The sequence below is a fragment of the Phytophthora ramorum genome (assembly GCF_020800215.1).
Source record: "Phytophthora ramorum isolate Pr-102 chromosome Unknown Phyram_PR-102_s0001, whole genome shotgun sequence".
In the NCBI taxonomy this organism is placed as follows: Eukaryota; Oomycota; class Peronosporomycetes; order Peronosporales; family Peronosporaceae; genus Phytophthora; species Phytophthora ramorum.
This window is the reverse complement of record NW_027150647.1, coordinates 900,827-1,031,990: the sequence shown is the minus strand read 5'-3', so window position 1 is coordinate 1,031,990 and position 131,164 is coordinate 900,827. Positions and strand designations below refer to the sequence as shown.

Here is a 131,164-nt window from a genome sequence, read left to right as displayed (position 1 = left end):
ATCTGAGGTCTTTCGCCTACCAGAAGAAGCTTCAGGCAATCAAAGAGGCCTCGGTTCACATAGTGAATCGTGTCTAGATCCAGATCGAACAGCTCGTTCGCTTCGAACGCTCCTGCCACCAAGCCTGAGTCGTCCAGTAACCGAAACTGCTCCTTCACAGCGTCCAGCTTGTTGGAGCGGACTCGTGGTACTGACACCGGTCCTTTCATAACTCCGATCTGCTTCGGGATCAGGATCTTCATCATCGGATCCCGGCGTAAGAACTCACCTAGGTTCTTGCGATGGTACGCATATTCCAGTGAGTCTTCGTTCCATAGTAGCGCAGATGCACCACGATCTTCGGCACCCGCTCTGGAGCTTTCAGTTTCTTCCGCGTAGCCTTGCTCTTTTTCTTCTTCGTGGTGGATCTTGGCGCTGGCGGGTTTGTGAACGAATATGGTTCAGGCTTTGCCTTCACCTCATCGTTCGGCAGATCTCGATTCGCATCGAGATCTGCGGGGTCCCTGAAGGGACCTGGGGAGGAAATCGAGGTTTTTCTTCTAGATCCGGGTCCGGATCTCCTTCTTCTTGTCTGTCGGCAGAGCTCCTCCCAGGGCTATGTCGATCTGCGGATCTTGCTTCATTCAGCAGCGTTCGTCGATCCGATCTCCGATGACGCTTGGTCCCCTGGTTTTCTTCCCTTGAACATCTTCTTCTGCGAACTCACGGTGAAATCCTGAGTCGCCAAGAGATCCGGGCACGCGCACCATTGTGGTGTAGCGGGATCCGTAAAATCTGGTTAAGACTGGATCCGGCTTCCCAACAGCGCCCAGACACCAACTAACGGAGGGGTCCCCCGATGATCCGTGATCGCTGAACTTCTCACCTTGTGTACCCGTTGGTGGGCTGGATCTGCTCTCTCGGCGCTCCGAAGAGATGTGGCTTTGTGTTTCTTAACCGTCCTGGCGGGACGCGGGGATGGGGTGGAGCAGCGCGGAAGTCTTCGCTCTGCTGCCGGTTATGGATCCAGATCCGGAGCGATTCAATCAAGCTCTGATCTGGCGTCCGGACTTGATCCGGGGCCGGGTTGCCTTGGGTGTGGATANGGTTGCCTTTGGGGTGTGGATATCTCCTTCCTTTGCGTTACTTGCCGCTTCCTATAGCGGGGGCTCTGGGGGTTTGAGAAATCGAGAGATCTTCGGGCCAAGTAATAACTCCGTCGGATCTGGGATCTGCACTTGATAATAGATCCCTAGAGTAGGTAAGGTCTGGCCAATATATTATCCAGACTTACACAACCACTAGATCAGCTACTCCTTGTCCTGCCAACACCTTGTAGGGCCAATGTAGTTCCCGTTTCTTGGCGGAGGCGAAGCACTCTTGTAGTTCAGGGCAAATTCGATTTTGATTTATGGTTAAGTCCTATCACATCCTTGATCCTATCCTGCATCCACTCATCCACGGTGTACGACCGATTGTGTCTTTTCTACCATCTCCCCATCCTTTCCGTCGTCCTCTGTACGCGGTACCTTGATGTAATCACCTGATTGCGATACCTCACCATCCCATGCTCCACTATTGGGCGGGATCCGAGATCAAGATCCGGGATCCACCTCGGCCTTAGTACCGGGCCAGATCGTGATCTAGATGGAACCTGAGATCAAGATCCGGGATCCGCCCCTGCCTTAGTGTCGAGCCAGATCGTGATCCGGGCGAACTTTACTGTGGGGCCAGATCCCGATCTGGCCGGCTTCGGTCCCCAAGGCTTCCCCATCTCGGCGATGCTTGATCTGGGTGCGCCGTCACTTCCTCAATCTGCACATCGCCCTCTTTGACTTGGCATCGCTTTCCTTAACGATTCTTCCACGACTCGCGGTGTACCTCGAGTATACTTAAATCTTGATCCCGACCTTGGTACAGCTGCGCGCCTGGGTCATCCGCCGGATCTGGCACCTATGGTGGGACCTATCACTCGCCTCGTCCTTTCTGGTCCCTTTCTCAGTGGCATCGCCATCTTAGTCCGGATCCGTCCAACTGTCATTGTCTCGGGACTGTGACCTCTGCATTTCATTTCCGATCGCACTTTCTGGAAGGCACTTCACCACAGGGCCATTCACCGTGTTCGCGAAGCATGGCAATGCGTACACACTGGACATACCGACCAGCATGCGCCTACACCCAACGTTTTACGTTGGGCGACTGAAGCCGTACGTGCAGCACGAGTCACCAGACGTAGGTGACTCGCCAAAGCTCTCTCGAGCGCGGCGACGCGCTTCAAGGCGGAAAAAACCTCGTCCCGACCTCGACCTTTACGTTCGAGGTCGTCTGCGCGATCTCCGCGAGCTGAGCCTTCAACAAGCACAGCTCCTGACGCAGAGCCGCGAACTGCGACGCCTGGGGGCGTTCCACAGCCTCCAAGCGAAACTCAAGGTCGGGTTGACCAAACCCGGGGTGTCTTCCCGCCGCCTCAGCCCCCGTTGTGAGACGCACGCGGGGCAACTCGCTGGATCGTCCAGCGAATTGTTGGTCATCGGAACCAGACCCGAGGTCCGGTTCGTTTTCGTATTCGTTGGAGAGGATTTCCTCCCCAACACAATACGTGGGAATCACGGAATGCCCTGATGGATGACATTCCGGAAATGGTGACGGCGTACGAAAGCCGCCACCTCCGCCAAAGGGCGTAAAACTTGGGCGAGCGCTGTAGTCGCCTACAGCACTCGAATAAGTGCTGGGAATATCCACAGCACTAGAAGACGCCTGCGCCTGAAAACTAGCGCGCAGGGTCTTGAGGTCGTCAGGCACACATGGACATGTACCCGTTGACGTCCAGCTCGGTGATGCGTACTACCCCGGGGTGGCAGTACTCACAAGCAGTGTCGTAAGGCACTGTGCAAGGAAGTCCAATACCGACTGCACCATGGTGCAGTCGTTCAAGTTTACCACGCTTCGAGAATTTCTCGTAGCGCTCCCGCACCTGGCTAATCCGGTCGCGATAGCCAGCGGGGTTCTTGTTGAAGTTTTCAACAAAGGCACTCCAACTCTGACAAAGTGCCTGCCACTCGGGCACTTTGCTTCTGCGAGAAGTCTTCTTGCTCGCAAACCATCGGAGCTCATGGAAGAGCCCGATGTAGTAGTCGCACCTCTGATCCGTCATCGGATCAAAGTGTAATCGCTTCGCGACGTCATCGTCAACGATGGCGTTGCACGAGTACAGCGCGTACAGATTCGGTGGCACAGCAGCACCGAGTCGGCTGCTGATCTCAAACAGAGACGGTATCCACGGCTCGCGCACTGGCTCAGTGCGCGAGGCCGCAACAACAGCGGATGGAGTGGAGTCATCTCCATCCCGCGGAGTCGTCAAGGCTCCAGCGGCAGCAAACGGTGTTCCACTGCCGCTGCGCGAACGCTTCGAGCCCGAAGCGTTCGAGTCGTCCTCGTGTGGACGACGCAGACCCACATTGGGATCAATGTGGCCCGGAGACAAGGTATCCTTGTCTCCTTCGAGTTCCCCCTCCTCGACTTCACTTCCATAGTCGAGGGGAACTCCCTCTCCACCCGGAGAGTAGATACCCACTCCGGTTTCGACAGCAATGATCTTGCCTGTCTTGTTTCGGATGGCATGTTTATCATGCCATCTCGAGTGGTACCCAACAACAGAGAGGCGACTCTCTGTTGCCGCGCTTGTCGACATCGCCGTCGAGGCGATGCCAGTAGCGGTCGTGGCTGAGGCAGCGGCCGTCGTCGCCTTGGAGGCGACGACAGCACTTGCTGTTGCCGAAGCGGCCGGCGTCTTATACGAAGACGTCGTTGGCGTGCTCATTGGGAATGAGCACGTGTTCTCCCGAAGAAAATATGGATTGGTGTGTCGAGACCGGCACGTCAAATCCTAACGGGGGCATGGTGCAGCGGGGCTACACATTCGGTTCACCTCCTACCTTAGTGCAACACGCACTAATGGATACATTCAGGTTGACCACTCCACAGGGTGGTCCACATTCATAGCAAAAGGCATATGACTGGTAGAAAGCAACATATTTCTACCAATAAGAGTCATTCATTAGATAGGGATTTTGCCAGCCATCCGATGGCAGAACCCCTCATTAGAAATATCAGTTTTAGGAGGAAACTCAGTTAACATTCAATACAGTTCTCATTTGGCACCAAAGCTATCGTTCAGTCCCTTTGTTTAAGTTTTAGTATACTTGTGGGTACAAGCATACTGAACCTAAGTTAAATACTCCTACGCTTCCTCCTACACGTGCGCACATGTGTAAGCTAAAGTATTGGATATAAGCTGACCTATTACACCAAGGCTCAGATTTAAATCCAGGGAGCTTTCGGTTCAGGTAGCCGAGCTGTTTTCCTCGCTTTTGAAGCGCCAGGCGCATATCATGGGTTGTGTATGCTCTATAGCGCTCATGTCCGTGGTCTTCATCTGGCTCGCCTTTCTTGATCCGGTGAAGGACGACTGTTGTAGCTGAAGCTACAGCGTGTAGCCATTGCAGGGGTTTTGCCCAGCAACAGCTGCACTGATCAGGAGTTTTGCAACCGATGCGAACACGAGCCCAAGCGGTTGGGCAACGGACGACTTTAAAGAGAGAGCACTAGTAGAACTACAACGAGTAGCGAAACCAGACGATCAATACACTCACTTTTACATTTACCGAGCGACAAACAACAAAGAATTCTTTAGCTGGGGAGTCGCTCCCAGCATGGAAGAAGCCGACGAAGCGATGGCCCCCCACTCTGTTAGCGGGATGCCCGTAGCTATGTACCCGCCGCTCCCGCGGTATGCAGATCAAGATGTACAGCTGCAGGAGACAACGACTAGAACGGCAGTGATACAGGGCAGCGACACCAGACGCCAAGTCGAAGTACTTGCCCACCAAGCTGCAACGGTGCAACGAAGGACTGCAGAGCAGCTGGGACAAGTGCAGCAGCAGCAAGACCGCCTTGCTGCCCAAACGTCCGAGTATCTACAGGCCCAACACGACCGGCAATCCTGTTTGCTGGAGCAACAAGTCGAGATGAGGCGTCAGATGGAAGAACATCGCCAGTATCTCGAGGAGCAGTATCGATTGTTGAAGGCCGCCGAAGAGGCAGTAGGTTTGCAAGGCCAGCGTCTGGAGAGCCTGGCTGAAGCAGTGAAGCCTCACTTGCAAGCTCGATGGGGAGCATTTGCCGAAGGTGCCGCTCCATCAATGGACAATCGACCGCTGGAGTCGCCTGCGGTCACTGTGGCCGCAGGAACCAACCTACCTGTTCCTCCGATCTACAGGGGTAGTTCCAAGAAGGAAAAGCGCGAGTTTATGGACAGCTACGCGATTTACACCAGGCGCATTCAGGCGCTAAATCAAGGGACTCAGGCAAAGTTCTTTGTCATGCCGTTGAGCGCATGTATTGAACAAGGGACCATGGTTAGAATTTGTGGTTTTGAGATGTTCAAGGATGAGAAGGACGTGTCGGAAGCAGAATGGAGAGATTATTTTCTTTCGGCTCGACTTCCAGACAACACCGCTTTCAAAACATTAGAGATTGAGGTGACGTCTCTTTGTATGGATACAAACTTGCAGGATGCTGAGTCCCGTTTGTCTCGACTAATGGCAGACTTTTATGAAATTGTCGATCGCCTGAATATGGAGGACTTTGTTCAAGAGGAACCCAAGAAAGTTGTCAAGTATTTAACGGAGGCGTTACGGCCGTTGGCTTTCAAGAATGCTGTGAAGGATCAGCTCGAGCGTCAAGCCCACAAGACTACCAAGTCAAACATAAAGACTTACTTGAAGTGGTTGCGCGATGAGTTGGAAGGGTTCATGAGATACGAGGTTCTTATCTCTGCCCAGCAGCAGTCAGGCCATAAGGGAAAAGGGAGTTACACGCTGACATCAGCTTCTCAGACAAATCCAGCTCTCGGTGGGCAGAAACACTTTGCCAGAACTGCAAAAGAGAGTCAAAAACCGGTTAAGGCAATGAACAATCGTAATGGTGGTTATGCTTCGACTTCAAAACCAGGCAAGCAAGATAAAAAGTGCTTCAAGTGTGGTGATCAAACACATGGAGTATTCCAGTGTCCGGACATCGCAAGTCCAATGGAGGCAAAGGAACTCTATGAAAAAACTACTGGTCGGAAAGTAGTGAAACCAGTGTTGGTAGTATCTACTGAGCCAACGACGGCTGCTGGTGTATCGTCGGCCATCCCGTGCACGGTCATGGGAGTGCTAGAGACCTCGATAACACCAGACAGTACTGCTGAAGTGTCGCTCGTCACGACTAAATTATTAAGAATGCTGTCGGACAAGGGCGCATGGCTGACACACCTTGGCATTCCAGGACACGCTGCTGTAACTGGAATTGGCGATACACCGGTCACCGTGGAGAGCAAAGTAAGACTGGATCTGCGATTTATGACACCTGGGAGACCGCTGGTACTGCGAAATGTGATATGTTGGGTTACTGAACAGAGACTGCCGGAGGGGGTTGGAGATTTATTGCTTTCGCGCTGGATTATGGAGAAATTAGGCTATAGTCCAGAGAAGCTTTTGGCCAGTGCACAACAAGTTAGCGCTGAATGGGATATGGGTGACGTGGAGGATTATCCTGGTAGTACTGTGGCAAATGTGCTAGCATACGCCACTGCGAGAGAGCAGCCAGAGCTGACCCACGACGAGCGCGTTTTGGAAGAGGAAGAAGATCGAGCATGTTTCCCGGAATGGACGAGTGATACTTCCTCAGAGCGTGAACAAATCAAGGCAATATTGCTGGGAAAAGTGGACGAAGCCCAGCGCTTCGGTGCATCAGCAGAGTTTGTGACAGAATTAAAACAACTACTGATGCGGCGGATTAATGTCTTTCGTCTCGTCATTGGTCGTGATCCGCCAGTAGATATGCCACCCATGGAAGTGACATTAATGCCGGGGGCGGTACCAGTGAAGTGCCGAGCTCGAAGATATTCGCCTACGCACCGTGCGTTTCTGAAAAAGCACATTGACGCGCTGATCGCAGCAGGGCTGTGTTTCCGGAATCCACGAAGCAGGTGGTGTTCTCCTCTGCATGTAGTAAATAAACCCGAAGCTGGAACTCACCGTATGACTGTAGACGTACGTGGTCCAAACGAGTGCGTTGAGTCGATTGTATGGCCAATGCCGATTTTGGAGGTAGCCTTTGAGCAGCTACACGGATCCTCACGGTACTTCTCGCTGGATTTCTTCAAGGGGTTTTGGCAATTTGCCATGGCGGCACTCTGTCAGGAGATATACTCAATTCTGACCGAAGAGGGAGTTATCACACCGACCAGAGTCCTAATGGGAGGGACGAACAGTGTGGCTTACGTCCAATCAACAGTACAGCAAATGTTTGCTGAACTTTTCAACAACGGGCTAATGATTTGGATAGATGACCTATTGGGATATGATGCTACGGACAAAGGGCTGCTGACACTTCTCAGGAAGGTGCTAACTATTTGTGCCGAGAAGGGTCTCAAACTGAACCCGAATAAATGCAGTTTTTACCTTCGCGAAGCACTGTGGTGTGGTCGCGTGGTCTCGGGGGATGGTGTTCGACATGATCCCGCTAGGATTACGGCTCTCTCGAACCTACCGGAACCGGCAACAGGGCAAGAGTTGCAACAGTTTGTATGTGCACTAAACTGGATGCGGGCGTCGTTACCCGCATTCAACAAACTTGTGGATCCTTTAGTGAAAGTTATGGAGAGGGTGTACGAGCGTTCAGGTGGCCGCAAGAAAACACAAGTGCGCGTCGTAAAGCTGCGTGATGTTGGATGGGGTGATAATGAATCGGCCTGTATCGAAAAGTGTAAGGCTGCCTTACAAAATACACTGCTGCTGGCGCATCCAGACCCCGACAAGCTTCTGTCAGTCTATTGTGACGCGAGTGATGAATATTGGGGAGCAGCAATCACACAGATTCCTCGAGATCAGGTCGCACGCCCACTTAGTGAGCAGGATCACCAGCCGTTGATGATGCTGAGTGGTTCATTTTCGGGGGCCGCCAAACGATGGGCTATAGTGGAAAAAGAGGCGTACGCGATTGTTGAAACGTGTCGTCGGGCTGATTATCTGTTGCATCGTCCAGATGGATTCGCACTATTCACCGACCATCGCAATCTCCGATATATCTTTGATCCACACAGCGTCACCAAGTCAGTGCCAAAGTATACGGCAGACAAGCTCCACCGTTGGTCACTACTGCTGATGGGCTACAATTATGAGATCCACGGTATCGCGGGGGATGATAACGTTTGGGCGGACCTTCTGTCGCGATGGGGCTCAACCATTAAGACAATTTGCGCTATTCGACAAGTGGCGCTTCCTTTTTCGCCCCAACTGGATGACACATTTGTCTGGCCGACACGGCTAGAAATTGTGACTGCACAACGAGAAGCAACACCACCTTCCGGCGTCAATAAGGGCAATGATGAACTCTGGAAAGATGCACAGGGGAGGATTTGGATTCCTGATGAGGCAGCCGAATTGCAGGTACGGGTTTGCGTCGTTGGTCATTTTGGCATCGCTGGCCACCGAGGTACGGCGGTGACGCTACAGCAAATTGAGAAACATTTCGTTTGGACTGGGATGAACGAGGACGTTGAATTTTTTGTACAGCGCTGTTTACATTGTGCGAGTACCCTTGGGGGACCTCCCCAGCCGAGACTACTTGGCGAGGCCTTGCATGCGGAGCGCCCAAACGAGTTGCTTCATTGGGACTTTTTGTTCATGGGCAATAGTGACACAAACCAAGAATATGTACTGGTAATAAAGGACGACGCGTCCAAGTTTGTGTGGCTACTGCCATGTGAAGCAGCAGATGCAGACACTACATTTGCTGGGCTGGTGGATTGGTTCGCTTCATTTGGAGTATGCCGTGCCTGGGTGAGTGACCAAGGCACGCACTTCAAGAACAAGGTCATTGAGGCACTTCAGCATGCGCTCGGGGCGCAGCACCACTTCACTACCGCGCGCTGCCCGTGGGCAAACGGCACAGTGGAAGTAGTCATGCGAGAAACGCTGCGATGTTGCCGTGCCCTTCTTTCGGAATGGCGATTGCAACCTCGAGAGTGGCCGCGTGTGATCAAAATCGTTCAGTTGATATTGAACCATAGCAATTGGAGGGGTGGCCCCAGTCACGGCAATGGCTGGGTTAAAGGCGATGGGCCCAAGTGATCATATCGCGATACCAGGACCTGTCCAAACAACTACTCTAGACCAAATCCAAGTCGATCAGCGTGACCATGTAATGCGACTGCAGCAGGCACTGGAAGACATGCACAAACGAAGTGCACGGGTGAATACGGCGACCAGAGCTGCAGGACGCAAGCATCGAGCGAAGAAGAAGGGAACGTCTATGGCGCAATTCGATATAGGTGACTTCGTCTTGTATGCTGATGTTTGGCAACACGTACGGGGTAAACTACGGCTGAAGTGGTGCGGTCCGGCACAGGTCGTGGCGACCACATCCAACTGGATCTTTGAGATTCAGAACTTGGTGACAGGTCAGCGTAAAGAGGCTCATGCAAGTCGACTGAAATTTTATGCAGATGCGTCCCTCAACGTCACCGAGGATTTACTGTTACACGTGGCCCACAATGGCGAAGGACACGTTCTTCACTCGTTGCTGGAGGCGCGATACAATCGCCAGGAGAAGCGACACGAGATTAAAGTACATTGGCGCGGACTGGATGCTGTTGAGGACTCCTGGGAACCCGCGGACTTGTTACTACAAGATGTTCCAGCGGTGGTTAAGGCATTTGTTCGGGGTCAGGGAAACCTGACACCCGTGAAGGCACTTAAAAAGGCACTCCACATCAACTAGGGACGCCTGGGAGTTCCTGACAGCGACTCAATGGAAGGCCGCACTTAACTTTCTAGGGACAACTGTTCTAGAGGGGGAAGTGTTGTAGCTGAAGCTACAGCGTGTAGCCATTGCAGGGGTTTTGCCCAGCAACAGCTGCACTGATCAGGAGTTTTGCAACCGATGCGAACACGAGCCCAAGCGGTTGGGCAACGGACGACTTTAAAGAGAGAGCTCTAGTAGAACTACAACGAGTAGCGAAACCAGACGATCAATACACTCACTTCTACATTTACCGAGCGACAAACAACAACGACCTTCATCCGTTGAGCTGTCAGGAAGTCTAGTTGCTGGAGTGCAGTATTGACTGAGTATAGTCCGCACATCGAAAACGAATTCGGCAAGCGTTCCTGGGTTTGAAAAACGATGCGTGCTCGAGTTGATGCTGGTATCTATAGTACGGCAACATGAAAGTTAACATCAATAAATTATGTACTAGAAGCATTGGGTGTCTGTATTCAGGGTAGCAATCTAACGTGGTCATGCGTCGATCCTTTTGTGACCGAAGTTTTATTAAGATTGAGTGCATACAAACATGAAAACATCCTGGAAACAGGGTTCCAATAAATGAGACGGCGTACCTTGTTGTGGTTGGTGGTGGTGGTGGTGGCAGTGTGGTTGAATTGAAAATGAGAGCTATCCTACCATCGAAAACTGCGGCAGCACCTCCCGCAATGTCACTCTGACAGCTGCGGTTAGTTCTCGGTGAGTGCTCTGTAACTGACCGAGAACTAACAGGCAAAAACGCAACCGCACCATTTCACCGTCAACACCAACGCGTACACACGCGTCTGTACGCGTTGGTACATGCTTGTGTGCGCATTTGTGTTGTCAGATAATGGTACACTGGGTGGGTAACGACCTGCTGAATGTTCGATTTAGGCTGTGCTTGGGTGACGTAAGTAGATAGTCTAGGGTTGTATTCTGCTGACAGGATAGACCGCGGAATCTTAGGCGCGTCCACTACTTCTAGCATCCTAGTCTGTGGTATGAAAGCTGATACTGATACACCATCGTCCCGTAGCGCTCAGACCCACAACACGACCTCGTCTTCCGCATGTGCTGAAAGAACGGCTGCTGTTCCAAGAGGCCGAATCCTGCGAGCGGCTGCACTCGCTGCATCGGGGAAGTATTATACGGTAACAGGGATGCAGTAACAGAAGAAAAAAACTACCCCCTTGCTACATTTCGGACTAAGTCGATTGCTATGTCGGAGATTATCTCTATTTTAGACCCCCTATCTCGGGTTAGGAGACCTCAAGTTTGCCAGAATGGATGAAAACCACAATACAAATTGACTGCACACATTATGATCTAGTTTTGACCAATAAAAATCCTTTAACAATATGTGTGCGTCATATAATAGTAAATGCACGTTATTTTCGGACCGGAGGTAGTATTCAATTTGTCTGTGTAGAATCAACTTATCCGGTGGAGCTCAAGATTAGCACAGAGTTCATCAAGAGCCAAATACACTGAATTATTCCGAACTACACGACTAATAGCAGAGCAGATGGCTCGCTCGCTGCTTGCCGGTCATCTTGCACAACATCTCTTTCTGCTTCGTGGATTGGTTGCGGTACCTGAGTTGCGAACGCATGGTGGCTTTTGAAGAATGGAAGATGGAGCCGTGTACTCAGTTTTCCACTGCAATAAATAATGTTGATTCTGAGCCGTTCATTTGCAAATTTGCAATCTACAAACCTAAATGTAACTTCGATTAGTACAGCATCGCGGCAGCTAGAGCAAATCTTCTGCAAATCCGTACTATCTGTGCGAGGTAAATTGCTGCACGCAGTTCTTCCTTTGCCGGGGAACTCTGTAGGTTTTAAGGTAGTGGTGGTAAGATTCATGGATAGGTAGCGAAGCTGATTCCAAAGATCTACTTGAGGTCTGTTCAAGTGCATCTGCTTTCAGTGCGCGTTCTCTTGTAGAGCCAAGATACAATCATGCTTGTTCCCGACAGCTCTCCCTCTTTTATCATCCCGACAGCTCTCTTTTATACATAAGTAATATGACATATACAGTATCGCAAGGGGTAGGTGTTAGCAATGCAATGAGCCGTATTTTAATAGCTAGAATAATAGGAGCAAACCCGAGTCCAGCGCCGAGTTTCCCAGCAAACCGAGCAATGCCACGCCCCAAGTTTGCAACTGTTTCGTTCGTAGGGGCGTTGCGAATGCCTTTGAGGAACGCAGCGAAGCAATGTCAAATCCTGATGTGTATCCTCGGATGTGCTTGCCAAGCACTGCTGGGCTCAGCGACTAAGGTTTTGTATGAGACTTGTATGCAGTAGTAATACATGTACCTGGTTTTGAATTTGAATTTGTTGCGGTTTATAAGGCCAACTACTCCCGAAGCAGCACAGTAGTAATACCTGGTACCCCATCCTGTTTGGGATCCCTGAGGCAACCGTATGCCTTGCGTGGGCGATGGTGTGCAATTCGTTAAGTTGAGGCCAGCGCGCACCGTCGTCCACGGAGGAGATAATCAACCTCTCTCACTTCGCAATTCACTCTCAAGAGGCAAGATCAAGTACAAGTTGAGCCATGAGGCTGCACTACGTCCTGCTGTTAGCTAGTGCGGCGCTATTGTCGACTATCGATGCTTCCTTGGCGATCACGTCGTCGAAAACGTCTACGCTCAGCTCCCCGGCTGCAGCTCGCTCACTCTTTGTTGAACAACACAACATCGTTTCCAAGAGACTCTTGAGAGCTGAGACCACGGCGGACGAGGACGAGGAAGAAGAAGAAGAAGGAGAAAATGAAGAAGAAGACGAAGAGAGGGGGATTACACTGCCCTCCAGCGCTACCGAGAAGATCGCAAAGCTGGCTATGTCGAGTGACGAAATTGCCCGAATTCAGGCCAAACTGGACCGCGTCTTCAAAGGAATTCAGCTTGATAAGAAGAACTCGTATCTCTTCGGTGATGCTAATCTGAGAAAATGGGCTCAGAATGCACTCAACATGCACGGGAATTCCGAGACGGCTTCGGCGGCTATGTTATCTACGTTAACCAAATTCTACAAGCCAGCCGATCTGGCGAGGTGGATCGAATCAGCTAAGGTCGCTCCGAGTGTGGGAAACCTCGCTACGAAGCTGCAGGAGGCGCAGTTTACAAAGTGGCTCGCCGGAGGAAAAGATGCACTTGGCATTCGGGCAATGCTGAAGAAAGCTTCTACTGGACAGGCACGGAATCCCTTGCTTGCGCGGCGAGATGAGCAAATTGTCAAAGCGTTCCATACGTTCGTTAAGCAGCAAAAAGGTATAATAGTTTGAGCAGATAGAGGCAAGCTCTCGCTTCACGGCCCTTGATAATCGTACTCAATTGGTTTGCATCATCGTGCGCTTGTTCCACATGCTGGTCCTTACTGTACAACGTTCACCACCAGTGTTGTTTGCTGGTAAAATAAGACCGAAATAATACTCTCTCTCTCTTTACCCGGTGGGTCATGATGACCTCCAATCTTTGTCCTGGTTGTCCCCCTTACCGAGTACATGTACTAGTAAGTTACAATACTGTACCTCATTTCCGAGTGGCGGGTGGTTCTGTGGTGAATCGTGTCTGCGCCGCATCCTGCCGTGGGTTTCCTGGCTGCAGCAAGCCCGAAAATGGGCCAGCGATTTCTGATCTACTAAGTGCGAACTTACCTTCACTCTTGTGTTGTTTTTGCATTCAACCGTCGACGTAACGACACTACACTGACTGGACCGCTCGCATTGTCACTTTGGCATTCCGGTACAGCTTCACGCCTCGATCGATTGGACTCTACTATGGCGATCGAGCCTCGGAGCCCTACCTATGCGAAATATGGTGGAGAGGGGACGCCTCTTTTGGACCGCAAGCAAAAGCCCGATACGGTCGTGGGTATCGCTGGTAGTCTCGGACTACCTGACGAAGTAGAACCCCACGTCGTCGAAGAGCTCAAGACGCTACTCAAACTCGTGTACCCCGTGGTACGTTTACTTGGTATGTACATGATAAGGGTACAATATAGCCTAACGGAGACTTTCATGGTACTTGCAGGTTGTGACGTCGGCGCTCGAGTTTTTGCCAGGTTTCACGTGTATTATCCTGGCGGGACACATCAAGTCTCCGCACACGCAGCAATATGTGGACGCTGCCACACTCTCCACAATGGTTTGCTGCAGATGTTACGGAGGTTATCTTGTTTGAAAAAGGTGACTCATGTAGTTGCTGTGTTTTGCTGCAGTTCATGAACATTACAGCGTACTCCATCGGTTTTGGACTCACGTCGGCGCTGGACACGCTATGTTCCCAGGCGTACGGTGCCAAGCGGTTTGGCAAGATCGGTCTCTACTTCCAGGCGGGTTTGCAGATTGTCGGCGCTTGTCTTGGACCGGTTTTCCTCTTGAACTGGTACTCGGAGAGCTTCTTGCTGTACATGGGGCAAGACCCGGAGGTGTCCAGGCTGGCACAGATCTTCTCTCGTTGGACGCTGCCTGGAGTGCCGTTTGTGTTCCTGTACGAGCTGGTGCGCAAGGTCTTGCAAGCTCAAAATATTATGAAGCCGCTCGTGGCGATTGCGGCTCTCGGCAACGTCGTGAACATTGTGTCGGGCTACTTTTTGACGTACCACACGTCCATGGGCTTTGAAGGCGTCGCACTCTCGAGATCTCTGGGCAATATGGTGTTGCCGTTGCTACTGGTCCCGTACTTCTACTACCACCCACACCACCTCAGCCAGTGGTGGCGCGGATGGAACATGAAGGAGGCGTTCGAGCACGTCGGGTTGTTTCTGGTTCTAGGCGTGCCGGGGTGTATGATGATGACTATGGAATGGTGGGCTTTCGAGCTGCTTACGTTGATGGCGGGGGTGCTCCCGAACGCGGTCGTGGCGGTCAGCGCTCATGCGGTGCTCGTCAACATCAACAACATCATTTACATGGTCTTTGCGGGTCTCGCAGTGGCCGCCAACATCCGCGTTGGCAACTGTCTCGGCGCCAACGCACCCAAGCAGGCCAAGCTGGCGTGCACCGTCGCGCTGCTGCTGACGCTGGTCATCTCGTCGACATTTTCCGTCATGCTGTACACGCTGCGTGGGGTGATTCCCAGCCTCTTCCTCAATGACGCCCAAGGTATCGCGCGCGCAGCTAGCGTACTGGCAATTTGGGCTCCCTTGGAAGTGCTGGATGGCCTGAATGCGGTGGTGCAGGGCATCTTCCGTGGCGCAGGCAAGCAGAAAGTGGCTGCGACGGTGAATGCCGTGGCGTACTACGTTTTTGGCATTCCTGTTGCGGGAGTACTGGGCTTCTACGTCGTCTTGGGCGTTGAGGGTCTGTGGCTGGGCTTCGGCTTCGGCATCTTCGTGGCTGCGTCACTGCAGTTCTACATGCTCTTCGAGCGCTGGACGTGGGCGGAGCTTGCCGACGACGCACAGAAGAGAACGGCCGAATGAACGTACTCATTCCAGTGATCACGCTGTAGATAGACTTTATGACCGGCGCGATCGCACAAATACAAGCTCACTCGAACTACAGTAGCGTTGCAACTACAAAGTACTACTGGTAACGTTACAGCACAACTCCATGGGCCCTCCACAGATACGTAGCTAACCACCAATGGGCCTTAGAATCGATGCTCCAACATTTATTTGCCACCGACAAATTCATTGAGCGCGTGGCTTGGATGCACTAAAGTACTAACTCAATTCAAATATTTCACAGTTGGGGAAGGCGGCGCTTGAATTCCCACCAGGGCTCACGTGCATTATCCTAGCGAGTCACATGGATCCACCAAGCACGCAACAATTGACAATGGTAGGTAGTTACCTATCTACGAACGTTGCATGGTGGTGTATTGACTTGTGTTGTAGATTATGAACGTGACCAACTATTCTGCATGATTTGGGCTCTCGTCGGTGCTGGACACGTTGTGTTCTCAAGCGTATGGCGCTGGCCATTATGATAAAATCGGCGGCTACGTCCAAGCCGGTGTGTTGGTTGTGTTTGGGCCCATTTCCCTGCTCAACTGGTACCTGGAGGTGGCTCATGGTGCTCGTGGGGCAGGACGCAGTGGTATCGAGGTTAGCGCAGAGTTTTTCGCGGTGGATGTTGCTGGCGATGCCGTTTGTAGTGGTCTGTGAGCTCTGTTTTACGCTGTCAAATACCTGATAGAGACCTGTCTCCATTGAGAATAACCACTTTGGTTTGTCGTGGTTTCTTGGCGCGCGTTGATGGTTTGCGCTCCGAGCCATGAAAACAGAATAAAAAAATGGACTTTAGCGGCGAAGATTCCGAGTGGAGGATCTTGAATAAAAGGACTGCTTTCGCTGAGGCAATAGTGCTGTACACATTTGCCACTTTATGGGGTCGCGAGCATCCGTTGATTGTGTTCTGAGGGGCAAACAGTTTGGTACAGCAACACAACCTCAGAATTGATTCGTACTTCGAAGTATATCCTAATTTCATGCGCTGAAGACGAATAATATGCTTCTTATCGAAGCACAGCAGAAGTCGAGTTTATTCACCATGTTCGCGGGCTCAGCAGTTGCCGCCAACATCCTTGTCGGCAACTTCTTTGATGCCAATGACCCCAAGCAAGCGCATCTTGTCCATAAAATGGTACTTGCGTTGACTCTGGTCGTATCGCTGATGTGTACAATGACGATGACAGACAAAGAGTTCCAAATTGCGTCGGGCATCGAAGGGTTGTGGGTGGGCTTCGTATTCGAACATGTTTGTGTCGGCATCGCTGCTGCAGAGAAACTTGTGTCGCCAGTGACGCTCAAATGCGTACAGCTAGGCGAAAAAGCACAGTGAAAGTGGCAAAGATGGCTACAAGTTGTTGAATAAAATGGCGTTTTGAGACGCGGAGAACTAAAAGAACTTTACGATCACCAACCTGTGTTAGTTTGCCTTACGTATGATATAATTGTCCATGCACATGGAGAATCTTGCAAACAAACCTGGGTCAGCCCCATGTACAGATGTCCCCGGCAAATGTGCAACTGCAAGCAGCAATTCACCTCGCACAGTTAGTACAGATGTGCATGGGATTTGAGACTGGTCGGGATGGGATGTACTCAGGCAGATGCAACGTGGAGGGAAAATATCGCGATGCGGGAAGCTTGCTGCACGTGCAAGCAATAAATTCAGAGTAACTTAGTACTTTTGCATTTATATGGCACCTGTGCGAATCTTGCAACCTCGCAGTCTTTATTGATCCAACCTTTGCAGATTTGGCGGGGACATACGTACCTCGAAGCCGCACGTTGCGTTATCCCCCACGCAGAAGCCTTTGCCGCCTTGTCATCATTGATAACACCTTTTAGTGGTTGTTGAAGGGCACGCACGACCACAATGTGAACACTATCGTCCAAACGAAGATAAACTTTGGGATCAGATCGGCTGAAAACGACGAGTCTTGATCGATTCCATGGATAATCTCTACATGTACAGTGCACTGTAGCGGGTAATTTGAAGCGTACTCCTCGCATCCAACCTTCTTCTGCAGGTATCCCTCCTCCTGTACATAATGCATGGTTGCTCTGCTCGAAAAGTTCACCAAACTGCTGCGGTCGCGACAGATAACGACACAGTCATCCGGACGTTCGAGCCGTCGTTCGTGTTGACGAAGCCTGTTCAGCAGCTCTCAATGATAATTAAGCTGCGTTTATCCTAACCGATGTGTCACCTTGGTACGCTCCAACTTCGGTGAGCCCTCAGCTACACTCACTTTGCAATCTGCTCTCAAGCGACCCACGTTCCAAGACCGTGTAAGAAACCAGCAATGCGTCTGTACTACTTTTTGCTGCTAGTTACTGTGGCCTTCCTGTCAAGTGTCGATGCTGCCTCAGCGACTACCTCATCGAAATTCCTCCCTGGCGACCAAGTTGACTCTGTTGGCGAGAGGCTGTTGAGAACGGAGACTGCGGTAGACAAGGACGACAGTAGCGAAGAGAGAGGATTCGTGCTTCCCGGCTTTGCCCAGAACGTCGCAAAGCTAGCCAAGTCGCGTGTTCAGAACGTTCAGGCCAGGGTGAAGCAGTTTCGTGTGGAAAGCAAGTTCCGCTCGCTAGAGCTTCACACGAAGAGCCCTTTGTCCAGCCCGGAGTTGAAGAAATGGGCCGACTCCGTGGCCAAGCTGTACAAGAATGACCCCGAGAAGACTGCGAACTCAATGCTGACAACTTTGACGAAGTACTACGACGAAAATACGGTGACGAGGTGGGTCCAGGCGGCGAAGGGTTCGCTACAAGTGGGAACGTATGCTCACAACCTGCAGGCGTTGCAGTTTACCAAATGGATGGACGAGGGACTAGACGTGGCTGGTCTCCAGAAAAAGTTGATAACGACTGCTACTAAGAGTGACAACCACCGAGATAAGTTGATTGTGCAGGCGTTCGCTGGCTTCATTAAACGCAATGCGGCAGTAGTGACACCTTAGTAAGTTACATTCGCATCAATGTTAAGCACGCTACAGTTTTATTCAAATCTCGACCAGGCTCAAATGTTCCGATCGTCGCTAGAAGCACGGGTGGAAGCGTAATATTACCCAAAACAACAAAGCAATCAAAACCCCGCGCGCTACGTCAATACGTTTCGTTTCTCAGTGGGGTACATTGATGTCATTTAGCTCTATCACTAACGACCTCCTATGTCAGTTCTGCCGGCTGTCGATCAGCCGTCAGCTTCTGGGCACCGCTCTGCTGTTGGCAGATCGATTCCCCTGACCGTCCCTTAAGGAACAGCACTGACACCCCTTGTCTGGTGTGCTGCACCATAATCCAAATGCCAACGGCCGACGTCTCCGTCCGCCAGTTCATTGACTCGTGTCCATTGGGCTGGATGTGCTCGACCCGCTTCTATTGTGGTTTGTCAACTCCGCTTCGTGTCCATGGCCTGGTTGGCCAACCAGTCGGCCATCTTATTGTGTTCTCTGCGGTGGTGGGTCCATGTTAGGACCATTACCGTCGCCAGGTTCCGTCTGCTTTGCCAATACAGAGTCTTTAAGTGAGCTGCTTTTGGTGGGTGTCTGGCCCGATGTTGCCTGATTATCATGGCACTATCTCCAACCACAGGTACGTCAATATGTACATTCTAATACGCAACTATATTATAGTTGCTGTATTGTGTAGTATTTTGTGGATGTAGAAATTTGTCCAGAGATATCTACTAATCCACGCAATAGTATTTGAAAGAAATGCACTGAATTCATTCGAGAAGATGAGGATCGATCACGAATTCACTTTACCGTGCGCTTTTGCGCCTCTTTTGCGAGTTGGTCGCATGACTGGAGCCCCAGAGCAGCAATGCGACTGAAATAAAGACTCATAATCAACGTCCCATGCGAAATAGAAGATAAACGACGCAGCGGTCGGTATCCCGCACGCGAAGACACCTTGTGTTCGCAGGCGTACGGCGCTCGTCGGTTCGACAAGATCGGCGTCTACTTCCAAGCCGGATTTCTCGTCGTGGCAACGTGCTTCGTGCCGATTTTCCTGCTCAATTGGTATTCGGGCGAGTTTCTGCTTCTTGCAGGGCAGGACCCGGAGGTGTCGAGGCTGGCGCAAACCTTTTCGCGCTGGGCGATCTTGGGAGTTCCTTTTGTGTTTTTGTACAAACTTTTTCGGAAAGTGTTGCAAGCGCAAAATATCTTGAAGCCACTCGTAGCTTTTGCAGCAGTGGGGGCTATCGTAAACGCGGTCTCTGGTTACCTGTTGACGTTCCATACAAATATGGGGTTCGAGGGGATTGCGCTGTCGAGATCCTTAGGAAATATGGTACTCCCGTTCATGTTGGTCCCGTACTTTTACTACCAGCCGCAAAAGTTAGTGCATTTTGATACAGCAACACAATGATTCAAATGTACTACGTAGTAGTGAATTGATTCGTATCGCCTTATTTTGTCGGCAACGTAGCGTTGCCAAGCCTAAAAGTTACCAGCGTATCAAAGTCCCTTATCTAAGCGCGGCAGACGTCGGTTTATGCTTTTTAATGAAAGCACCGAACGCCTCCTCAATCAGGCCGTCTCGCTTGACTCCAGTGCTTGTAGCAGTCGTTATCAACTTTTTCTGGAGACCAGCCACGTCTAGTCCCTCGTCCATCCATTTGGTAAACTGCAACGCCTGCAGGTTGCGAGCATACGTTCCCACTTGTAGCGAACCCTTCGCCGCCTGGACCCACCTCGTCACCGTATTTTCGTCGTAGTACTTCGTCAAAGTTGTCAGCATTGAGTTCGCAGTCTTCTCGGGGTCATTCTTGTACAGCTTGGCCACGGAGTCGGCCCATTTCTTCAACTCCGGGCTGGACAAAGGGCTCTTCGTGTGAAGCTCTAGCGAGCGGAACTTGCTTTCCACACGAAACTGCTTCACCCTGGCCTGAACGTTCTGAACACGCGACTTGGCTAGCTTTGCGACGTTCTGGGCAAAGCCGGGAAGCACGAATCCTCTCTCTTCGCTACTGTCGTCCTTGTCTACCGCAGTCTCCGTTCTCAACAGCCTCTCGCCAACAGAGTCAACTTGGTCGCCAAGGAGGAATTTCGATGAGGTAGTCGCTGAGGCAGCATCGACACTTGACAGGAAGGCCACAGTAACTAGCAGCAAAAAGTAGTGCAGACGCATTGCTGATTTCTTGTACGGTCTTGGAACGTGGGTCGCTTGAGAGCAGAATTGAAGTGGTGCGAGAAGAGTTGCCATTTAATAGACCTTTGCAGATGGATGGATGTCAGGGAAGGGAAAGCTTCGGCAAAAGCACTGTGGCGGGCCGTTCGAGCGTACTTCTCGCATTAGGACATTGTCCACGGACTCGATCGAGGCTCGTCGTTTACAGCCGAGCTGATCCCAAACTTTATCTTCGGTTGGAGACAGTGTCGTCTGTAAACTTCATCTTGTGGTTGCGACGCTCGACAATCAGAACGAGAAAGCGCCTTACCGGTGATCACGATGCGGGAAAGGATCCTGCATGGGGATAATCAGCTTGTTGATCGCAACGTACGTGCTCAGACCTGGCTGGCCCAGCTTTTGTTTTGGGAAATCGTCTGTGATCCGAACCGAAACAAGGTACAGCGACGCAGTTTCGACAATTGTAAGGTTCAAAGAGAGCTGGCCGCCAAACGCGCGTTGACTTTTAGTGGTCCCCCACCGAGCCGCGTTCACGATTTTAGTGCAGCCAGTCCCGACGCTCGGGTTCACTGTATTTTCTCGCTTAGCCGCGTGTCTTCTGCCAGCTTTTAAACGACCTGAGCTGCTCGATGTCGACACAGATTCGGCCCCCGCCGTACACGGCAGGCACGCTCTTGTTGCCTGGGCCACGGATAATATCCTGCAGTACGATGTTTTGCCATCAAATATCTGGAATGGGGCTCAAGCTGCCGAAACGGCACCGTGTCGGCAAGAAGGTCGCGTACACCATGAAGACAGCCACCAACGAGACGACCGGAGTGAGCGCAAGCGCCAGTAGACTGCGCTTGGTTGAAACCGTTGTATATGCCAAGTTATTCACGTTTTGAGCACTGACTGACGCGACAGGAGTCCCACCAACGTACCAGTTGAGCATATCGTGACGGCCACTTGTAAGCTTGAACCTAAAATGTGTTCACCACCACCGAAGACTTGCTCTGAGGCTAATAATCCAGTAGCACACTCTTGTATTTGAAAGAAACGCAGTAAATTAAATCGACAAGTGTAGGGTCTAGCAGAAATTCACCTGGCCGTGCGCGTTTGCGCCTCCTTCGCGAGTTCGTCCCATGACCAGTTCCCCAGCAGCATCCACACGAGCAAAGCGACCGAAACGGAGACTCCGAAGCCAAAACCCAGCCATAATCCCTCAACGCCCAGTGCAAAATGGAAGCCGAACAGCGCAGCCATCGGAATTCCACACGCGTAGTAGGCCATGCCACTCACACTAGCGGCCACTTTCTGCTTGCCTAAACCTCGGAAAACGCCTTGCAGCACGGTATTTTGCCCGTCAATGATCTCAAACGGCGCCCAGACCGCCAACAGACTGGCGGATCGCTCAATGCTCTCTTTATCAACGAGAAATAGACCCGGAATGCTTTGGCGCAACAAAAACATCATCGCCGCGAAAGTCAGCGAAATTAGCAGTGTGAGCATTTGCGCAACTTTGCACGCAAGTTTCGCCTGTTTCGGAGAATTTGCACCAAGATAGTTGCCAATGCGAATGTTCGCAGCGACTGCCAACCCCCAGAAAACCATGTACATCATGTTGTTTACGTTCACTTGCACTGCATGCGCACTGACAGCCACGACGGCGTTCGGTAGCACCCCAGCCATCAACGTCAGCATTTCGAAAGCCCACCATTCTAACGTCATCAAAATTGCACCAGGGATACCAAGGCGCAAAAACAGCTTCACGTGTGCAATTGCTTCGCGCAAATTCCACCCTTGCCACCATTGCGCTAACTTTTGCGGCTGGTAGTAAAAGTACGGGACCAACATGAACGGCAGCACCATATTTCCTAAGGATCTCGACAGCGCAATCCCCTCGAACCCCATATTTGTATGGAACGTCAACAGGTAACCAGAGACCGCGTTTACAATAGCCCCCACTGCTGCAAAAGCTACGAGTGGCTTCAAGATATTTTGCGCTTGCAACACTTTCCGAAAAAGTTTGTACAAAAACACAAAAGGAACTCCCAAGATCGCCCAGCGCGAAAAGGTTTGCGCCAGCCTCGACACCTCCGGGTCCTGCCCTGCAAGAAGCAGAAACTCGCCCGAATACCAATTGAGCAGGAAAATCGGCACGAAGCACGTTGCCACGACGAGAAATCCGGCTTGGAAGTAGACGCCGATCTTGTCGAACCGACGAGCGCCGTACGCCTGCGAACACAAGGTGTCTAGGGCCGAGGAGAGGCCCGAGCCTACGGAGAAAGCTGTAATGTTCATGAACTGCGACAGAAATGAGGTGGCGCAAATTAGTTGCAATGCAAACTGTATCTGTTGCGCAAACTGTGAAATACCATGGTGGATAAAGTGGCGGCGTCCACGTATTGTTGCGTGTGGGGCGAGTCGATATGTCCCGCCAAGATGATGCAGGTGAAACCAGGAACAAACTCCAATCCTGTGGTCAACACCTTTGCAACAAGAACAAAAATCAGTATTTGCGCAAAAGATTTTTGTCTTAAGGTTGGACTCACAACGGGGTAGACGAGGGACAGCAACGTTTGCAGCTCCTCGGTGAGTTTCGGCTCTTTTCCAGGTGCAAATTCTTTGCAGCTGTCGGCAATTGACACGTAGGTTTCGGGCTGCTTGCCATTGAGCAGAGGCGAGCGCTCTCCACTGTCGCGAACTGCAGCGATTTTCCGCGTCATTTGCATCTGCCAGAAGATCGCAAAAGACTTTTGCGGATCTCGTCTTAAGTACGATGATGACCGAATTGACGGCGACCTTAGGTTAAAAGCATTCGCTTGCACAAATGTGGGGGCCTCACTCATCAGTGATGTTTCGGCCTGTCCGGAAGATCTGCCCATGCAAGGTTTAGTCAAAATCGCGATAAAGTTGACGTCGGAATGAACTTGAGGTTGTCCTCCACGCATCAGTGATTGCCCCACTTCAACTTGCCTGCTACTGAAATGAGGCATCAAATGTTCACTCGAGCACGAAATAATACAGTTTTCTTCATTTGCTCAACGCACAAACCCGTAACAACGAGCCCATTTACTCCAGCGAGAGGGACACGAGGTTCACCGCCGGCGCGATCGTCAGCAGCTCCCACCGGAGCATTCCTTGCAACGTGTCGGCGGCATTTCGGTGCGCGTGCTCCTCTCCGCGGTAGTCGGTGCGGCCCGTCCAGCGCAACTGCTGGTACTCTTCGCCTGTGACGGGGTTCACCACGTTCAGAAACTCAATAGATAGCGACAAATGTGCCCACGCCAAATTGCAGTCCGACTCGTCCTGCAGGTGAGAGCCATCGATATCCACACTCTGCGTGCCTAGAACGTAGCCCGTGGCTTCGAGCATGGGCTCGTCGCACTCCGAGTCGGAACTCGGCGACAGCGGCGGCGTGGAAGGCGAACTCGCGTCCACGTACGTGGGCGTGGCCATGGACTCGGACGACGTGGGGATTTTCCTGCTCGTCTCGATGAGGAAGCGCACGAACACGGAGCGGAACGTCGAGATGTCGTCTGTGGGTGAGATCACGTCACGACCAAGCACGTACGCGTTCGGATTAATCTGTTGCAGCACCTCGAGGCGGCTCGTCTCACATTTGACTTTCTTGAAACGGTCGAGCCGCATATCGTTGGCCCACGTCTTCTGCATGAGCTCCGCAACGTTCAGTCCTGTAAACTTCTTGGTGAAGACGCACTCCATGACGCTGCCTTCCACGCGCTGCACAATGTCCCAGCCGAAGGTCTGCATCCTCCTCGTGCGTGTGCGTCCTGCCCCATCCAGGCTGGACGGGAGCAGCAGCCGGTTCTGCACGCGGCCCATGGCTCGGTTATTGTCGAGAATGACCCGCGTGAGGTCCAGTTCCGTGAGTGGGTGAAAGCCAAAGACCTGCGCCGCCTCATAGTCGTCCAGGCGGTCCAGCTGCATGCGAAGAGCTTCCGCCCCACCCAGAGCAGGCTGCTGAAACTGCTGCGCCCACCTGGGCCCGTCCATCTCAGGGCGACTCTCCAGTATCCTGTACAAATGCAGTTTCCACGTCGATTGCTGCTGGATCTCGGCCTTGAGGTACAAATTCTCGGCTCCGAGTCGCTTAACCAGCTCCACGGCCTGTGTGTAATTTGTAGACAAGATGGTCGATTGTGTCATCGCCGCGTTATCTGTCGTTGTGGACGCTTGTAGACACATATCCGCGTATTGCTTTTCCAGGCGCGACACGGTGATTTTCATGTCCTTGAGCTCCTCTCTCTGTCGCTGTCGTGCACGGCGCATACAGTCGCGGTTCTTTTGTCTGCGTAGCTGCATGGCCCCCGCATTGGGCAGTTGTGCACAGTCCAGCATGTGTTCGGGGGCCACACTGGCCCACGTCAAGGCTCTAGGTGCAGTTGATGTCGCCTTGGCTTTTCTCGACGGCTGGGTGGCGATGCCAGCGGCCCAGACTGCCTCCAGCTGAGACCCAAGCCTTATCTCCGCGAGAGGTCCCTCCTCTCCACTAATGGGACTCGCGTCCAGACTGCGCACGTAGCCGTCGGGGCTTTTCACGGGGCTGGCGCCGCTGATGGCGTCCTGCTGGTCCCGCGGGGCGTCCTGCAGGTCGCGTAGCTCCTCCCACACGGCGTCCTCGTAGCTGTCCAGGATGGCGGTCGCGCCGGAGCGCCAGTCGGCCTGCTCGTGCATCATTTCGGGCCTGGGAATCGCGTGCGTTATCGTCCTATTTGGTTGCGCGCAGGTTGCCAAGTGAGACTGCTGCTCACTTGGCAAAAAGGCCACCGGCTACTAAAAGAAGTTGAGACTTGGGTTGAGTATACAGGCGAAATACCCGGTTTTGGCCGTTTCAGGCCAGGTAATCACATACGTTGGGCGGTATTAGTGTGCCGGAAAGACGAGGCCGTTTCGCTACCGCGGCCTGCACAGGATAAACATCAGGATGGACAGGTTGCACCCACACCAAAACCAGCCGTGTTGAAGCTTTGCATATCGTCGTCGATAGTCGCGCAGTACAAAGTGCTTCCCTGGAGAGTGGCGGGTTGCGGCTCGAGTATTGAAACCGGTGCCCAGGCCGCTGGTTCACTTCAACCAAGTGCAAGCACCGGACATATACACCAAGCAAGCGGCGACAGGTTGGCCCATCCGGCTCTCGGTCTAATAACAATGTGTACTTCTCCGACAGTGTGTTACCTGGAGAGGATCAGGTCATCGCGCGCAAGTTGACGGCGGGGCCAAATATCTTTGTCACGAAACGGCGGAAACTGAAGTTGGAGCGCTGAAGGACCCACAGAGCTGACCGCTCTGCAACGTCAGTTGACCTGGTCGGAAACCACCGCAGAAAGCCGCAACTTACAACGTGCACACGCAACTTAACTGTTAAAAATACCCCCGCTCACTCTACCGCCACGAGGTTCACCGCTGGCGAAATGACCAGCAGTTCCCATCGCAGCAACCCTTGCATCATGTCGCTAGCGTTGCGTTGCGCGTGCTGCGGGCCGCAATAGTCTGTCCGTCCGCTCCAGCGCAGCTCCTGGTACTGCTCACCCGTGGCGGGGTTCACCACGTTCAGAAACTCGATCGAGAGCGCGATGTGAGCCCACGCCACCTTGTTTCGGATGTCTTCGGGCCGAGGATTTCTTGAGTAATCGGTGTCAATACTCTGCGTCCCCAGGACGTAGCCTGTAGCTTCAAGCATCAGCTCTTCACAGTCCGAGTCCGAATCGGCGTATTGCGGCGGCGTTGAGGGAGCGCTCGCATCGATACCGGTAGGCGCCGATGCAGCTCTCGAAGCCGGGATCCTCTTGCTCGTCTCGATGAGGAAACGCACATACACGGACCGGAACGTCGAGATGTCCTCGGTAGGAGACATGACGTCTCGAGCCACGACGAACGCGTTCGGATTCACTTGCTGCAGCACTTGGAGGCGACTGGTTTCGCCTTTGACTTTCTTGTATTCGCCCAGTCGCATGTCGTTCGCCCACGTCTTCTGCATCAACTCGGCCACGTTCAGACCGTAAAACCTTTTCGTGAAGACGCACTCCATGATGTCGCCATGCACGCGCTGCACCATCTCCCAGCCGAACGTCTGCATCCGGCGGGTACGCGCTCCGAAATCGGAATCGGAGGACGACGGGATCAACAATTGGCTCTGCACTCGAGCGATAGTGCGTCTGTTGGTTAGTATCACGTGGGTCAGGTCGAGGTCACTGAGTGCGTGGAAGCCAAACTCCTCCGCAGCCTCAAACGCGTCCATTTTGTCCAGTTGCATCCGCAGAACTTCTTCTCCGCCGAGCGCTGGCTGCTGGAACTGCTGCGCCCATCGAGGACCGTTCACTTCTAGACGAGACTGCATGATGCGGGTCAGATTCAGCCTCCACGCCGCTTGCTGCTGGAGCTCGGCCTTGAGGTACAAATTCTCCGCTCCAAGCCGCTTGCACAACTCCACTGCTTGGGTGTAGTCGGACGTCATTGTCTGGGGAGCTGCAATGACACAAGTGACTCGTTCGGAGCTGGACGACTGCAGACTGAGCTCCGTGTACTGCTGCTCCAGTCTCGCGGCGGTTATCCGCATGTTGTCGAGTTCTTTTCGCTGCTTTTGTCGCGCTCTCCGCATCCCTTCGCGGTTCTTCTGTCGACGTACATCGGCGGCATTAGACGGCGACGTATCCGACGCAGAAGTGCCGCACAAGCTCTGCGTTGGCGAAACTGGCCAAGTGGACGCCGACACTTTTTGCTCGAAATTCGCGATAGCAGCTCCAGGTTGAGTAGCAGCCCACACGGCGTTCATCTGAGCGGTATTGAGGCTGAAACCAAAGCTGCCGCCCCCTCCAGCGAGAGGCGTAGAGGACTCGTGGTCTTCACCGCGTACAGGGGTGACAGTACCCGAATGCAGGAGATTAACTTGAAGGCTTGGACTCTGGATAGCTCCACGAACAGCGTCATTGGGCGTCACGCGCGACTCGAACGGAGCTTCAAACTGGGACGGCGAGAGGGCACGCAACTCGTCCCACATAACGTCGTCAAAGCTGTCAAGAACATCGGCAGCTCCAGAACGCCAGTCGTCCGAGGCTGAGGCGCCGTCTAACCCTGCCGGAGGCTTTGGCTCGCGCCTCATACGGAATCTTGTGGCGCTTATCCGCAGCTTTACCTTGGGCTCTTTCAAGATGCGGCTAGCGGATACGGGATCGAGGATCGAGTGACGCTTGTCTGGCGCACTCGCTATTGATAGTGAGCCAGTCCTTGGAAAGTTTTCTAACTTTTTTGGACATTTGCATAGTTACACGTAACTGGTAAGGAGGACTGGATATTGTGTTGATATTTTGCATTTGCAGGAAGGTTGCTCAGGCTGGGGGCCAGTATGGAATGCCAATGTGAGTACTATGGAAATCAATCATTGTATGTCTTCAGTTTACGTAAAATAAATACTTCTGCGCTCGAGTTGACTTGCTGTACTGGACTCAAGTTCATCTTCTCGCTGTGGTGTGCCTTCAGAAAACTAAAATGAGCTCGTGGTGAAGGTGCTGAGCCTATCCTGGGAAACTGCTTCTGAGTGTTAAGCGGCTATCTATTTGATGCTTATGCTATTTCCTGTAGATGCCTTCAGGCAGTCTTAAAGATCTGCCCTGTCTTGCTCGAAGATGTTCACTTCGGTCTTTTCCTTCAGGCTTGCATGTGGTGGGTGTACCATACCCGCTACAGGGGATCCTCTCTGAGGTCATGTTCGGTCGATGTGGGTCGTCACGCCAAGTTGAGTATTCCCGGCTCTTGCATTCTGAGGTGTCGGTATCCGCTAGGAAGAGTTAACCCTCTCGGGCACAGCTGTGGTCCCTTCGTCGGTATCGGGTCTTCACGTGAAGAGTTACCAGCTCTTAAACGCCGTGGGGTGCCGTTTCCGCTATTATTTGGGCTTTGCTGAGGTCCTTCTGCTGTCAATAAGCGGGCCTTCAGGTTCGTATATGGACTGCTGTGTTGCACTCTGGGGAGGGGAAATCGTGAGTATAGAGGGGTCCCATCTCCTCTGTGCTTGGTGCTTGAACTGAAACGCGAGGGGCTCACCAGGCCTGAGGCGTCTTGGTGTGTGAGGTCTTGAACACGTGGGGGTCACCAGGTCCTCCGTGCTTTAGTGTTTGAGTTGCGGAGGCGCGGTGGTTCACCATGTCAACGCGCCGTGGTAGCTGCTTGTCTTGAGAGCTCCGAGGGTTGCCAGGTCCTTGGTGCTCCGTGGCTATGAAATCTTCTTGGGCGCTAAGGGGTCGCCAGGTCCGTTGCGTCTTGGTGTGGGTCTTGGACACACATGGAGGTCACCAGGCCCCACATGCTGCGGCGATGTTGATATCGGTCTTGGTGGCAGACACCAGGCACGGCGCCGCGTCCGTGCCCGGCGCACAGGAACACCCCATCTCCCATTCCCGGCCCCACGCTGAGGGGACTTCGTCCGAGAAGCGAGGCCTTCCGAAGAGGCGCTGGAGGTATTCTTGAAACCACTTGTGCGCGAAAAGCGTAGTGAGGAAACTGCTTCTCTGGATAGCTTCAGTTGTTTCTTGTGTCCTAGAGATGAGGATCGTTTCGCAACTGCAAGCTTACCAGCTCCCGAGAATGGCATTCACTCACTTGCTTTCAAATTGTCTGGTAGCCAGGAAGACTGCGGCATGTATCGTCCTGTAGCCACTACTGACGAACTCGCGCCAGACTGCCAGCTTCCCAGCGATGTCATTCTCATTGCGGTCGACGGAGGCAACGAGAATCCTGACGGCGCTAAAACGCAACTACAGGATGGAAAGTACCATCGCAAGAAGGAACCTGTCAAGCTGAAATTTCTGAATGGTTTGCGGGGCTTGGCCTGTTTGTTGGTCGTTCACCATCACGCTGGGTACCTGCCAGAGTCAACACTCGCGCCGAGTAGCGTCGATGCCTTCTTCGTGCTGTCGGCGTTTCTTCTGACGATGCTCAACGAGCCCAAGGTCTACCAAGCGATCAGCCGCAACGAGAGTCCTCGTCGATGGCTAGTTACGCTTGTCGACTACTTCGTAAAGCGAATGTTGAGAGTGTACCCGCTGTTTGCATGTGTGGCGCTCGCGCTGACGCTCATGCCAGAAGCCACTCGCAACCGCTACTACAATCTCGAAAAATACGACATCAAGCAGTGGAGTCTTTGGGACGTGTTGGCGTTCAAGAAGCGCTACTACCTCTTCTGGACGCTGCCACTTGAGATCTCGTACTACTTTATCATCCCAGTATTCCTCGTTGGGGTCTGCCTATTAGGCAAGTTGAAGTGGCTAGTTGTAGCTCTGCTATATGTTTGGGTGTACTACGACGGCGGGCATACCATGCGGACGAAGCACGACGCTTTTCGCCCTCAGCTGTCCGTATTCGTGGCAGGGTCTCTTGCTGCTGTGGTTTACTCGAAGCTGAGCCGATGGATGAAGAAGAGGCCGTTCGAACCGGAGATGCGGCACCTCGCTGCAGTTCGTTCTTTTGAGTGGGTCATGCTAGCCTACATCGTGAGCGTGATATCTCGCGGAGTTTTTGCAGAATCGTTTGTCGGCTACCTATTTCCAAGCTGGCATCCGACCACACCTTCCATCAGCCTCCCGCTGTCGGCTGTGATTGTGATAGAGGCATTGCTCCCGTCGAGTATTGCCCGTGCTTTGGAGTGGAATGTACTCTGCTACACGGGGAAGATCAGCTTCTCCATGTACTTACTCCACCCTTTTGTGAACTTCTCGCCTTGGCTTCTGGAGCTCCCGCGCATCGATCAGTTCACTGCACGACTGGTGTTGGTGTACGCCCTATCGACTGCCTCGTACCTCGTGATCGAGCGGGGGTTTCAGCGTCTTGCAGTGCTCATTGGCAAACAATTGTTGAAAAGCTCCGAGCCCGCCGTCGAGCGAACCGCTATCAGCTGGTGATCGCAAGTCTGTGAGGGGATTCTCCGACAAGCTAATCGGCTTTCGTTTCGTGTTTTTCTTGGTAAATTTTCAATTTTCAGAAAAACAACGTTCGTCTTCAGCAGTAAGAATCAATTCTTGCAGTAGCAAAAGTCTATTGGCATGCCTCCTTTGAACACTATCGTATAGTCCAGCATAATAAATAACGAGGAGGCGGTCACTCCAGCGACAGCGAAAAGAGGTTTAGAGCTGGCGCGATGACCAGCAGCTCCCATCGCAGCAACCCTTGCATCATGTCGCTAGCGTTGCGTTGCGCGTGCTGCGGGCCGCAGTAATCTGTACGCGCGCTCCAGCGCAATTGCTGGTATTCTTCACCCGTGGCAGGGTTCACCACGTTCAAAAACTCGATCGAGAGCGACAAGTGAGCCCACGCCACCTTGTTTCGGATGTCTTCGGGCCGAGGATTTCGTGAGTAATCGGTGTCAATACTCTGCGTGCCCAGGACGTAGCCTGTAGCTTCGAGCATCAGCTCTTCACAGTCCGAGTCCGAATCGGCGTATTGCGGCGGCGTTGAGGGAGCGCTCGCATCGATACCGGTAGGCGCCGATGCAGCTCTCGAAGCCGGGATCCTCTTGCTCGTCTCGATGAGAAATCGCACGAACACGGACCGGAACGTCGAGATGTCCTCGGTAGGAGACATGACGTCTCGACACAGCACGTACGCGTTCGGGTTCACTTGCTGCAGCACTTCCAAGCGACTGGTTTCGCCTTTCACCTTCTTGAACTCGCCCAGTCGCATGTCGTTCGCCCACGTCTTCTGCATTAACTCGGCCACGTTCAGGCCGTAAAACCTTTTCGTGAAGACGCTCTCCATGATGTTGCCATGCACGCGCTGCACCATCTCCCAGCCGAACGTCTGCATCCGTCGGGTACGCGCTCCGAAATCGGAATCGGAGGACGACGGGATCAGCAATTGGCTCTGCACGCGCGAGATGGTGCGGTGGTTGTCCAGAATCACTTGGGTCAGCCCCAAGTCGGAGAGCGGGTGGAAGCCGAACTCGTCGGCCGCTTCAAACTGGTCGCGTTCATCCAGTCGCATCCGAAGCACCGCCTCGCCACCTAACGAAGGCTGTTGGAACTGCTGTGCCCATCGAGGGCCCTCCATCTCGTGGCAAGACTGCAAGACGCGGGACAAGTTGAGCTTCCACGCCGCTTGCTGCTGAATCTCCGCCTTGAGGTACAAGTTCTCTGCTCCCAGTCTTCTCGTCACCTCCACCGCCTCTGCGTACCCGGACGCCACGCCGACAAGAGCTCTGCTATCTGAATGCTGCGACTGGAAGCTCAACTCTGCGTATTGCTTCTCGAGTCTCGCGACCGTGAGCTTCATGTTATCCATCTCGTCTCTCTGCTTCTGCCTCGCGCGGCGCATGCAGTCTCGGTTCTTCTGGCGGCGTCTCTCCATGGCGCTGACATGGGGCGCTTCGCCGCAGTCCAAGACCTGAGCCGAGCCGAGCCGAGACCAGCTCAAGGGCGTGTCCATCATGGGCATGGCCCCGAACGCGTCCATGCCGTCCATGAGACTTGTCAATGGCTCCTGTTCGTCTCCGCCAATCCTGCTGCCGGTGCTCGACCGCAGCGTGAGGACGTGACCGGCTGGGCTCTGGATTGGACTGGCGCCTCGAATAACCTCCACGGGCGTCTGAGGCGGCGACAGGCCTCGCAACTCGTCCCACGTGACGTCGTCGATGGACTCGAGCAGCGCGTCGGCGTCCGACTGCCAGTCGATCGACGGCGTGGGAGTCGTCACGTCCTCGCGCTTCATGCTGGCTAAAGCTGGCTGTCTATTGATAGTGCGTCTTTGTCTAGAGAAATGGACTTTGTCTCGAAGGACTGCCCAGGAAAGATTTCTGGCGACTAACGCTCACCCTCTGGTGGCCAGTGGGAATGGTCTACCGACGACCAAATTGTCAAGCGGCGATGGGGAAGGCCATCCATAATCATCTTGATCATGGGAACCGCAGCTTCAGTTTTCGACAAGCCGCTTCGTCTTTGCAGAGAGTTGTCGTTGCGCTGCTTGGGCCACTTGATTGATGCCGTTCCCACTTGAACTCGGCGATTCCTCCAAGGTGTCGACAATGACTGGCCATTCTCCTGGGAAAATGGCCATGGAGCCGCCTCCGCAGCTCGCCGCCTGCACTGCTTTGGTTGTGTTTGCCTTTGGGTCTCAACTGCACGAAAGAGCGGTTCCGGTGATTACGAAGGTGGCTTCGGCCCTGTCAAGCAGAGCCACACACCAGTCGACCGCAAAACGCGGTGGTTGAAGAAAAGCTGCTCTTTAGACGGCACCTGGGCTCATTACGCAAAACTACTCGCTACAGCTAACCGCCGATAAATTACCCCTCCGACTCGTCCGAGTCCGAGTTGGGGATGAGCTGGATGGCCGGCGCGATCGTGCCGAGCTCCCAGCGCATGAGCGTCGTCACCATGTCCGCGGCGTTGCGGTGCGCGTCGAAGGTCGAGCCGTAGTTGTTCCGGCCGGACCACCGCACCTGCACGTACTTGTGCTCGCCCGTGGCGCGGTCCGAGACCTGCAGCATCTCGATCGAGTGGGCCAGATCCGCCCACAGCAGCCGCGCCGACGGGTCGATGCCCGCGCGCTCCGGCAGCAGCTTGGCGCCCGAGTTGTCGCTCGGGTTGAGACTCTGCGTGCCAATGACGAACCCGGCGGCGCTCAGGTCTCCGATGTCCGCGGTCGTCTCCATCCGGTACCGTAGCAGCGTCGTGCGGAACACCGGTTTCTCGTCGGGCGAGCAGACCTCGCGGCCCATGACGTAGGCGTTCGAGTGGACCTCCTGCAGCATTTCCAGCCGCTGGACGTCGTATTTGACCATCTGCGCGCCTTCGAGGCGCATCTCGTTCACCCAGGCCTTGTGCATGACCTCGGCCACGGACAGCGACGGGAACTTCTTGGTGAAGACGAACTCCATGTCACTGCCGCGTACCCGGCGCCACAAGTCCCAGCCGAAGAGCTCGGACCGGTGCACGTCCTCGTCGTCTTGCAGTTGGTGCTGCACGCGCTGGGTGGTGCGCGAGTTCTGCAGGATCAGGTCCTTGACGTCCCGCTCCGTGATGGGGTGGAACCCGAAGACGGACTCGGCCTCCTGTGCGTTCAGGAACTGCAGCGTGAAGGGGAAGGGCGAGGGCGGCGCCGACGCGGACGCCGTAAACTCGTCGAGCGTCACGGTCGTCTCCATGACGCGCCGCAGCTCGAGCTTCCACGAGGCCTGGTACTGGATGGACGCCTTGAGGTACAAGTTCTCAGCCCCGAGCTGCTTGGACAGCTCCACGGCTTTGGCGTATTTGTCGCTGTTGCTGCGGTCGCTCTCGGACGAGTCGGAGCGGAGTCGCAGTGAGTCGTACTGCTGCTCCAAGTCGTTCACGGCGTCGCGCAGCAGCTGCAGCTGGTCGCGTTGCCGCTGCCGCGAGCGGCGCATGGACTCGCGGTTCTTCTGGCGCCGCATCTCGAGCGCCGAGCCGCTCTCCGACTCGTTGCACAGGTCCAAGACGGCGTGCGGGTTCTTCCAGTTGAGCCACATGGAGCTGATTGTGGGGGCAATGGGCGTGTCGTCTCCGCTGCTGGGACTCGTGCTGCACTGGTCGGCCATTGTCGGCCCCTTGCTGGTGTTGGAATTAGGGTTTTCGTGCCGAGAGTGCGGCCACATGAGCAAGTTGCGAATTGCAGCGCGAGATCATGAATGACCATGGGGATAGGTCGGCAGGAGCTCGTCAGCGTCAGGCGCCTGTGGCTGTAACGCGTTGCACTTGGCGGATTTGAGATTCAAGTGGCGACGGACGAGCCAAGCAGCGGGAAAAAAGGAAGGCGCTGCAACCCCCGCTTTTGGCTGGGATGGGGCGTTGTCCTGAGGTTTGTATGGAGATACGGAGGCGGGCGCGCGCCGAGACCGCCAGAAGCGGGGACCAGCGATTCACATCTTTGGGCTTGGACGCGGAATACGCAGCCGAGTTCAATTTGAGCCCGAGCGCGGAAACACATAAACAGCGGACGTGTTTGCTCGCGTTTTCACAAACTGATGCTCTCGGACAATGTATCAATCAATCCCACAAAATGAGGTCTAAATTACTCTTAGATTGGATATGTCTTTGAAACATTGGTATTCGTGCTGTCTAAACTTTCATCTAGCCACTGTACACCCCGCGGATTAGTGACTTGTCCTTGTTCTACTTCGCGTGTCAAAACAATTAATCCCGCCATGTTCCTGCCGTTCAAGAGTCTCTCGACGCGCCAGAGGTGCGTCCTCTTCCCCTCGCTCTTTGACGAGTATGTTGACCGTCGTCCTCTCTGTTTAGCGCCGGGTACGCCGTGTTGTGCGTGGCGCTGGGCCTCGGCATCAAGTACATGGATGACCACATGCCCGAGCGAGACGTGTCCAAGTCCTCGAGCGACGGACTGGTGCGTCAGCTGGTGGTTGCCTGTCACAATGAATCAAGCTGACCCAGATGGCGCCTCTGCTTTCCTAGGTCTGGAGCGAGCTCGATGAACAGGCAGATGTCAGCAAGAGCCGCCGCTAATTGTTATTATAATTGCAGTCTTGCAATTTGCAGAGCACAGACTTAGCTGCAGAGCTCTTGGGCTGAAGAGTTTACGGCGGTGGCGCCGCCAATAGCGACAGTTTCGTGTAGTGCACGCTGGAGCTGAAGCTGCGAGGTGTAGACGAAGAGCGCGTCGCTTTGGGACGCTCACCTTGCTGACGTTGTTGCAGCACCGCTTTCGCGGCACAGATGATGTGAGAAGCTATTAGCACAAACGGCATGTCCCTGCTCTTAATCAACCCGATTTGTCGCTTCAGATGGTCTTGCTCAATGACGGGGACCTCTTCCTGATACCAGAACTTGCAGGCTCCTGCTGGACCATTGTCGATAAGGCATGTACTCGGCCTTCGGTACGTGTCTTGTGGAATGAGACTGATGGCGACGGTCTATCTGCTGTTTGCTTGCTCATTTGTGTAAAACCGGCTACAGCCTTCTCTACAAGCAACCGTCTGCAAAGCACGCGCTGAACATGTCGACTAGCGAGCAGGTGCATACGAGCGAACAGGGTGACTGCGCACGAATTAAAGGGCTCCAGGGCTGGAACGATGTGGACAAGCGAGCAGCTCCCAAGAACGCGTCGTGCTAATAATCAAATGTGGATTCGAGTCTGCTATTATAGGGGTGCTCAATGCCGAGCGGGAGTCCAATCCCTTCACCAAGATGCCTCGATATATTTACCTAAAGAGGCGAGCGATTGCTTGGATCATGCCGCGCGCTGATTTCCAGAACAACGCACCGAAAGCTGCCAGTGTCAACACCGAACAAACACGTTAGCGCTGCACTGTACAAAACGAAGAGCGATCCATTGCCCGCCTCACCTTTCATGCTCGAGTTGCCTCCAGGGAACGCAGACAGTGCGAACGACCCCAACGTCATCAGCTGCAGCACAGAGCTCAGCACCACAAACACGTAGTTGCCCAGAATCAGGCAGCTATACAGCGTGCATCCTACCCCCGCAACAAAACATCTTCCAGTCAGCTCCAGCAACAAGATCAAGACCTCGACACTTCTGTCTCACCGAGTGTCACCAGGTAGGCGCTGGTTAGTAGCAGTCGATTGGGCTGCAATAGCCCTGCACAGTAGGCCGCGGGGCCCTTGAGCATGGCGAACGCACCCATACAACAAATGCTGCCAAGCGTGAAGCTCAGCGCAAACTTGGACGGACGGATCATGAGCAGCGGCAGGAAAATCGACGCCATGCCGAAGAACAGCAGCCCAAGCATGCTCATGCCCACAAAGTACTTGAACCTCGTGTTCCTAAAAGTAAAGAAACCACTAAATCAATACTCTCGAAACCACTTCTCAGTACTCAGTGAATCACCCACCAGCTCAGCTGTAGACCACCCTGACTGCTCGAGTTCTTCCTCCAGAGCGGCCACTTGACGGCTGCTGCGTCGTCCATCGCCTCGTCCACCTGCCCGCTCTCCATTGCGTCCGCCGCATCCTTAGGAGCGCCAGAAGCCGCCTTCGTGAGGTCCTTGGCCGAGTCCCACACCTTCTTGAGCGAGAAGGAGGCGCCGCCCTCGCTGTCGGTGGATGCCGTGGACGCTGTGGACAACGGAGACGAGCGTAGCAGGCTCTGGAAGGCGTCCTGTGCGCCCTGCAGGCCGCTCGCCGGCTTCTTGCCGCCCCACTGCTCCCACGCACTCATGCTTGGGATAGATGAGAATGAGGCGATCAGAAGCCAGGGCGGACCATTGGCGTGGCGTACGTAACCTATTGAAGGGAATGTATCGTACATTACCTTTTGAACGGCATGCGAGAAAGCAACTTTCGCGTTGACTTTAGACCAGGAGACTAGAAAGACAAGAAGCGTTCCTTATCTCGACCAACGATCGACACTCTTAAATACAGTGCAGGGCAAGGTGCTCTACGGAGATCGGCGCGTCCTTGAAGCGGAGATCGAGTCCGTGGAGCTGGTGAACGAGCTGCTCGTGGTCGGTGCTTGGAACTTGATGTAGCCTGCGCCGTGCAGGATTGGGTGGAGTACGCCGTCTACGAGAGCAAGCGCACGCGCCCCATCGAGACTCGCCGCGCACTGGCTCCTCCCGTGCTGCTCGAGGTCGAGTTGCGCATGGCTGTCGAGATGGCGTCCGAGCGCGGCAGCGAGTTGGACGCAATGTACGACTCGGCTAACGTCGTCTCCTCGTCGCAGCTGAACGCATAGCCGGTGTTGCGCCGACTTGTCGTGCCCCGGAACATCTTGGTCGGGACATGCTCCCACGTCTCTTCCTCCGAAATGGATTCGCTAAATACACTGGCCGAGTAGCTTTCGGTGACTCCAGAGTTAGCAGAGACGGACGAGTGTGCCGACGTGCCAGTGAGACCGGAGACGCTCTTCTTTGGCTGGTGGTCGTACAGCGTCGCTCCGAAGCTCTTCTGCGCCTTGAGAATCTCGGCGTCCGTGTGGCCAAAGTCGCTCAGGTAGCCTGTGGTGTGCACGTCGTCCAGGGACATTGAGAGCGTCTGCTCCTCGATGTGGTTGATGGTCAGGCGCCGCTGGTACTTGTACTGCGAGGACCCGCCCATGGATTCCTGAAGAAGCTGGGCTAGGTCGGGGTGGAACGTTCGCTGGTACAAGTTGTAGGCAATGTGGCGGCCCAAGGCCAGCGAACATCCCATGATCAGAACTAGGAAGTAGCCCCACGTCTTGGCGGTGGGGGCAAACGCGCCGAACTCGTCGTAGCCCACCTTGAACGTCGCAAAGTACGGCGTCTGCGTGCCAATGGTAGCAAAGGCGAACCATGACATCACGCTGCCAAACCACAGCGAAAACGACAGACCCGTCCATCGGTCAGCGATCATCCAGATCTTGATGTTCACAATCAACACCGTCAGCGAAAACGCCACCATGCCGAACTCCACGCGCGACTCGCTGCCTGCTGCTTTCTCTGACGCGTTGAAGCCGTACGACATCACCACAAAAATGATCAGTGACTCGTACACGGCTGCCGCGATCCAACGGCCGAACGTGTACATGTTGAAGTAGAAGCGGTCGGGGCCGCGGCGGTACAAGTCCGGGTACTCGAGACTGAAAGGCGCCGGCAAGTCCTTGTCCATCACGCCCACGACCACGATCGGAAGACCCGTGAAAGCCACGTTGTAAAGCTGGACACCGATTTCCCAGTACATCTTGGAGCCAGAAGCACCCGAGAGGTAGCCGTACCAGTACTGCGCCAGCACGAGCGTGATGTTCTTGTAGAACATGTACAGCACCAGCTTGGAGATACGAATGTAGTTCCACCGTCCGTGAACCAAAAGCAGCCGCTCAAGGAAGCGGAACTGCGCAATGGCGTAGTCACTCGAGTTCACAGCTTGCATCCCTTCCTGTCCAGAGATACCCACGCCGACATGCGCGGCTTGGATCATGGCAACGTCGTTAGCACCATCGCCGATAGCAAGCGTACGGACCGTGGTGATGTTATCTCGGACCAGCTTCACCATCTCCGCCTTCTGGGCCGGAGATACACGGTTGCAAATCACCGCGCGACACAGTTTGGCAAACGACAGGAGGTGCGGCGCAGTTCCAGGCTTGAGGGCCATTTCAAGAGCCTCGCCGTCGATGATCAGCGAGATTTCCTTCTCGGCCCCACCTGCCATACCCTTCGCGTTTTCCATGAACTCCCGGGCCGCAGCATTCAATTTGGCTCGGATCGTCGCCTCATCCGGGCATGTGGTCGCGTTAACGATGACTTGCTGGATCGAGTTGTCCAGCAGCGAGCAAGCATACGAGATGTTAATCGCAGTCTCCTCCTTGTCGCCCGTAAGCATCCAGACCTTGATTCCAGCACGCGTCAGGTTTGCGAGACACTGCGGCACACCATCTTGCAGCTTGTCTTCGATCGCCGTTGCGCCAATCAGCTCCAAGCCCCCCTCCATTTCTTCCATGAGGTCGTCGATTGCATTGGGTTTGCCATCTTTGCGTCGGTCGAGCTCCGCCACGTTGCCTTGCGCATCATCGAAGCGCATCTTCCACTGTTGGAACCAGCGTTCGTCAAGTTTCTTCATCGCGAGAGCAAGAGTACGCAAGCCATCGTCAGCGTACTTCTCCATGTGGTCGCGTGTGATGTTCTTGATCTTCTGCATCGCTGGGTTATCCTTCAGGCGCTGATAAATCATCATGTCGGCTCCCTTCGTGTAAAGCAGCAGCTCTCCGTCCGGCTTGCGCACCACCACAGACATACGCTTTCTCGTACTGTTAAATTCGAGCACGTCCAGCACTTCGTAGGTCACGCGCTGGCCCATGACCTCCACGTTCGCTGTCCCCACGCTACGGCTTTCAAACTTAAACCCTGCGAAGGCAGCACCAGCCACCAGGGCTTGCTCGTCAGGAGACGACGCTGATAGCCGGACTTCACCAGACTCGAGTTTCTCGGGGATCACTGTATGGCACACAGCGAGGTGCTCGAAGAATTGCAGGATCTTCTCCTTTTGCTCCTCGCCTGCGCTGCCTTTCATTCCGTCAAAGAGTGCCTTGTCGACGAAGTTTACAAACGGGATCGTCTTGATGCTCGGGTCCAGCTTGGGCTCCGGTGGAATGGGCTTTCCCGCGCGAACCAGCGCAGCGCGTCCGATTTCCGTGATACCGGAGCCGTACGAAATTCCATTGATGGAGCACTTGCGGAACTCCATGATGTTGCACGTCAGCGTTCCCGTCTTGTCACTGAAGACGTACGAGATCTGACCCAGCTCTTCGTTCAGCTCCATCGTCCGTACGATAGCGGGGGTGTCCGTCTCGGCGTGGTACATCTCCAGATCCCACGACATGAAACGTGACTGCAGGAACTTGACGCTCGTCATGGACACGTACAACGAGATCGGAATGACCTGGTACAGCAGCAAGAAGTAGTAGAACATCATCTGGATGAACGCTACGAAGCGCGTGCGGTTCCTCTCCGTCTCGGACAGCTGGATGTACCACGTGTTCCGCACGATGTCGTACTGCCACGTGATGTAGCACGTAGCAGCCACGGCACAGGCCACGAAGAGCCCGATGCACAGAATGACAATCATCCGGTTGATGTTGAGCATGAGGTCGCTCCACTTGGACGGGGCGGCGCTGGAACTCTGCATGATCTTCGTGTCGATGCCTGTGTTGAGCACCAGTGCAAACACCCAGTCCGTGTTGCGCAGGTTGCAACCGCGTAGCAGCACGTTCTTAACTGACAGCGGCATCACCTCAACGCCGCAGCCGTCCCCCACTGTAACCTCCACTTTGCCTGCAAACTTGTTAATGTGCGGGTTGGGCTGCTCGCACTTGACGACGCCGCGCAGCGAGGACAGCTCGGCCGCGTTCGCCAGCGAGCTCATGGTCGCCGCCACCGCCTGGCGCAGCTTGAGGTTCGTCTCTCCGTCCAGACTCTTGGTCTCGACGTAGCAAATGCCGCTGGGCGGTTCGCCCACAGGCTCCGCCACAGCCAACACGAGCACGTCGGCGGGGATGACCTCTCGGTTTTTGATCTGCAAAAAGTCTCCCACCTTAATGTCCGACCACTTCCTGTCCACGACGTGTCCGTCCTGAACCACGTGGCACGTGGCCGAGTTGGCCTCGTTGTCCGACTTGTGGCGGCGCATGTCCTCCATGACGGCGAACACGGCGTCGATAGAGATCACAAAGAAGAGCACGGGCGCGTTCGTCGGGTAGCCGTACGTGTTGCTGATGCTCGGGATGCTCTGCAGCACGCACACCATGAGGAAGAAGAAGTTGGCCACTTTACTGAAGCTCTCCTTCAGAAACTTGGGCAGGAAGGTCACGAGCGAGTACTTGGACGTCACCACCACGTTCGAGCACTTGTCGAACGTCGCGTTGCCCGGCGCGTAGTTGAAATACACTTCTCTCAGCGCCACGTCGTCTGCATGGCGCGCGGCTCCTGCTCCTGCTCCTGAACTGGCACTGGACGCGTAGTCCACGAGCTCGTCCTCGTCCGGGATCTGTTCGGCGTCTCCGTTGCGTCTGCTCTTGCGGCGCGGCGACTGCAGCAGCGCCGGACTGCCCAGCGTGTTGTAACCGCTCGTGCTCGAGCCTAAGACGCTGTCGCTCGCGGAGTCGGGCGCGGGCGCCACGCTGGCGCAGAGCGCGACCTCGTCCTCCACCCGCGAGCCGCGGAACACGCGCGACTTGCTGCGCTTGGCCGCCATGAGCTGAGCCTCGACGTGCGTTGCTGCTCTATTTGCACTGACGGTCGGTCGCAGCGCAAGTGTCGACTCTATTTGTGGGCGGAATGACCAGACCAGGACTGGGAGGGAGAGGTCAGCGCTTTCGGCGCAAAATAGACTTTGGACTGAATGGACCGGCTTTATTGAATGCGGGGCGGCGATTGGCGCACGCCGCTTCCGAGAGACCTACCCCATCCGTCCAAAGTTGAACCAGCCACGAAAAGCGGGGCTGAAAACTTGCGGGTCGATCCATCGCTCGCCGCTTTGAGCCCGAGAGAGAAGCGGCGATTGCAAATCGCTAATCGCTGCTAATCCACCGCGACCGTGCCGCAAGTGTCGGATTGTTGACACATGGATCCCAATGCCGCCGAGCGGTACTAAATAACCCGCCATAGGGACTTACGCAAGCTGCCCGCGTCGATTCTGTGTCCGGAACGCAGCTTGACTTTGCCAAGTCTCGCTCAGGTTACAGGTCTCATCGATGGTCTCAGCCCGCGGCACTGTGTGCGCCACACCATTGGTCCGACCTTGAGGGGTACAATGTACCATAAATGGGCAGATGGCTGATCGTGCAGCAGGGCTCCAATATGTTCCGGGTAGGATGCCTGGCGAGGAGTCTTATCGAGTGGAATGCAATGGACTATTATACACACGTATAAATGCATCTTGTGTGGCCAGGCCTGGCAAGAGAATATACCAAGTATCACTCTAGCTGGTTTGACACGCATGAGTGATGGTCACTTTGTTGCCTTTTTTATTGTTGAACTTGTGCTATAAGCGACCGTAGAAAAGGAGGTGCGAGGCGAGAGCGAGCTGTTGTTGTTGCCACCGCTGTTATTGTTGCTGTGAGGTAGGGTGCCAGCGATCCTTACTCAGAGCAGTGTACATGAACTAATTGGCGTCCTCACTTGAGCCGTTGTCGCTCTTGCCCGTTGAAACGAGCTGGTCGATCATGCCACTGAAAGCCGTGCGGATCTTCTCACGGGTCTTGTACGCCATTGCCTCGTCGGACTCCTCAATCAGTTGCTCCATGCAGTTGTTGGACGCCGTGGCGATGTCGTACTTCACGAGCTGAGTGTCCTGCATCTTCAGACGCAGGTCGTCCTCCGAGATAACGGGGTTGTCGACCTTCAGCTGGTTCACCGTGTTCCACGTGCGGTCCGTCATCACTCGCAGGTCGAAGCACTAGGTACAGTTTGCCTTTTTTGGCTGGTAAGGACTGAGAGGACTCATCATGATCCTCGGGCTCCTTTTGTAAAAAAGCACTCCAAATATATTCAGTGGCATATTATTTCACAGGTTTGGCAAACTTTTGCTCTCAATTTGTCGATTCTATCATACTTTATGCAAGTAATTCTCAAAACGAATTGTCGTTCCGCTTTGAACTTGTCCATGTCATCAAATATCGAAGGTTACCTCGTTAAATGAATATTATATTGAATTTTGAAACGAATTATTAATTTGGAGGATCCGTTGCCAACAATTGACGTTCCGAGCCATAAAGATATGGGGAGGCTGTGGTTCTCGTATAGTTAATATATAAAATAACACGTTCCACTTCCGGATGCACGTCATTTTTTTTCTGGAAAAGATGTCTGAGACGCGAGAACTGCACGACGCGCACGAGGGGGAGAATGTGGTCCCTCCTCCCGTCGGAGAAATGCCACTTGCCCAGAACTCCACCAGCCAGTTCGTCCCCACCCGCCCCCAGTACGCTGTCGCGCTCGCAAGTGTGCCAGCAGCGGAAAACGCCGCTCTCTCCACCATTCGGGAGTACATTGCATCACGACGCGTTATACCGAATCCCAACAGGACGCAAAGTCCGCTGCCCAAGAAACGCCGTCCGCGACTAACCCCTTTAGAGAAGTTCGAGATTCGCAAGCGATACCAGAATGGGGAGAAAATTACCCAGCTGCATCAAAGCACAGGACACGCCTGCAGCACGATCAACTCCATCGTCCACTCCCAGCCCAGCCAAGACGAGTCCAAGTCAGGTAAACCCCGTCGGTGGACCCCCATGCGTTTCGTGGTGGAAATGCTGAAACGAGGTCTTTGCGTCACGGAAACCCTATCGCTCAAGGACATCGCAAGGATAATGGGGGTCGACCGTCGAGTATTTGGCCGCATGGAGCAGGACATATTGGGTAGACTACAAAATGCAGTTGTAGACTACTGGTTTTCTCGCGACCAAGCTGCACCTCAGGAGCTCATTGATTTGCTCGACGGCGCAGAGACCTCCGTAGATATCGCTATGTTCATCTTGACGCATCCTGAACTGACCGACGCTATCATCCGTGCCTCCCAGCGTGTCACGGTTCGTGTTCTCGTTGATCGGGCGCAAGTCACCGAGAAAAGCTCAGCAATGATAAAAAAACTGATCGAAAACGGGATCAACGTATTTCACGCAGGCCCCAAACTCATGGACTGGAGCATAGCGATTATCGACGGAGACATATTGACGATGGGAAGCTGCAATTGGAGTGTGGGGGGAGTGACGATGAATTGGGAACATACTATTGTATTGCGTGGTCCTATTGTTGGAGCACACACCGTTGAGTTTGACCAGCACATGTGGTCTGTTGCCGTGCAAAACAACTGGAAAGTTGAGATAGATACCCGCGGTAATGTTCATCTGTAGCGTCAAGCGACGGTGAAAGCAGTGCCGCAGCGGGTACTCCGGCCTGGCAGTTTGTTTTACAAGGCACTGACAACTACATCACGGTCGCGTTCGATAGAGTCCGCCACGCAGAGTCATTTGAGACGCACACGGCTCAGGCGCGCCTTGATCCGATCAAGCGCGAGTTCGAGCTGCTCTGGGAAGAAGGACAAGAGGCGCGGCTCAAAATGATCAAACCGCTGCGGCTTGTTGCCAGTGCTCAGCCATGCAACTCGCAGTCTGCGAGAGACGTTGCTGCTGCCACTCGAAGCCAGCGTTCTTTCAGGGCTGTAGTACTTGATCGTTTTGCTCTCCCTAGGCATGTGTGGCCAGCGTGCCGCCATCTACCGCCATTCACAATCATACGCGCAATCAAAAATTCAGTTCGCGTCGAAAATATTAACCCGAAGTCGTGTTTGCCATTTCCTCTTTGGGTACGATGGTGTCCGACACGACTTTCCCAACCGAGGTTGAGAGTTTCTTGTATGTAAATATGCATCTTGTGTGGCCAGGCCTGGCAAGAGAACATACCAAGTATCACTCTAGCTGGTTTGACACGCATGAATGATGGTCACTTTGTTGCCTTTTTTATTGTTGAACTTGTGCTATCCTGGAACGACCGTAGAAAAGGAGGTGCGAGGCGAGAGCGAGCTGTTGTTGTTGCCACCGCTGTTATTGTTGCTGTGAGGTAGGGTGCCAGCGATCCGTGAGCGCATGATGGACCCGAACCGCTTCACTTGCCGGTACTTGAGCAACGCCACCCCTCCGTGCCCTGTTCGAGACGTGAACGCCGCAGTCGCCTGAAGGTAGTTGTGGAGCGTGTCCAGTTTGTTCTCCAAGGATACAAGTGGCTGCGGTGTGAAGCCGCCACTTTCTTCCGTGCGGTCCTTCTTCTTGTCGGGCACAGGAGCGCCCATGCGCGCGCAGATAAAGTTGTGAAGGCGCTTGGCTTCGTCGCGTTCTTGCTGCCAAGTCGGCTGCTGCGGGGGCTCTGGCACCAGCGTCAACCGCCTGGAAGGTGCGTTTGGACTGAAAGACGTGGGGGAAGTGGGTGCTGCCGCTACCCCGGAGAAGGACGGAGCACGCTTCTCTCGCTTGTTCACCTCCACCTGCACGCACCAATCGTGCGCGTGATCGAAACGAAGCCACTTTCCCATAGGAAAGACGCACAACATCGCGCTCTTCAGCAATTGAGCAGGTTTCAAGCTCATGGCATGCGTCACAGCTTCCATTTCAGAGGAAAAGAGCGCGTGGACGGCGACGAACGGCTCCTCGTACTGGGAATGAGCTACCTCGAGCTTCGAGAGCACTACGCTCGCAACCGCGAATGTATTTCGAATGCTGTTGCTGTTTGCAGCTGCTTGGTTCGACGTCTTCTTTCGAGGAGTCGCAAAACTCGACTGGTTAGTGACACGAGGGGGGCTGAATGGGGGTTGATTGGGGCTGTCGACCGTATTTCCGGGTCGCCTCTCAGTCATGCTAAGAACCGAAGAACCCACCGCCTCCTGAAATGACGCAAAGTGCACAGCTGGGTCTCCTGTCATCGACTGCAGCGAGCTTGTCGAGTCTTCAATGGAAGGGCTAGCGGGTACTTTCGTTCTACCGCTTGCACCTATTTCTCCGAACTGCTGCACCTGAAGACGCTCCTCATCGATCTTGGATCGGTCAGCACGCGGCATCAATGCAAATGTCTTGAATGGCAAGACGTAGTATTTGGTACTAGCTGCACTATCATCCTCTTGCAGCCGCTCAACAGCTTCACGAGCTGCAAAGAGAGACCGAGCGGACTGAAGAATCTGGAAAGCTGGCGATTTCTTGATGGCCTCTGGGCTGTCGTCGCTGGTTTCGTTCATAATCCCAAAAAGAACGTAGTCTGTCTCGCCCGAGTTGTCCGTCTGAATCCGGTCCACATTGAGTCGTGAAGGTGAATGGGCTTTTGTAGGCGAGAACGAAAGTTTCCGTAGTGCATCCTTGAGAGAGCTCCCCTTGTGCTGCGGTAGCCTCGTATTGCGACCATCACTTCCTTCGGGTTTACGTCCAGCAGGACGTGAAAAGATAAAGTTCTCTTGCAGAAGCTGGCTCAAGGCTTGAGGCGTGATCTTTAAGCTTCTGCTCGGGGAAGTCTGACGCAGCGGTGACACTGAAGACGTACACTGCGTTTCTGGTACCAGACCCCCGCTTGGACCATTGGTGTCACACTCCTCGACCCCATTTAGGGACTTTGTGGTGCGGTTCCACGATGCTCCAATCTGTTTCTCGACGACTTTGATGTCGAAAAATGCTAGCGGATTGCCTTCCTTCAAAACCTCAGCTTGTCGCCGGTTTTCGGCTACGAGGACACCGTCCAGCTGGCGTTGCCGAGCAGAGCTAGGAGGTGCGTCCACGTTGAACGACGTGACGTAGTTGCCAAGCGTTCGGTCCGGGTTCAAACACTTTTTCATGGCCTTCGCTTCTTGTGCCAGCAGGAGTAACTCGTTCGCAGGAACTAGAGCCTGTCGTGCCGAGCTTACACCACTTGAACGAGATGAATCTAGAGCTTTGCCATCGCCAGACGAAGGAGGGAGGGGTAACGCAGGTAGCGTGACACTTTCGACAGGAGACTGTAACTCTCGGCCTGACCCAGGCTTTTTGGGGCTGGAAGAATTGATTCGGGATTCACTTCTTGTCGCGGTCGCTTGACGTGGCTGTGAAGTCTTGGCAGCATTCGTATTCTTCCGCCTCGTAGCCACAGCGGAAGGCAGAATTTTCTCAATGCGTTCATGGTTGACATGCTCTCGGAGTATTTTCTGCTTGTAAGCCTCCCATTTTTGCGTCTTGTGAAAGCGATCCAAGTACACGATGCTTTCTGCGTGTGACTGAGCAGCAGCTCGTAAGGTTTCACGTGCCGACCGCGACAGGCGATGGAAAACATCATATTTCGATAACAGCAGGATTTCGACTGGGGTAGTTGCACTGACCGTCACTTCTCGATGGAGTACTTCGTTGAAATTTGTCCCAGCAGCCCTACATCGACGCAGACCCCACACCAGTTAGAAGCCAGCAAAACGTACAGCAACCCGGGATACTACTACGTACGCGTCATCGCCGAACACGTGGAAACGGCCTATACGCTCCACGAAAACCTCATGCTTGACCTGGGTGAACGGATCAGTGATCTCTTTCGTGACGACCACTTCCCCGCGAACAACAAAATAGACGTGTGTTGCACGGTCACCCTGTCTGTACAATACACTCCCTGTTGAAACCTTTTGCTCCAGCAAGACATAGGATAGCTCCTTAAGCAGTTCGCCAGTCCACTCAGGCGTCTGGAACATTGGAATCTGGTCCAAGACGCCCACCCGCTTGGCCATATCCTTCTTCTGCATGCGACGAAGGGTAGCGTTGTAGTCCTTCTCACAGATCACCAAGAGCTGGCATTCTTCGCGGGTGACCACCGTTGCACTGCGTACACCTCGGCCTTTCATGAGAGCCAACTCGCCAAAGTGGGAACCTTCCGTCAGGTTGACAAGCTTCGTCATTTGCATATTGCCTTTGAAGTCCTTGGAATTAATGTTCACGTCCACAGATCCACTAAAGATGATGTAAAACAGGTCTCCGATCTCGCCCTCGCGGAACACACAAGCTCCTGCAAGCAGCGTCTGGAAGTCTACAACGGTGCACAGCTCTCGTACGAACGCTTTCGGCAAGCTTCGGAAGAACTTGAGTGTTTGGAGGTACTCGCTCAGCATATCGATGTCGGCTTTAGAGCGTGCGTGCTTCTTTTTGGTCAGCACTTTGATGTACTCCCGCTGCGTCCGCTGTACCGGACGTTGGACACCAATGCCATTGGCGATCTGCATACGCGAGAGGAACTCGAGCTGGTCATTCTTCAGCATGAGATTGTAGTCGTTCCGCGTGATTCTCACGAGATCAGTTGCCGTCTTTGACAGCACTGTAGCAGCACGGACGTCGTTATTGAGCAGCGAGCGCTCTCCGAAGTAGTCACCTTTACCCAGCTCGCATACGGTGACCTCAACCACCTCGCCAAGGATGCGTTGACTCACACGAACTTCCACAGTGCCGCTGAAGACAATATAAAGCGCATCGCCTTCGTCTCCTTGCCGGAAAATGATCTCGTCGGGGTGGAAGGATACGCAAGTCATGCGTTTGCACAGCAAGTCAAGCTCTGATGGCTGCAAACGCTCAAAATCTGTCGTGATTTTGAGCTTTGTGGTCTGGAACCAAACGCCTAGTGATTGCAAGTCCATCTGAGAGCGCTGCTCGCCGTCTTGCGCAAGAGCTCGGCGGCAAGATTCCTCTAGAATGAGTGTGCGTCCATACAGTTGGTGTCCTTTGGCAGTGTCATCCAGGTCAAAGCCTGAATGCACCCCATTGGCGTCCTCCCACGTCTCGCTCTCTTCTTCTTCTTCGTTGTTGCTGCTGTTGGGTCTGTTTCCACCGTCCCCTCCCTCGTCATCCGCTTCATTCTGCTTCCGCCGCAACGTCGACAACTTGATCCAGTGCGACATCACTCTCGACTGTTCCTCAGGCGCGCCTGTCACCCGACTCACTTGCTTGGCAACGAGCGCCTGCTCCACGAGGTTCTTCATCTCCCTGCTCTTGAGCATCTGAGCCAGCGAAATGCGCTTTTCAGATGTAGCACCTGCACCGCTGCTCGGAGCAAGACCAAGCCCCACATCTCGTGAAGCCTTGCCTGCAACAGTGTCCATGACAGCCGCCCACGGATCCTTTCGTTCTGTCGGAGGTTGCGTCACGTTTTCGGTGGGTCTCTGCTGCTTGTGCATTGTCATGATGGAGTGAGCAGCGCGACTGAAGCCCTTCAACTTGATACCTTGCTTTTCGCTCTCCGCAGTCGTACTGACATTGGCCTCATCGGCAGACGCCTTGGTCTCAGCTGCAGAAGAACTTATCAGCGGCGTCTTGGCTCTCGGAGTGACCTTCACGATCGAGATCTGCCCTCGACCTCTCCCCTTTCCTCTCCCTTTTGGCGTCGTCGGAGTTTTCGGAGCCATATTCGCAATGCTTCACACACCATCCAGGACAACGTCACCTTCAACATCTAAAAATGAAATGGGTTCACTTTTTTTAAATACAGTAGTATTCACCAATCAGAAGACTGATATACCAGTAGTACTACACTTGGTCCATCGAACTGTGTCACTCTCCATCCAGGTGACTAACGGGATTAAGATGCGAATTCCGAGAGCTACAGCTGCCGCCGCCAATGCTGTCATGGCCAAGCAAGTCAAAGACGAGGAAAGTACCCTGGCCACGCTCATTGCAACAGCCATCCGCGATAGTCACAACCCGTCACCAAATCCCACCGCTACCGACACAGTCTGTGTTATGCAGAAAGCAGTACAGACCCCAATGCAGGAACCAGATAAACCCAACAAACGAACTCCAAGAGCTGCTGCAGTCGCTGCCAATGCCGGAATATTACGTCAAGTCCAAGAAGAAAATAGTTTTTCCGGAAGGGACAACGTGAAAAAGCGACCGAGTGCACCAACTGAACCAATTGCAAAGCGGTCTCGGGTGTCGACGACCAAAAGCAAGAACGTGATCCAAGATACCAGGAACATTGTTGGTAAGAAACGACGACAAGCTGCGGTGCACGAAGCTGCGCCGGTTACCACGGACTTGCCGCCACTGCCATTCAGCAGTACTAAGTCGGCGTTATGGGTGAAAAGAGAGGAGACGAGCAAGAATCTGCAGAAAAATACGACGAACAAGCTGAAAACTAAGGTTGAGACGAAGAAGAACCACTGGTTGCATCAAGTTGGGGATCTAGGTGGCCGTCGCTGTGAATTTTGCAAGAAACTGGTGAATATTTGCGTGTTGATGCACTGTGCCGTTTGCCGACGGGCGTACCACGCAAAGTGCTTGGTGCACGCTTTCAAGCCCTACGTAGACGAGAACACGCCGATTCTGGACCAGATTGAGCGGTTGCGGCATGAAAATCGCGGGAATATTTTCCGGTGCGCCTCGTGCAAGGCTGCGTTCGTGGATTTTTACGAGAGCGGCGGGTATCTGTGGGAGTGCGACTGCCCGACTTGCTCGCAGCCAGAGAAGTTGGCTCTCTATCGTCAACGAAAGCTATTGCAGATGATTAATGACGTGGAGTTGAAGAAACAGCGGAAACACGAGCAGAAACACCAAGTGCCTAGGAAAAATGACACTGGGAACCCGCCAGTCACGATAGCAAGCCGATTGGATTCCGATTCACGCAGTCGACGTACACAGGGAAGCAGCACTACACAGGACGACCAAGTAATTAATACACGAGCAGCTCGACGATCAACGCTGCGGTCGAGGAGGGTATCACCACAAAGTAACGAGTTGATGATGGAAAGTGGTGCAGCCACGACGAAAGCAGTGGATGTGGCTGGTTCTGGGTCGAAAAGCGAAGTGGCGGGTGTGGAAAAGGAAACCGCAGCGGATGCTGGTGGAGCTGTTGACGGTGGAGATATTACAGCCCAAGAGCAGCAGATAATCCCTCAGGATGTCGTGGTTGTGGATGAACAGCGGAGTTCACCACCACAAGAAAATGACGAGCCATGCCAGCAGACTAAGGGCGAGTCTGGAGCGGAGCCGGAGCCTAGCAACACGGATATGATGGCCGGACTTTCAGAACCGAAGCAATTGACTGAGAGTGATGAGACAGTGATGCAGCAGCAAGAACAACCAAATCCTGAGCCTTTGGACCATCAGGACGCGCCAGTTGCACAATCTACAACGCCACAGAAACAGGAACCAGCACCCAAGGCCCCACATGAGCTTGTTGGTGCGTCTGAACAGCCCGCACTTTCAGGGGACGAGCTTGTGAGTGCTGTGCGAGTCCAACGTGATGACAAGACCAATCGCTGGCGCTTTCCTATTATGTGCTCTCGCACGTCAAGCCTTCGAGAGTCTGGTGTCATGAAGTCGGGCACGTGTATCTGGTCACCCAAGAAGATGGCCATTACTCAGTGCGATTGTTGTAGCAAGCAGCTCAACTACGCCGAGTTCGTGCATCATACAGACAGCAGGCTGGTCAAGAACGTGAAGGATGCAAGTGAAGACCCGATGCCGCACTTGTTCGTCGAGCACCGAGACATGACGCAGCACACGCCACTGGAGAAGTTCCTGCCAGCTTTGAGGAGCTGGGCCGCCCACCAACGTTTGAATAACACGCCAGCCAAGTCGCGCAGAAGCCACTCAATGAGGCAGGAGGCGCTCACCACCGCCACCACGAGCTCCGAGACTTCAACAAAGGCGATCCCAGACTTTTTATCTAGACTTCGGACGCTTGCACTCTTTAAGCGTCCGAAGCATCGAAGCGACAAAACTTCGACTGCAGTTCGGCTGTCCGATCCAGCCAACTTCGACTTTTTGGCACAGGTCGTGTGTCTTTCGCCCAAGTACGTGATGAGGATGGTCGATGGGAGTCTTGTCGACCGTGCTGCCTTCTCGGAAATACCAGAACCCGGCCACTTGTTCCCGCGCAAGTCTGGATGGCTAGCTTTCAATCATTTGCCACTCGCAGCACGACAAATAACGTGCATGTGCTGTGAAAAGCGCTTCGGCTTTGATGAATTTGCGGGACACGCTGGCATCGTGCCGAGCGAATTATGACAGAGGTCGCGCCAGCTTTTGTACGTTGTGGAGCGTCAGGATGAGTATGTGTTGGTGCCGTTCAACACTTTCGTACGTGATCTGGACACTGCGGCGAGGGCTGACGCTCTGGGTCTGTTGCTGGACGAACTGCATTTACCTCCTGCGTGCCATCGACCGATCTGAGAAACCCATGGACAAGTTGCGAGTGGTATGCGCTGCACATCTTTGAGTTCAACCTTCACTACTGCTGGAGGAGCAAATTTGGACACAAATTGAAGCTCACTTTTTAATGCTCGGTTTTGTAGGTTTTGAAAGAAGTTGAATTTTTGCGATCAATTTGTTCTCGACTGTAAAACTTGTTTTACGAACGAGGTGACTCAAAACTCGGCTGAACGCAAAAATGAGTGTATCCACTGCCCGCAGGCTGGATTTCTCCAGGTATTTGCTTGCAACACAAACGCTTTCACGACTTTCGACGAATGTGACAGCGGGGAAACGTATCCGCCTGCTGAGTATGGGAGACCATATTAGAAGAAAGTGAGATTGAACAACTTTTATCGCTACGTCTGCCGACTCGGCAGTGCCGAGACGACTTATCCAGCGACATAATAGCAATCACTCCACGCCCCAACTCTAAGTGAGCGAAGACGTCCTAAGTTTTGTTGGTTACCCACTTCTGGTTGTAGTCGCGAACATACTGTAACCAAATCGCTCTGTACGGGTTATCGGCGTCCGTTTTTTTCACGTCGAAGAGTTTGAACACTGTTCTCTGGTCGACTGCCTTGGACAGCCAATTTTTAAGCTGGGCACTCTGCAAGTCCGTGGCGAATTTCGCCGTCTTCTGGTCACCCTTGGCAGCCATGATCATTGTCGTCAACGCTTCGTCGGTGTAGGTTTTCGTGAGGGCCTCGATCATAGACTCCCTCGACGTTGGGTTTCTGACATTGAAGACATCCAAGTACTTGGTCCACGTATTGAGCATCGGGTTGGTGAGGAGGCCATCCAGGTCAAGTTTCAGAAGCATGAGGACATCTTCAGGAGATTTGGCGGCGATCAGCCACCCGTCGAAGAGTTGGCTCTGCAATTTGGTGGCGATGCTATTTGTAGCTGGCACCTCCTTTGCCATCATGAGCATTGGCGCTAGAGTATCGTCACTGTAGTGAGTCATGAACGTCTTGATCACAGTCGTCTCCTTGTCAGGGTTCTTGAGGTTGAAGTCGTCCATGTACTTCATCCAGGTCCTCAGCATCGGGTTGGTGAGAATGCCGTCGACTGCCTTGTCAAGCTGGAGCAGCTTGAAAACGTCTTCCGGGGTCTTCTTGCTCGTTTGCCAAGCTCCAAGCAGTTCAGTCTGCAATTTGGTGGCGACAACTTTGGTGTCAGGAACCTTCTTCGCCGTGGTGAGCATCTGGGACAGCGCCTTGTCGCTGTAGTGTGCCATGAACGTCTTGATCATGACCGCTTCATCGTCATGGCCATTCTTGCCAAGGTAGTTCATGTACTTGACCCAGATGCTCAAGTTCGGATTCACCAGCAGGTTGTCCACGCCGCGGTTAAGTTGCAGCAGCTTGAACACTCCGTTATTCGAGAGGCCCATGGTCTTCCAGCCCTCCAACTGCTTAGCCTCCAGCAGCTTCGCGAGTGTCTTCGTCTTGTCGACCGTCGATGCCGCTTGGATCATCTTCGCTAGAGCTTCGTCGCCATACCGAGCCGTCAACGAAGTGATCATCGCTGCTTCGGCGTGCCTCGGGTCAATGAGACGGACGTAGGCGACCCAGACGTTGAAGTCCGAATTGTCGAAGAGCAGCTTGGAGTCCACCTTGTTCAGGTTCAGTTTCTTGAAAATGTAGTCCGATGGCTTCTTCTTGTCGGCGTAGGCCAGGAGGTTCTCAAGTGTTACTTTTTTGGAGAACACTTTTGTGATGGCCTCGACACCGGGGATGGCTTTGAAGTTGATCCCTCGCTCTTCGTCGTTCTCATCTGCGGTAATGGCGGTCCTTAAAAATCGTTTCGTGTTGTGAGAAGTAGTGGAGTGTGATGTCGCCAGCTTCGCGTTAACCACTGAAGCAGCATCGGCAGTAGCGACGACAGCAGCCAGTAGCAACACGCAATGGAGCCGCATGACCACACCCGAGCAAATGTGATTGGGAACGTGAGCAGTGGGGAATGAGTTGCCAAGTGAGGGAATGAATGGCCGCACCGAGTAAGATGTACGGACAATGCAGGATTCAGCATTCGAGATAGGAGAATTATCAGCAGTGCTTCAATTTGTAGCAAAATTGGCAGTGCGCGAGCGCGCCGTATCAAACCCGAGCGGGGTGGCAGCGAAGCAGCGCCCAACGAACGGGCACGTTGCCGCGATTCAGAGGTTGTTTTCCTTTCCCAGTTTACGCGGACACCTAAATTATCCTGAGGTATCCTGAGCGAATGACTTAGTCCAAGCTCGGCATTAATTCAATGTCCTTTTTGTGGTACTACAATCCTCCGGTTTCTACCCAAACCGATCCGGAGATGCATCTCCATCCGGAGGCTAGGAAAACACTATTGGATCGTGTCATAATCTAGATGGGCTTTGTGTTTATGATTAACAAGCAGTAAATCTGGACAACTTCACGGTTAATACTGTACACTTGTAACAGGTTCTCTTAGGAAGACTAAGGAACACTCCATCACTGTAACCATGAAGCTTTTTTGTGATATGTACATGCACGATGCGGCTACCCTTCGATTGTTTTCTTTTCTTGCTGTATACTTGAAGTGTACATGCACCTACGGTGCTGCGGCTCGTCGAGCCCCCTCACCGCACGTGTGTTCGATTTGTACTTATTTACAACTGTACTGGTATTAATAATAATGCATGCACATCGCTGCAGGTGTCGAGTGTTTGGACCACGAGCTCAGGCTTCAGTAAGTTCATGAACCGTACATTTCACAATCTGAGATCATTTCAGAAGTGAAATCGATACCCGAGTAGTTTCTATCTGTGTGTTCTTGAGGTCTTGGCCGCTGAGGAGATTGTTCAATTTCAAAGCCTGGAGTTACAAAAGCAGATAGAAATGTGGCAATCTGTGTGTTCTTGAGGTCTTGGCCGCTGAGGAGATTGTTCAATTTCGAAACCTGGAGTTACAAAAGCAGATAGAAACGTGGCAATCTGTGTGTTCTTGAGGTCTTGGCCGCTGAGGAGATTGTTCAATTTCGAAACCTGGAGGTACAAAAGCAGATAGAAATGTTTCTTGCCGCCAGTAAAACGATGATAAAACCCTGTTCATGTGGTCTCAATTGACAGAAGATCAGAGAAAAGAAGCTTGACTACATGTAATAACAAACCCAAGCCACAATCGACACCCATTTCGTAAATTACACAGCAATCGAAGTACAAGTCTTTTCTGTCCAATACTTCAACCATAACAGCTATTTCTTCTTCTTCTTAAACAAGGTACGAGTGGTGCTGGCTTACACGCTAGACGAATGTCCTTGGCCATGAACCAGGGCACACCGCAGCACAATCACTGCTCAAACCTGCAAGGTGTTTGAAGCATACATTGTGCTTCCGAAGTGAATGAACATATTAAGATAGCTCAAACACGCAATGGCCTCGAATGTTTGAAAGCGCCACGTTCAACTTGTCCATCGGCGATATGTTGAATTTTATCTCGACGCTACCGTCTCAAATGTCGGTACGCCAGTCTAGCCCTGTTGACGTTGTACGGGACCCCCCATAAACTTGTAGTCTCCTCGATGAAGCCCCCTTCCCCCTCACTTCGTAAATCTCTCCCAACCACCTACTTCGAACTAAAGATCCTTTGTTCCAGCAGCTAAGTCTAAACCATGCGTCTGACACGTATCGCACTTGTGGCTGCCGTTGGCCTCCTTACCCAAGTTGACTCGGACCCCGCGACGATAAACTCGAAGCCAGCCACCTCTGACTTGTCGAGCATTGATCGTTCGCCCCTCGCAGCAACAGACGTTCCCAACAACAGTCGTCTAAGAACTGACACAAAGATGGACAATGGCGAAGAGAGAGGAATCAATTTCGACAAAGCCAAAACCTGGATCATGCCGGAAGTCTCTAAACAAAAACTTGAACGCTGGCTAACGAAAGAGAAGCCTATTGAAAATGTCTTTACGCGATTGCGACTTCGACAGGCAGGCGATAAGCTGCTCGGTGACCCCCAGTTTGCAGTTTGGGTGAAATACGTCGACGATTTAAGCAGCAGGAATCCCAAGAAGACAACGCTGACGATCCATGTGCTGCTTACACACTACAGCGACGAAGCTCTGGCTAAAATGGTGGCAGATGTGAAGACCATCCCGGAAACCAACACATTTGCAATCAGGTTGCAGAACGAGCTAGCCGAGTATTGGTTGACGAAAGGGAAAACGCCGGGCGGTATCTTCACTCTGCTACAGCTTGACAAGGCCGGAGATGATATTCTGACAAGTCAAACGTTTAGCATCTGGAAAACGTTCTTGAACACGTTCAACAAGGCGAACTCTGGCAAGACGGTGAGTATGTTTGGCACGTTGATGAATCAATACGGCGAAATCGGTGTGTCAAGAATAGTGGAAGCAGCCTTGAAGGTCAAAAGTTCAAATTACGTCGCCAAAACAGTTCAAGCGGAGCAGTTCCAGCGCTGGATAACACGTGGAGAGTCTCCGAACGCAGTTTTTGAGCTGTTAAAGCTGGACGAAGCAGGTGACAACCTCCTTGCTAGTCCGTTGTTGGATACATTCACCAAGTACATGAGTACTTTCAACATGCAGCATAGGGAGCAGCAAGAGACTTTGATCGCAGTGTTGACCAAATACTACGACGTACCAAGCCTTCTCGCCGCAGCAAAAATAGTTCCGAGCACATCACGTCTTGCCAATAAGTTAGAAGCACAGCAGTATCTGCACTGGCTGAAGACTGGCTACGACCCCGAAACTGCCTTCATTCTGCTTGGACTTGGTGATGCAGGAGAGAAACTTCTTACCAAATCAAATTTCGCTACTTGGCTGAAGTACACTGATGCTTTTCACGCTGACAACCCGGACACAACATTGAAAACCTTGAGTATATTACATAGTTACGCCAAAGGTGCTGGGGGGTTGCCCCTATCGGACGCTGCTCTAGCCAGAATGACGGCGATTGCAGAGAAGAATCCGACTACGATAAATGTTGCCAAACGAATGAAAGCTGTCCTGTTCCAAGGGTGGATGCGTAAGAGAGGTCACAAGACCACTGACGACGTCTTCACCATGCTAAAACTTGATGAAGCCGGAGAAAGACTGTTTCAAAGCCCCATGCTTGAACTTTGGATGAAGTACGTGGATGGTTTCAACAAAGCGTTCCCAAAAGAGAGAGAGGGTATGAAGATTCTGACGACAAGCTACGACGACGCAGTTCTAGTGAAAATGATCGAATTGGCGAAGAAAGATCCGAGTACGAAAGAAATGGCCACCAAGGTCCAGAGTGAGATGCTTACTCAGTTCGTGAACGCTCAAAAGAATCCGGCGTATGTTGGCAAGCTGCTAAATATCAAGGACAAGACGGATGCGAACTGGGGTATTTGGAAGAAATATCTACAAGCCTATCAAGATTTACACTCCCCCGCCATGACGTAGGACGCTTGATATGTAAGCGCAGCTCACAACCGCGTGGGGGGACTTGGTTCCTTATGAAACTTGAAACTTGGATTTTTGAGAAGGTTGACCGTCCTATCATCCAGTTTACCAATTTGAAGACAACCTTTCCACCTTCTAGTTGCTATGTTTGCAATTGTGTCGCCGTTCTCCTCGTGATTGAGACGTTCACAGCAGACTAAAGCAAATTTGACCAACCAGCACCACCTACGTTGTCGTTAACGTTTGGACCATCGATGCTTTCTTATCTAATGAAGGCCTCTTTGTAGGCCAGGTGCATACACGTTAAGGATAACAGAACGCTATGCGACCTATGTAGTACTTGGGACTGGCCTAGTGTGCCAGCTTACACTCTGGAGTAATGAGTGCGTTGTCGAACACGCGGGAGATGGTCTCCAAGTCGCCCAGTAATCGCAGAATCGGAGTCAAGAGGTCTGCTCTGGTCTGCACGAGCTTCACGCGGCTTGTCCCGCTGTCCCACTTGAACTGGATCGAGCCACGCAGCACGAACCGCTGGCCGAGCAACGTGGCAGCAAGCTGTGACCACTGACCTCGGTCTCCATCGCGGACGAGGTGAGGAAATGCAAAATGCAGCATCTTCGCCGTGACGACGATTGCGACTGCTGCGGTGGCGGTTAACGAGTCTCCAGGACCGGTATCGAGTCGTACGAGTTGAGTGTCCGAGTCTGGCAGGTAGAGAGCGAGACGCCGGTAGTCCTCAATGAGCCTCTCGACGCCGAATCCCGTCTCGCCCACCACATCCGGTGATACCGCTGCATGGAGGAAATCGCGTTGCACGCTAGAAACAAACGTGTCCGGGGCCACGTGTGTGCTGCTGCCAGGGTCGTTCGTTGGGGCGGACCCTTTCAAGCCGTAGCGGAACAGACGAAAGTATTCTGCCACCACCGCCAAGGCAGTCGTTCCGGTGGGGACACCAGAAGAGAGAGCCTGGCACTGGAGCTGGAGCTTTTGGATTTCTTCTCGTAGCTCTCCGACGTCACGCTCTAGAGCGATTGCATGGTCCTGGAGCTTTTTCCGGTACCTCTGCATGCTCGTCCGACGGCGCTGCCGGCGGAGCTCCGCATCAGCATTTTCCTCTGTGACCTGTACTTTATCAGCGGATTGGTTCTCTATGCCGACAGGCTGTGAGGGGTCCAGCGTGCCTTTGTGCTTGATAGGAGCTGCAGCAGGTGCCTGGAGGGTGACGTTGTTAAGTAGCTGTTGGAAATACTGTGGTCTTGAACTCGCGTAGTTTGTCGTCCTTGAGCTCCAGGCTTCGTCGTCTCCGGCACGACCGACTCCAGGTTTGGGCCAGAGGTGCGATGACATCACGTTTCCGATCACATCGTCGCTTAGCGTGTGGACGTTCGGCGGATAGAGAACGCTGCCGTCCATGCTCTTCTTGTTGGCGGCAAAACGTTCCTGTCCAGTTTCAAAGTGACAAGTCTGCGTCTTTTTTGGATGTGCGGTACCGCATCCACAAGGCCCACGCCGTACCACGGACACACTTTCCAAAACGTAATACGACTACCATCCCGTATTACGGCACATACTACGGCACATGTATTATGGCATATGTATAGTATGTACACACATGCACATGTACCGGTGATGGGAGAAACTAACGAGGGCCTTCATACGGAGGGCCCTCACATGCGTGTAGAAGGCGATAGCGTAACTAAATACGGTACAAGGTGACCAACGACGAGGGCGACAGCGCACAACCAACACGTTCCCACAGCGCTACGGCAAAGGCAGGGCAGAGGTCTCCTCACCAGAGCCGACAGTGTGGTGGTATTATAGAGGAAAGAGCTTCTAGCTCCATATCGACCGCGGCTGATCACTATGTATGATAGCTTTTCTATGCTGAAGAGCGCTGAGTCGGTGCGAGGCCCACGTGGGGCTAATCGGTGATGGGAGTCCACGAGCGCAGCTTTCTACACACTTTCAGATTCACGCAATCCACTGACACATACCTTATCATGGGTGTCCGAGTGGAAATCTGTTCTGGAGGACTTCGTTGGTGGTCCCTTCGTCGTCTTCACGGCACCAACCATTGCGGCCCCTAAATGAATCAGTTATTGATCGGCGGCCCTTCATTGGTCATTTCCCTTATTATAGGTAGCATTCGCGGACTGTATTACATGTATTTTAATACTGCAAACGTTATTAATAGCACAGTTTGTGGGGCTTCACAGCTCGGAGAAATTTCAGATAAAACTTATCGGATAGCCAGCGTCAGCGATCAACAACTCTGTAGACATTGGCTGCCAATAGTTTACCGGGTATTATAAAGCATCATTATAATAACAGTAAATACTATAATAATGTACTACTTTGCAAAACAAAATCCGCTACTGCTACTTCAGTAGTTAGAAGCGTGACAATATGCACTGGCTTGTACTATTAGAATCCAGAATGCTATAAGGGAAGGATAGTTCTGTCGAAGTTACCCAGAGCCGTCACTGGTTGCTCGATTAACACGCACGGTTCCTGCTTGGCTCAAGCCTTCATGCGACTCACGTAGTGTTCGCACATGCACCAACTGTACTGCTAACACCACTGTTTCTAGTTAGTGCTTAGCTAATCTGGCCAACATGTATGTGGGAGTTAGGCGGCTCTAATTGGCACATTCTAGAGCTTGCTCTCGGCTCGCTTGGTCCGAGCAATGACAGGATGACAAGGACCACAAGTCATCTCAAGTCAGCTCTGGCTTGCACGCATCCCTTCTTCATTTCCCAATGGTCAAGATGTCTATCAGTTCTCTCCACCGCGCCACCAGTATTAGCAGCTACATCGTAGCTGTGTTTAGTATTGTAGGAAGCACAAACAGACTAGCACGTTTACAAACACAACTTACTGTTCGTTAGTGTGTAGTGAAATTCACACAACATGTCTGCGGAGAACACTAGACTCACGACTTCAAGTGAGGGATAATGTTTATATCTGTTGCAAATCTACTGGTCGACCTGTTGTGTTTATAATCTGCTTGAATCCTGTCATCTTTGTATGTTTATCTGTTGCGAGGAATAGGGAGCGAAAGCAACAGGTATATAGTACGGAAAACCTGCAACAGAAACATAGTAGTGCGGAATCTGAATTTATGTTAACAAGTGGCACTTCACATTCACGAACGGCGAGAAGTAGGTCTACATGTTGCCGTCGACAGCAGTAACCAAACATAGACTCTAACAGGAGCGTGTCAGCTTTGAGAATAGGATGCATAGCTGTTGTGTAACCACCGTTCACTTTAGCGCGTCGGTTCAGTACAAAACATTGCGCGCGATGGAGAGCGACACGACTGGTATCGCGAGTGAAGCGGCCTTTGCTGAAAGGGAAGACATCATTGGCGTCGAGAGTGATCCATCTCAGGAGGCAAGGTTTGGCCGGGAAGTGACGAGATTGCTGCTGCTCGTGATCTCCATGCCAGCGGTTCAGAATCAACCCGCGAGCCTTGCACGTCAAGGGCTCTGCTACTTGACTATGGTGAAGATGTCCAAGTTGCATCCTCGACTCTGTCCGGCATACATCAAGGTTTTTCAGATAGCACAATCGCCAATGCGTACGTTTCGGTTGGCGTTTACGACTCACTAGAAGCTGCTGCAATTGCTAGAGAACAATTTAATGAGTTTGTGTATACGTACAACACTCGTTACGAATCGACTCACGTCACCGCAACCGAGTACAAGTGTCGTTCTCACACAGGGTGCCAACACCGTTTAAAAGGAAGACTTACGACGAGGGTTCTCGATACGAGCTTCTGCAAAAGGGTGAGCATTTGGGTTCTATTGTTTCGTTTACCCAGCCAGGTATTGCGGCAATTCATAAACCAGAGGTCGATTCGCTTCTTCAGCTAGGAATGGGTGCAAGCCGGGTGCGTAATTTGCTTCTACACAAATACAAAAATAATCCCGAGCTACTACAATGCGTTCCAGACGTTCGCAAGCTCGAAAACCGGAAAGCTACCCTTAAACAGAAAGCCAGTGGCGGCTGGGAGATTGAGAAGTTCAATGATATTGACGTGTGGGCTCACCCACGACTCTGCCAGTCGCACGAGCAATTTCACAACGCTGATGAGAATGATTTTGCAAAAATGAACGAACTAATTGTGCTGGAACGTTTTGAGCATTATTTTGACGATGGAGGTAAGCAGATGCCTTCGTTGGGCCTGATTGTGACTTCACGAGCTCTCTTTAGAAATGTGCGACGGGCAGTTATGACTCAGGAGGGCTCTTTAGCCATGTCTACAGATGGTACCTACAGAATCCACTTTCTAGGATGGACTCTAGTCGATGCTGGTGGAATTTCAGTTGAATGGGCGCGAAACACGCATGTACAGAGGTTCCGGCCGTGGATCTATATGTTTGTACGAACTGAAAGCGCAATTGCGTACGAAGAAATGTTTCGTGCTCTAATTAAGTACGCACGGATATTTTTTTCTGTCGACGTCAATCTTGCCTGCTGCAGTATTGATCATTCAGAAGCGATTGCTAATGCCCTCAGTATCGTTTGGCCGAATGTAATCATTTTGTCGTGCTGGGAGCATCTTCTTCGGCAAACAAGACAGCAGAAGCAACGCCTCGTAGATAAAACGTTTTATAAGGGATCGATTCTTCCTCAGCTGTGGATACTTCATACGAGCCGCTCTGTCCTGCAGTTTAGCACTTTGGCCAAAAGGATTATCCAGTTTTGGAAGGACAGTGGAGAGGTAAACTATGCAGAGTGGATGGAAGGCGTATACTTGACTCCACGATGGTCAAGCTGGAGTGTGACCAGCGCTAATATTCCTGGTGTACTTCCTTCACAACAGCATATTGAAAGCCACCATAAAGTCATCAAGGAGGTGGTCACAGCTTTTTTAAAATCACCAACTATCACAGTTTTGAACTCTGTTTTACCAAACGTTCTGATATTCGACGTGGACAACTTGACTGTTGGAGCGCAAAGACATTATTGCGAAGGTAAACATTATTGCTGAGTAGATCGCGTTGCTTAAAGTTTAACTAAGAGGTGTGTGTGCCTATATGACCTCTACCAAGCGAAGTCATGTCCAAAGCAAACTTGTTTCTGATTCAGCCAGACAATCATCGCTTTGTTCATGAACCAGGCCAACGAGAGGTTCCCTCAGAGATCGTATTCAATTCAACAATGAGCATGGTGCGTCGCGGCAACCTCGCTGGTTCCCCCGTTACTGCTCAGCGTGCACGAACGTACGTATTTAATTTTGCGTCTTGGTTGCACGCAAATTTGCGAGACTAACAAACAAAACAAATAGCTTCTTGCTTTCACTGGAAGGAGGGGCAAGCAGCCGTACTTCGGTAAAAAATCTGACGTTTAAATTTCTCTCCTTGCAACGCGTGACAGTGCACGTCACCAACACTCGAGCAATGGAGCCATTTGATTTAACGCCGAATTGGAAGCTGGAAACGGTAAGGTCTTCTCTAATAGAGTAGCTTTGTACTTCTTTTGACTTTATTTGTTTCGCGCTTGCTGCAGATCGAAATCGTTCGCAATGCACTTTCATGCACTTGCAAAACCTTTATGCATTCAGGTTGGATCTGCTCGCATGTCGTAGCCTCTTTGTGTCTACTGGGGAAGTTAGATCTTCAACTCGCTGAAGAGAGCATTCCTGCCAGACGTCCACCAGGTCGCCCACGAGCTTCCAGAGGTGCTCTAAGTAGAGAGCCTGCTTCTTCAGATTTTTTCAGCGCTGAACGCCTATCAGTGACGCTGACAAATGATCCCTATCGATCGCTGAAGTGGTCCGTGCTGTATACTTTTGACATCAACGTCAATAGTCGAGTCGAACCCGAGGACCGTATTGGCACCGTTGGTGGAGTTCGACTGTCCCAGCAGGATGGTATGTACGAGTGGGGCGTAGTATTTGTCGACGGATCGACTAAATACTATCAGCTGACGGAGTTGATATAAGGCATAATTCGCGCTCACGACAATCGCGTTGTAGACGATTAAGCTTTCTGTATCTGCCGTATCTTAACTGGCACATGACATCGTTCAGCATCATGATAGGCAAGACATAAACCACCAGATTTCCCAACGCCCTACCACTAGTTATCTGTTGCAGGTTTCCCGTACTATTTTCCTGTTGGTTCCGTTCCCTATTCCTTGTGACAGATAATCATACACGGATGACAGGTTTTCAGTAGATTACAATCACAACAGGTTGACCAGTAGATTTGCAACAGATATTAATTAGCACCCCTTCAAGTGAGGCCCACGTTTTTCCGGAACTCACGCTAAGTCTTGTGTCTTCTGTTGATTTAGTTGCCATGCTGCGTCGTCCGAGCCGACCCCCCTCTTTGCTCAAGTCCACATCTGGACATGGAGTACGCAAGCGAAATATGCTTAATCCAGAGCTAGGTGTGCGTATACCCTCGTGCTGCAATAAACCTGATGGCATCCCCATGTGGTAAGCGAAATATATGGATCGTGATAAACTTCAGGAGAACGAGCATCTACAGCGAGCGAGCGGAGATGCAAGTGCTGCTTAGGCAAAAGTACGACAAATAAGTAGGTGAGGAGCGAGAGCATGGGCTTTGAAGAAGCACAAGGCAACGCTATCTCTGAAAGTGAACATAGTAGTCAAAGTCTACTGCTACTATAGTAATATTAGTTTCGAAGATGGTCAAGGTGCTGCTCGCAGTAGTAGTCATATTACAGTCATGGCCAGTAGAACAGCAAAAAGGGTGTTAATGGCAACCGCAAGTTCCTATGCAAAATACTGTTCCTGTTACAGTAATATAGGAGAAAATATGAGGAATACCAAACTAGACCTGAATAACACAGACTCTTATTTGTGTTTTCGTAAAAAAAAAAAAGGCGGCAGCCCGCTGTTAGACAGGGCGCTGCGCGAGCCAGGCGGCAACATCAAGCGTGTTTTGGTACGCTATCATACCGCATTTTGAAAACTCAGTTTGGCGATTGGGGTGTGCATACACAAGCGTGTGTAGCACTTGGTATGGTCTTGCACACAAAATCGAACGTGTTTTGGTAATCATACATACCATGCGTTAATAATAGAGTTGGCTGAATTTGTGTGAACGTACACATTAATGCATGGAGCTCTTTGTGGCCCTCATGCGTCATTGGGTGACTTCCAAAAATAACATAATCAATGTACCGGCACACAAACAAAAGTGTGTGTGTGTGTGTGTGTGTGGTGAGGGGGAGTCGTGACTTGTACGATGTTTGTAATTAATTTGTGCTCGCCCTGTCCTCCAAAAATAACACATACAGGCGCGGAATAGAAACACAAGCTAGTGTTCGCTCTCTCCATTTCTTCATAGCTCAAGTATCAAGACAGGGGTCTCTATTTACGCGCACTCTCGATGCACATATCCGCGAAGCGCCTCCAGGATCGCGCCGAGAAGCAAAACCAAGCACGGAAAATCGCTGCGCTGCTGCGAATTCGATCTACATTGCGAGAGTGAAACTACTTGACTGTGCTAATCTTACCTTCAACAAATTGCTGGTCTACGATGTACTCGGTGGAAGATGATAGCGCGTTCTTGGTGACTGTATCGTTACCCGTCATGAAGTTCAACGTTTTACTTTCTGCTTTGGTCCTTTGCGGGGTCCTTTTCAATCCTTGCCGCCTCCTATGGCGGGGTCTTTTTGAGTTGGAGGGAGAAGAGGAGCGCACCTGGCCATACTATCCAGGGGCTTCTTCTTTCACGCTTGAGTCACTTAGGGTGGTTGTCCGGTCGTCGGGTAGGCCAATATACTTCCTTCCCAGAATTCGAAATACCACTTGCGTGCTACAAGAAAATCTCTCTCTGTTCTGTTTATCCATTAAGAACTACGTGCCTATCCCCCATCCCGCTTGCGTTTCCTATGATTGCTGACGTCTATGGACCTCCGATGTACCGGTCCTTGTGGTACATGTTGATGTGATCGGTTGACCTGAACCCATGTACCCACCATGTGGTACCGCGATCTGATTGCCGAGATCGGAATGATGGTCCTCACATTCACCCGCCAATTGTCTGACCGTTGATGTTGCCCATCCCAGGTCCCAATCTATCCATCCGCGCCCATCGCCCAATCACCTGGTCGGAAACGATCAATCCATCACCAACCCTCTGATCACTTCTCCACATACACTCTCGTATTGTACGACTTCTATCTTTCAAAACAATCCTGGATTCCTTTACAACACACTGCGGGGTCTGCTACATGTATCAGGCCTTGAACTAGCATTACTTTCATTGACGTATAACTGGGCAGCAGCTCCGGTGACTTCACCATTTGCGTACATCAGACCATTTTCGCAGCGTTAACATTGTTTCCAGGTCCCACCAAACAGTTCACCAATTAGTACAGCAATGAATACCCGATGATTATCACGGCTGTTGGCTTGTGTCGAGTCGTCAGTCAAGTCAGCAATGGGTTCTCCATTAGCTAGGTTATGGCAAATGTAGGCGTTGTTTCTTGTAATGTCTATCCTTGCCATTGCTAACTTTTTGTGCCATTTTTTGAATAAATTCCCGCCCGCGATAAATAATCGACTTCGAGTTGATCATGACGATCAACCCTCTGTATGGCAATGTTATATTTGCGCATGCAGACCGGAGCCTAAAATCCCACTCGTTTTTGCGCGATTCTACGTAATACCGCTATAGTACCCGATTCGTCGGCATTAGACACAACGTTTACGATGGACCCGTCCACTTAACTTGCAGCAACGATATGTTTCTCTCCCCAAATGCCTTGATTCATACCCCCTCGCTCTTCGTCTAATTTCGGGTCTAGCATAGTGAAGTGAGGGAAATGGTTACTGGCTGATCTAACTGTGCTGCGGTCATGCAAACCCACAGATCGTAAGCTCTCAATGAGGAGACAATATTTATAAAAAAATGTCCGTATTGACAAATCGACGTGACTCTTGCAGCGTGTTTGTCACTTCCAGCACATGACGTCGGATATCAGACGACTTCTTCGTGATATCGGCAAGACGGTCAATCTGGGAGGTCTCAATCATACCTCCCAATATATCGTGAAGTTCACTAGCGCAATGAAGCTTAAAATTCACTACGAGCCAGGTAGTGGAGCAACAGCACATACAGCGTTTGAAGTGGTATTATCCGGGTTATAAATGATATGTCTCGCGTGGATACGATACTGACCTCATCGACTGCTACATTCCGACCCACAACAACATTGCGCGTTCAGCGTGATTTTAGCATGGTACGCAGCGGGCGGATCCTTGCAGCAGGACCACGCTGAACTTCAGCAATCGTCACTTCCGAGCGAAATGCCAAATTCTTTCGAATATACAAGAATCGATGCCACGCCATGATTGAGTCCAAGTTAGCGAATAAAGCACCAGGAAATATTCTTGCTTCCTCATTGTCTCCCCAGTAGTTTATCATTTCGCCTGTGCCCACTAGAGCCATGTGCTGCTTAATTCCAAGAAAATCATTAAATCATCCAGGTTAATCGGTCTGCGCGATAGGTTGCCATGGGCTTGTGCGTACGCATTAGTGAACTGTACGACTTGCTTCCAGAATGAAATGCAAAAAGACTGGAAGTTGCGGAGTGGTTGAACAACTTCGAGCTGTTTTCGTGAAGTTTTGTAGTTGTGGATCCATCTTGGTGCGTGAACAACCCCAAGGGCTGTTCTAGTGTTCTGGTTGGAGTGAAAGTCATCGAACTTATTGCCTCAGCTTCTTCAGGACTGAGCGGAATCTGAAGTTTCTCTTTTGGGACAATACTGCAAAGTGAGCTCCAGGTCTCACTAAAATCGATCTGCCGCGTATTTACTTTCACGAACTGGTTCACACCTCAAACTACAATGTCTTCGGTAATTTTGTGAACGTGTTTGGGACACAGTACCTGTACATTGTAGTTTATGCAATGCCGTTGATACATTGATATTGTCAGCGGCTTCCTCATCTGCAAGCGTAAACCGGGTTATAACGTCAATTAGATACGCTACACCAACGTCATGATACAGCTTCGCAGGCATCCAAGATTCATCTCCTGGAGAAAATAATACGTGTGCATTGAGGAACGTTTTGGCTGATAATCGTGTTCTACGTTAGAGCTCGTCTCTAAAAGCGACTTCTTTTTCTGAATGAGCTGACTTCTTCTTTGCTTCCTTCCGCGACAGGATTCTGCTGTAGACTTGGCTGCTCTCTTCTGTTTCGTTGTCTTTTCAGTATACAATGCGTTTCCTCTTTGATGAAAGCTGTTTCATGGGAGGGTGGTGTAGGGAAACTCATATTTTGGGTAGACCACCCAGTCTGGCCCAGTTGGGTACATCGTACCTAACCGAAGTTCGCACTTAAGTGACGAACTCTGTGATCGATCGGATTCAGCGAGCACCAAGACTCAGCGAGCGGCAGAACTCAGCGAGCGTATACCATTTGTGAGTTACTCCAAGTGGGAGAGGATAAATCAGGAATCGGAGCGAAGGGTCGGCCGAGATCCATAACGACCCGACTCGGCGAAGATCAATTAGGAAGCTGAGCGAAGAGTTGCAGGGAGATCTGTAACGACTCCATTTCACTAGGTATTTGTATAGGATCGATAGGAGACCAAAGGAGGGAGCCCGAAGGGACTCCCCGAAGACACAGAGATAACAAAACAGAGCAGAATCTTCTAAGTCCAAGAACAGCGTACACTTTCCGGCAAGTCCCTGCGTGGACTGGATTATGTTTGCCGTCGTTCCCGGAGAGGCATAGCTTGTAGGGGAATCGATTGGTAGCGCCAAGAGAACAAGGTCGGCCCGGGGTGGGCACTTCTCGCTACCAGCGAAGACAAACCTCGTCGAATCGACGAGTCGGTGGGTCTGCACAACCCAAGACACCGCAATCTTCTAGCTGAGCGTACTCTGCGCTCGGTGACCTGTAAAAGCGCTCGCGCGCCGACGTCCATCCTTTGGCGGAGGTCACAGGGCTTGAGGAACGGAATCTGCCCCGCTCAGGCGATCTTCTGGGGTTTGGATTGGTACTCAGCGAGAGCAGGGCCTCAACTGGACCCGGCTGGGCCGAACCGCAAAGGGAACCAACAGAACCCTGCGCAAGACCAACAATGCCGACCTGACTCGGCGAATTGTTGTGTTGTTGCGTGGAAGCCGCACTAACGAAGTTTCTGTGAATCACAACACCACAGGAGTCACAAGTTTAATACCCGGTTTGGCGTTTAGTTGCACTGGCTTGTGCTGTGCATTGATCGCAGTACGTGTGGCAACTGAAGCGTTGTCTTCTTCTATCGCCCTCGGTAGAGATCTACGGTTGTGGGTCGTTGCCGAACTGCCAAGCCGATTTTCTGTGGACGTTGTTGGCAGTGACATGCCTGTCACCGTATCTTGAATCGCTGCTGCTTTTCGATATCAACTCGAGCTGCAGTAGCAGCAATCACCAAACTCTTCAACGGCTTGGTCATCAGCATCACGGAGTTCAAGAGCCCTGCATACGTCGTGTGAGCAAAAGTGATGCATGGGAACTCCACCGTAGGTACATTTGCGTACTTCAGAGCCCCTAAACTACAAACTGGACATAGATGCCCCATGACATTTGTTCCCGATCTCGTAGCAGAATTATCACAATCACCGGCGCCCAAATGAACATTGCCTTCTCCACACCAACTTGTTCACCCAGATCGTCCCCTGTAACATTATTCACACCACAAATTGCATCACTCATCATCGCCATGTTATCGCCCCTGAACTGGTCATCACAACTGACACTTTTTATTTCAGCAACCGAAGTACGATTTTGGATATCAGAACGCTCTGATGACGCTTCTGCAACTCAGACATTACCAATACCAGGCAGCCTGTGCATGACGATTGAAGCGAAATATTCCAGAAGGTTTTCATCGCCCAGAAAGAAATCCTTGCCTTCTTCACTCTTTATACTTCCACCAGGAGGGATGTACTGATATCGATTGTCCAGACTACGCGAAGGGGTCGCTTTTGAAGACCCCCCCCACGAAGGAGGAAATGCCACACGTCTTTGAATCTCATCGCTTCATCTGTTAGCTCAGATACGCTGTGTCAGTGATCCCTCCCCTCTAAAGATCGCTTCGTATTGTTACCACTTACGTTGTGAACCCGTCGGTGTTACAGACGAATGCAGCCTGGGATTAGTTTGTTGTCGCTGGCTGCGTCTGTCCATCTACCATCGACTGATTCCGGCTAAAATTCTTCCAACTCGCACGCTGCGAGCCATTGTGGAATGGCAGGGGGGGGATCCCCGAGCTCACATTCGATAGAGAGCCACACGCTACAGTCGCTCGAAGTTTATATGGGTACCGATATTCTAGATCTCGTGTGAGGCTCTATGCGAATCTCGCAGAGAGCTGCTTACCCCTTGCTTGATAAATGCAGTGAACAAATATATGGTCACACCTGCCTGATATTGGAAAATGCCTTTACAGAGGAATTGGTCGGTGGCGGAGAATGAAGCGAGGACTTGAGCTGGATGAGGTAAGTTGAAAAGTCATTGATGTTGTAGCAAGCTTAACGAAAAAAAAAAAAAACGAACGGCAGCTCCTACAAGACGCTGCTCTCACACATGCACCAAGGTAAGTCTTGGTGCTCCACTGCTTGCTCCTGTTCCGTCGGTACGTCTAATCTTCAATGATGGCGCAGATCTCAGAAGATGGCGCTAGCTGTGCCTGACCAGTGGTTAGTGACCACAGACGCATTTATGCCATACCACGAATCAGTGTTGGTCATCGTTCTGTGCCTTAGTGAAGTTGCTCGTCGTCAACTCCCGACACCTGACAGTGAATTACATCGTTTTGTATTTACAAAGCGCTATACAACTATAACCTGTCATAGGTTGGCATCTCATCCAACAGCGCGATGTCTAAAATAGAGACTGCCATGGTCACCAACAGATGTAACGGCGATCATGGCGATGCGTTGCATGGGTGCGCGAGATCAACGTTCTATCCAATACCACGAACACGTCGATTACAGTAATCACCATCAGTGTTATCGTGGTTACTGGCGGTAGACACGGTGTTGCTGGAGCGTGATGGTCAGGTCCCATCCAGTATGAACATAGCGTTGATGGAGGTAGCCATGGTCATCGAAGGTCGCCGGGCATTGCATGGGTGCACGTGACCGCCATGTTTTTCAGCAGCACGACAGCGTGGAAGAGGGCGGTCATGGACGTAGCGTCGATCGTGGTCATGCCAAGGGTGTTCCACGGGGAGAGCACACCATTGATCAGTACGATGGAGGCGATGGGGGCGATCATGGCCATCGCTGGATGTAGCGGCGACCTTCGCGGTGGCTGGGCAAGTATACGTGGCCAGCAGCAAGGCGTTCATTTACACTACTGGCAGATGTAGCCGTCGCTCATGGCCGATAGCCGGGGCAATGGACAGAAGTTTGTTGAGGTGGGCCTTGGTCGATGTGTACAGGAGACGGAGATTTTGGAAATGAGTGTGGTGTCGGCAAGCAGTTCATTTACACGCCAATGGCGACGCGGGCGTTCCCACCAAAGGATTGCCCTGAAGCTGAAGCGCAACTGCCTTTTGTTGAAGCAAGTTTCCCGCTGGGTTCGCTTCTTACTTCAGGAGTGGTGGAATCGCCAAGACGACGCATATGATTGAACAACAGAGATCTCGCATACATTTATATTGTCTAATCATACGCGTCAGTTATGAATTCCATCAATCCCGCAGTAGGAAGCGATCCCAGCGGCTAAAAAAGGCAGTCGCATTTCAACGTCAACGACGATTAGTATTAGACTAGTACTATACACCGGCGATTAGTATCACAGCGTACCAACGCAAAAGTTTTCACACATCAATGCTACCACGACTGGCCCACTGGGGCCATTGGACCCCGCATTGACCGGCTGCTTTACAGCGTACCAAAACGTGCTAACCGAAAAGGGTTGCCGCAAAGATAAAATCAAGGTATCCGGAACTTAGGTTAAATAAGGACGCACACATTATCACTAACATTGGTAGTAGCTGCTGTTCACACAAAAAGGTCGGGCATCTAATGGAAAACATATCTACAACTACAAATCACCGCCTTCAACAGCGCTTGTCAATTTCAGCTGTCACCGCAGACTGCGCTGGGAGTCTTTGTTGCCCGTGTTTGCCCCAGCGAATGATAACGTAAGTAAGGTATCCCAGCGTCCGACCAATATGCTGCTAACGTCAATATGAAGGTGTTTGAGCCTGACGTTGGATCAACTCAAGACATTGACGACTTCGTCGAGCTCTTGGCCATAAAGGAGATGTATGTTTTGCATCAAAATTATTCCTCGGGGGACAAGTTTTATGAGCACAATTTCCTGTGGATGATACGCTGGTTTTAGTCATTGTTTGAGCTTTCAGAGGTAATGAACAACAATGAGTTGTAAAGAACCCATATGTACGTACTAACGTAAAATTTTCGCTCCAGATCACGCAAAAAATGATTCGTGGAATTTTTAAGAACTTCCTGATCAGCAAGGGAGAGATTCTCGATGTCTAGTGTGAACACCACATCCAGACGTGGTTGGATGACAACAAGGCCTTGCTGTTGGCTCAGATAGAAGGTCAAATCTATGAGAGAAGATTCAACTACATTGCGAACTTATGGTGGCAATGGATGAGGTAGACATTCTTGCGGATAAGCTTAGATTCGACGAAATCTGGATGCCGTGCACGTGTAATTTATGTGAGTATTATCGAACGAAATCGTGGAAGCTGAAGCAGCCTGTCGATTTGGAGTACGAGATCCTACCACCACCAGAAAACTATCACCTGGTAAGCCTCTGGAATATCATGTGAAGCTAGCTGAGGTCTGTCAATTCATCCTACGGGGCACTCTCATCACAACACAACTACTACCAAGTAAGCTCGCAGGTAATAACAAAGGGGCTTACATGTAACTTCATAATTAATCAATATGGGTTTGTTCTATAAATATCACCGTGCTGAGTAGCCTTTCATTGAGGCGTAGAGAACTCGCTTCACTTAGGTAACTTGGTGTGGCGGAGCGTTGGGAGTTGCTAGGTTATATATTCGCAGCGGTAATACGTCCTTGCATTGGATTACCAGATCTTCATGAAGACTACTAGTTCGTGGTCACGAAAATAACGTCGAAGCAACACTGCTCGAGAGAACTGAGGCATGGTAACAACTCGCTATTGGGCATCATCTTCTTGATAGGCTCGATCATGAGTCTGATCGCGTACCAGCGGTGCCATTCACGATTTGGCGGATACCTGACGACGTTGAGTGGGTGTCGCTGCTGGTCTGCGTGCTGGTGCTCCCAATAATGATGCATCTGCGCAATACGAGCACGACAGCGACGAAAATCACCGCCTGGAGACCGCACTGAAGAGTGGCTTCACGTACAAACCTCACTGAAAGGACGGAGCGGAACTTCGGACACAATAGCTGTTACAAAAATCAAATTTCCTCTGCTGTCTTCATTGGTAGAAAACGACTTCCACGGAGCACCCTCCGTTTCATGTTTGGGTTGTAAAACGAGGTATGATTTGAAGAATTTATCTTGACCTGAGTATAGCCTGTCAGACACACGTCCCCATTTCTGCTAAAAGATACGCGATGCATTATTATTGTAACGAAAGGTTAATACTCCTCCGTTTCACAATAGTTGACTTCAAGTGGGCAAGTCAGTGTTTCATATTTGTTGACAGTTTTTATGATTGGTGGAAAGCCTATCGTATTGGCCAATCACAGCGTACAGTTGCTAATGTTTCTGTGTGAGTGCTGTATTAATGCGGGTAGATGGCAGGTTTAGCATAAACTTACTGCGGGTAGGCAGCCGGTTTTACTCGACCTAGTACCGAATTCGCCATTTCAAGATGCAGGCATTACAACGCACCTCCAACAATAACCTGTCCCAGAAGAGAGAATGAAAATCGCTGCTCCTGCTCGATAACTCGGCCAACTTAAAACTTGACCGCGGTTTTAAATTTGAAGTTGCTCATCGATTTCACTACTGTTTATAGGATTTGAAAGGAGACGGTTCAGTGCCGTAGGAATGGTGACGGGATGCCGAAATTTGAGAGAAAGCGACCTGGGAAGTGTGGGAGGAAAAGGGTGCACGTTGACGTATCCGCACCGGTCAAATCTATGCCGTGGCGTCGGCTGTGCGCAATGGGAGCAGTCGCCAAGGCTATTCAAGTGTTGCCTGCTACTATTTAACGATCTGTTAGTGCTGGCGAAAGCGTGTGTCGTGTAGGAACACGCAGAAAATATCACTACCGAACGGTATGAGTCCCACCACCAACACACGCTTCCCTCGCCAAAAGGTCAGCGAACGTTGGATCAACGCCTGAAGACCAGGAACGATCCCTTACACCGGGTTGGTTGTAAGCGCCTCTGTATACCAAGGTTGAGTTCGGTCAACCTTAAAACCTGCACTACTAGCCACGAGCGAGGGCTAGAATGCAATATTGCGCTTTCGCGCGAACCCCCGCAGTCCCTCAGAAGGAAGGGTACCGGCAGTCACGCCTAATACGGGTTTGCCGAGGGTAACCTCGGCGGGTAGTGAAATACACTTGGGAACACTCGGGTTCCACCAATATATAGGGACCGACACTCCTTGTCGCCCCTAACTCTCGGCCACTCCTATCTCTTGGACTGACCAGCAACAAACTCACGGTGCAATGTACCTCAAGCTCGCTGACAGGCATCCCACGCGGCCGAGCGTATCCAGACCCTAAGACAAGCTAGCTAGACTTACCGAAGACGGACTTGACCCTTGGTGGCTTGGGGGGAAGACTGCTGATTTATTTATAATATCCTACAGCTCTGGGAGCCTCTGTAGGTCATCATTTAGCTAGTCCTATATCTCTATACAAATATCAAGTGTAAACAGATCTCTGTGAGAAATCGTATAGCCGGCTCTACACAGCCAAGGGTACGACACCAAATGGATACAAACGAGGCTTTTAACCTCGGTCGGGGTATTATTAGACCTTGGTCACTATTGTTCCTAGGTCACTATAGCGCGGGAAATGAGACCAGCCAATCAAGACACCCTGTCGCCTTTCACTGAAAGGTGCAACGTCCGTCGGACCTTGACATTTCGGCTCCAAAACCCAACGCCACACGTGCGCCACACAAACTCTATTAAACCAAGATTGACCGACGAGAATAAGCTGTCATGGTATGAATATCACATTGGTGGTGTGTGTATACTATTTCTAATTGAACCCTTGCGTGTAACCTCGATTTCTATTTGGCGTTTGTCGACCCAGCCACCTATGAGTTTGATAATCTGTCCAATCGCATATTTGTCGACGATAAGTGGATTTACATTACCGAAGCTGACAAGACCTTATACCTAGCACCAGGCGAAGAACCACCTCACCGTACGGTTCAGTCAAAACGATTCATCACGAAGGTCATGTTCATGGGTGCCATGATGAGACCAATTCATACCAGTGATGGCTTGCTGTTGTTCGATGGAAAGCTGGGGATGTGGCCGTTTACTGAGCGCGTCCTGCCCAGAAGTCATCTAGGAATCGGCCTGCTGGGACGCTGCAAACGCGCCCTGTCAATGTTGGCTGTGACGAAGAGACAAATGCTGATTTATCACATCATGCCGGTAATTAAGGTCAAGTGTCCGTCGTTTCTGTAAGGCACGCCATTGATCATTCAGCGAGATCAAACTTGCTGTCATGTTGCTGCGGATGATCCCGCCATTATGTCGGTATGCAAGGAGGGAGGATGGAAGATTCAAGTTGAAGTGCAGCCACCTAACAGCCCTGACCTGAATATTCTTGACCTAGGCTTTTTCGCCTCTATCGAAGCACTGCAATATCAAGAAAGCCCTCACATTAATGACAAGCTCATTACCTGCACGTATGCAGCGTACGATCATCTACTGCCGAGTGTGCTTGACGACAGATTTGTATCTCTACAAAAAGTGATGGAACACATCATTCAAGACGAAGGTAACAGCAGATACAAGGGTCCTCATATTGGCAAGGCAAGGCAAAGCTACGCAGGGCTGAATTGCTATGTAGAAACTACTTATGCAACTCTTTCGTGTACTGTTTTGAAACTGCTTACCTTGAGCTTGATCTGCACGATAAAGAGGCATTTCTGAAATTGAAACTAGAAGCTGCCAATATTCTGATGACATCAGAGTACAATAGCATTGCGCACAAGACAAAGCGGACTTTGGGCTCGTAGCTCAATTTGAAAGAGTATGCCATTTATGCGGAAGGACGCGGGTTCGCTTGCTGTGTACTTATTTTTTAGCGTATAAAAACCTCGGTTTATACTACCCCGAACCCCTAAATAGTAGCCTAATTCGTACCTCAGGTTATGCACTTGTTTTTTGTAAGGGGTGCTATCTATTTTTAACCTGAGCCGGCCAGATTACTACCATGACTGTTGGAAATGCGTCTATCAGACCTCGCTTGCTGTTTTCATGTCACCATTGTTGAGAGTTAAAGTTAAATTTCTTGCTGTGGGCTACTGATACTAAAGTTGGTCAACTATTGTGAAACGGAGGAAGTACAGATTCCGCTCTCACTTCTGGTACCGCGCGTAATGAATAATCTTGGTCGGTTTCATACTACTTGGTATGGTAGGTCAGGGGAGGCCAGGCTCGCATTTGAATTTAGGCACGAAGCCGCATTCAAAGATTCCCTTTACCTGCACACAATGGGAGGCTGGATGCCGATTGAGATCAAAAGAAGCATTATCAAGGAGCATGCGGCGCACGATCAGGAGCTGCTTTGGGCACACTGGTATAAATGAGTAGCACCTCATACCGGAATTGAGAGCGAAATCTGTAGACAGGAATAACAAGTGGATTTAAACCGATCTGAAGCTGCATCCACAGTCTCCATCTGGGAATCCAATGGGATTGTTAACAGTGATTTCGGAGCCTTCATCAAGCGCACGCCATCACTGTTGACGATGCCAGGTGTACTATTACGGTATCGGTATTACCGTATTTGCAGTAATAGGCTGAGCAAATATACAGAGGTCCCTCACAATAAGTGACCCTTCAAAGTCCACCACGGGTGGAGTTGGTGGGCTTCTTTCAAACTGAGCAAGAATGAGTAGGAATTACAGTGGCAGCGCGGAGGATATGAAAGGCAATCTGTCAGCGAAAGTAAGAGGTTATCCTGTCTACGGTAATGATTATTGTACAAGGGTCACAAGTATGCATGAAGCCTGCAAGATGCGAGCCAGACCATCGAAGCGATTGTGGTGGATACTGCATCAACCGTTTGGGAAACCACACACAACACACTACAAAAAGCGGCTGTAGCATCTCTCAATTCGCAAAATATACGAATGAGGTGTTTCGCCACGACAGCGTATCTGCAACACTTTAGGTCCGCAGACAAGGCGAGCTGTTCGAAATTAGCAGCGACAATGAACTACTGAAATACGTATCAATAAGGCTCCAGCGATAGGAGGACTCTATAGTTTCTTAGCTAAACAAAAATAAAGGACCTTTTAACCCCCCTCCCCTTCATAGTCCAAGGTTCCTGATGGTGATTAAAAGTATGATCGGTTGGCCAGAAAACGGTATATGTTGATGGTGGCCACTGGTTACCGCGAGCTACACCGCTGCGGTTGTCCGACAATTTGTCGTGACGATTCACTGTAGAGAGTGCGTTACACATATGTATCCGTACCTCCCGCCACCCATTGACGTCTCCATGTCCGCAGAAATCGTAGCCCATCAATTTTTCCCACTTCCCAACTTGCTCGCCACTGCTGAGACTCAAAGGACGTCTGTCAAGGTCAGTCATGAGACTCCAGTACATTGTACTGCTAGCTACTGCTGCTTTCGTCGCTACAGGTGTCACTGCCTCGCACGAAGTGGCAGACTCGAAGCTGGTCACGTCGCGGATCAATGCGGCCCAAAACACCTTGACTTCCAAGCGGTTTTTGAGAGCTGACAGCGTCACGGGCGAGGACGACGAAGAGAGAGCGATTAGCTTTAAATCCATCCCAGGGATCGAGGCGATCAAGAATGTATTCTCCAAGAAGGTCACGCTTAAGGATCTCCTGAAATATGCCGACAGAAAGAAGTCGTCGGAGTACATGTTCTCCAAGTTGAAATTGGACAAGGCTGGTACGAAGCTGTTCGACAACTCAGACGTCAATGTTTGGGTCGCGTACGTCCGTCTCATCAATCCGAGACACCCAGAAGCAGCTATGGTTACTTCGTTGACGAGTCGATACGGCGACGACGTTCTGTCGAAGATGCTCGAGGCTGGACTGAAGATGCCTAAAACGAAGGAAGCTGCGAAGGCATTACAAACTAAGCAGTTGGAGGGCTGGAAGAATATGGGGCTTTCTGCAGACGACGCCTTCAAGACACTGAACCTGAACGTTGGAGCAGAGAAGGTTTTTAAGAACCCGAACTTGAACGCGTGGGTCAAGTACATGGACGATCTGAACTCGGGATTGCCCCGAAAGAACCAGGTATCGATGATCGACACGTTCAGAAGGAACTTCGGTGACGACGCGCTGTCCAAAATGCTCGTTGCGGCGAAGAAAGACCCAGTGACGGAGAAGATTGCCACAGACATGCAGGCTTCGCTGTTGAGCAAGTGGGTGCTTGCCAGGAAGGACCCTGAAGCTGTCTCCAAGATTGTGGGTAGCTCCTTAGCAGGCAAGATGTTGCATGGTACATACCTTGAGAAGTTCAAGTTGGCGTGGCCCGACCGTCTTTAGGTTGTTGGGCTTGCATGTCAAATCCAACTCTCTATTCGCCAACTAGCGAATACACCACTTGATTTAATTAAGTTTAATTTGTATAGCGAAATTCAAATTGTGAGCTGTTGGATTCAAGTACATGTATGATAATATCGGCGGCTCTGTGGAGCAAAACCGAAGTGCATGTACAGGTTGAAAACTCTATCGGCGGGGGCAGCAACGTGTTTACGAACAAATGTGGTGCGTTGCAATGCCCGTGTATCCCAAAAACGCGATGTTTACGAGGTTAGCACATGATGCAGTCCACTGAATCGCCACGAGCTAATGCATGTACTGTAGCAAGAGCGCGCTCGTGGCCCAGGCAATCAAATTGATACTATCGGAGGGCACAACTGTAGTCAGCTAATGAATGTATAAATAAGGGCACAATTGTAGTAGGCTAATGAAAATATAACTTTGAGCGAGGCAAACCAAGGGGGACTATATGGCCAAAAGGTAACGACGAACCTTGATGTCCCGCTCAAATATTTTGGATCGCCACCAACGATTTCTCGTGAGATTCCGCTCGCAGTCCATGAATCTGTAGGCAGGGTGTATACACGTTAAGGATAACAGAACTCTATGCGACCTATGAAGTATTTGGGACTGGCAAATCGGTACTCTTTTTGAGAAAAGCTCTTAAAATTCAACTTGAGGAGTACATGCACACCCTTATAATGGAGCCTGGTGACTCCTGCGCGTTTTCAAGATCAACACCAAGGCGCGACGGACCTGGCGGACCCTTCGCGTTCAAGATATCGCTACCAAGGCACAGAGGACCCGGTAAACCCTCTAGTGCTCAAGACTCATTACCAAGGCGCAAGGACAATGTGACCCCTCGCGCTCAGCTCAACACCAACGCACGGAGGGCCTGGTCTTCCCCTCGTGTCCAAGATCTCACACCGACAGCGCTTAGAGACCCTCGCGTTTCCGTTCAAGCACCAAAGCACAGAGGACTTGGTGGTCCTCCTGTGTACCTGTTCTCCACCGCGGCGAGAGAACTTGGTGACCCTCTTGCTTCCATGCGTGCCATGCCGAATCACCCGGCCCAGACAAAGAATATCCGAGCTTTAAAAGCCCCCGGGGATCTCGGGCTTCGACGCCCCAAGCAATACAACAACATAGCTAGCGATGACAAACGAAATAGATGATCCTCTCCCCCCTCCCTATTAATACTGGTAGACAGGAATAACAAGTGGATTTAAACCGATCTGAAGCTGCATCCGCAGTCTCCATCTGGGAATCCAATGGGATTGTTAACAGTGATTTCGGAGCTTTCATTATTAATAAGCGCACGCCATCACTGTTGACGATGCCAGGTGTACTATTACGGTATCGGTATTACCGTATTTGCAGTAATAGTGCTGAGCAAATATACAGAGGTAGTCGCCCTGACCTGTAGAGAAGCAGGAAAATGGGAGGGGTCAGATCAAACTCCTGACTTCAGAACACCTGCCGAAAGCAGGGATTCCAAAATGCGGAACTATAAAAATGGCACACTCTACCAGAATCATCCACCCAATCAGATGTAGCTCAGAATGCATTCCAACAGGCCTAAGCGCAAGGAATTGGCCTAAAATTACGCGCCTGCCCTCTGTTTCCAGTACCAGGTATTTCCATTAGATGTTACGCAAAAAAAATTGTAGCCGGGTTAACCTGCTAGAAACAAACTAGCATTTAAGACTTGCCCAGTGAGCTATACTAGGTAATAGCTTACACTCTGGAGTAATGAGTGCGTTGTCGAACACGCGGGAGATGGTCTCCAAGTCGCCCAGTAATCGCAGAATCGGAGTCAAGAGGTCTGCTCTGGTCTGCACGAGCTTCATGCGGCTTGTCACACTGTCCCACTTGAACTGGATCGAGCCACGCAGCACGAACCGCTGGCCGAGCAACGTGGCAGCACTGACCTCGGTCTCCATCGCGGACGAGGTGAGGAAATGCGAAGTGCAGCATCTTCGCCGTGACGACGATTGCGACTGCTGCGGTGGCGGTTAACGAGTCTCCAGGACCGGTATCGAGGCGCACGAGTTGGGTGTCCGAGTCTGGCAGGTAGAGAGCGAGACGCCGGTAGTCCTCAATGAGCCTCTCGACGCCGAATCCCGTACATCCGGTGATACCGCTGCATGGAGGAAATCGCGTTGCACGCTAGAAACAAACGTGTCCGGGGCCACGTGTGTGCTGCTGCCAGGGTCGTTCGTTGGGGCGGACCCTTTCAAGCCGTAGCGGAACAGGCGAAAGTATTCTGCCACCACCGCCAAGGCAGTCGTTCCGGTGGGGACACCAGAAGAGAGAGCCTGGCACTGGAGCTGGAGCTTTTGGATTTCTTCTCGTAGCTCTCCGACGTCACGCTCTAGAGCGATTGCATGGTCCTGGAGCTTTTTCCGGTACCTCTGCATGCTCGTCCGACGGCGCTGCCGGCGGAGCTCCGCATCAGCATTTTCCTCTGTGACCTGTACTTTATCAGCGGATTGGTTCTCTATGCCGACAGGCTGTGAGGGGTCCAGCGTGCCTTTGTGCTTGATAGGAGCTGCAGCAGGTGCCTGGAGGGTGACGCTGTTAAGTAGCTGTTGGAAATACTGTGGTCTTGAACTCGCGTAGTTTATCGTCCTTGAGCTCCAGGCTTCGTCGTCTCCGTCACGCCCGACTCCAGGTTTGGGCCAGAGGTGCGATGACATCACGTTTCCGATCACATCGTCGCTTAGCGTGTGGTCGTTCGGCGGATAGAGAGCGCTGCCGTCCATGCTCTTCTTGTTGGCGGCAAAACGTTCCTGTCCAGTTTCAAAGTGACAAGTCTGCGTCTTTTTTGGATGTGCGGTACCGCATCCACAAGGCCCACGCCGTACCACGGACACACTTTCCAAAACGTAATACGGCTACCATCCCGTATTACGGCACATACTACGGCACATGTATTATGGCATATGTTGGTGGTTAAGTGGCCTTCTACAGACAATCCTCTCCTTTGTGATAGCGTCGGGAACGAGAAAATACCAAAAACACCGACAATTTTAGCTGTCTGCACCGCATTTGTGCACCCAGCACCAGCGCAAAACCGGGGAGCCACCCACTAACAATCACACAACTTAAAACGCACGATGATTGAACTAATTTTAACCAATACCAACAGCACATACTAACCGTATCTTTCCAGCCCTCCATTCTCATTTAACCAGCCCCACCAAGACCTATGACTGCGACATTCATAGAGTCCCTGGCACGCCTCATCGATGCGGGTGACTACGGCGGCAAGTACTACGACCTGGAGAAGATCAAGACGCGCTTAAGCTACAGCAAAGACCGCTACATCTCGTCCCCTTTCTCCTGGCAGCGCGTCGTTGAATCGAACGCACCTGCACTTCTCTTTCGTGGAGCCTGCGACATCATCGCCGGTGTCCACGGCTACAAGCAAATACCGACCGACCCACAGCACTTGCGTGACGCGCTGAAGACTACCAGCATTATTCGATTTGTGGAGGAAGGTGCTCGAGAAGCTGGAAAGCGTGGGTTCTGTCCGCCTGATCAGCTTGCTGTTCACTTGCCAGCTTACTACTCCAAGCTGAAGTTCTCTAGGGACGAAGCCTACGTCTACAAATCCGAGTACTGGATGCAAGTGAGGAACAGAGAGTCGCCTATCCACGTCGACCACGGCCGTGTGGTATCGTACATACCTCCCTGCGCCAAGGACTGTTTCAAGGTATGGGTTTTCTTCCCCCCGGAATCTGAGAAGCGAACCGTGTTCAACTACGGTTACAAGGACGACTCAATCAACCGCATGCTGCAGACCACAGGCAGCGGCGTTTTGGTGCAGCGTCCTGGCGACGTCGTAGTCCTAAACAATCTCGTTTTCCACTCGGTCCTTTTGGTCTACAAGCCGGGCACACCGGAAACCAACAAGTGGGGTGGGGTCTTCGGAGATGTCGTGGTGCGCGAGAAGGACCGATGCGCGTCGTTTAGATACGCTACCAAGGTGGCATCCGGTGCTAAGAAGGGATCAAGAGAAGCCTGGGAATCCCTGCTTTCGGCCTACAGCATGATGGAGGAAGGCGACTACGCCCCGGAATATTTCGAAGAGGAGAAGAAGAAGTTCATGGCAAAGCTGGAATTGCCTGAGAAGTCTGAGAAAGCGCGGGTGGGGGCAAGCGCGAAAAGGGACAAGAAACGCAAGATGAAGGAGAGGATGGAGAGGGTGCGAGCCGCTAAGAGAGGAAACCTAGGAGACTCGGAGGATTAATACATTTGTTGCGTCCGGCTTAATTTTGTGCTCGCAGCATTTTTAAATAACGAGTAATGTAGTAACTACGTTGGTGCTTCTGATTTGTCTCTTAGCACTGGTGATTTTGCTCAACACCGATTTTGGATGAAACCAGTACTTGGGTTAGCTCTCGGTACCGTAAAAATATGTTTGGCTATTTTCTTTTCGCAGCCTATTTTAATCTAGTGGTGACTGCCGAACAAACAGCTAATCATGACAATCGTTAGACTCTACCACGTCACTTGTACAAACCATATTAGACTAAACGGTAAAATTGACTGCTCCGTGTAGTACAGTTGAAGTTATTTTCAACTTCAACTTTGAAGATACTTTTCAAGCGCAGCCCTGATCCTGAATAAGACTGACGAGGGTATTTGAAGCTAGTGGCTTTCATTTCTATCCGCATAGATTATTTTCTACAGACGAAAATGCAGTAGGCATCACAGGTAGGGGATATTGTCTGACAAATAAATATTTTCAAATCGCAGCCTATTTGGAAGGGTCGAACGATTGAAGTTCTTGTGCGTCATTTACACTAGTACATACACTAGCGAACAAATTGTATAGAACAAATAACCACTAACATGTCGCTCTCTATCACCAACAACGAACAAGTCGGATAGCCAAGTGAGGACACATTACTTCATATTTTTAATCTTTGCACACATAGTCATCCCTACTCTCTCTCTAGCGCCTGGCCAATGTTGCGCGGTCGACCAGCACTCCCAACTGCACCTCTGCGCGCTTTTGCGCCGCGGTTTACAAGCGTCTCTCTTCCTAGAATGTCCGTAGCGCCGTGACGCTCCAATGCATACAGCATGTGGATGCAAGATCCGTACTTGTTCCAGAAATTGCAAGGACACGACCTGGATTGCATATCTACAGGCCAGCCCGACGCAGGCATTCCCCGTGTCTCCATGTTAGCTGTAAGCTTATTCAACTGCGAGGAGATGGGTAGATCTTCTACCGTCTTGCGCCTTGTCTCGTCATAAACACGAGGAGAGGGACGACTCAAAACACGAACAACGTCACACGACGGGTCCTCAGAATCGTCTGACAGTATGAATTGGATGCTTGTTCTTGAGGTAGAATGCACCGACAGTAAATCTGCCCGAGTCATCGCTCTGACTCGACGCACAAGTCTGGCTTCAGGCTCACAGGTGGCTGTAAACGTCTTGGCCGCCACACTTTCGCTCTCACATAGGGTCCGAAGCAGTGGGATGAGAGCACCTACCTTCATCTTGCGGCGCAACGTGATGTCTCTTTTAATTGCAGCGTTGTATGTCTCACAAGGATTGTTGGTGGTTGCGTAACCGCTGGGTGTGTGGAAGCACTGCCATCGCCAAAAGCGTTGGTTCAGCCATACCTTGGAAAAATACTTTGAGAAAGCTGCGAGGTCCTTGTTTTTGGCCCAGCTTTCTTGCACCAGAGCAAGCTTATCGTGGAAGGCTGCGTCACTTGTCGTGAAATGCAGGTCATGGATGTCTGCCATTACAGATTCTGCAAGGTTGCACGCCATCGACCGCGTTTTCTCAAAAATCTTCTTGGCCACATGAAAGTAGCACATAAGGTAAATGTACGCACAGTCTCCTCCGAACACTTCTTCAACAGCGTTCCATTGTGCTGCGTCTGCATCACCCATCACGTAACGAATCCTGAGAGGCTTGCCCACCACATCACTGAACACTTGGCGAAGTAACTGGAGGACTTCAGTGTGCTGGTCTTGTTGCTGCTGTGAAACAATGAACACCGCTAAGAGATGGAAGCGCCTTGCGCGATCCGAAATTCCTACGACGATGACGGGGTAGCCTACTTGGGTGAGCTTGTAGGTGGCGTCGACGTGAAGAACAAACGACGTAGGATCCCGATCCGCGCGACGCAGAAGTTTTTTAGCGCTGACTCCGACGACAAAGGGATCAGCGTCACTACCGTTGCCAATTACAGGATTTCCGTTCGCATCTGTATGCTTTGTGAACGTGAACGCTGCAGACTCTTCCTCCTGGCCAGTGAAAAAGGTTTCTTGAACCTTGTTGCGTACGGTTTCGCGGAGGTCGCTACCGCCAAGCCTCCCCGCAACGTGGTGATGCGCAAAGCGCTGCACTGTGGCGAGAGTTGGTGCCGAGGTCTCGTTCAGGTTGAAGCGCTGGACAAGTGCGTTCCAAATGCGTTTGGGCTTGAGGCCTTGAGCAGACCAATCCATAACTACTGTCTTCATCGCCTGAGTCAACACAGGCTTGCGAGGGGTGCGAGCCGGGGTAGCATGGGCGTATGCCTCCTCAATCGTTACCAAAAGTTTCTTCTGACACGTCATGACTCGAGCTCTCCATGGGCATACTGAAGTGGTCATCACGTTCATGCACGCCTTGCACGCGCAGGTTAGACGTTGCACTCGCATCGGATGCGGATCGGGGTGCATGCATATGTAGCACTGGGTAACATCGCTCTTCTTCACTCGGAACTTCTTGAAGCCATCCAACAGGCCGTCGGCCTCAATTTGCGGCATTGCAGACGCGAGTAGCTGCCAAGGGTGACGGAAAACCATGGAGGACTGGGGGGGGGGGAGGGTTGCTAAATGATCGTGGACAAGGGAGGTGGCCCACCTCCAGTAAATTACTGGTTGTAATTCAGGTGGAAGGGGCACCATGGATTGGTCAAAATTATATTGTCTGGTGCTGGTCTCAGGGCTAAAGTGCAGGTCGCCATATTGCGGTGTTGTCACCCCAATATCGGGTGGCTATTAGGTATCGGTCGGTGCCAGCTGGTTTTCAAGGGTGCGGGTGGTACACTTTTGGTGTTTTGTGGACAAAGTTTGGTGTAAACAGTACTCCCTCGTCGGGAACCACCACATTATCACTCGCTGGAGTTATTACAAGGCAGAAATGTGCCGTAAAATTGGTACATTTGAACTTAACAGCTCTACAGCGTCGACGTACAGCAGGCAGTACTGTGGAGCATCGAGAGCTGGAACGCCCTGCTTCCCAGCGTCTTCAGTAACTGCTGGAAGAAGACTGGCTTGCTTGACTACTACACGTGCGAGTACGCCGAGCCGGGCGTGGAGGATGACATCGTGAACGAGCTGGCAGAGATGCTGACGCGTCTCCACCCCTCGAATCCGATGTCGGTTGAAGAGCTGCTGAACCCACCGGACGAGAACATCCTCGCGGATGAACCAACGGACGAAGATTTCTGCCGGGTCGAGTCTTCAGAGCGCGAGAATGGGTGCGGTCAAGATGTCGGTGATGGCGGTATCGAGGACGAAGAAGAAGAAAGCACTTCTTCAACCTATCCAACGCCCGAAAACCTGTCCACAGAGGAGCTGAAGGAGCGTCTTCAATGGATAGCACAACTTTTCGTTACCGCCGGTGCGATGGGGGTCCGTTCAAGGGACGTTATCGGGCTTCGAACGATGCAGCGAGTATTTAGAGAGGAGCTTGCGTGTAGACAAGGCCACAAGCAGCAAAAGTCGATGCTCGACTTCTTCGGACGTCCTGCACCAAATGGACCTTAGCAATAGTTAAGCACCTCTGAATAGTGATAATGACGTGTTTTGTATCACAAACCAGTAACTAGAGGGTAGAGGTATATTTGACTCGTGCTTGTATGGTGACGGTCATCGGGAGCCCTCCCCATATCTCTCCGTGGAGGGTATCACTACTCAGGATATCACGACCGAGAGGATTGTCTGTATACAGAGGTCCCTCTCAATAGTCGCCCTGCCCTGTAGAGAAGCAGGAAAATGGGAGGGGTCAGATCAAACTCCTGACTTCAGAACACCTGCCGAAAGCAGGGATTCCAAAATGCGGAACTATAAAAATGGCACACTCTACCAGAATCATCCACCCAATCAGATGTAGCTCAGAATGCATTCCAACAGGCCTAAGCGCAAGGAATTGGCCTAAAATTACGCGCCTGCCCTCTGTTTCCAGTACCAGGTATTTCCATTAGATGTTACGCAAAAAAAAATTGTAGCCGGGTTAACCTGCTAGAAACAAACTAGCATTTAAGACTTGCCCAGTGAGCTATACTAGGTAATAGCATACACTCTGGAGTAATGAGTGCGTTGTCGAACACGCGGGAGATGGTCTCCAAGTCGCCCAGTAATCGCAGAATCGGAGTCAAAAGGTCTGCTCTGGTCTGCACGAGCTTCACGCGGCTTGTCCCGCTGTCCCACTTGAACTGGATCGAGCCACGCAGCACGAACCGCTGGCCGAGCAACGTGGCAGCAAGCTGTGACCACTGACCTCGGTCTCCATCGCGGACGAGGTGAGGAAATGCAAAATGCAGCATCTTCGCCGTGACGACGATTGCGACTGCTGCGATGGCGGTTAACGAGTCTCCAGGACCGGTATTGAGTCGTACGAGTTGGGTGTCCGAGTCTGGCAGGTAGAGAGCGAGACGCCGGTAGTCCTCAATGAGCCTCTCGACGCCGAATCCCGTCTCGCCAACCACATCCGGTGATACCGCTGCATGGAGGAAATCGCGTTGCACGCTAGAAACAAACGTGTCCGGGGCCACGTGTGTGCTGCTGCCAGGGTCGTTCGTTGGGGCGGACCCTTTCAAGCCGTAGCGGAACAGACGAAAGTATTCTGCCACCACCGCCAAGGCAGTCGTTCCGGTGGGGACACCAGAAGAGAGAGCCTGGCACTGGAGCTGGAGTTTTTGGATTTCTTCTCGTAGCTCTCCGACGTCACGCTCTAGAGCGATTGCATGGTCCTGGAGCTTTTTCCGGTATCTCTGCATGCTCGTCCGACGGCGCTGCCGGCGGAGTTCCGCATCAACATTTTCCTCTGTGACCCGTACTTTATCAGCGGATTGGTTCTCTATGCCGGCAGGCTGTGAGGGGTCCAGCGTGCCTTTGTGCTTGATAGGAGCTGCAGCAGGTGCCTGGAGGGTGACGTTGTTAAGTAGCTGTTGGAAATACTGTGGTCTTGAACTCGCGTAGTTTATCGTCCTTGAGCTCCAGGCTTCGTCGTCTCCGTCACGCCCGACTCCAGGTTTGGGCCAGAGGTGCGATGACATCACGTTTCCGATCACATCGTCGCTTAGCGTGTGGACGTTCGGCGGATAGAGAGCGCTGCCGTCCATGCTCTTCTTGTTGGCGGCAAAACGTTCCTGTCCAGTTTCAAAGTGACAAGTCTGCGTCTTTTTTGGATGTGCGGTACCGTATCCACAAGGCTCACGCCGTACCACGGACACACTTTCCAAAACGTAATACGGCTACCATCCCGTATTACGGCACATACTACGGCACATGTATTATGGCATATGTATAGTATGTACACACATGCACATGTACCGGTGATGGGAGAAACTAACGAGGGCCCTCGTACGGAGGGCCCTCACATACGTGTAGAAGGCGATAGCGTAACTAAATACGGTACAAGGTGACCAACGACGAGGGCGACAGCGCACAACCAACACGTTCCCACAGCGCTACGGCAAAGGCAGGGCAGAGGTCTCCTCGCCAGAGCCGACAGTGTGGTGGTATTATAGAGGAAAGAGCTTCTAGCTCCATATCGACCGCGGCTGATCACTATGTATGATAGCTTTTCTATGCTGAAGAGCGCTGAGTCGGTGCGAGGCCCACGTGGGGCTCATCGGTGATGGGAGCCCACGAACGCAGCTTTCTACACACTTTCAGACTCACGCAATCCACTGACACATACCTTATCATGGGTGTCCGAGTGGAAATCGGTTCTGGAGGACTTCGTTGGTGGTCCCTTCGTCGTCTTCACGGCACCAACCATTGCGGCCCCTAAATGAATCAGTTATTGATCGGCGGCCCTTCATTGGTCATTTCCCTTATTATAGGTAGCATTCGCGGACTGTATTACATGTATTTTAATACTGCAAACGTTATTAATAGCACAGTTTGTGGGGCTTCACAGCTCGGAGAAATTTCAGATAAAACTTGTCGGATAGCCAGCGTCAGCGATCAACAACTCTGTAGACATTGGCTGCCAATAGTTTACCGGGTATTATAAAGCATCATTATAATAACAGTAAATACTATAATAATGTACTACTTTGCAAAACAAAATCCGTTACTGCTACTTCAGTAGTTAGAAGCGTGACAATATGCACTGGCTTGTACTACTAGAATTCAGGATGATATAAGGGAAGGATAGTTCTGTCGAAGTTACCCAGAGCCGCCACTGGTTGCTCGATTAACACGCACGGTTCCTGCTTGGCTCAAGCCTTCATGCGACTCACGTAGTGTTCGCACATGCACCAACTGTACTGCTAACACCACTGTTTCTAGTTAGTGCTTAGCTAATCTGGCCAACATGTATGTGGGAGTTAGGCGGCTCTCATTGGCACATTCTAGAGCTTGCCCTCGGCTCGCTTGGTCCGAGCAATGACAGGTTGACAAGGACTCGTGCACCGCCAGATGCCATCTCAAGTCAGTTCTGGCTTGCATGCATCCCTTCTTCTTTTCCCAATGGCCAAGCTGCCTATCAGTTCTCTCCACCGCGCCACCAATATTAGCAGCTACATCGTAGCTGTGTTTAGTATTGTAGGAAGCACAAACAGACTAGCACGTTTACAAACACAACTTACTGTTCGTTAGTGTGTAGTGAAATTCACACAACGTGTCTGCGGAGTACATAGACTCACGTCTTCAAGTGAGGCCCACGTTTTTCCGGAACTCACGCTAAGTCTAGTGTCTTCTGTTGATTTGGTTGCCATGCTGCGTCGTCCGAGCCGACCCCCCTCTTTGCTCAAGTCCACAGCTGGACATGGAGTACACAAGCGAAATATGCTTAATCCAGAGCTAGGTGTGCGTATACCCTCGTGCTGCAATAAACCTGATGGCATCCCCATGTGGTAAGCGAAATATATGGATCGTGATAAACTTCAGGAGAACGAGCATCTACAGCGAGCGAGCGGAGATGCAAGTGCTGCTTAGGCAAAAGTACGACAAATAAGTAGGTGAGGAGCGAGAGCATGGACTTTGAAGAAGCACAAGGCAACGCTATCTCTGAAAGTGAACATAGTAGTCAAAGTCTACTGCTACTATAGTAATATTAGTTTCGAAGATGGTCAAGGTGCTGCTCGCAGTAGTAGTCATATTACAGTCATGGCCAGTAGAACAGCAAAAAGGGTGTTAATGGCAACCGCAAGTTCCTATGCAAAATACTGTTCCTGTTACAGTAATATAGGAGAAAATATGAGGAATACCAAACTAGACCTGAATAACACAGACTCTTATTTGTGTTTTCGTAAAAAAAAAAAAGGCGGCAGCCCGCTGTTAGACAGGGCGCTGCGCGAGCCAGGCGGCAACATCAAGCGTGTTTTGGTACGCTATCATACCGCATTTTGAAAACTCAGTTTGGCGATTGGGGTGTGCATACACAAGCGTGTGTAGCACTTGGTATGGTCTTGCACACAAAATCGAACGTGTTTTGGTAATCATACATACCATGCGTTAATAATAGAGTTGGCTGAATTTGTGTGAACGTACACATTAATGCGTGGAGCTCTTTGTGGCCCTCATGCGTCATTGGGTGACTTCCAAAAAGAACATAATCAATGTACCGGCACACAAACAAAAGTGTGTGTGTGTGTGTGTGTGTGTGTGGTGAGGGGGAGTCGTGACTTGTACGATGTTTGTAATTAATTTGTGCTCGCCCTGTCCTCCAAAAATAACACATACAGGCGCGGAATAGAAACACAAGCTAGTGTTCGCTCTCTCCATTTCTTCATAGCTCAAGTATCAAGACAGGGGTCTCTATTTACGCGCACTCTCGATGCACATATCCGCGAAGCGCCACCAGGATCGCGCCGAGAAGCAAAACCAAGCACTGAAAATCGCTGCGCTGCTGCGAATTCGATCTACATTGCGAGAGTGAAACTACTTGACTGTGCTAATCTTACCTTCAACAAATTGCTGGTCTACGATGTACTCGGTGGAAGATGATAGCGCGTTCTTGGTGACTGTATCGTTCCCCGTCATGAAGTTCAACGTTTTACTTTCTGCTTTGGTCCTTTGCGGGGTCCTTTTCAATCCTTGCCGCCTCCTATGGCGGGGTCTTTTTGAGTTGGAGGGAGAAGAGGAGCGCACCTGGCCATACTATCCAGGGGCTTCTTCTTTCACGCTTGAGTCACTTAGGGTGGTTGTCCGGTCGTCGGGTAGGCCAATATACTTCCTTCCCAGAATTCGAAATACCACTTGCGTGCTACAAGAAAATCTCTCTCTGTTCTGTTTATCCATTAAGAACTACGTGCCTATCCCCCATCCCGCTTGCGTTTCCTATGATTGCTGACGTCTATGGACCTCCGATGTACCGGTCCTTGTGGTACATGTTGATGTGATCGGTTGACCTGAACCCATGTACCCACCATGTGGTACCGCGATCTGATTGCTGAGATCGGAATGATGGTCCTCACATTCACCCGCCAATTGTCTGACTGTTGATGTTGCCCATCCCAGGTCCCAATCTGTAGCGGGGCTACACAGTCGGTTCACCTCCTACCTTAGTGCAACATGCACTAAGGAATACATTCAGGTGACCACTCCACAGGGTGGTCCACATTCATAGCAAACGCATATGACTGGTAGAAAGTAACACCTTTCTACCAATGAGAGTCATTCAATAGATAGGGGTTCTGCCAGCCATCCAATGGCAGAACCTCTCATTAAAAATATCAGTTTTAGGAGGAAACCCCATTTACAATCAATACAGTTCTCATTTGGCACCAAAGCTATCGTTCGGTCCCTTTGTCTTAGTTTAAGTATACTTGCGGATACAAGTATACTGAACTTAAGTAAACTACTCCTACGCTTCCTCATACACGTGCGCACACGTGTAAGCTAAAGTAGTGGGTCTAAGCAGACCCATTACACCTGGTAGCACTTTGTAGTCCGTCCAACGACCGACTAACACGTTCGTATGGAATACGAACGCGGGGCTGAGAACCTGCCCTCGGACAGTAACATGTCCGTGGGTAGCCCAAACACGTCTGCAACGCATGTTGCGCGTGCAGACTGCCCCCACCTGTCGGAACCAGAGTGGGAGGCCCTCCAACGACTGTCAACAGTCATTGGGGAAGCGGCGGTAGCAACGATGTTGCGAACGCTATCACCGACGGAGCAACACGGTGTTGCTCTGGGTTTCATCGTGAAGGAACAGCGTGAAACCGCTGCTCGAACTTCGGTGTCGCCATCGGCCACACCGCGCGTGGAGTCATTGAAACTCCACGTAAGCAGCTATGTTGGAAGAGAGGGCGAACCTCTCCACCGTTGGCTTGTCGAGGTCGACACTGCCATTGCGGCTCGACGTATCGTCGACCCGTTGTCGAAGGTTGCGTTCGCCATGTCATGTCTTGGTGGACGAGCAAGGAGTTGGGCGTACGGACGCCGACTCACGGACCCTACGTGCTTCAGCACGTACGAAGAGTTCAAGGAGGAGCTCAAACTAGCGTTTGAGCCCCCGCAGAACGAGTTCCGATCGAGGGCGGAGTTCCTCGATCTGCAACAGGGCAAGCATGACGTGCATGCTTACGCCCAAAGGGCACGGTACTTGGTCTCGAACATCGTGACCAACCCGATTGACGAGGCGACAAAGGTCGTCACGTTCATGAAGGGCCTTAGAGATGGGCCTGTGAAGACCTATCTCTTCCGAGAGTATCCAAATACTCTCGAGGCTGCAATTGCGCTTGCAATGCAAGAAGCGTTTAGCCTGCGGCAGGCTAAACTGCATGTGAACGCCCCACGGCTGATGCCACGACCGGTGGCAAGGCCGTCGGGAGGTCCCGAACCAATGGACCTCTCGAGTGCGACAGCTGCTGGTTCCCAGCAGCGTCGTGGATCAACGAATGTGCGTTGTTTCCGATGCGGAAACATCGGTCACTATGCCCGCGAGTGCACAGCACCTGTGCACGCGGCGAGGAGCCGTCGTGGCGATACTGGGTATCGTCACGGGCAATAAAAAAACTAAAGGGACCAGCAGGGCGCCCCGCGCCTGCTGGTGATGCGATCGAGCGTGTCGACATCGGACACGCTGCAATGAAGATCGCTGCCCCCAGTGAGAGTCAATCTCACTGCAAGAAGCAAGATGACAAGCCGAACCTTGTCATCCTGAAGGTAAGCTCGAAGAGAGAGAAGTCTCTTCGTGCTCTAGTGGACTGTGGAGCGTCGAACAACTTTGTTCGACTGCAGAGCCTTCCAAGGCTTGACTTCGAGGAGGTAGAAACACCTCGAAGTCTATTGGAAGTGAGACTAGCAACGGGTGTCGTTGTTAGAACCGAGAAGCGTATCGTACGCGTACGCTTCTCTTATCAAGAGAAGGAGTTCGTCGACGAGCTTATCGTCCTGGAACTGGACGATAAGTTCGATATGGTGTTGGGTATGCCGTGGCTTGCACGGCATGATCCGGTGATCGACTGGATGAAGCGCACGATCGTGCGCTTCGGGAGCAGCAGCAGCGCGACAGAGAGCGATGGCCCTGTCGGCGCAGCACATGCACCACGTGGTGCATGCGGCCCTCCATCAGAGACAGCGCGGAATGCGGCTGTCTCCGGTCACCCCAAGCGAACGCCAACGACTGCGAGAGTCGTTGGGAGAAGATGTGAACCGAATCAGCAGGGCCTGATTCAATCCGATTCGAGAGGGTCTCGAAGCGTCCGGGGCGACGCGGTCGTGTCGACAGATAATGTCGACACACAATTTGTCGAAAGACACTCCGCCGTTAGGCGTAGAGGTAAAGAAGACGCGTCGGCTCTGGGAGCCGACGCTGCAAGCAGTGCGGACGGTTGCAAACGTCCCGCACCGGAAATGCTTGCGAGCTCGCGTGCAGCCGGGCTGCACGACGAAGCGGTGCGCGATCAAGCCGGGCTTGAACGCGTGCGCCCGCGGGTAGAACCCGCCGGCGAATACAAGGAACAACTGTCCACGGCCGGGCCTGGACAAGAAGAAACTCGCGGAGCCGGGCTCCGCACGAGAAGTGAACGGCGCAAGCGAGAAAAGCTGCGCAAGCCTCGGTCAGGGACTGAGACGCTACAAGCAGTGTCTGCCGGGCAGACACAGGAGTTGGAGACGACCGTCGAGACATTGAGTGTCTTGACGCGTACAAGTATTGGTATCCAATACAAGAAGATGAGGCTGGATAATCCTCCGACGTTAGCGTCGGAGTTGATGTCGCTCCCAGTCACAAGCTTGATGCGTTTCGCTCGCGATCTGCACGATGGACGCATCGAGCAGATCTGCATCCTCTCGGACGTCGAGAGGATGACGTGTGAAGTAGAAGAGCTGAATCAGCTCATCTCTGAGGGCGCGGACGCCCTCAGCGCGAAGTCGAAGAAGGAACGCTTCGACGAGCAAGGCTGGGACTCGCTCAAGGCGAGCCCCTTTTACAAGGTCTTGCGTGAGTACAAGGATGTACTCCCGGACGACATTCCTGCGGAGTTACCGCAGGATAAGGGTGTTCAGCACGAGATTGATCTCGTGCCGGGAACGAAGTACTGCGTCACGCGACAGTGGCCACTGCCGCGTGAGCAAGTCAAGGCAATCGACGACTTCTTTGAAAGTCGTCGCAATGCAGGACAAGTGCGGGAATCGAAGTCCCCGCACAGCGCGCCTACGTTCTGTGTGAAGAAACCACAGGGCGGGTGGCGCATCGTTCATGCGTACAACAAGCTGAACGATGCGACGGTACCGGCGCAGACGCCGATACCTCGAAAAGATGTGATCATCGATTCGATGACCTCGAGTACTATCTTCAGTACTCTGGATCTGAGAGACGGGTTCTATCAGATCCTCATGCGTGAGAGTGATATCCCTCTCACAGCGGTAAGCACTCCGAGCGGCATGCTCTGGGAGTGGCTCGTAATGCCACAGGGGCTAAAGAACGCCCCAGCGACGTTAAACTGGTGCGTCACGCACTTGTTGCGCTCGGTGCGCGACTTCGCACCGAGCTATTTCGACGACGTGTTCATTCACAGCCGGGCTGTGAATGGGAGATCGGATGTGGAGATGCATACAGAGCATCTCCGCAAGTTACTTGAGCTCATGCAAAAGCACAAGCTCTATGCGAACCTGAAGAAGCGTATCTTCGGGGCGACCGAGATACCCGTACTTGGGTGTCTCGTGGGGAAGAACGGCGTACGCCCTGACCCAGGAAAGGTCAGAGTGATCAATGAATGGCCTACGCCTTCAAACGTAAAGGAACTGCAGCAGTTCCTTGGACTCACCACGTACTTGTGCAAGTACGTGAGCAACTACGCGGGCAAGATTCGCCCGCTGTCGCATCTCTTAAAGAAAGAGGCTGCATGGGAATGGACTGCTGATTGTCAGCAGGCCTTCGAAGCAGTCAAGCAGGGCTTGACTGAGGCGCCGATCTTGGCGGTGGCCGACCAAGATCGCCCATTCCACGTGGTGTGCGATGCATCCGATTTCGCGATCGGATGCGCACTGATGCAACTCGATCACGAAGGTCGTGATCGTGTGGTTTACTACCAATCGCGTCAGCTGAAGCCAGCTGAGCGCAATTACCCGTTACATGACAAGGAACTTCTTGCCATGAAGTATGCACTCGCTAAATTTCGAGTGTATCTACTTGGAAGTAGACCATTCGTGGTCTACACCGACCACGCATCGTTGCGTACGGCGATTAAGTCGCCGCACATATCACAAAGAATGGCACGGTGGCTGTCATTCTTTGCTGAATACAACTTCCAGGTTGAGTACAAACCTGGAAGGTTGAATGTCGTGGCCGACGCGCTTTCGCGTCGACCAGATTATGCGGCGCAAGAGGCCGACGCCAACTGCGTTGGCGTCGTCAGGACGACTACATCCTCGTCGTCCTTGTTGGATGACGTGAAGGCCGCATACGCACATGATGCGGATGCGAAGCAGTTGTTGGAGTACTTCTCCACACCTTCTGACAAGTCTCGTCAGAAGTTGGCCAAACACCTTCATGCTCGTGTACACCGTTACCGTGTACACAATGGTCTGCTGTTTTATAGCGCCGTCGACGACAACGCAGATCGCATTGTCGTGCCGGATGATCATGAGCTGAAGCTCAAGATCACGTACGAGTATCACGCTGCCCCGACATCGGGACATCCTGGCAGTGAGAAGACGTATCTACTTCTCACGCGCGACTTCTATTGGAGTCACCAGTACAAATGGACGCGCAAGTACGTTCGTGCTTGCGAGGTATGCCAGCGCGTGAAGCCTGCGCCCTACTCGAAGGCTCCGCTTCAATCACTACCGACTCCGTCGGAGTGCTGGCAGCCCATTTCAATGGACTTTGTTTTTGGTCTTCCGCAAGACAACAAGCGGAGGACTGGCATAGTGGTCTTTGTTGACCGCTTCGGCAAGATGGTGCATCTTGCTGCAGTACCAGCCGAGGTGACAGCCAAACAGACGGCATGTCTGTTTGTCGACATGGTGTTTAGACACCATGGTATGCCACTCGACATCGTGTCGGATCAGGATCCGCGCTTTACAGCGCAATTCTGGCAAGAAGTGTTTACACTTCTTGGGACGCAGTTGTCCATGTCGACTGCGGATCACCCGCAGACCGACGGACAAACAAAGCGTGTCAACCGCGTGCTGGTTGACACCATGAAGAGCTACGCGCACTCGTTCCATCAATGGAGCGACTGCTTGCCGATGGCGGAGTTCGCCATCAACAACTCGGTGCATGTCTCGACAGGACACACACTGTTCTACGTGAATTCCATGAGACACCCACGCGTACCAAGCGTACTCGGTGCGGTAGCTCCTTCCTTAAGTGGGGGAGGATATCCGATTAATTCAAAACAACCGGATAAGCACGCTGATACGAGCAATGCATCAGCTGTGACGACTCGCGCACGTACTGCGCGCAGTCTTGGCGACGACAACACAGTGTCTACGACGAGCGTAGGCACTTCAAACGGCAACGAACATCACGCGCAGGCCGGGTCTGCTGCGAACAAGGAGCACGAACTGAACCAGGGGTTCAGCTCGGATGCAATGGACTTTGTCCAGCGCCGACAAGCCGTAATTCGGTTTGTCCAAGATGCAATAGCAGCTGCTGTCGATCAACAGAAGCTGCTATTGAACGCCGATAACACCGGCAGGGGAAACACAAATTAATTTAAAGTTGGTTCATTAGTTCTGTTAGCTACGCAGAACCTAGCTAAACATGCAGTTTCCGATTTCGGAGCAAGCAAGCTTGCTCCGCGCTTCATTGGGCCGTTCACCGTGTTGGCGAAGCACGGCAACGCGTACACACTGAACATACCATCCAGCATGCGCTTGCACCCAACGTTTTACGTTGGGCGACTGAAGCCGTACGTGCAGCACGAGTCACCTACGTCTGGTGACTCGCCAACGCGCTCTCGAGCGCGGCGACGCGCTTCAATGCGATAGAGAGCCTCGTCCCGACCTCGACCTTTACGTTCGAGGTCGTCTGCGCAACCTCCGCGAGCTGAGCCTTCAACAAGCTCAGCTCCTGACGCAGAGCAGCGAACTGCGACGCTTGGAGACGCTCAACAGCCTCCAAGCGAGACTCAAGGTTTGGTTGACCAAACCCGGGGCGTCTTCACGCCCCCCCCCCGTTGCGAGACGCACGCGGGGCAACTCGCTGGATCGTCCAGCGAATTGTTGGTCATCGGAACCAGACCCGAGGTCCGGTTCATTTTCGTATTCGTTGGAGAGCATTTCCTCCCCAACACGATACGTGGGAATTACGGAATGCCCTGATGGAGGACATTCCGGAAATGGTGACGGCGTACGAAGGCCGCCACCGCCACTGAAGGGCGTAAAATTTGGGCGAGCGCTGTAGTCGCCTACAGCACTCGAATAAGTGCTGCGAATATCCGCAGCACTAGAAGATGGCTGCGCCTGAAAACTAGCGCGCAGGGTCTTGAGATCGTCAGGTACACACATGGACGTGTACCCGTTGACGTCCCGTTCGGTGATGCGTACTGTCCTGGGGTGACAGTACTCACAAGCAGTGTCGTAAGGCACTGCGCAAGGAAGTCCAATACCGACTGCACCATGGTGCAGTCGTTCAAGTTTACCACGCTTCGAAAACTTCTCGTAGCGCTCCGGGCCTGGCTAATCCGGTCACGATAGCCAGCGGGGTTCTTGTTGAAGTTTTCAACAAAGGTGCTCCAACTCTGACAAAATGCCTGCCACTCGGGCACTTTGCTTCTGCGTGAAGTCTTCTTGCTCGCAAACCATCAGAGCACATGGGAGAGTCCGATGTAGTAGTCGCGACGTCATCGTCAACGATGGCGTTGCACGAATACAGCGCGTACGGATTCGGTAGCACGGTCGCACCGAATCGGCTGCTGATCTCAAACTGAGACGGCATCCACGGCTCGCACACTGAGCCAGTGCGCGAGGCTGCAACACCAGCGGATAAAGTGGAGTCATCTCCATCCCGCGGAGTCGTTAAGGCTCCAGCGGCAGCGAGCGGTGTTCCACTGTCGCTGCGCAAACGTTTCGAGCTCGAAGCGTTCGGGTCGTCCTCGCGTGGACGACGCAGACCCACATTGGGGTCAGTGTGGCCCGGAGACAAGGTATCCTTGTCTCCTTCGAGTTCCCCCTCCTCGACTTCGCTTCCGTAGTCGAGAGGAACTCCCTCTCCACCCGGAGAGTAGATACCCACGCCAGTCTCGACAGCAATGATCTTGCCTGTCTTGTTTCGGATGGCATGTTTCTCTTGCCATCTCGAGTGGTACCCAGCAACAGAGAGGCGACTCTCTGTTGCCGCGCTTGTCGACATCGTCGTCGAGGCGATGTCAGTAGCGGTCGTGGCTGAGGCAGTGACCATCGTCGCCTTGGAGGCGACGACAGCACTTGCTGTTGCCGAAGCAGCCGGCGTCTTAGACGAAGGCGTCGTTGGTGTGCTCATTGGGAATGAGCACGTGTTCTCCTGAAGAAAATACGGATTGACGTGTCGAGACCGGCACGTCAAATCCTAACGGGGGGATGGTGTAGCGGGGATACACAGTCGGTTCACCTCCTACCTTAGTGCAACATGCACTATTGGATACATTCAGGTTGACCACTCCACAGGGTGGTCCACATTCATAGCAAACGCATATGACTGGTAGAAAGCAACATCTTTCTACCAATGAGAGTCATTCAATAGATAGGGGTTCTGCCAGCCATCCAATGGCAGAACCTCTCATTAAAAATATCAGTTTTAGGAGGAAACCCCATTTACAATCAATACAGTTCTCATTTGGCACCAAAGCTATCGTTCGGTTCCTTTGTCTTAGTTTAAGTATACTTGCGGATACAAGTATACTGAACTTAAGTAAACTACTCCTACGCTTCCTCCTACACGTGCGCACACGTGTAAGCTAAAGTAGTGGGTCTAAGCAGACCCATTACAGATTTTCTTCAGCATCTAGGGGAATTCAAGAGAATGCCCGTCACTCATTGGGGTTGTTCCTCAAGTTCTCGGCGGCCACAGAGAGCTAGACATTGAAGCTCTGTTGCTCTCGTTGTGTGAAGGTACACGAGTTTTCTGTGTTAATCAATAAATCAATGTGTTAATTGTAAATCAATGTGTTTTGCCGTAGTTTGGGGCATGTATATTGTTTGCGGTGTTCTCATACCCTTAGTGTGCCGGTGTTTTCAATGCGTTCTCGTATTATAGGAGCCGCCTTTCTGTGTTGGTAACGCGCTTTCTCTTTTTGATTGCTGGCCGTCAAGACCACAATGTGTTTTATTGTACATGTATTATTATTAATATAATATGTCGTCAGGAAACGATCAAGCCGCGATCGAGTCGGTTCATAACCTAATTATCAAGGAGCGCCATCATCATTCTGAGCTACCACCTTGTGTACATCTGATTGGGCGGATAATTATGGTACAGTGTGCCATTTTTCTATTTCCGCATTTTGGAATCCCTGTTTCCAGAACACCGCACAGGTGTTCTGAAGTCAGGAGTTTGATCTGACCCCTCCCATTTTCCTGCTTCTCTACAGGTCAGGGCGACTATTGAGAGGGACCTCTGTATATTTTGCTCAGCACTATTACTGCAAATACGGAAAGTTAAACACAAATAGAGGACCTCATTAAAACCTACTGCAAATACGGTAATACCGGTACAAACGTCCCCGCCAGGTCAGACCAATAAAGACTGCGAGGTTGCAAGATTCGCACAGATGCAAAAGTACTAAGTTACTCTGAATTTATTGTTTCCATGTGCTAGAAGCTTCCCGCATCGCGACATGTTTCCTCCACGATGCATCTACCTCAGTACATCCTATCCCGACCAGTTTCAAATCCCATGTACATCTGTACTACCTGTGCGAGGTAAATTGCTGTTGCAGGTGCACATTTGCCGGAGACATCTGTACCGTAATAGTCCATCTGGCATCGTCAACAGTGATAGCGTGAACTTCATGAAGGCTCCGTAACCACTATTAACCATCCCCTTGGGATTTCCAGGTGGAGACAGCGGATGCAGCTTCAGATCGGTATAAACCCACCTGTTATTCCTGCCTATTAATAAGGGTACTCTTATTTCAGGTTGAGTTTTAAAAGCTGCTGAGGACTCAGTGAACCGATTCCCACAGGTTTTATCGCACAAATTCCGTGTAAAATGGACCATAAACGGTCACGTTTGCTTACATTTTGCTTGAGCCAACTCGACAGATGCGGGAATCTGTCGAGGGTATCCCCCCGCTCCTGACAAATTTATAGGCTATCTAGAATCGTGTCTAAACCCACATAAGGGAAATGCTGCGGGAATCGGGTCCAAATACAGATGTCCCCGGCAAATGTGCACCTGCAACAGCAATTTACATCGCACAGGTAGTGCAGATGTACATGGGATTTGAAACTGGTCGGGATAGGATGTACTGAGGTAGATGCATCGTGGAGGAAACATGTCGCGATGCGGGAAGCTTCTAGCACATGGAAACAATAAATTCAGAGTAACTTAGTACTTTTGCATCTATATGGCACCTGTGCGAATCTTGCAACCTCGCAGTCTTTATTGGTCTGACCTTTGCAGATTTGGCGGGGGGCATCTGTAATTGCTCTGAGAGTTTATGATACATGTAGGACGTAATAGTGCCTCAGGATGAAGATGCAGCTTACGCTTGGTTCGGGTAGAAAGCTGCATGTAATCAATACAAGCACAGGGAACTGTATGCGCAGGTTATTTGGTACAGGCGTTAATTCCTCACTTGACAACTCGCCCTCCACAGCGGTGCCGGTACTCACGCTTCCAATAACAATTGTTTGTCATGCGTCTCCACCACGTTGTGCTGCTAGTTGTTGTCGCTATCGATGCTGTCTCGGCTGCAACGAACTCGAAGCTGTCTGCATCAAGCTCCATTGTTGCTGAGAAGAACGTGGCACGATTTTTAAGGACTAGCACTGTCGCAGATTGGGGCAATGAAGAGAGGGGGGTCAGCATCAGAGTCACCCCCGGTGTCGAAGCAGTCACGAACAAGAAGGGCACGCTTAAAAACCTCCTGAAGTATGCCAACAGAAAAAAGTCTTCAAAGTCCAAGTTGAAATTGGACAAGGCTGGTACCAAGCTATTGGGCAACTCGGGCTTCAAGCTTTGGGCCGCGTACGTCCGACTCATCCATCGGAGGCATCCAGACGCAGCTATGGTTACTTCGTTGACGAGTCGATACGGCGACGAGGTTCTGTCGAAGATGCTCGAGGCTGGACTGAAGATGCCTAAAACGAAGGAAGCCGCGACGGCATTGCAAACTAAGCAGTTGGAGGGCTGGAAGAATATGGGGCTTTCTGCAGACGACGCCTTCAAGACACTGAACCTGAACGTTGGAGCAGAGAAGGTTTTTAAGAACCCGAACTTGAACGCGTGGGTCAAGTACATGGACGATCTGAACTCGGGATTGCCCCGAAAGAACCAGGTATCGATGATCGACACGTTCAGAAGGAACTTCGGTGACGACGCGCTGTCCAAAATGCTCGTTGCGGCGAAGAAAGACCCAGTGACGGAGAAGATTGCCACAGACATGCAGGCTTCGCTGTTGAGCAAGTGGGTGCTTGCCAGGAAGGACCCTGAAGCTGTCTCCAAGATTGCGGGGAGCTCCTTAGAAGGCAAGATGTTGCATGGTACATACCTTGAGAAGTTCAAGTTGGCGTGGCCCGACCGTCTTTAGGTTGTTGGGCTTGCATGCCGATTCAACTGTCTATTCACCAACTAGCGAATACACCACTTGCTTTTATTCAGCTGACCTCGCGCGCATGATAATAACCCAGTAGTTCAATCCTCACCGGGGTCAGTAACACACTATACCTCACCGAATAAAAAATATATGATAATACTCCAGATCAAGCGAGATACCGCTCTGCTCCCCAGAATCTCGCAATCTCAGTTGTCAACTTTCGCTTTCTTCGCAGTTCATTTTACGGCGCTCATTGTTCAAGTTTCGAAGGAATTGCTAAGCTGTATCTAACTAAGAAGAAGTTGAGCTATACTTGAAGTACGCGGCTGCAGTATCCCGTGCTGGTGGCTGTTGTTGTTCTCTCTCCTCGCAAGTGCTGAAGTCACCTCACCTGCCGCTGAATCGGACATCTCATGCGACGAATCCTCCCGGCAACAGGCTGAGAAGTGATAGTATTGAAAGCGGTGACGCTGACGAGAGAGATGATGGCAAATCGTTCAAGTTGGACAGTCATGCGCAGCTCCAGAGTTGGTTGAAAAATGGACGGACAATGGACGATGTCTTCGAGGTGTTAGAGCCCCAGTTCAAATTTGTCGTCTGCAAGAAGCATCCTGAAGAGAAAAACAATCGTTAATGAGGAACTTACGAGGAATTGTAGAGATAGAGAGTTGGCAACGATGCTGTTGTCGACAACGAGCTTGTGGAGTACTAAAAGGGTCGCCATGACACTGCAGAAGACATAATTTGCCAAGTGGGCATCTATGTGATTAGAACTACGTTGCTGCAGCGTTGTTTTTATTTGGCTCTTGGCGTAGAGGGTCTCTGGGTCGACTTCTACCTATTGTTTGAGCGTTGGACGTCAGAGGAGCTTGCCGATGACCCACAGCATCAGACAACAGTGCTGCAGTTCGGAAATTGTGCGTTTTCATCGGGTTTTGTATGCATTAGTTCCTCAATACAGCTTTCATTCAGCTGTACGCGTTTGTGCGACCAGCGAAGTGATCCCGACACGAACACTTTACAACCAAAATTCAGCCATGCCACTTCAAGCTCGTGCTGAAAACCAAACCATGCAGCCAGAGAAATTCGTCAAATGTACTACTCAATCCAAACCTTGGACAGAAGGTCATAGAGAAACACAAATGGCACCCCCAGTGGAACTCAACGCGGGAAAATGTATGCCCTTTGCATTGATTAATGTAAAAACAACACGCTCTGAGTTCCTGTCGATAGCAGTCTGCTGGACACCATAAGCTCGAGTCTGTGCGCTGCTGTACTACGCTAGTGTCCCAGCATCAACAAATTGCTTGAAATGAGGCGAATTGATGTAACTTGCCGTCGCCCTTGTCTACGACAGTCTCAGCTCGCCTAAAAAGGGGGTTTCGAGGATGTAGTCGCTAAACCAGCATTGCCACCTGATATGAGTGCCACAACAAGTAGCAGCAAAAATGTAGTGCAGACGCATTGCTGCATTTCTCTCACGGTCTTGGAACTTGGGCCACTCCAGAGCACGAGCGTGGGAAATCTCTGTTGGGTTGGGCTTGGCGAACTTGGGTGCCAACTTGGCACTGCCAAGTCGAGTAGTAAGCGCATCTAAAGCATCCCTGATACAGTAGTGTACAGGTAGTAAGTGTCGTCGTCATGAATACTGTACATGTAGTATGGGCCGGGTGACTTGAGAAAGACAGTATGGCTAGCAAACGGCACACGGGCGGTAGCTAGGACGGATATAGAAAGTCGTTAGCACAGCTAAGTGACATCAATGTACATCAATGTACATCACTGAAAAACGAAAACGACTTGGGAGAGACGGATGGCATTGCAGCGATGCGTGAATTGCAAACGTCACACCTGCAGTTGTTCGCGTGAACTCTTCCTGATGAATGCCAGGGCAGAAAAAGTCTTAATATGTGAGGAGTTCCAGCTCAGTTTGCCTTCAACCGGTTAACATACGGTCACCTTAGAGATTACCAACAGGACTCCGAGTGGCCATTCCGTATGCATGTATTATACAGCCTGTGGTCTCCTGGCCGCCGCCCTGGGTGCCCGCACTGAAGAAGATGCTGGCCTCACACAGTCCGCCGCACGAGCCAAAGAACGCCTTTCATCTGCGGCGACAGCGAGCATAACCGCGTGGGGGAGCCAAACACGCATACCAACACTTGGCCCAGAGCCTAAGCTCAAGGAATTGGCCTAAAATTACGCGCCTGCCCTCTGTTTCCAGTACCAGGTATTTCCATTAGATGTTACGCAAAAAAAATTGTAGCCGGGTTAACCTGCTAGAAACAAACTAGCATTTAAGACTTGCCCAGTGAGCTATACTAGGTAATAGCTTACACTCTGGAGTAATGAGTGCGTTGTCGAACACGCGGGAGATGGTCTCCAAGTCGCCCAGTAATCGCAGAATCGGAGTCAAAAGGTCTGCTCTGGTCTGCACGAGCTTCACGCGGCTTGTCCCGCTGTCCCACTTGAACTGGATCGAGCCACGCAGCACGAACCGCTGGCCGAGTAACGTGGCAGCACTGACCTCGGTCTCCATCGCGGACGAGGTGAGGAAATGCAAAGTGCAGCATCTTCGCCGTGACGACGATTGCGACTGCTGCGGTGGCGGTTAACGAGTCTCCAGGACCGGTATCGAGGCGCACGAGTTGGGTGTCCGAGTCTGGCAGGTAGAGAGCGAGACGCCGGTAGTCCTCAATGAGCCTCTCGACGCCGAATCCCGTCTCGCCCACCACATCCGGTGATACCGCTGCATGGAGGAAATCGCGTTGCACGCTAGAAACAAACGTGTCCGGGGCCACGTGTGTGCTGCTGCCAGGGTCGTTCGTTGGGGCGGACCCTTTCAAGCCGTAGCGGAACAGGCGAAAGTATTCTGCCACCACCGCCAAGGCAGTCGTTCCGGTGGGGACACCAGAAGAGAGAGCCTGGCACTGGAGCTGGAGCTTTTGGATTTCTTCTCGTAGCTCTCCGACGTCACGCTCTAGAGCGATTGCATGGTCCTGGAGCTTTTTCCGGTACCTCTGCATGCTCGTCCGACGGCGCTGCCGGCGGAGCTCCGCATCAGCATTTTCCTCTGTGACCTGTACTTTATCAGCGGATTGGTTCTCTATGCCGACAGGCTGTGAGGGGTCCAGCGTGCCTTTGTGCTTGATAGGAGCTGCAGCAGGTGCCTGGAGGGTGACGCTGTTAAGTAGCTGTTGGAAATACTGTGGTCTTGAACTCGCGTAGTTTATCGTCCTTGAGCTCCAGGCTTCGTCGTCTCCGTCACGCCCGACTCCAGGTTTGGGCCAGAGGTGCGATGACATCACGTTTCCGATCACATCGTCGCTTAGCGTGTGGTCGTTCGGCGGATAGAGAGCGCTGCCGTCCATGCTCTTCTTGTTGGCGGCAAAACGTTCCTGTCCAGTTTCAAAGTGACAAGTCTGCGTCTTTTTTGGATGTGCGGTACCGTATCCACAAGACTCACGCCGTACCACGGACACACTTTCCAAAACGTAATACGGCTGCCATCCCGTATTACGGCACATACTACGGCACATGTATTATGGCATATGTATAGTATGTACACACATGCACATGTACCGGTGATGGGAGAAACTAACGAGGGCCCTCGTACGGAGGGCCCTCACAAACGTGTAGAAGGCGATAGCGTAACTAAATACGGTACAAAGTGACCAACAACGAGGGCGACAGCGCACAACCAACACGTTCCCACAGCGCTACGGCAAAGGCAGGGCAGAGGTCTCCTCGCCAGAGCCGACAATGTGGTGGTATTATACTACGTGAGGAAAGAGCTTCTAGCTCCATATCGACCGCGGCTGATCACTATGTATGATAGCTTTTCTATGCTGAAGAGCGCTGAGTCGGTGCGAGGCCCACATCGGTGATGGGAGTCCACGAGCGCAGCTTTCTACACACTTTCAGATTCACGCAATCCACTGACACATACCTTATCATGGGTGTCCGAGTGGAAATCTGTTCTGGAGGACTTCGTTGGTGGTCCCTTCGTCGTCTTCACGGCACCAACCATTGCGGCCCCTAAATGAATCAGTTATTGATCGGCGGCCCTTCATTGGTCATTTCCCTTATTCTAGGTAGCATTCGCGGACTGTATTACATGTATTTTAATACTGCAAACGTTATTAATAGCACAGTTTGTGGGGCTTCACAGCTCGGAGAAATTTCAGATAAAACTGGGCACAAGCTATCGGATAGCCGCTGCGTCAGCGTCAGCGATCAACAACTCTGTAGACATTGGCTGCCAATAGTTTACCGGGTATTATAAACATCATTATAATAACAGTAAAATACTATAATAATGTACTACTTTGCAAAACAAAATCCGCTACTGCTACTACAGTAGTTAGAAGCGTGACAATATGCACTGGCTTGTACTATTAGAATCCAGGATGATATAAGGGAAGGATAGTTCTGTCGAAGTTACCCAGATCCGCCACTGGTTGCTCGATTAACACGCACGGTTCCTGCTTGGCTCAAGCCTTCATGCGACTCACGTAGTGTTCGCACATGCCCCAACTGTACTGCTAACACCACTGTGTCTAGTTAGTGCTTAGCTAATCTGGCCAACATGTATGTGGGAGTTAGGCGGCTCTCATTGGCACATTCTAGAGCTTGCCCTCGGCTCGCTTGGTCCGAGCAATGACAGGCTGACAAGGACTCGTGCACCGCCAGATGCCATCTCAATTCAACTCTGGCTTGCACGCATCCCTTCTTCATTTCCCAATGGTCAAGCTGCCTATCAGTTCTCTCCACCGCGCCACCAATATTAGCAGCTACATCGTAGCTGTGTTTAGTATTGTAGGAAGCACAAACAGACTAGCACGTTTACAAACACAACTTACTGTTCGTTAGTGTGTAGTGAAATTCACACAACGTACACTAGACTCACGACTTCAAGTGAGGCCCACGTTTTTCCGGAACTCACGCTAAGTCTTGTGTCTACTGTTGATTTAGTTGCCATTCTGCGTCGTCCGAGCCGACCCCCCTCTTTGCTCAAGTCCACAGCTGGGCATGGAGTACGCAAGCGGAATATGCTTAATCCAGAGCTGGGTGTGCGTATACCCTCGTGCTTGCAATAAACCTGATGACATCCCCATGTGGTAAGCGAAATATATGAATCGTGATATGTTAAAGTAATGATTTGCAGAGGATTAGGACAGCGGAGGATAGCGCGAAGAGTAAGGTAAGAGATGGTTCTTGAGGAGTAAGTCAGCCTGGAAGATGGCTTGTGTATTGGAGGTTCAAAGGAGAAGTTGAGAAGTGAGGACTGGAAGTCCTCGGCGGGGATAATACCCCCTTATCTGTCATACCTTGACTGGTCTACATTGCACGGGATACAAATCCCTAGTACTACTTGAGTATTATGATAAAGCGTAGGCACGTCGGAGATGCATACTTTAACAACCCCCCACAACGAGGAACGTGCGTCGCAAATGTCATGTAGTTTTACCATGTTGAGCCTAACAATGCTTTAGATATTTTAGCAAATGTACTGATAGTAATGGTACCGTGTGTCAGTATGTTTATAGGTGATAATGCTATTCTTGCCTTTTTGGCATTTCGTACAGCGTTGCTTTTGCTCTGATGCAGTATGACTTGTACCGGGCATGTTGGTTACTCAGGAAAACCTTTTATTGAAAGGGAAAACCTGTTCGCTTATTTGCATTGTGCGTACAAATTACTAGTGTGCACTTTGTGGCAGTATTTTACTTTGCGTATGGATTTTCAGGAAACCTTTTAGGATGAAAACCTGTTTTAGCGTATCTCATTTTCTTTGGTGTATTTGTATCACCTTGAGTCTTTCTCATTCTTGTTCATTGAGAGAAATGTAATAGGATTTGGGGAATTCTTGCCATTGTCAATGACAGGGAAGGAATATGAGCCTCCTAATTTCATAAACTTCTTCTAAACGCTTACTGAGCTACTATCTCAGTGATCGATACTTTTATATTACATCATGTTGAAGCTGCAGCCGTCACAGCGAGTTGCGACGGTGTGCTCACAACTCTTCTCTCGTAAAAGCAAGCGGCGGTGGTTGTAGGTGACAGCGACTCTCGCGGTAAAGATGTCGTGGATGCTGCACTAGCATCAACTTGCAGGATAGATCGGGATCAGGCGCGTTTCCAGTAGCACCGCTGTTTCTGTGTGCTCTACAAGGTGCACCCCCAGTAGCTAAGTGGCTAGACGTAACGAGCACAGAGGGTGCTGTGAACTAGGGACCAACTTGAGCTATCAATATATTCCTCACTTCACATTTTACTATCAACCGATCAAGTCGTTTAAGTCTTCCTCTGATCTCTCCTTACATCACACCACGTTATTTTGTTTAATTCTGTGTGTGTTGTAGATATCGACTGGAGTTGGTTTTTTTGTTTTGTTTTTCTCCATGAGTATAGTTTTTGTATTTAGGTGTTTAGGAGCTGTTCGTTATTTTAGACAAACTGGCTTATCTAATTACAGCAGCGTATGCCTCTAGCCGCAAGAGCTTCATCAGTGTAATCTCATCAGTAGTAGCACACCTTATTCGCAGATAGTGCACAGACTCCCATCTTTGGGGTAATTTTCTCCCTAATGGCCATACGAGGTGTTTCTCGTTTAGTAATGCTATTATTTGCAGGCGCTTGCGATAAGCGTGTGTACTACTAAGTCAATTGACTGGTGAGGTTCATGCGTCTAAACACAATTGCTAGTGCAAATATGTAATTTCACCCCATTTTATTTTATTCTTTTGTAAGTAGAGATATCACTATATTATTCGAGTAGGTAAATGACGCACATAGGAAATGGTATCTTCAACAGCCTCCCACATTGACGAACGTGCGTTGCATGCTTGGGGCGTCGATTGGCTAAGTTAGACACTACCATTATTGTTCTTAGAATATTGTTAGCATTGTGTGCCTTCATCGTTGGCGATATTCATCTTGACTGTATGGCAGGGTGCCGTCATTCTTGTGCTAATGTTTGATCATTTGGTTGATTTTGGCTTATAGGCTAGTCAGGAAACCTTTGCTTGTGAAGAATAAAACCTGTTTGTCTTGTGTAATATACTTGAGCATTTGTTTGTTTGTTTGTTTTGCTCATGGGTGAAACCTTTTAATGAGAACTTGTTCAAGAACTGTTGTCTTCAGTTAGAAAGCTCATTTAGAACTATTGCTAACGTTGAATCCCTTAGTGGGTCTTGAGAGCTTTAAGCCTACTCAATAACTGGGGTTTGTGTGAGGATGTTGTACCTCCCAGGTTTTCAAGATTGGTCTAAGTGCTTGCAGTTATGTGGTGTAGGGAAACTCCTATTTTGGGTAGACCACCTATTCTGGTTCAGCTAAGTACATCGTACCTAACCGAAGTTCGCACTTAATCGACGAACTCTGTGATCGATCGGATTCAGCGAGCACCAAGACTCAGCGAGCGGCAGAACTCAGCGAGCGTATACCATTTGTGAGTTATTCCAAGTGGGAGAGGATAAGTCAGGAATCGGAGCGAAGGGTCGGCCGAGATCCATAACGACCCGACTCGGCGAAGATCAACTAGGAAGCTGAGCGAAGAGTCGCAGAGAGATCTATAAAGACTCCATTTCACTAGGTATTTGTATAGGATCGATACGAGACCAAAGGGGGGAGCCCGAAGGGACTCCCCGAAAACACAGAGATAACAAAACAGAGCAGAATCTTCTAAGTCCAAGAACAGCGTATACTTTCCGGTAAGTCCCTGCGTGGGCTGGATTATGTCTGCCGTCATTCCCCGAGAGGCATAGCTTGTAGGGGAATCGACTGGTAGCGCCAAGAGATCAAGGTCGGCCCGGAGTGGGCACTTCTCGCTACCAGCGAAGACAAACCTCGTCGAATTGACGAGTCGGTGGATCTGCACAACCCAAGACACCGCAATCTTCTAGCTGAGCGTACTCTGCGCTCGGTGACCTGTAAAAGCGCTCGCGCGCCGGCGCCCATCCTTTGGTGGAGGTCACAGGGTTTGAGGAACGGAAGCTGCCCCGCTCAGGCGAGCTTCTGGAGTTTGGATTGGTACTCAGCGAGAGCAGGGCCTCAACTGGACCCGGCTGGACCGAACCACAAAGGGAACCTACAGAACCCTGCGCAAGCCCAACAACGCCGACCTGACTCGGCAAATTGTTGGGTTGTTGCGTGGAAGCCGCACTAACGAAGTTTTTGTGAATCACAACACCACAGTTACTACATCATGCTATAATTTTCAATAGCGAATGTCGTGTGGAGTTGCTGTTTTCTGTTATGCTTTTATCCATTAAAGTAGCGAAGCCACATAAAGGGTCATCAATAAGGCAAAGCCTCCAGCGATACCAGGACTCTATAGTTTCTTAGCTACACACCCCTTAATCCCATTATAGTAGCGAACGTTCAACTGTTTAGAGTGCTTTTGTCATATAGATCATTGCTATCGCAGTGTATAGCTCTAGATGTAAGGACGACATCAGCGCAATGTCATCAGTAGAAGCAGATGGGTATTGTTCTCCTTAGTGGCATTATCGAGGTGGTTCTCGCTTTAAATTGCTGTTATTAGCTAGCAGTGAGGACAAGTATTATATGAGGTGGTGGTAAGGTGGCCTTCGATTTGATGTTTATGTGTTTTTCCTATAGAAGCCTTATAATATGCAAGACGTGACTTGATGTCTGTCGTCTGTCGTGGAGGGGGTTGTCGTTTTTGATCTTGAGTCGTGAATCGGCTGAGGTAGGCGTGTAGCGGGTCTTGTGCGACTTGAGGAGGATTGCGTAGGGTGAAATGTCGTGTCTGCTTGGTATTTGCGAGTATGCGTACGGCTCCTTGACTTGCTTTCGCTGGAGTGCTCCATTGGACTGTGAAGAACCGATGGAGTGTCTGATCAAGTACCTGGGCTTCGTTGCTGTAGTTGACTTTGTTGCTTTCGCTTTTTGTTTCAGGTACATTCTTGATAGCTTTTTGTGCTGTTTTGTTCACGCTCGCAAGTCGTAGGTATGTCTCTGCTGCTCTGCCGTGGTGTTCCACTGCTTGTAGTCCACGTGCCAATACGTGTACTGCATTCGCCTGCCGTGACCTCCTTGTCGAAAAGCTGGCACTTGCTGCTTCAACGCCATGCCACTGCTCGTCCTGTTCTTCTGCTAATAGTATCCATCCTCCGTGTATAGTGTCGTGCTAAAGTGGTACTGTAGCGTCCATTTGACTATGATTCGTTCGTATTGATTGTCATCATGATGCTATGACAAATGCTCATTTTCTGGGTTTGTCGAAAGTATTTTGATCGTTGTCGTCGAAGTTGTGCTGTGATGTTCCTGGCCATTGTCGCTGTGTTTGCCGTCCATGGATATAAGGCTGTTTGCGGGTTGGAGGTGAATACTATGCCAACACGTATCCAAGCTTGGAGTTCTTGGTAGTCCTCGCTGTTCTTGTAATTTGGCGCCGACCATGCAATTCTCCAAGTCCACTCGTCGCTGCATAGTTCTAGCCGTAGTACTGGTGAGTGAGTGTTCATCTGTGTTGTTGCAATGATGCTGCCCTCGCGAGTTGGATCATTGGTCCACTTCAGTTGCTTCTGGATCTTGGGGAGAGTTATAGGTGTAGCTGCGTGTTCATGTTGTTCCCAAAATTTCCATGGTACGCTGGCTACACCATTGTCTGACTTGTTCTAGGGTTCTTGCCGTCCTGGAGCGAGTGATTTCCTTGTGTTTGGTTTGATTTTTGTGCCGTGTTCTTCAATTTCAACTAGCGGCGTCATAGCTGATATCTCAATATCAGCGATTCGACATGTTGGGATCATTGAAGAATCTTGTTTCCGTAGTGATTTTCCGTGTTTATCAATTATGTATGCGTTGTTGTCCCATGGTGCTTGAAGTATAAATACCGCCTGATCTGATAGCGTTGCTGTTCGTGTCACGTTTGACGATCTGAAGTAGATTACGTCATCGGTAAGCCAGAAACTGGATGCGTGAGCTGGCCCTGCTGCTAATACTTGTCTTAGTTGGTCATCCTGGCCCTCATCTCGAAGCAGTTCTTGTGATTGCGCCTTCCACAATTCTAGTTTACATAGGGCTTGTGCTGAAATTCTTAGTTGTCCGTTGGTTTCTCGTGTTGAGTTGCTGTTCAGTTTCCTCGAAGCCGGTCGAAATGCACAGCATATGTCCGTTGTTGCTTGTCCAGGGTGTACGAGAGCGTGCCACGCTTCCGTATATACGTCCGCTGGTGTGTGTAGCCATTTCTCCGCCAAATTACAGCGAGTTGCTTGGAGTGCTCTCGAGATATCCTGAAGTCCTAATCATCCTGCTGATTTGGGCGTGAAGAGTAAAGCTGCGTTGATTTTGTGAGTGCTGGATTCTGTGCTCGCGGATGCTCTCCATAGAAATTGCTTCTGTATGTTTTCGAGTTATCTCAAGTGTTGCTTTGGGTGGGATGAATTGCTTACCCGTGTAGAAATTGCCGGTAGTGCGATCACGTTGAATAGCATGATCCTCTGTGCCACCGAGTTCCCTACTGTGGTCGCTATCCTGAGGAGTCGTTGTATCTTTTCAATCCGGATGTTTCAGTTCTCTGTCGTTGCTTCTTTATTGCCTACCCAGTATCCCAGCAGCCGCGTCGTCTATCCTGGCTGTAAAACGGGGTATCCTTGCCACTTGGTTGGCGTTCCTGCAGTGTTGAGTGCGATGAGTATGCTTTTTTCCGGTTGTACCTGTAGTCCTGAGAGTTCACCAGATGTTCGTAGTGTCCGTTGTACTGCTGGTAGTTCTTTAGCGAGTTCATGTACACTGTGCTGTCGTCCACGAAGGCTGAGAACTTGTGTCTGATCTTTGAGTTCCCTGGTATTGCGATGCCGGTGATTTCGGGTTGCTGATCAATTGCGTGGCTGAGAATTTCGACTGCCAGAATGAATAGTAATGGCGCTAACGGGCACCCTTGGCGTATTCCTGACCCTACTGTCCATTTGGTCGAAGTTTTGTCATTTACAAGAAATCGAGCTGTGGTTCCGTTGTGTAGTCGCTGTATAGCCGAGATAATTTGTTTTCCGAACAGCCAAATTGACTGAGTACCATGAGCATGAATGTTCTATCAAGGGTGTCATAGGATTTTCTCAAATCCAGACACAGAACTGCTGATAAATCTGACCATGCTTTGACTGGGTCATGAACACTTGTTGTTAATACGGTTCGTAATATCGTGACAGTTTTGTCAATGTTTCTTCCTCTAACAAAGCCTTGTTGTGCTGAGCTAATGAGTGTTGGGAGAAATTGGTGGAGTCGATCTGCTAGAATTCGTCCGAACAGTTTATATACCGTGTTTAACAAGGCAATAGGTCGATAGTCCATAGCATCTGCGGAGTCTCCTTTTTTCCGCCTATAGTTGCTTCAAGGAAGGATTGAGGTATTTCTCCTGCGCCATCGAAAATTGTATTGAAAAGTTTTGTAAGTCCAGGTGTAAGTACATCGAAGAAGCCTTTGTAGAAATCGTGGTTGAGACCTATTATCTCACCTGTTTTGTTCCGTTTGAGATGTTCAATCGTTGCCATAGTTTCGCCTTCCGAGATCGGTGAGGCTAAGCTTTCTGCTTCCTCTGGTGTTAATCTGTGCTGTTTTGGTATTGCAGCGGGGCTGCCGTAGCTTGCGTCAGAGGAAGACGTAGACTCTCAGAGTCTTAGTTCGGTTGTAAACCTAGGTTCTATACCAGAACCAAGTACAGTCTGTAGATATGCGATCTACAGACTCCTAGAGTTATTAATACTTTAAATAAGGCTAATAGACACTAGACTTCAAAACGTGAACTGATTTTTATTGTTGTTATTCGCGGCAAGGCCGCCAGTGGGGTAAATGTATAACACTCACTATCTACCATAGTGGAGCCTAGTAATATGCATGACGGGTGGCTGTGAGGCCACCAACCTAAGTCTCGTGTACACACACCAACTTGGGTGTGCACACCATTTGTGTGAAACGCACTATTCGTGTACGATACACTAACGGGTACGTGTAACCCCGTTACACCCTCCCTCACCAGACTGTTGACACCACGTGTCGACACTCGTCACTTTCCCTCATCAGAGATGGGTCTTCGGACCTCGCTCAAGAACTTTCCAAGTTCAACAAGCACACCACGCCCGTGGCTCATCAATGTCTGGCAGCCAGAAAGCTTCTTGGTCTGTTGACCGTACTCCACCCTCCGCGTCTTTATCTCCGGGGCACAGCCCACGACAAGCAGCAGCACTGAGTGCCAACCGCAGCCCACGCTCCGCGTCGTCGCAGCCCGGGCACAGCCCGCCTAACTCGTCCGCATGTAGTGCTTCCTCGGCCGCTGGCCACAACGCATCGGCGCCTGTGGCGAGAACCACGCTCTCTGTGGCGGAGTATTACTCCAAGCAGCAGCTTAAACAAGCTCGCGTCGCTATGTCGGCCCCGAAAAGCTCGGCAGACGCGCCGAAGCCGCATATTCGCCGCGCGAATGAACCCCTCTTTGAAGGCCTCGAAGAGGGAGAGGAGGTCGACTACGGCAGTGATACCTGCCTCCGGGAAGAGGAGGAGGAGCCTCCACGGGGTCGCACGACCGATAAGCGTGACCTACGCACGTCCAATCCGTTCGTAGAACGTAGCGACGCTGTGTCAGCTCTGACCGCGTTGCGGACAACGTCGTCACTCCCGTCGCGAGACGAGGACGAGCCTATGGAGGCCAACGTTGTCTCCAACAACCTCGACGAGGTCCAAAGCCAGCAACTGGCCGCGATGGAAGAGGCGCCCCGCGCCCAGCGTCCGATAGCACGGCCTCTGCTCCACCCGAGCCGCCGCGACTACGGCTTTGAGCCACGCGACCCCAACGAAGTGGCTCGCCTAGCGGCGTCGCAACTGTTGAATGACTATGTCATCGGACCCGTGGCCCATTCCAACGAAGAGGTCGCTCAACGAGAAGACCTCCGCCAGAGGTTGCTGACGCCTCAGCTTACCACTCAACACGAGTACCGTGAGCGCCTGCAGCTCCAAGCCCGGGGGGCGTCCGTGCCGCAAATGCGGACGTATCCAGTGGTCCTACTGGCTGGCGAACGCCAGGAGTAGGATGTCGATCAATTCGAGCTCTGGGTGGAAGGGGCTCGTAAGCTCTCTTCCATTGTCGCGCTGCAAGCTAGCTTCAAGAAGGACGACGTCCTGTTAGAGCGTCGGCTCCGGTTCGCGTTCGCGAAGTTAAAGGCGAAACGCCAACTTCCTTCGGGCTTTCAGCCCCGCCCTGCGCGGGCTCCTCAACATGCTCCTCCGAGCTCTGCAGACCTTCCACAAGGTGGATCGTCGGCTGCAGCAGCCCAGGGTCAAAGCTTGAGCTCAGCTGTTAACCCCCTCGCTCCCCGACCTACTGCCGGGAAGCGGGTGGCGACCGACGCGCCGGTCGCGAGCCCCCAGGGCGCCGTCGATCGTTTCGATCAAAAGCGTCCACGACGTCAGGGCAGTCTTGCCGGAGGGGTACCTCAAACTCCCATGAGTTCTGCGAGCGGGGGTACCCTCGCCACTTCATCAGATACTGGTATTGATTTTGGCGGCGACGCCGAGCCACAATCCGTTCCACATGGAAGTGGCGATTGCCCTGCTCATCGAGCAACGCCGGTGGCGGACGCTGAGTTGCACTGGGTGCATCGTTCGGAGCTTGAGGACGCTTGGAACGCGATGGGATCGCTGCGCCGGGAGGTCGTACGTTTCCGTGGGACTCTCCATCAGGCCGAGAACGCCTATGATCGCTCATGGCATGGGATTGATCAGCTCCGGGAGCGCGTCGACTGGTTCGAGGCCCCAGCTGCGCTGGCGAACCGGGTCTCCGACCTTGAGCGAGGTCTGGCGAGGCTGGAGGGTCAAGTCGACCTTCTGCTGCGACTTCAGCAGGGTTATGTGGCTGTGCCACCTGTGCACGTCCCGGTGCCAGCGCCTCCGTGCTCACCCGCGCCGGGTCCCGGTACGGCTTGAGCAAGCCCACATAAAACACCGGATGGGTGCGCATCTTCTTCGGAAGGTTGAGCGTATACGCTAGGCCCTTCTTGGCCACGACTTTGAAAGGTCCGATGAAGCGTGGGCGCAGCTTCGTCTTGAAGACCGCAGAAACTGCATGTGTAGGTAGTTTTTTTGCGTTTAATAAAACCAAGTCTCCGACTGCGTAACTTTCAATGTTACCTCTGCCCCTGGCATCTGCGTTTTCCTTTTGTTGGTTTTGGCTCTCAGCCATAGCGTCACGTACGTGTCGAAGGACACTCAGACGCGTTGACAGAAACTCGTCAACCTGTTTACGAACAGTGAGAGGGCTGACATCAGCAAGCCGACCAGCTATCTCTCCCCCACCAAGCCCGGAACCACGGAGTGGTAGCGTCAACGGGACGCGAGGGTGGGTGAGGCCATTCACGTAGAACGGGGTAAAGCCTGTGGAGGCATGAACAGCATTATTCAATGCGAACTCCACGAGTGGAAGCATGGTGCTCCAACGCTTGGGCGTTTCGGCGCAAACGCTGCGGAGGACGTCCTCCACGACGCGATTAACGTGCTCGGTCTGACCATCGGTCTGTGGATGATCCGTTGTGGACATGTCCAATCGGGTGCCCAGCACCTTGAAGACGGACGACCAGAACTTACCCGTGAAACGGGGGACTCTATCCGAGACGATCGACTCGGGCAGCCCGTGCTGGCGGAAAACCCGGTCGATAAACAGCTTGGCTTTACCGTTACCATCAATGGTGTCCGCCACCGCCTCTAGATGAGCCATCTTGCTCAAACGGTCGACAAAGACCACGATGCCTGTGTTGCCATCCGAGTCCTTCGGAAGGCCGAACACAAAGTCCATACTCATGGACTCCCAACACCCTGAGGGTACAGGCAAGCTTGCCAGCGGCGCGGCCGCATGCGGGGAGGGCTTCACCCGCTGACACGTCTCACACGTGCGCACATACGTGCTCGTCCACTTGTAAAGCTTGGGCCACCAATAGGAGAGGCTCACAGAGCCATAGGTCTTTTCACGACCAAGGTGGCCACTAAGCGCAGTATCGTGTGCCTCATAGAGGATACGATATTTCAGATCCTCATCGTGAGGGACCACAATACGTGGAGTATCCTCCGGATCGGTGCTGTAATACAGCAGGCCATCATCGAGCGAATATCGATGCAGCCTCGCGCGTAAGCGCGCCGACAGCTTACAGTCCGAGTCTTCAAACTCCTTGCTCCCAAGAGCACGTAGCAGAGCGACACACATGTCGTCACGCGCATACGCAGTGCGGATCAAGTCCGTCACGGACGACGTCACAGTCGTGACATGAGATAACTCATAGTCGGGTCTGCGGGACAGCGCGTCCGCTAACCCGTTCTGCCTGCCAGGCTTGTACTTCACCTCGAAGTTGTACTCCGCAAAGAAGGAGAGTCAGCGGGCCATCCTCTGCGAGAGGTGAGGCGACTGAGTCGCAGTGCGTAGTGACGCATGATCAGTAAAGATGACAAATGGCTTAGAGCCTAGCAGGTGAACCCTGAATTTGACTAGAGCATACTTCATTGCAAGTAGCTCCTTGTCATGAACTGGATAGTTCTTCTCTGCAGCTTTTAGCTGGCGAGACTCACACGCAATTACGCGTTCACGCCCTTCGGTGTCTGCTTGCAGCAGTGCACAACCGATGGCAAAGTCCGATGCGTCACAGACGACACTAAACGGATGATCGGGGTCTGGCAACGCCAGGATCGGCGCGTGTAGGAGACTCTCCTTAACCGCCTCGAGGGCAACTTGATGCTCGGTGTCCCAGGCCCACTCCGCATCCTTCTTAAGGAGATTGGACAATGGCCGAGCCATATCAGCGTAGTACTCGCTGTACTTATGCAAGTAGTTGGCGAGGCCAAGCCACTTGCGTAAGTCTTTTTGGTTCTTGGGAACCGGCCAGTCAACAATGGCTTTGACCTTAGAGGGATCCGCTCGAAGGCCGCGCTTCCCGATGAAGCACCCTAAGAAGGGGATCTCTTCAGCACCGAAGATGCATTTGGATGCGTTAGCGTACAGCTTATTAGTGCGCATGCACTCGAGCACCGCTCGCAAATGGTCTATGTGGTTGTCCACATCTGACTTCCCGTGCTCGGCACGACTGTGGACGAAAATGTCGTCGAAGTATGTCTGTGCATACGCCCGATGGGGCCGGAAGAGCTGCGTCACTAGACGATTGAACGTCGCGGGCGCGTTCGACAGCCCCTGGGGCGTCACCAACCACTCCCAGAGCATGCCGCTCGGGGTGCTGACCGCTGTCAGCGGAATGTCGCTCGCACGCATGAGCAACTGGTAATAACCATCGACTAAGTCGAGCGCACTGTATGCTGTGCATCCAACCATGTTGTTCTGGAGAACATCCTTCCTAGGAATAGGCGTCTGCGCCGGAATGGTGGCGGCATTGAGCTTATTGAAAGCGTGGACAATGCGCCACTTGCCGTTTGACTTTCTGACACAGAATGTCGGCGTCGAGTGCGGAGACTTGCTCTCGCGCACCATGCCCGCCTCGTGTTTTGCACGGAAGAACGCGTCAATGACGTCACACTGCTCCCTTGGCAAGGGCCACTGCCTTGTTACGCAGTATTTGGTTCCAGGGACCAGGTCAATCTCATGACGCACGCCTCGATCTGGAGGTAGGCCAGAAGGCGGATCGTTGGAAACGACATCTTGGTATTCCTTAACCAAGGGATAGTACGGATCTGAAGGATCCTTCAGGATCGCCGATCCACTACGCGCACTAAGCGCCTGCTTCGTGTCCTCCAGGACTGTTTCGTCCATAAGGGACGACGAGTTTAACTCATCTTCAGGTCATATAATAGCGACCTCGGCTAATTCGCCCGCCTTTAAGGCCTCGCCGAACTCGGCAATTGACATTTCGTCCAGCTCTAGCAGAGCATCTGCGGCGGGAACAGCCTCAAGGCTGACGTCGCCAGCAACCTCGCCGGTCACCCCATTAACGAGTGTATATAGCTGTTCGCTATCCACTACTCCCGACACTTGCTGTGTCATAACAGACGCTTTGCGTCTCGCAGCTGCCACACGGCGTCGCTGCCGTCTCCGCGCAGAGACCATACGCCTCGGGGAGGCCTGCATATTCACACCAAAGGTGTCCTCAGGTGTTTCCACCTCTTGTTGCTTCATCGGAGCGTCGACGTCAAACTCGACATCCGGCGAGGAGCTGCATAGCTCGCAGTCCCCACCCAGTGGGTTATGTGCCACTCCACACGCATCGTTAGGGCTGGGCCCAGGATGCCTCGGCTCGTGGCCGACCGCGCCATCGTTGGCACGCAGCGATTCTCCGCCATCGCGGCGCTCACCGCTCAGCGGATAACGTGCCGCTCCACGCGCATCATCAGGGCTATGCCCACGATGCCTCGGCTTTCTGCCGACCTGCCATCAACGGCCTGCAGCGATGGCTCGTTATCACAACGAGTCCCGCTCAGCGGATTACGTGCCGCTCCACGTACAGCCCCTTCGGGACTCTTGTCTACGACATCATGAGTGTCAACCAACTCCGACACGCCGATGTCCAGCACGTTGACCGTCTCGGTCCAGTGCTCGCGCCAATAGCGCTTTTGCTTCCTAGCAGAGGTGGGTTCATGACTCGCCAAAGCTTCACCAGGACGCAACCGCGTAGCGCCTAAGGTCTTAGACCTCCAATCAATCCATGGCTCATGGCGTTCCAGCCATGCCATGCCCAGGATGAGATCATATCTCGAATCCAGGTCAAGGACCAGACAGCGTTCAACGCTATCGAAGTCCAGAAACTTCACGCCAAGGTTCACAGGAACCTTGGGCACCGTAACACGGGTTCCCGTCGCGAGACGGACAGTGATAATATCACTCGTACGCGCTACCAGCGCCTCGGCATACTGCCGACTTCCTTCCATCGTGGAGCGTCGAGCATAATTGCCCGACGCTCCCGAATCGATCAATATCGTCCACGGCTTATCAAAGCCCTTCACGGTCGCTTCAACGACCAGCAAGCCCGGCCTGCATACACGTTCCGTGTTAAAGAGCACGGTGCTCTTCGGGGCTAAGCCCTGCTGACCTCCTTGCTGAGGCTCAACAGAACTTAGTTCTTCCCCAGTAGGCCGCCCCGCGCCTACTGAGCGTTGACGTTTCCCCGCCACGAACCAGGTTTCTGGTAAGAAGCAGGGCTTCGGCTCGCCGGAGTCTGGCGCTGCTTATGCAGCGGGCAACCTGGTCGCAGGTGCTGGGTGCTCCCACACACAAAGCACCGGCGGATGCCGATGCGCTGCTCGGCAGCAAGAAGCTCAGCTTCTTCGTCTTCAGCATGGCTGAGATCCATCGGCTCGGGTCCACCCGAGGAGCCGGCGGCTCCGGATGAGTTCGTCTGCGACGTCCCCCACCCGGCTCGGGCCGACTAAAAGTTGAACTCGGCGTTCAACGCCACGCTCACTGCCTCTTCAAAAGAGGTGGGGTGAACTCGGAATACTTCCGTTCTGGCCACGCCAGTGCGGAGGCCTTCCATGAAGATGGTCACCGTGACCGCCTCCGGAAGAGGGTCCGCAGCCATACCGGCAATAAGAGTTCGTAACTCTTGGATGAAGTCCACCAACTCCTTCTTTCCTTGGCGGGTAGCCAGGAAGCGTGATCACACGCGATAGGCCTGGTTAGGCGGCGAGAACACTCGCGATAGCTGAAGCTTCAGCTGCTCCCAGGATGGGAACGCGCTGTCCACCGACGTGCCACACGTTAGGGCCCACTCCCGGGCCCGGCCACCCAGCTTGGACACGGCCAGCGCCACGCGCTGTTGCTCCGTCTGGAGTATGGCGGACGCCATGGCCATCTCGACCTCTCTAATCCAGAGCAGGAGATTCTCTCCTTCCTTGCCCTCAAAGGTCTTCACGCTCACCATGAGCGGCTTAGCTCGTGGAGCTCCATCCGATGCCGGCTTGGGCGTCGTTGACGCTGTCACAGCCGTCATCTTCTGTTGTAGATGTTCCAACAGAGCATTCTCATAACTCGAGAACGCCTCCAGACGCGCATTAATCACGTCGGGGCCTTGCGAAGCAAGATGAGCCACACCTTCCGGGCCCAACAAGGACATCAGCTTTTTAAGCCCGTCCTGTTGGTTCGGGGGTAAGTGGGCAAATTGCTCCATCCTCACAGAGGGACAGTCGTAAGACTCAGGTGTAGGATTGACTACGAGTGCTACCAAGTGCAGCGGGGCTGCCGTAGCTTGCGTCAGAGGAAGACGTAGACTCTCAGAGTCTTAGTTCGGTTGTAAACCTAGGTTCTACACCAGAACCAAGTACAGTCTGTAGATATGCGATCTACAGACTCCTAGAGTTATTAATACTTTAAATAAGGCTAATAGACACTAGACTTCAAAACGTGAACTGATTTTTATTGTTGTTATTCGCGGCAAGGCCGCCAGTGGGGTAAATGTATAACACTCACTATCTACCATAGTGGAGCCTAGTAATATGCATGACGGGTGGCTGTGAGGCCACCAACCTAAGTCTCGTGTACACACACCAACTTGGGTGTGCACACCATTTGTGTGAAACGCACTATTCGTGTACGATACACTAACGGGTACGTGTAACCCCGTTACAGGTATAGTGGCCAGCTTCTGAAGAATTCCTTCTCGTCTAGTTGGGTCACTCGTAGCGTGGGATTGTCCAAACACATGGCTCCATTCTGCTGCCATTCTCTCTTCAATTGGATACTGATTTGGGTAGAAGTGACCTGGTGATGGTTTAATCTCCGTCACTGTCTGATCTCGTTGCCAGTCTGAGTTCCTCCTGAAGTGAGCTCTTGTGTTTTCCGGAGTTTTTTTTGTAAGCTCCTACCAAATGATCGTGCTACTTTGTTCATAGCGTCTGTCTGTGCTGCTTTTTGTATTTCCTGTTGAGAAACTCGAACAATCCTAGTTGATGCTCGGATATTGGCAAAATACCTTTTGCTTTGGCGTGCGTCCGCTGTCTGGATTTGTTGAAGTAATTGTTGAATACTTTCAATGGCTGTGTCCCAGTTAGCGACCGGGTCTTGTGTTAGTTCATATATGTCCATAATTTCACTAAGTCCTTTTCCAATGGCTTCCTTAACCCGTTGGGGTCTGCCTGTTTGGATAGGGTAGTGCAGTATTCGTTGTGTTGTCGTAGTCGTCGTTGTTCCTGTTGTGAGTTCCAGTCTAACCTCCCGGTGGTCGGAGTTATGCGCTGCTTCCAGCACACTAACCCACTGTGTTGCAGTAAAGGGTTCTCCTTTTACATAAAATCTGTCTAGTCGACTGGCTCCGTCCTGGGTCCAGTGTGTGTAGTATTGAAGAGTGTCGTGGTCCTCTTCATCATTCAAATTACGTGAAAAACTGATAGCATCAGTGAAGTCCCACTTATCAAGCAGTGTGCTGGGAAGTTTGCTTTCATTGCTGGAATTACTGGGTTTTCTGCCTGTTACGCGGTCGTGGTGAGGTTGTAGTACACAGTTATAGTCCCCTCCAATTATAATGGAGGAGTGTTGTGAGATCCACGGCTCAAGGTCTGCGAAAAATTGGTCTTGGTCTTTGTGCTGTGCAGGTGCGTACATGTTGATTATGAGCCATTCATCAAGTTCTACTGCCATCACTCGTGATGTACAGCTTGCTTGCTGCCATGGTTTGATTCGAGCGCTGATTTCGGGTGTTACTAGGACACCCAGTCCTGCTGATATCGTCGTTGTTTTTGCCTAGTAGCTCAAGTCATGGTCTGGTATAGATAGCTGCCATGTTCTTTGCCATTGATCTATCAATTGGTTTGTTGCTTGGTTGTTTTATATTTGTGTGTCTTGGAGTAAAATAATATCAGGTCTTCGGTTGCCTCGAATTCTACGCCACCCGCTCATCCATTGTCAACGTGATTTCTTCGCAAATCCACGTAAATTTTGAGTGTTGATGGTTAAGTTGGTTCGGGGTCCTAGTTTGTGTCGTCGTGTTACTGGTGGTTGTTCAAATAAAGAAGCTATGTTGTGTAGTAGTCTCCTTCCGGAGGGTTGTTGTTTGGTAGCTGATTCATGGTCTATTGTTGCCCTGTCGACTCGCTTTCTGGAATAACCTCGACTCTGTTGGGGCGAGATGTGAGCAGTTCTTCGATCTTGGCCCATACCCCAGCTGTGTTCTATTGGTGAATAGTTGCGTTGATATCTGCATTCCCTTGCATGACCTCAAAGAGTATGTCGAGGTACTCAATTGTGGTCGTGGGTTGTCGGCCTCCAAAATTCCTAGTTAATCTCTGGAGTTCATTGGTGTACACATGTGCTACTACAGTAATTCTCGACAGATATTTCAGTCGTTCCTTACTGCACAGTTTGAGTAATTCCATGTCTCCACATTTCATCAGTTTCAGTTTCTACCATCATTCGGTCGGGAATAGGTTGAGTTGTTCTTGATTTAGCGCTGCTTGTTGCTGCAGTTCTCCAATACATAACTCCAGCTAGTTTGTGCTGGCGCTGTCTCCTGTTTCACCAGCTTTTTCCGCCAGTTGACCCAGACAGTGAATCAGGCAGTCCAAGCGAGCAGCGGTAGTCCAAGAATCCAGTACTGCGTCTGTCATCGTTGAGAGTATGAACTCTGGAGATTGATACTTTCTAAGCATTGATAGCAAAGTCCCTGGAGCTTGCGTCACTATCGATTTCGATGCCTCCGTTATTGCTGGTAGTGTAGGGAATGCTGTGGCGGTCTCCTGTTCCCACTTGGGTGCTTGCTTGTGCCACAGCTTTCGTAGTTCTCTTTGGCGAGCCCTACTAGCACCGATGGTAGTATATTTGATTTCAAAGCGGCTTGGATGTGGGTTGGTTGTGCTGTCTGGCTCTGTGGCGCTCTCGTCTGGTAGAATTTCTGGGTCGTCTTGTTCCCAGACCGAGCTGCTTGAATGGGGGTCGCTGGACTGTGACGAAGTGAAAGTAGGTGATGGCCCTTTATCCAGTAGTTCATCTTCCCATTGTTTTAGCGTTGTTTGATCTACTTCGTACTGTTTCATCCATTCTTCCACCGCTGCTTCATCTGACCATTGTAAGTCACGTAAATCCTGTCTCCTACCAGGTGCGATTCTATCAATTCCAGCAGTTGAGAACACTCGTAATTCCTCCTCTCGACCCTGTCCGTGAATTTGCTCCTCGCTACGTTCGTGAATTTCAGCTGCTGTAAGTTGTCGATCTCCTTCATTGGCTTTGTTGTCCGCTTGTTGTTGTTCACTCGGACCTCCCTCTGCGTCGTCGCTTGATTCATCCATACCTTCATCAGTGTTTTCACTTAGAGAGCTCATAGTTTCGTCCTCTAAGCTGGTTTCCTTGGGTTCGGCTTGCTTAGGGTCGGTCTGAAGTCCTTTTATTACCGCCTTGGGGTTGAATCGAAGGTGGCAATAATGTTTTGGTCTGAATAATAGTACTATCGGTAGCTCTTCTGGTGACTGTCGCTCCTTGCAGTCTTGGCGAATATGGTTAATCCAATGCTGAGCTTGTTACGCTTCGTAGTTACGTTCCTTAGCTGTGCTGTACGTTATAGCAAATTTCGTTACCTGCGCCGGTGTGAACTGCTGATACGTCGCTTGTGCCAGTCCTGGTCGTGCTATCACTACAAAGATGTTCCTCTGCAGTATTTTCGCGAGCATTCGCAGTGTTTCGTCATTACCCCAGTGACGTCCCGAAATGTATCCACTGCGTCGTGATTCCGATTTGCCCAGTTCTAGGAAGTGAGCTTTCAGAGCTTGCGCCGATTGTCCAGGGCGTAAGTTTTGAGTTGAGCGTTCGATTCCTGTTAGGATTTTGAGTCGAGTGTTGTGATCAAATTCTTCAGTAAAGAAATGGTCACTAGCGGCTGCTATTCCCTTCTTGAGTTTGTGGGTAAGGACTTCAAGCGGGTAGGTGCTGCTGGTTTCTTGAAATTCTCGGTTTAGAAGCGCTGCTGCGACTGCATAATATTGACAGTTTCCGTTTGCTGGTGTTGCTGTTTCTTCAAGTCCACACGCTTGCAGTACTTGCTGTCCTGTCAGCACCGTTCCTTCTTGTTGCACTATAGTTGGTTTTGCTATCTTCTCCAGCGCTTGTTTCGTAGCTGGAGCGCGGAAAACCGCTATGTGTTTGTTGATTAATCGTCGTTGCTTCTGCATCTGTTGGGAGCGTTGGCTCAGTGTCTTCTGGATAACTTCAGCTGGGGATTATTCATGATCGGGTGTGGGTGTTCCTGCTCAGTGTGTTTTCCAGTCTCCTTCTGATGGGAGTGGTCTGCTAGTCTAGTTGGTCTCGCTGTGTTGGTTGATGTTGGTGTTGAGCAGCATTCTACAATTATCTCCACCTGTTGTTCATAACGACGGCTGTTGTTAGATCCAACCGTGTGCCACTCATACTTACCTTTGTTGTGTGTTTGGTGGGTTGCTGTTGCACTGGGGTTTTGCTGGTTCTGGTTGGTTGTTGGTTGATTCATGGGCGTTGCTGGTTGCTGAAGATCCGTCATTATTGGCACCGGTTCCTTGTTTTCTGGTTCATTTTCTTCGTCAACCCAGTACTCTGTCATCTCCTCAAAACTGGTAATTGTTCGTGGTTGTTTCGGCAATGCTGCAATTTTTTCGGCTGTGACTTGTAAGCAGTGTTCTGGCCTGTACCAGTAGTCATCTTGAGCGTTGCATCTGCTTCGTGTGTGTCCGATTGCCCCACATTGGAAGCATGGTGGTGCTGGTTTGACATTCACATGGTGGATCAAAATCTTGGTCCCGTTCCAGTTAAGGAATCTCTGGCTTACTAGGAATGGCGGGCATAGCGGGCTTCTGAAGTAGACGTCCCAAGTGTCCGTTTGTCTCTCATAAGATCCTGCTGATGGTTCTTGGCGGGTCATGTAGTTGCCCTTGAAGTTCTGCTGTAGATATGCGTCAAGGGCTGCTTCGTCCATGAACCTTGACACGTTAAGTAGTCGAACATGGTACCTGTCTCGGGATTTCTCGTCCCGTACTCCATCTGCTCCCATTTGTCTGGCCCATACTGACGTGGAGCTATGACCTATAGTGGTAGTTGGTTCCCCCGCGTTTTCATCTTCATTTCGCAGGGCGAAGTTCTTGTGGCGGAATGGTAGAGACTTGAATTCTTTCCCCCACACGGCTGCTTGCTCTCGTGTCCAGAAAATCAAATGGATCGCATGCTGGTTACGGTCGTAACAGACTTGTTTTGCGCTTTTCAGGAATGCTACGAGTCGCTCCTCTGGGTGTTCACTTCTGCGTTTCACTAATAGGAGCATGCCTACTAGTCTTTCTCTTGTTTGGAAGTCAGGGGACACTGGGAAATCCACTGGTAGATGAATGGCTAAGTCTCCTTCCACTTGGGTTTGGATTGTGTACTGAATCATCCGAAGAGCATACGCGCTTGAGGAATGGTGGCAGGTGGGCACAGAGAATGGTCCCCTCCAGGAGTCTTCTGCTGAAGGTTTCTTCTTTTTCTGTTGGCTTGCGGATTTTGCTAGGGAATCCGTAAGGAGATTCACAAATTTGACGATATACTGGAATTTCAGATGCTGAAGATGCAGTGGTCATGAATCGGTACGACGAGCTTTCATCGCCCGTCATGTCGACGTCTGAGTCCGGTTCCTTCTGGGGAGCTAGTTGGTCATGTTGCTGAGCCCAGGCGTTGACTACTGGGGCTGTGGATGCCTTGGAGGTTGCGACTCTGTGGTCAACTATTTCAGTCAGCATGCGACGTGTTTTATACAGTGATTGCGTGATATCATACAGGCGCGCCCTCCATTTTCTCGCGTCTGGTCGGCCAATGGCCGCGTCCACCAAGAACAAGTTCAGTAGTTGTTCTTTTTCATCGTCAGTCAGAGTCGGGTATTTGCGCTTGTTGTTCGTCAACTTCAGGTCTGGGTGCGTTCTGACGACTGTAGTGAACATGTTCTCCATATATTCCAGCGCACTGAAGGTGTCTTTTGTTTCTTCGACCCCCGTGCCTGCTAGTTCTCCGTGCAGGTAGATATACATCTCCGCGAACGTTAGAGGCTCCTCTACAATCTCTTCGTACGTTGGCTGATCATGGTGCTTCATGTCCTCGTCCTCTTGGTTGTCTTGCATAGTTTCTTCTTCTTCCAGCACTTCAGGCATTTCCTTGTCTTCCGTTGTTTCTCCACTCTCCTACCAGCGGCGTTTCGGCGTGCTTTCCGTAACCGGTTCTTCTTCTGTTTCGGTCGGATCTTGGTGACGTTTGACGCCTGCTGTCTGCTCTCCCTTGCCTTCCTCTGGCGGAGGTGATGGCGTGCAGACGTCGATCACCTCCCCTGGATTGTCTGGAGGTTGGTCCGTGGCCTGCATCCTGCTTGACGGTGATGCATGTGCGATCTTACCGTCCAGCTTGAGCAGAGCCCCTATACTTTAATCAAGTGACTCCCCCCTGCGATCTTTGACCCTTGGCTTTTCGTGCGGTTAACTCCCAGTTACCGCTGCTGTTTCTTTTGCGACCTTTCCCCTTCGACGCAAATATGGAAGTGTTCATGGGCTTTTAGGGAAAATGTCTTCGTGTGATGGCGTGATCCGTAGGAAAGTGTATCCGTGGGAATGCGTGAGCCAAGGAGTTTTATTTTAAATGAACTGGTTACGGGTATCCAAAGCATTCCCTGTTTCACCACTTTGAAACTAGACGAGAAAGTTCGCCTCCAACAAGAACAATGGGAAGCAGCGCCCCACCCCCACCCGCCGAACGTTCACATGCTAAGTGACGATGTGATCGGAAACGTGATGTCATCGCACCTCTGGCCCAAACCTGGAGTCGGGCGTGACGGAGACGACGAAGCCTGGAGCTCAAGGACGATAAACTACGCGAGTTCAAGACCACAGTATTTCCAACAGCTACTTAACAGCGTCACCCTCCAGGCACCTGCTGCAGCTCCTATCAAGCACAAAGGCACGCTGGACCCCTCACAGCCTGTCGGCATAGAGAACCAATCCGCTGATAAAGTACGGGTCACAGAGGAAAATGCTGATGCGGAGCTCCGCCGGCAGCGCCGTCGGACGAGCATGCAGAGGTACCGGAAAAAGCTCCAGGACCATGCAATCGCTCTAGAGCGTGACGTCGGAGAGCTACGAGAAGAAATCCAAAAGCTCCAGCTCCAGTGCCAGGCTCTCTCTTCTGGTGTCCCCACCGGAACGACTGCCTTGGCGGTGGTGGCAGAATACTTTCGTCTGTTCCGCTACGGCTTGAAAGGGTCCGCCCCAACGAACGACCCTGGCAGCAGCACACACGTGGCCCCGGACACGTTTGTTTCTAGCGTGCAACGCGATTTCCTCCATGCAGCGGTATCACCGGATGTGGTGGGCGAGACGGGATTCGGCGTCGAGAGGCTCATTGAGGACTACCGGCGTCTCGCTCTCTACCTGCCAGACTCGGACACCCAACTCGTACGACTCAATACCGGTCCTGGAGACTCGTTAACCGCCATCGCAGCAGTCGCAATCGTCGTCACGGCGAAGATGCTGCATTTTGCATTTCCTCACCTCGTCCGCGATGGAAATCGAGGTCAGTGGTCACAGCTTGTTGCCAAGTTGCTCGGCCAGCGGTTCATGCTGCGTGGCTCGATCCAGTTCAAGTGGGACAGTGTGACAAGCCGCGTGAAGCTCGTGCAGACCAGAGCAGGCATTTTGACTCCGATTCTGCGATTACTGGGCGACTTGGAGACCATCTCCCGCGTGTTCGACTACGCGCTCATTACTCCATAGTGTAAGCTAGCACACTATGCCAGTCCCAAATGCTTCATAGGTCGCATAGCGTTCTTTTTATCCTTAACGTGTATACACCCGGCCTACAGATTCATGAACTGCGAGCGGAATCTCATGAGAAATCGTTGATGACGATCCAAAATATTTGAGCGGGGCATCAAGGTTCGCCGTTACCTTTTGGCCATATAGTCCCCCTTGGTTTACCTCGCTCAAAGTTATATTTTCATTAGCCTACTACAATTGTGCCCTTATTTATACGTTCATTAGCCGACTACAGTTGTGCCCTCCGGTAGTATCAATTTGATAGCCTGGGCCACGAGCGCGCTCTTGCTACAGTACATGCATTAGCTCGTGGCGATTCAGTGGACTGCATCATGTGCTAACCTCGTAAACATCGCGTTTTTGGGATACACGGGCATTGCAACGCACCACATTTGTTCGTAAACACGTTGCTGCCCCCGCCGATAGAGTTTTCAACCTGTACATGCACTTCGGTTTTGCTCCACAGAGCCGCCGATATTATCATACATGTACGTGAGTCCAACAGCTCACAATTTGAATTTCGCTATACAAATTAAACTGAATTAAATCAAGTGGTGTATTCGCTAGTTGGCGAATAGAGAGTTGGATTTGACATGCAAGCCCAACAACCTAAAGACGGTCGGGCCACCTCAAGTTGAACTTCTCAAGGTATGTACGATGCAACATCTTGCCTGCTAAGGAGCTACCCGCAATCTCGGAGACAGCTGCAGGGTCCTTCCTGGCAAGCACCCACTTGCTCAACAGCGAAGCCTGCATGTCTGTGGCAATCTTCTCCGTCACTGGGTCTTTCTTCGCCGCAACAAGCATTTTGGACAGCGCGTCGTCGCCGAAGTTCGTTCTGAACGTGTCGATCATCGATACCTGGTTCTTTCGGGGCAATCCCGAGTTCAGATCGTCCATGTACTTGACCCACGCGTTCAAGTTCGGGTTCTTAAAAACCTTCTCTGCTCCAATGTTCAGGTTCAGTGTCTGGAAGACGTTGTCTGCAGAAAGCCCCATATTCTTCCAGCCCTCCAACTGCTTAGTTTGCAATGCCTTCGCGGCTTCCTTCGTTTTAGGCATCTTCAGTCCAGCCTCGAGCATCTTCGACAGAACTTCGTCGCCGTATCGACTCGTCAACGAAGTAACCATAGCTGCTTCTGGGTGTCTCGGATTGATGAGACGGACGTACGCGACTCAAACATTGACGTCTGAGTTGTCGAACAGCTTCGTACCAGCCTTGTCCAATTTCAACTTGGAGAACATGTACTCCGACGACTTCTTTCTGTCGGCATATTTCAGGAGATCCTTAAGCGTGACCTTCTTGGAGAATACATTCTTGATCGCCTCGATCCCTGGGATGGATTTAAAGCTAATCGCTCTCTCTTCGTCGTCCTCGCCCGTGACGCTGTCAGCTCTCAAAAACCGCTTGGAAGTCAAGGTGTTTTGGGCCGCATTGATCCGCGACGTGACCAGCTTCGAGTCTGCCACTTCGTGCGAGGCAGTGACACCTGTAGCGACGAAAGCAGCAGTAGCTAGCAGTACAATGTACTGGAGTCTCATGACTGACCTTGACAGACGTCCTTTGAGTCTCAGCAGTGGCGAGCAAGTTGGGAAGTGGGAAAAATTGATGGGCTACGATTTCTGCGGACATGGAGACGTCAATGGGTGGCGGGAGGTACGGATACATATGTGTAACGCACTCTCTACAGTGAATCGTCACGACAAATTGTCGGACAACCGTGGCGGTGTAGCTTGCGGTAACCAGTGGCCACCATCAACATGTACCGTTTTCTAGCCAACCGATCGTACTCTTAATCACCATCCCCGTGTTTGGCAAATAATAGAGAAGCGTTGCGAGTGCTGCATTTATCCGGGTGCTGCATGCATATAACTTTTGCGGTATTGGTGCTCGATACGATTACGATGTCTGCAAGTTTATGCGGCATGTAGATATTGTGCGTTGCTGGGTCGTCTGCGGCTTACTGGGAATACATTTTTTGTTTGCTGGTGGTGGTGCAATGAAGGCCGAGTCTTTGTCGAGAATAGGTGATTCTTTTGTTTTGATAGATCAGTTGTCGCTGTCGCAAATACGAAGTTACCGTCTCCGATAAGTCGATAGTTTCACAAGAAGAATTGCGCTTGGGTATCGCCACTCAACACAGAAATGATGGATGCTACAGTCTGCTGGATCCTGAAGTCCCGCGGTACCTCGACATTGACAGCGCTTTTGAAGCACTGTCGATTCTCATTCACCAGACTCATGACAGAATACTTGCAAGCCAGTGTCTGCGCGGCTAGATCGCACAGTGTATCGTAAATTCCACTTGCTCCTCTGTGGTACCACCAGCGTTCTTCTCGCGACTGTTTAGACGTAGCCGTTCCTCCTATCCTTGCTCTCTTGATCGCAGGGTGCAAGCTGCAGTAGCCAAGTAATGCCCACAATGTTCGGCATCGCAGACACTAAACCCCTGGGAGCACCAGCAAGTACTCTTCCACCGCGTCGCACATTATTGTGTATTTCTTCAGGCAACACGACGCCATCGGCTGTCGCTCTATTCACCGCGGCCACAGCCGCCGTCATGTCGGCCTCCTCCTTCTCGAGACCCGCAGAATTTGGGCACCAAAGCAATTCGATCACAATACACTTTACCATTGCCAAGCCACGCCGCCCATATATACAGCTTCATTCTATTCATATCAGGTGTTCCTTATTGATGCACATGACTGTATTTTGACTAATGCAGATGCCCCCAGCAAATTTGCAACTGCAAGCAGCAATTTCCCTCGCACAGGTAGCATGGAATTTGAAACTGGCCGGGATGGGATGTACTAAGATAGATGCAACTTGGACAGGAAATGCTGTGCTGCGGGAAGCTTCCTGCACATGCAAGCAACACATTCAGAGTAACTTAGTACTTTTGCATCTACCGGTATAGTACACTGTGCAAATTTGCCAGGGACATCTGTACGTGTAGTAAAGGAGCATCCTTCAGGCGGATCGCCTAGGTTGATAAGGGGGGGGGGGGGGGGTAAATAGAAAGCAATGTACAGTAGTATTTTTATACTATTAACACTAAATGACTGAGAACCACATACCGGAAATGTCCCTTATTCGGAATGCGGTCAAAAGTTGACTGCGAATAATCGTTCGATGCTTCTGCAATTTGGTCATCGTATCGACACTCACTAAACATTTAAAATGGTGGAGCCCGTGTCCTCAGAATCGCTCTGACGTGCAAGTTATTGGAGCGCGAGTGTCGGTGCCGGCGCGTCCAGGAGGCATTTTGGCCGCAGCTTCTAGTGTGAGCCCGGCTTGATTGCAGAGCTTTCACATCATAACGTGTACCATACAGTGGTACTTACTTCTACAACGTGTCGACAACAGGGGGCATGTTGCCTCTGGACGCTTTCCTTCACGAAGAAGCTGTCTTGGACGGCTCATTCCGCATAGCTGCA

General features: G+C 51.6%; 19 protein-coding genes across 19 annotated transcripts; 8 read left to right on the top strand and 11 right to left on the bottom strand.

The window, feature by feature from the left end:
- Positions 1-12,395: 12,395 nt before the first annotated feature.
- Positions 12,396-13,124, top strand: KRP23_158 (RxLR effector protein PSR2; the record flags this gene model as incomplete). Its single annotated transcript, XM_067895961.1, has 1 exon — positions 12,396-13,124. One exon carries the CDS (start codon positions 12,396-12,398, stop codon positions 13,122-13,124), a length of 729 nt encoding a protein of 242 aa, XP_067750713.1.
- A 1,628-nt stretch (positions 13,125-14,752) lies between these two features.
- KRP23_157 (Multidrug and toxin extrusion protein 2) lies at positions 14,753-15,265 on the top strand (the record flags this gene model as incomplete). The annotated part of the gene is made up of 1 exon (XM_067885038.1): positions 14,753-15,265. The coding sequence occupies one exon, from the start codon at positions 14,753-14,755 to the stop codon at positions 15,263-15,265; it is 513 nt and encodes a 170-aa protein (XP_067750712.1).
- Positions 15,266-17,598: 2,333 nt separating this feature from the next.
- KRP23_156 (RxLR effector protein) lies at positions 17,599-18,255 on the top strand (the record flags this gene model as incomplete). The annotated part of the gene is made up of 1 exon (XM_067895951.1): positions 17,599-18,255. One exon carries the CDS (start codon positions 17,599-17,601, stop codon positions 18,253-18,255), a length of 657 nt encoding a protein of 218 aa, XP_067750711.1.
- Positions 18,256-19,768: 1,513 nt separating this feature from the next.
- KRP23_155 (RxLR effector protein) lies at positions 19,769-20,506 on the bottom strand (the record flags this gene model as incomplete). Its single annotated transcript, XM_067895945.1, has 1 exon — positions 19,769-20,506. The coding sequence occupies one exon, from the start codon at positions 20,504-20,506 to the stop codon at positions 19,769-19,771; it is 738 nt and encodes a 245-aa protein (XP_067750710.1).
- A 1,005-nt stretch (positions 20,507-21,511) lies between these two features.
- KRP23_154 (uncharacterized protein) lies at positions 21,512-23,145 on the bottom strand (the record flags this gene model as incomplete). The annotated part of the gene is made up of 4 exons (XM_067884924.1): positions 21,512-21,727; positions 22,694-22,717; positions 22,789-22,902; positions 22,966-23,145. 4 exons carry the CDS (start codon positions 23,143-23,145, stop codon positions 21,512-21,514), a joined length of 534 nt encoding a protein of 177 aa, XP_067750709.1.
- A 340-nt stretch (positions 23,146-23,485) lies between these two features.
- On the bottom strand, positions 23,486-25,114 carry KRP23_153 (uncharacterized protein; the record flags this gene model as incomplete). Its single annotated transcript, XM_067884812.1, has 1 exon — positions 23,486-25,114. The coding sequence occupies one exon, from the start codon at positions 25,112-25,114 to the stop codon at positions 23,486-23,488; it is 1,629 nt and encodes a 542-aa protein (XP_067750708.1).
- A 700-nt stretch (positions 25,115-25,814) lies between these two features.
- On the bottom strand, positions 25,815-27,536 carry KRP23_152 (uncharacterized protein; the record flags this gene model as incomplete). The annotated part of the gene is made up of 1 exon (XM_067884699.1): positions 25,815-27,536. One exon carries the CDS (start codon positions 27,534-27,536, stop codon positions 25,815-25,817), a length of 1,722 nt encoding a protein of 573 aa, XP_067750707.1.
- A 1,534-nt stretch (positions 27,537-29,070) lies between these two features.
- On the top strand, positions 29,071-30,330 carry KRP23_151 (uncharacterized protein; the record flags this gene model as incomplete). The annotated part of the gene is made up of 1 exon (XM_067884586.1): positions 29,071-30,330. One exon carries the CDS (start codon positions 29,071-29,073, stop codon positions 30,328-30,330), a length of 1,260 nt encoding a protein of 419 aa, XP_067750706.1.
- Positions 30,331-30,526: 196 nt separating this feature from the next.
- Positions 30,527-32,131, bottom strand: KRP23_150 (uncharacterized protein; the record flags this gene model as incomplete). The annotated part of the gene is made up of 1 exon (XM_067884475.1): positions 30,527-32,131. The coding sequence occupies one exon, from the start codon at positions 32,129-32,131 to the stop codon at positions 30,527-30,529; it is 1,605 nt and encodes a 534-aa protein (XP_067750705.1).
- A 571-nt stretch (positions 32,132-32,702) lies between these two features.
- Positions 32,703-33,974, bottom strand: KRP23_149 (uncharacterized protein; the record flags this gene model as incomplete). Its single annotated transcript, XM_067884359.1, has 1 exon — positions 32,703-33,974. The coding sequence occupies one exon, from the start codon at positions 33,972-33,974 to the stop codon at positions 32,703-32,705; it is 1,272 nt and encodes a 423-aa protein (XP_067750704.1).
- A 606-nt stretch (positions 33,975-34,580) lies between these two features.
- On the top strand, positions 34,581-35,400 carry KRP23_148 (uncharacterized protein; the record flags this gene model as incomplete). Its single annotated transcript, XM_067884248.1, has 6 exons — positions 34,581-34,618; positions 34,678-34,780; positions 34,849-34,878; positions 35,091-35,114; positions 35,178-35,270; positions 35,350-35,400. 6 exons carry the CDS (start codon positions 34,581-34,583, stop codon positions 35,398-35,400), a joined length of 339 nt encoding a protein of 112 aa, XP_067750703.1.
- Positions 35,401-35,594: 194 nt separating this feature from the next.
- Positions 35,595-36,571, bottom strand: KRP23_147 (Protein transport protein SFT2; the record flags this gene model as incomplete). The annotated part of the gene is made up of 4 exons (XM_067884137.1): positions 35,595-35,662; positions 35,739-35,867; positions 35,939-36,177; positions 36,246-36,571. The coding sequence occupies 4 exons, from the start codon at positions 36,569-36,571 to the stop codon at positions 35,595-35,597; spliced, it is 762 nt and encodes a 253-aa protein (XP_067750702.1).
- Positions 36,572-36,915: 344 nt separating this feature from the next.
- KRP23_146 (Phospholipid-transporting ATPase 3) lies at positions 36,916-41,058 on the bottom strand (the record flags this gene model as incomplete). Its single annotated transcript, XM_067884021.1, has 1 exon — positions 36,916-41,058. One exon carries the CDS (start codon positions 41,056-41,058, stop codon positions 36,916-36,918), a length of 4,143 nt encoding a protein of 1,380 aa, XP_067750701.1.
- Positions 41,059-44,337: 3,279 nt separating this feature from the next.
- On the bottom strand, positions 44,338-48,744 carry KRP23_145 (cGMP-dependent protein kinase; the record flags this gene model as incomplete). Its single annotated transcript, XM_067883910.1, has 2 exons — positions 44,338-46,735; positions 46,808-48,744. The coding sequence occupies 2 exons, from the start codon at positions 48,742-48,744 to the stop codon at positions 44,338-44,340; spliced, it is 4,335 nt and encodes a 1,444-aa protein (XP_067750700.1).
- A 178-nt stretch (positions 48,745-48,922) lies between these two features.
- Positions 48,923-51,346, top strand: KRP23_144 (uncharacterized protein; the record flags this gene model as incomplete). The annotated part of the gene is made up of 1 exon (XM_067883797.1): positions 48,923-51,346. The coding sequence occupies one exon, from the start codon at positions 48,923-48,925 to the stop codon at positions 51,344-51,346; it is 2,424 nt and encodes an 807-aa protein (XP_067750699.1).
- Positions 51,347-51,980: 634 nt separating this feature from the next.
- On the bottom strand, positions 51,981-53,450 carry KRP23_143 (RxLR effector protein PSR2; the record flags this gene model as incomplete). The annotated part of the gene is made up of 1 exon (XM_067895936.1): positions 51,981-53,450. The coding sequence occupies one exon, from the start codon at positions 53,448-53,450 to the stop codon at positions 51,981-51,983; it is 1,470 nt and encodes a 489-aa protein (XP_067750698.1).
- A 23,237-nt stretch (positions 53,451-76,687) lies between these two features.
- On the top strand, positions 76,688-77,620 carry KRP23_142 (RxLR effector protein PSR2; the record flags this gene model as incomplete). Its single annotated transcript, XM_067895930.1, has 1 exon — positions 76,688-77,620. One exon carries the CDS (start codon positions 76,688-76,690, stop codon positions 77,618-77,620), a length of 933 nt encoding a protein of 310 aa, XP_067750697.1.
- A 22,483-nt stretch (positions 77,621-100,103) lies between these two features.
- On the top strand, positions 100,104-100,997 carry KRP23_141 (RxLR effector protein PSR2; the record flags this gene model as incomplete). The annotated part of the gene is made up of 1 exon (XM_067895921.1): positions 100,104-100,997. One exon carries the CDS (start codon positions 100,104-100,106, stop codon positions 100,995-100,997), a length of 894 nt encoding a protein of 297 aa, XP_067750696.1.
- A 27,905-nt stretch (positions 100,998-128,902) lies between these two features.
- On the bottom strand, positions 128,903-129,268 carry KRP23_140 (RxLR effector protein PSR2; the record flags this gene model as incomplete). The annotated part of the gene is made up of 1 exon (XM_067895911.1): positions 128,903-129,268. One exon carries the CDS (start codon positions 129,266-129,268, stop codon positions 128,903-128,905), a length of 366 nt encoding a protein of 121 aa, XP_067750695.1.
- Between the last annotated feature and the right edge of the window lie 1,896 nt (positions 129,269-131,164).